A 130469-nucleotide genomic window follows, 5' to 3' on the forward strand; every position below is an offset into this window, starting at 1 on the left:
ATAACGATTAGCTTGGATTTGAAAGAACAACTAATTTAAGGATTTAATAATACACTGAGGAAAGAGTCAAGGCTCTACAGAAGTATAGAGAGGAGGTGTCCAGGTCAGAGGTCTTTCACAGTACTCCCAGAAAAAATTAAGGTCTTGTTTGTTCTCATCCTTCAGGTCTCTGTGCTGCATTTCACATTTCACACTCTACCCAGTTTTTGTCTCACTGCAAGGATCATTCTGATTTCCTTCCCAGCCATCCTCCTCCCAACTGCCCATGGCCTTCCCTAAGTTCTGCCCCACCCAGTATACTCCATCTTCAGCGCAGCCTCCTCCTACATCCAGCCCCAGCACTCCAGCTGTCCAGAAAACATTCCCACTGAGATTCTGTGACCCCCGACCCCTAGAAGTTCCTTTTTGCCAAAGAGCCTGTGTTTCCCATTTCCATCAACAGACTACTATTGGAGTCATATGCAGTGAGGAAGCAGAGCCCAGAGAACCTTCAGTCTTAGACACTTAACCAGGAAAAGATTCAGTGCAGCAAGAAGGAAGCATGGAAATGGCAAAGAGCTCAATTTCCAAAGTAAATACAGGTATTAGGGAATTGGTCAGCAGGGTTATAAGCTTCTCAGTTCATCTTCCAAAGATGGAAAGCCAGTGCCTTTTCAAAGCCCCAGTAGATTTCCAGCACTATTTTTCAGAGTATGATAGGATGGATCTGCTCAAATAATTAGCATTCCCTTCTCAGCTGACTCATTACCTGGAGCACAAAGTTTCCATGCCTATTTGAGTGGAGATAGGAGACAGGACATGGGAAGGAAGGGATGAATAATTACAATTTACCAAAATAATTGTACCAGGACCTCTTAAAAATAAAAACAACAAAAAGGAGCCAAGATGGTGGCATGAGTAGGGCAGTGGAAATCTCCTCCCAAAACCATACATATTTTTGAAAATACAACAAATACAACTATTCCTAAAATAGAGACCAGAAGATAGAGTACAACAGCCAGGCTACATCTACATCTGCGAGAACTCAGTGCCTCAGGAAGGGGGTAAGATACAAGTCGTGGCCCAGTGGGACCAAACGCCCCTCGCCCCAGTTCCCCAGTGAGAGGAGAGTCGGAGTAGGGAGGCAGTGGGAGCCCAGAACTGCTAAATACCCAGCCCTAGTCATCCACACTGGGAGCACAGACACACAGTGCATGGTGTGCTGGATACTAGGGAAACGGGACAGTAAAACCTGTGAGTGGGTCCCCCGCAACCAGCGCCCCTGGGACAAAAGAAAAGCGAATGCTTTTTGGAAGTCTTAAAGGGACAGGGCCCTCACAGCTGGATGGGAGCATCCTGGCACACTCAGCCCAGTAGCTGGGAATCCCGGGGAAACTCAGGCACTCCAGCCTCCCATCCATTCCCCTTCCGACGCAGCCCGGCCATAGCAGGGGGGCAGCCTGAGAGTGGCCACGCCCATAGCAACCACCCAGACCCTCCTCCGCAGCCGCCCAGGCCAGACTCAGAGGCCCCACGGGCACACACAGAGGAAGCTGGGACAGGACACCAAGGGTCACCATTCTCGGAGAGCACACCTGGCATGCCTACCACTCCCTGTGGGGCTCTAGGCTGCCCCGACAGCTGCCCCGCACGTGGGGGCTCAGGAAATAAAAATGGAAGCTGCTCCAAGGAGGGCAAGGTGACCAGCAAGCAGGAAGGGACTTTGTTCTCCCAGTTAACACACACGCCAACCGCCCATGACTATCTCTATAGCCATGAAAAGCAGAAGAATCTGATCCAGTTCAGAATCACCCAGACAACCCATGAAAGGAGGGCCTAGGGAGATAGATTTAACCAATTTTCCTGAAAAACAATTCAAAATAAAGGTCATGACCATGCTGACGGACGTGCAGAGAAATATGCAAGAGCTAAAGGATCAAGTTAGGAGGGAGAATACAGAAATAAAACAATCTCTGGAAGGACTTAAGAGCAGACTGGATGAGGTGCAAGAGGCTGTTAAACTGGTACACAGAGAAGCTGAGGCAGAGAGAGATAAAAGGATCTCCAGGAATGAAAGAATACTAGGAGAACTGTGTGACCAATCCAAAAGGAACCATATTCGCACTACAGAGGTACCAGAAGGAGAAAAAGGGATAGAAAGAGGTGGCCGAATGAGGGGCCCAGGATCAGGCCATGTGAGCCAGCAGTGGCGGCTGAGCGAGGGACCCGGGAGAAGCCCACGTGAGCCAGTGGTGGTTGAGCGAGGGACCCGGGAGCTGCCGGTGCGAGCCGGTGATGGCAGTGGTGGCTGAGCAAGTGTCCCATGTGAGCCAGTGGCGGCAGCAGCCAAGTGGCCCGGGAGCGACCGCACCCCCACCAGCTGCCCAAAATCTCCTGCTGGCACACAGCTGCCCAGGCCAGACCCAAAGCCTGCCACTAGCGCACAGCTGCCCAGCAGGGTTGCCACTCTAGCAGGAAAGCACACCCGGCGTGCCTGCCACTCCCCACAGGGGTCTGCCCTGCCCTGACGGAGACCCCACCCACAGCAGCTTAGGGGAATAACCTGGAGGCTGCTCCAGCAGTGCAGGTAACTGAAAAAGGCAGCAGAGAAGGGCAAGGTGACCAGCAAGCAGGAAAGGACTTTGTTCTCCCAGCTGACACACACACTACCTGCCTACAGCAACTTCTATCACCATGAAAAGGCAGAAGAATTTGGTCCAGTCCAAAATTACCCAGACAACCCCCAAGATAGGGACTGGGGAGATAGATTTAACCAATCTCCCAGAAAAAGAATTCAAAATAAAGGTCATAACCATGCTGATGGAGCTGCAAAGATAAACGCAAGAGCTAATGGATAAAGTTGGGAGGGAGAAGAAAGAAATAAAACAATCTCTGGAAAGACTTAAAAGCAGAATGGATGAGGTGCAAGAGGCCATTAATGGAATAGAAATCAGAGAAAAGGAACACAGAGAAGCTGATGCAGAGAGAGAAAAAAGGATCTCCATAAATTAAAGAATATTAAGAGAACTGTGTGACCAATCCAAATGGAACAATATTCACATCATAGGGGTATCAGAAGAAAAAGAGAGAGGAAAAGGGATAGAAAGTGTCTCTGAAGAAATAATTACTGAAAATTTCCCCAAACTGAGGGAGGAAATAGTCTCTCAGACTATGGAAGCCCATAGAACTCCCAACACAAGGGACCCAAGGAGGACAACACCAAGACACATAATAATTAAAATGGCAAAGATCAAAGACAAGAACAGAATATTAAAAGGAGCCAGAGAGAGAAAAAAGGTCACCTACAAAGGAAAACCCACCAGGCTATCATCAGATTTCTCAAAAGAAACCTTACAGGCCAGAAGAGAATGGCATGATATATTTAATGCAATGAAACAGAAGGGCCTTGAACCAAGAACACCATGTCCAGCACGATTATTATTTAAATATGATGGAGGGATTAAACAATTCCCAGACAAGCAAAAGCTGAGGGAATTTGCGTCCCACAAACCACCTCTACAGGGTATTTTAGAGGGACTGCTCTAGATGGGAGCACTCCTAAGACTAAATAGATGTCACCAGAGAAAACAAAATCACAGCAAAGAAAGCAGACCAATCAAGTACTAACTAAAGGCAGAAAATAAAATCAACTACCCATAAAAGAGCACAGAATAAAACACCCAACATATAAAGAATGGAGGAGGAGGAATAAGAAAGTAGAGAAATAAAGAATCACCAGACAGTGTCTATAATAGCTCAATAAGCGAGTTAAGTTAGACAGTAAGATACTAAAGAAGCTAACCTTGAACCTTTCATAATCACGAATCTAAAGCCTGTAATGGCAATAAGTACATATCTTTCAATAGTCACCATAAATGTAAATGGACTGAACGCACCAATCAAAAGACACAGAGTAACAGAATGGGAAAAAAAGCAAGACCCATCTATATGCTGCTTACAAGAAACTCACCTCAAACCGAAAGACATGTACAGACTAAAAGTCAAGGGATGGAAAAAGATATTTCAGGCAAACAACAGGGAGAAAAGAGCAGGTGTTGCAGTACTAGTATCAGACAAAATAGACTTCAAAACAAAGAAAGTAACAAGAGATAAAGAAGGACATTACATAATAACAAAAGGCTCAGTCCAACAAGAGAATATAACCATTATAAACATGTATGCACCCAACACAGGAGCACCAGCATATGTGAAACAAATACTAACAGAACTAAAGGAGGAAACAGACTGCAATGCATTCATTTTAGGAGACTTCAACATGCCACTTACTCCAAAGGATAGATCCACCGGACAGAAAATAAGGACACAGAGGCACTGAACAACACACTAGAACAGATGGACCTAATAGGCATCTATAGAACTCTACATACAAAGGCAACAGGATACACATTCTTCTCAAGTGCATATGGAACATTCTCCAGAATAGACCACATACTAGGCCACAAAAAGAGCCTCAGTAAATTCCAAAAGACTGAAATTCTACCAACCAACCTTTCAGACCACAAAGGTATAAAACTAAAAATAAATTGTACAAAGAAAACAAAAAGGCTCACAAACACATGGAGGCTCAACAACATGCTCCTAAATAATCAATGGGTTAATGAACAAATTAAAATAGAGATCAAAGAATATATGGAAACAAATGACAACAACACAAAGCCCCAACTTCTGTGGGATGCAGCGAAAGCAGTCTTAAGAGGAAAGTATATAGCAATCCAGGCATACTTAAAGAAGGAAGAACAATCCCAAATGAATAGTCTAACGTCACAATTATCAAAACTAGAAAAAGAAGAACAAATGAGGCCTAAAGTCAGCAGAAATAGGGACATAATAAAGATCAGAGAAGAAATAAACAAAATTGAGAAGAATAAAACAATAGCAAAAATCAATGAAACCAAGAGCTGGTTCTTTGAGAAAATAAACAAAATAGATAAGCCTCTAGCCAAACTTATTAAGAGAAAAAGAGAATCAGCACACATCAATAGAATCAGAAATGAGAATGGAAAAATCACGAGAGACTCCACAGAAATACAAAGAATTATTAAAGACTACTATGAAAACCTATATGCAAACAAGCTGGAAAACCTAGAAGAAATGGACAACTTCCTAGAAAAATACAACCTTCCAAGACTGACCAAGGAAGAAACACAAAATCTAAACAAACCAATTACCAGCAAAGAAATTGAAGCAGTAATCAAAAAACTACCCAAGAACAAAACCCCTGGGCCAGATGGATTTACCTCGGAATTTTATCAGACATAAACAGAAGACATAATACCCATTCTCCTTAAAGTTTTCCAAAAAATAGAAGAGGAGGGAATACTCCCAAACTCATTCTATAAAGCCAACATCACCCTAATACCAAAACCAGGCAAAGACCCCACCAAAAGAGAATATTAAAGACCAATATCCCTGATGAACGTAGATGCAAAAATACATTAGCAAACCGAATTTTAAAATATATCAAAAGGACCATACACCACGACCAAGTGGAATTCATTCCAGGGATGCAAAGATGATACAACATTCGAAAATCCATCAACATCATCCACCACATCAACAAAAAGAAGGACAAAAACCACATGATCATCTCCATAATGCTGAAAAAGCATTTGACAAAATTCAGCATCCATTCATGATAAAAACTCTCAACAAAATGGGCATAGAGGGCAAATACCTCAACATAATAAAGGCCATATACGATAAACCCATAGCTAACATCATACTGAACAGCGAGAAGCTGAAAGCTTTTCCTCTGAGACTGGGAACAAGACAGGGATGCCCACTCTCCCCATTGTTATTTAACATAATACTGGAGGTCCTAGCCACAGCAATTAGACAAAACAAAGAAATACAAGGAATCCAGATTGGTAAAGAAGAAGTTAAATTGTCATTATTTGCAGATGACATGATATTGTACATAAAAAACCCTAAAGACTCCACTCCCAAACTACTAGAACTGATATCGGAATACAGCAAAGTTGCAGGATACAAAATTAACACACAGAAATCTGTGGCTTTCCTATACACTAACAATGAACCAATAGAAAGAGAAATCAGGAAAAGAATTCCATTCACAACTGCATCAAAAAGAATAAAATACCTAGGAAAAACCTAACTAAGGAAGTGAAAGACCTATACCCTAAAAACTACAAGACACTCTTAAGAGAAATTAAAGAGGACACTAACAAATGGAAACTCATCCCATGCTCATGGCTAGGAAGAACTAATATTGTCAAAATGGCCATCCTGCCTAAAGCAATCTACAGATTTAATGCAATCCCTATCAAAATACCAACAGCACTCTTCAACAAACTGGAACAAATAGTTCTAAAATTCATATGGAACCACCAAGACCCCGAATAGCCAAAGCAATCCTGAGAAGGAAGAATAAAGTGGGGGGAATCTTGCTCCACAACTTCAAGCTCTACTACAAAGCCACAGTAATCAAGACAATTTGGTACTGTTACAAGAACAGACCCACAGACCAGTGGAACAGATTAGAGACTCCAGATATTAACCCAAACATATATGGTCAATTAATATACGATAAAGGAGCCATGGACATACAATGGGGAAATGACAGTCTCTTCAACAGATGGTGCTGGCAAAACTGGACAGCTACATGTAAGAGAATGAAACTGGATCATTGTCTAACCCCATACACAAAAGCAAATTTGAAATGGATCAAAGACTTGAATGTAAGTCATGAAACCATAAAACTCTTAGAAAAAAACATAGGCAAAAATCTCTTGGACATAAAATGAGTGACTTCTTCATGAACATATCTCCCCGGGCAAGGGAAACAAAAGCAAAAATGAACAAGTGGGACTATATCAAGCTGCAAAGCTTCTGTACAGCAAAGGACACCACCAATATAACAAAAAGGCATCCTACAGTATGGGAGAATATATTCATAAATGACATATCTGATAAAGGGTTGACATCCAAAATATATAAAGAGCTCATGCACCTCAACAAACAAAAAGCAAATAATCTAATTAAAGAATGGGCAGAGGAGCTGAACAGACAGTTCTCCAAAGAAATTCAGATGGCCAACAGACACATGAAAAGATGCTCCACATCGCTAATCATCAGAGAAATGCAAATTAAAACCACAATGAGATATCACCTCACACCAGTAAGGATCACCATCATCGAAAAGACAAACAACAACAAATGTTGGCAAGGTTGAGGAGAAAGGGGAACCCTCCTACACTGCTGGCGGGAATGTAAAATAGTTGAACAATTGTGGAAAGCAGTATGGAGGTTCCTCAAAAAGCTCAAAATAGAAATACCATTTGACCCAGGAATTCCACTTCTAGGAATTTACCCTAAGAATGCAGCGGCCCAGTTTGAAAAAGACAGATGCACCCCTATGTTTATCACAGCACTATTTACAATAGCCAAGAAATGGAAGCAACCTAAGTGTCCATCAGTAGATGAATAGATAAAGATGTGGTAAATATACACAATGGAATATTATATAGCCATAAGCAGAAATCAAATCCTACCATTTGCGACAACATGGATGGAGCTAGAGGGTATTATGCTCAGTGAAATAAGTCAGGAGGAGAAAGACAAGTACCAAATGATTTCACTCACATGTGGAGTATAAGAACAAAGAAAAACTGAAGGAACAAAACAGCAGCAGACACACAGAACCCAAGAATGGACTAACAGTTACCAAAGGGAAAGGGACTGGGGAGGATGGGTGGGGAGGGATTACGGGGGGGGCGGGAGAAGAAACGGGGCTTTATGATCAGCATGTATAATGTGAGGAGGGTCACAGGGAGGGCTGTGTAACAGAGAAGACAAGTAGTGATTCTACAGCATCTTACTACGCTGATGGACAGTGACTGTAATGGGGTTTGTGGGGGGGACTTGGTGATGGGGGGAGTCTAGTAAACATAATGTTCCTCATGTCATGGTAGATTAATGATACCAAAATAAAAAATAAAAAAGGCAAAAAGAATACTGAAGACTAACATTCCGTTTTTATAGCCCAAGCTTCTTTTAGGTTATGCTGTATTAAACCAAATTAATCGTCTGCTATGTGCCTTCTGCTATATGATCACTTTAGCTCCAAACATGCTTTTTAACGTGTAAGGATCTTAAAGTGGAATTTGAAGCACTTTTATGGCAACACATTGGTAGTAACAGGCACGTTGAAGAGGGCTGTGGGAGAGCAACTAGTTTCCCTCCACTCAGTTCCTCATTGTAACTGTCCTTTCCCAATTTTCTCAGTTACATGTTAAACAGTTCTGAAGATGCATTGATAACCTACTTTTTTGTACATTAAAATTTGTCTTTGGACAACAGCCATAGCTGGGGAATGGGGAGCTATGATATGGCTTCAGAAGAAAGAAAAACAATTGCCCATGGAAGGATAATGTGCTGCAGTATTTCCACTCTCAAGAGTGAAATTAAAACAAATCTCATCTGAGGCAAAGGAGATATTTTAATTCAAATATGTGGCATTTCTTTCCATGGGAGTCTTTAAGTGCATACACATCTACAACAGATGGCATAGGGAGCACGTAGTACTGTCTGCTATAGGAATGTGGATAGAGCAGTCCTCATAAGCGCCCTTTGCAACCCATAATCCATGAAGCAAATGAAGTTATGACCTTTGTTCTATCCAACCCGTTGTTAAAAAGCTGGTAATAGGGACAAAAAGTGAACATCTCAAACTGTTCCACTTCCAAATATGTTTCAAATCAGTCCTGAATATTTTTTCAAGGGAAACATCTTCAATTCTTTAGATCTCTTAGGTGTACATTTGGGTGATACAGGCAATTTAAACTTTCAGAACAGAGTGAATATCCAAGAGCCAGAAAGCTGGAAGCTGAATTTAAATAATACAACACCACCACCTAGAGGACAAACACTAAGGAATTGGACACTATGGCCAAACAAGGTGAAAACCTAGGTGGGCTACTACTGCCCAGACCAGAAAGGCACCCCGCCCTCACGTCAGAGATGCAATGAAAGATAATTTAAGTGATTGTGCTACACGGTAGTAAAATATGCCTCTCCTATCACCACCTACAAGGATAGGTGCTGAGCATGTCACTCAGAAAAGGGCAGAGAACAGACCCACCCATGACAAGATGCAGGGAAGCAGAGTAGGGGCCAGAAAAGGGAGCGGTTTGTGGAGCACATGGATTTTAGTTGAGCTTAGCAGGATGAAAATTATTTCTATAAACGAGGGAAGCAGACCCCAGGTTGAAGGAACAGCATAAACTACTATGCTCAATTGTGAATACACACAAGTTTCACTCCATTTTACAACTAGCTCACTGAAAGGTTGTATTAAGACTTGGAAAATGGAGTAAGAATCATACTCAGTCCCACTAAAAACATTTCAGTAAAGTATCCTTCAATGTACTGATTAAATACCTCTTGAATAGGCATTTCTTAAAATAGCACATAAGCTGAGGAACACGGAATAAAAACTAAGGTAAACAGACTTCTCTGTTGCAGTCTTCCCAGAGCCTTTAACATCTGACAATACATAGCAAATCTCCAGAGACTACAGAATATGCTTTCCAAAATTTAACTATAGAACTCTTTCTGCAAAACACCTCATGAGCAAATCCCTACCTCCCTATTAGAGGGACAAGGTCAAATGGTGGTTTGAGTGGTTTTAAAATCAAACTGCACAGATTCCAATTCTAACTCTTCTACTCACAGTCGTGTCTATGCCTCAGTTTCTCCACAATGTATTGAGAAGATTCCATGAGGTAACACATATAAACCACCTAAAATAATTGGTAGTAGCTGCTATCCCTTCATGTCCTTCCAGGATGCTCTTGATGTCCAGTCTGCCAATCCTGTACGAACAGTTCAGAGAAGATGCTAGGAACAGAAATACACTTGAACTATGTCCAATGGCTGCCCACATTCCCTTAAGACTGTGTTCCTTCAGGGTCTCTGGGGGAAAAGGAAGGAGTGTTCAAAGTTAACTTTACTAGCTTAAATGGAAAACAATATTAACTAATAATCACTTGGATATATGGGCTTCCAACATTTACAAAACAGAATAGAAAACCTTAATTTACAAATCAAACACACTGCTTTCCCCAACTACAAAGCTTAGTAACTAATTTTATCTTTAAAATCACTTGTTTCTTTGTACACGCACATATTCAAAATATAGAAGGCAAATTAATGCACCTCACAAATGCCTTCAGCATTCTGCACTGGGCATCATTTGTGCACATATGTGCATATGTTTAAGAATGTGTGACTGAACAGAAAAGTAGTAGAAAGTGAAAGAGCTAACACCTTGCAGCAAAAAATTGTAAAGGTTTTATATAACCATCTGTCCAGCTCTCTCCAAGACGCCTGGTAGATACACATCCATCATGACGCCAAACATTCAGGCAAACCCTTCTTAAGAGTCTAACAGTTGAACCTTGAGCAACAAAAGGGTTTCAACTACACAGGTCCACTTGTACATGGATTTTTTTTTTCAAGAAATATATTGGAAATTTTTTTGGAGATTTGTGACAATTTGAAAAAACTATCTTTTCTCTAGCTTTATTATAAGAATACAGGATATAAATACATGTAACATACAAAATAGATGTTAAACAGCTTTGTTATGGGTAAGGCTTCTGATCAACAGCAGGCTCTTGGCAGTTAAGTTTTGGAGAGTCAAAAGTTATACACGGATTTACAACTATGCAGTGCTCGGTACCCCAACCCCTGCACTGTTCAAGGGCCAACTGTGTATGATTGTTCTATTGCCTTTGGCCCAAGCTGTCTCTTTTCCTCATTCTCTTTATTTCTATTTCACCATTTTTCACCTTTTCTCTTTAATAATTCCAAGGATTTAGAATTTCCCATAGCAGTAGGAAAAAATACTCCTTGAGCACCACATGCCATGGTACAGTCATGTTAAGGTATTATCTCCATTTAACCAATGAGAACCGGAGGCTGGAGAGAACGGCAAGCAGCCCTGGATTGCCAGACCTGAAACACAAGCCCTACTCTGCCTCTAATTAGACCTATGAGCTGGTTGGCCACCCTTGGTTTACCCAGGACAGTGCCAGTTTACACCTATTGCTCTGGCGTAATTACTAATGACATCCCTTCCACTCAAAACAATATCCTGGTTTGGAGTTAAGTTATATGGTAATCCCATCTATAACCCTAGCCAAGGCTCTTTTCTCCTCTGGACTTCAGTTTCCATAATTTGAGGAAGGATGCAGAACTAGATAGTATTTTAAGTATTTTAAGAGTCTGGTTTTTTTTTTTCATGTTTCTGTGATTTCCACTCTAAGTTTAAAATTGAACTTTGATCATGAAATTAAGACGTTTCAACCTCTACCTCCTTCCCCTCTATGAACTAATGAACTTTACTCCAATCAGTTTAGACCCAACCTAAACTATACAAGTGTAAATTGATACTTAAGGGTCAATATGAGTATTTCAAGAACTAGAAAAAATGAACAAGCTGGAATTGGTACATATTCTTTATATGATGTTCTACTTATTCCCTTACCCCTTCCTGGCTTGGGTATAATACATCAATTATGCCAGGCCCTAGATATACCCAACTATGAGTAAAATTTGTTGATGTGCACCCACCACAACCAAAAAGCATTTTCACCTGGGCCTCGACTTCCTGCCCTAAGCAGAAATGGGCCAGGAGAGATGTCTGGACACAAGCTAAGAAATCCCTGCATCCACACAGCCATTGAAGCCCTGAAACACAAGGCATGTTAACGATAAGCAGCAGCAAAAGAAATGGGTCATAAAATGACAGAGGGGAACAACCCAGTGTTGCATCAGCCTACCCTCTCATATCTTAGGCAAGTAAAAAACTGATTTTGGAGTAAATACATTTATTGATACCCATTTTATATAGTTCAATGAAATAATCTATAAATATAAAAGCATTTTACTTTTGGATATCACCATGGTCCATGTAAATACTCAAGTCAGAATCATCTGCAGGAAGCACTCTGAGTCACACTGTTAGGTTTATAGACCTGAATATACATATTTCATTAAACAGTGGCACTTATGTACTCAAGTGGTCCAGTGGCTTTGGAATATATAACTACTGGGTATGTGAAATAAAAATAATGTGTCAATTTAAATCAACAAGGGTATCAACCATCAACAAAAAGAACAATTACGAATTAATATCCTAGGTGAAGAAAGTACCACAGCTGACACTTGGTGTCAGAATATTGGAGATGAAGAATGTTTAATAACACATGTTGTGGCGCCATGTGCTCCCTCCAACTCCAGTGGACAGTCCACCAGTGCCTTAGGGTCTCTCATGGTCAACAAAACAGCATTTCTTAAAGAATCTAGATAGCTTAGAATAAAAGTATGTAGCAGCTGGTACCAAGTTTAAAGAAAAGAGAGCTAAATATTTCAATGACATGAGTTTTTCCCTCCAGGAGGAGCCTGCAGAAAAAAGTTTTTTCAAATTCCCTTTTTACATTGATCATGATCATTTATCTATTGTAGGAAAAAGAACCCAGACATCTGGTACCCAAAACACAGGTGCAAAAATTTTCTTCTGTTTGGAAGTTTTTTCCTCAAACACTTCCAAAGGAACTAATGCAGCAGCCACTGTTGAGCCTTGCTCTTGACCTGATGCAGCATAAAATTTCCTCTTTTCTTCAGTAACAAATACAGGAATATCCTTTGCTGCAGTCAGACCATGCGTCTTCTGAGTTAGCAAGCAAATGCATTTAAAAGGTCTTAGGTATGCAATGTCCAAAACTGAAATCTGAGAGGCAGTGTTAGAACTTAAGCAAGGCAGGACACTTTGAGAGACTAGTCAAATGAAACCCTAAGTGAAGCACATAAAAACTCAGTTCTTGGTATTATTCTCAACTGGTAATTGATGGCAACATTCCCCATAAGGTTGGGTAAGTGGTGTTCTCTCCAGTCCAAAATATCCCAACTAAAGTAGGACCCCAAAGAGGAGAAAAACACACTTGAGTTCTGTGGTCTCTGGAATTCTTTTTTGCATTTTTTAAAAAAAGAAACAGTCGCTTCAGTTGCACACCACTGGTTGAAGGGGTTTCCATCCAAATAAGAAACTCTACCCCTTGCCTCTAGTGGGACAGACACCAGATTTCCACAAGCAGCAACTCCCATGTCCTGTAGCATGTGGCATCTGACCCTGGAGTGAAGAGTAAGGTGGCACAGAGCCCTAACCCCTGGAATTCAGGCTAGATGGCGTTCCGTGGGGTGCCGTTGTGCGCCAACGCTTTCAGGCTGGGGGCACCAGTCTGGTGACCGCAGCTCCTGTGAGAAGTCACACCCACCTCAAAAACCTCATGAATAGCTTTTCGGAAACAGTGGAAGTTGTAGTCTATTAAACCTGCAAGAGAGAAAAACATCAGGCCTCCTGAATGTCAACTGTTAAATTATCTACTAGGAAACATTTGATGAGAGAAAAAGATAATTAATGTGTATTAAAAAACATGCAGTCAATGAAACATTCTCTACACTGGAAACATGATAAAGCATATGACCAAATATTAACACTGCTTACCTCCAGGGCCTAGGAGTGGACAGGATAAATACAGCAATTAGGAGGGTAAATTTGCTAAGAAAATTTACAATGAAATCTAAAGTGAAAGTAAAATACTTTCTGAATTATCAAATTTTCCTTTTACAAGTCTTTGGGGCAGCCAATGAAGAGCTGAAAGAAATAGCTAGAACAAGTTTGGCAAGCTGTCAGTAGAGCCCTGGGATTTGGGATGTAGGCCCAGCTGGCAAAGCCTCAGGCAGCCTATACTCTCTCTTCAGGCAAGGTAGGTCCTCTTCATCTATTTCATGAACTGGCATCTAAATAAAACTTTGATCAGTGTTCTATTTTATGACAGAAATAGTTAGCTGCCTACTAAATATCCATTTTCTCCCTTCTTCCTCAAAGAAGAACCCCAATTTTGGATGAGCACAATGGTGCTCAGCTAAAACATTACATTTCCCAGCCATCGTTGCAGTTACATATGGTCATATGACCAATTCTGGCCACTGAGGTAAGTGGAAATGTGTAGGATTTCTGTGAAGTCTCCTTAAAAGGAAGAAGATGTATTCTTTCCTCACTCCCGTTCCTCCTTATTGTCCAGAATATAAATAACATGGCTGGAGGTCCAGGAGTCATTCCAGATCATGAGATCACCTTAAGAATAAAAGCCGGTGCTAACAATGGCAGAGCAGAAGAAGCACCTATACTCTCGAGTATACTGAGACATAAAGACAACACATAAGCAATAAATCAAAAAAATCTGGTGTCAAACTGATTACAAATGTTAAAGAAGTCTGAGGGAATGCCAAAGGCAGGGTAAAAACAGCCAATGAGAGACCCAGGGCCGGCGGAGCCAAGATGGCGGCGTGAGTAGAGCAGTGGAAATCTCCTCCCAAAAACACATAGAGCTATGAAAATATAACAAAGAAAAATCTTCCTAAAATAGAGACCACAGGACACAGGACAACATCCAGACTACATCCACACCTGCAAGAACCCAGCGCCTTGTGAAGGGGGTAAGATACAAGCCCCAGCCCGGCGGGACCCGAGCGCCCCTCCCCCCGGCTCCCGGCGGGTGGAGAGAAACCGGAGCGGTTTTTTTTTTTTTTTTTTTTTTGGCGAGCGCTTTTTGGAAGCCTTAGAGGGACGGGCCCCCGTTGCTGGGGAGGCAGGGTGGCGGGACCGGTGAGGAGGTGCCTGGGAACGGCGCCGGAGGACAAAGAATATCCTGCGTTTCTCCCTGCGAGACCTGGGGGCGGGTGCCTGAGACCGGTGCCTGAGGACGGAGGAGGTCGCGCGTTTTTCCCCTTTTTTTTTTTTCTCTTTTTGGCGAGCGCTTTTTGGAAGCCTTGAAGGGACGGGGACCCCAGTGCTAGGGAGGCACGGTGGCGGGACTGGTGAGCGGGTGGCTGGGACCGGCGCCTGAGGACAAAGAATATCCCCCGTTTTTCCCTGCGGGACCGGTGGGCGGGTGCCTGAGACCGGCACTTGAGAACAGAGGAAATCGCGCGTTTTTCCCTTTTTTTTTCTCTTTTCTGTGAGTGCTTTTTGGAAGCCTAAAAGGGACAGGGACCCCGGTGCTAGGGAGGCAGGGCGGCGGGACTGGTGAGCGGGTGCCTGGGACCGGCACCTGAGGACAAAGAATATCCCGCATTTTTCCCTGTGGGACCGGTGGGTGGGTGCCTGAGACCAGCACCTGAGGACGGAAGAAATCGCGCGTTTTTCCCCTTTTTTTTCTCTCTTTTTGCCGAGTGCTTTTTGGAAGCCTTGAAGGGACAGGGACCCCGGTGCTAGGGAGGCAGGGCGGCGGGACTGGTGAGCGGGTGCGTGGGACCAGTGCCTGAGGACAAAGAATATTGAGCGTTCCTTCCCTGCGGGACCGGTGGGTGGGTGCTTTTTGGAAGCCTTGAAAGGACAGGGACCCTGGTGCTAGGGAGACAGGGCAGCAGGACCAGTGAGCGGGTGCCTGGGACCGGCACCTGAGGACAAAAAAAAAAAAAAAAAAATCGCTTGTTTTTCCCCTTTTTTTCCTTTTTTTTTTCTCTTTCTTTCTGTTCCCTCTCTCATTGTTGCTGCTGTTGTTTTGGTTTGGAGAGTGCTTTTTGGAAATCTTAAAGGGGCAGGACAGGTCACTTAGACCAGAAGCAGGGAATCTGGGGATCTCTGGGCACTCTAACCCCCTGGGCAGCAGGGAGCACAGAGGCCCCTTACGGAGATAAATAGTCTCCTGGCTGCTCCCCCTCCAACGGGGCTCCACCATTTTGGAGGAACAGCCCCAGCCAGGCCAAGCCCACAGCAACAGCGGAGATAAACCCCAAAGCAACTGGGCAGGAAGCAGAAGCCCTGTCTGCGCGCAGCTGCCCAGCACAAGCCACTAGAGGTCGCTATTCTCCCAGGAAAAGGCTACAAACCAACAAGAAGGGAAGCTCTTCCAGCGGTCACTTGTACCAGCTCTGCAAACTATCTCTATCACCATGAAAAGGCAAAACTACAGGCAGACAAAGATCACAGAGACAACACCTGAGAAGGAGACAGACCTAACTAGTCTTCCTGAAAAAGAATTCAAAATAAAAATCATGAACATGCTGACAGAGATGCAGAGAAAAATGCAAGAGCAATGGGATGAGATGCAGAGAAAAATGCAAGAGCAGTGGGATGAGATGCAGAGAAAAATGCAAGAGCAGTGGGATGAAGTCCGGAAGGAGATCACAGATGTCAGGAAAGAGATCACAGAAGTGAAACAATCCCTGGAAGGATTTATAAGCAGAATGGATAAGATGCAAGAGGCCATTGAAGGAATAGAAGCCAGAGAACAGGAACGTACAGAAGCTGACATAGAGAGAGATAAAAGGATCTCCAGGAATGAAACAACACTAAGAGAAATATGTGACCAATACAAAAGGAAAAACATTCGTATTATAGGGATACCAGAAGAGGAAGAAAGAGGAAAAGGGATAGAAAGTGTCTTTGAAGAAATAATTGCTGAAAACTTCCCCAAACTGGGGGAGGAAATAATCGAACAGACCATGGAATTATACAGAACCCCCAACAGAAAGGATCCAAGGAGGACAACACCAAGACACATAATAATTAAAATGGCAAGGATCAAGGACAAGGAAAGAGTTTTAAAGGCAGCTAGAGAGAAAAAGGTCACCTATAAAGGAAAACCAATCAGGCTAACATCAGACTTCTCAACAGAAACCCTACAGGCCAGAAGAGAATGGCATGATATACTTAATGCAATGAAACAGAAGGGCCTTGAACCAAGGATACTGTATCCAGCACGACTATCATTTAAATATGATGGTGGGATCAAACAATTCCCAGACAAGCAAAAGCTGAGGGAATTTGCTTCCCACAAACCACCTCTACAGGGCATCCTACAGGGACTGCTCTAGATGGGAGCACCCCTAAAAAGAGCACAGAACAAAACACACAACATATGAAGAATGGAGGAGGAGGAATAAGAAGGGAGAGAAGAAAAGACTCTCCAGACAGTGTATATAACAGCTCAATAAGCGAGCTAAGTTAGGCAGTAAGATACTAAAGAAGCTAACCTTGAACCTTTGGTAACCACGAATCTAAAGCCTGCAATGGCAATAAGTACATATCTTTCAATAGTCACCCTAAATGTAAATGGACTTAATGCACCAATCAAAAGACATAGAGTAATAGAATGGATAAAAAAGCAAGACCCATCTATATGCTGCTTACAAGAAACTCACCTTAAACCCAAAGATAAGCATAGACTAAAAGTCAAGGGATGGAAAAACATATTTCAGGCAAACAACAGTGAGAAGAAAGCAGGGGTTGCAGTACTAATATCAGACAAAATAGACTTCAAAACAAAGAAAGTAACAAGAGATAAAGAAGGCCACTACATAATGATAAAGGGCTTAGTCCAACAAGAGGATATAACCATTCTAAATATATATGCACCCAATACAGGAGCACCAGCATATGTGAAGCAAATACTAACAGAACTAAAGAGGGAAATAGACTGCAATGCATTCATTGTAGGAGACTTCAACACACCACTCACCCCAAAGGATAGATCCACCGGGCAGAAAATAAGTAAAGACACACAGGCACTGAACAACACACTAGAACAGATGGACCTAATAGACATCTATAGAACTTTACATCCAAAAGCAACAGGATATACATTCTTCTCAAGTGCACATGGAACATTCTCCAGAATAGACCACATACTAGCTCACAAAAAGAGCCTCAGTAAATTCCACAATATTGAAATTCTACCAACCAATTTTTCAGACCACAAAGGTATGAAAGTTGAAATAAATTCTACAAAGAAAACAAAAAGGCTCACAAACACATGGAGGCTTAACAACATGCTACTAAATAATCAATGGATCAATGAACAAATCAAAATAGAGATCAAGGAATATATAGAAACAAATGACAACAACAACAACACTAAGCCCCAACTTCTGTGGGATGCAGCGAAAGCAGTCTTAAGAGGAAAGTATATAGCAATCCAGGCACACTTGAAGAAGGAAGAACAATCCCAAATGAATAGTCTAACATCACAATTATTAAAACTGGAAAAAGAAGAACAAATGAGGCCTAAAGTCAGCAGAAGGAGGGACATAATAAAGATCAGAGAAGAAATAAACAAAATTGAGAAGAATAAAACAATAGCAAAAATCAACGAAACCAAGAGCTGGTTCTTTGAGAAAATAAACAAAATAGATAAGCCTCTAGCCCAACTTATTAAGAGAAAAAGAGAGTCAACACAAATCAACATAATCAGAAATGAGAATGGAAAAATCACGACAGACTCCACAGAAATACAAAGAATTATTAAAGACTACTATGAAAACCTATATGCCAACAAGCTGGAAAACCTAGAAGAAATGGACAACTTCCTAGAAAAATACAACCTTCCAAGACTGACCAAGGAAGAAACACAAAAGTTAAACAAACCAATTACAAGCAAAGAAATTGAAACAGTAATCAAAAAACTACCCAAGAACAAAACCCCGGGGCCGGACGGATTTACCTCGGAATTTTATCAGACACACAGAGAAGACATAATACCCATTCTCCTTAAAGTGTTCCACAAAATAGAAGAAGAGGGAATACTCCCAAACTCATTCTATGAAGCCAACATCACCCTAATACCAAAACCAGGAAAAGACCCCACCAAAAAAGAAAATTACAGACCAATATCCCTGATGAATGTAGATGCAAAAATACTCAATAAAATATTAGCAAACAGAATTCAACAGTATATCAAAAGGATCATACACCATGACCAAGTGGGGTTCATCCCAGGGATGCAAGGATGGTACAACATTCGAAAATCCATCAACATCATCCACCACATCAACAAAAAGAAAGACAAAAACCACATGATCATCTCCATAGATGCTGAAAAAGCATTTGACAAAATTCAACATCCATTCATGATAAAAACTCTCAGCAAAATGGGAATAGAGGGCAAGTACCTCAACATAATAAAGGCCATATATGATAAACCCACAGCCAGCATTATACTGAACAGCGAGAAGCTGAAAGCATTTCCACTGAGATCGGGAACCAGACAGGGATGCCCACTCTCCCCACTGTTATTTAACATAGTACTGGAGGTCCTAGCCACGGCAATCAGACAAAACAAAGAAATACAAGGAATCCAGATTGGTAAAGAAGAAGTTAAACTGTCACTATTTGCAGATGATATGATACTGTACATAAAAAACCCTAAAGACTCCACTCCAAAACTACTAGAACTGATATCGGAATACAGCAAAGTTGCAGGATACAAAATCAACACACAGAAATCTGTAGCTTTCCTATACACTAACAACGAATCAATAGAAAGAGAAATCAGGAAAACAATTCCATTCACCATTGCATCAAAAAGAATAAAATACCTAGGAATAAACCTAACCAAGGAAGTGAAAGACTTATACTCTGAAAACTACAAGTCACTCTTAAGAGAAATTAAAGGGGACACTAATAAATGGAAACTCATCCCATGCTCATGGCTAGGAAGAATTAATATCGTCAAAATGGCCATCCTGCCGAAAGCAATATACAAATTTGATGCAATCCCTCTCAAATTACCAGCAACATTCTTCAATGAATTGGAACAAATAATTCAAAAATTCATATGGAAACACCAAAGACCCCGAATAGCCAAAGCAATCCTGAAAAAGAAGAATAAAGTAGGGGGGATCTCACTCCCCAACTTCAAGCTCTACTACAAAGCCATAGTAATCAAGACAATTTGGTACTGGCACAAGAACAGAGCCACAGACCAGTGGAACAGATTAGAGACCCCAGAAATTAACCCAAACATATATGGTCAATTAATATTTGATAAAGGAGCCATGGACATACAATGGCAAAATGACAGTCTCTTCAACAGATGGTGCTGGCAAAACTGGACAGCTACATGTAGGAGAATGAAACTGGACCATTGTCTAACCCCATATACAAAGGTAAACTCAAAATGGATCAAAGACCTGAATGTAAGTCACGAAACCATTAAACTCTTGGAAAAAAACATAGGCAAAAACCTCTTAGACATAAACATGAGTGATCTCTTCTTGAACATATCTCCCCGGGCAAGGAAAACAACAGCAAAAATGAACAAGTGGGACTACATTAAGCTGAAAAGCTTCTGTACAGCGAAAGACACCATCAATAGAACAAAAAGGAACCCTACAGTATGGGAGAATATATTTGAAAATGACAGATCTGATAAAGGCTTGACGTCCAGAATATATAAAGAGCTCACACGCCTCAACAAACAAAAAACAAATAACCCAATTAAAAAATGGGCAGAGGAACTGAACAGACAGTTCTCCAAAAAAGAAATACAGATGGCCAAGAGACACATGAAAAGATGCTCCACATCGCTAATTATCAGAGAAATGCAAATTAAAACTACAATGAGGTATCACCTCACACCAGTATGGATAGCTGCCATCCAAAAGACAAACAACAACAAATGTTGGCGAGGCTGTGGAGAAAGGGGAACCCTCCTACACTGCTGGTGGGAATGTAAATTAGTTCAACCATTGTGGAAAGCAGTATGGAGGTGCATCAAAATGCTCAAAACAGACCTACCATTTGACCCAGGAATTCCACTCCTAGGAATTTACCCTAAGAACGCAGCAATCAAGTTTGAGAAAGACAGATGCACTCCTATGTTTATCGCAGCACTATTTACAATAGCCAAGAATTGGAAGCAACCTAAATGTCCATCTGTAGATGAATGGATAAAGAAGATGTGGTACATATACACAATGGAATACTACTCAGCCATAAGAAGTGGAAAAATCCAACCATTTGCAGCAACATGGATGGAGCTGGAGAGTATTATGCTCAGTGAAATAAGCCAAGCGGAGAAAGAGAAATACCAAATGATTTCACTCATCTGAGGAGTATAGGAACAAAGGAAAAACTGAAGGAACAAAACAGCAGCAGAATTACAGAACCCAAAAATGGACTAACAGGTACCAAAGGGAAAGGAACTGGGGAGGATGGGTGGGCAGGGAGGGATAAGGGGGGGGAAGAAGAAGGGGGGTATTAAGATTAGCATGCCTGGGGGGGAGGGAGAAAGGGGAGGGTGGGCTGCACAACACAGAGAGGACAAGTAGTGACTCTACCACATTTTGCTAAGCTGATGGACAGTAACCGTAATGTGGTTGTTAGGGGGGACCTGATATAGGGGAGAGCATAGTAAACATAGTATTCTTCAGGTAAGTGTAGATTAAAAATTTAAAAAAAAAAAGAAAGAAAGAAAGAAAAGGGGGATTACTCCTTAACAGGATAAAACTATTGGTAAATCAAAGATCAACGCATGCTTTAAATATCCTTAATGTTGATCACTTAAAGGGTGTCAGATGATCAGCTATGGAGGTACTCTTTTCTGATAATATTCCTTTCTCTTAATTAAAAAAAAAAAAAAAAAAGCAGTTACTGTGTGCTGACCTCCAATGAGTTCTGCACAGTGGTATAGAGGGCATGTCAAAGTGTGGGCAAAGGGTCTGTTTGTTTCTACGCAGAAGATCAAGGCCTAGCTTGGATACCCAGAAATGAACTAAGATACGATATGAGGAGGAGCTTCCGGCATCAGCACTCTCTGGAGGACTCGTGCCGGGGGATGATCATCAAAAAGCCTCCACAGGGATCCGGACGATGCTGCGGTTGTGGCTGCATCCAGCCCACCGTCTCCTGGACTTGCCATAAGAAGGAGGAGGGAGATGTCTAGGCTGGCATGTGCATACAGTGAGACAACGAATTTGACTGGATCTGTACTGTTGGAACTCAACCAGGAGTTGGGAGGGGTGCAAGTTGTAGCACCCCAAAATCTCATGACTATAGACTATCTATGGTTAAAAGAACATATGGGATGTGAACAGATCCCAGAAATGGGCTGCTTTAATTTGTCTGATGGTTCAAGTACAGTTCGAAAATATCCATCATATCATAGATAAATTTTCACAAATGCCTAGGGTGCCTAAATGGTTTTCTTGGCTTCACTGGAGATGGCTGGTAATTATAGATTTGCTTTGTTTATGTCACCGTATTCCTATTATGTTAATATGTGTGTGCAAATTAGTTAGTAGTTTAAAACCTATACATACTTAAGGTACTCTACAAGAAGATATGTCAAAGAAATAATCAATCCTCCCAAGTTTCCTTCATATGCTACATCTATAGCTTTTCTTCTTCCTTCCTAATTACAAACCTTAAATAGAATTCGTGCCTCATATCGAATTTACCGAGTATCATAATTCCTCCAGGTGGTAAAGATACCTTGAGACAAGTGCTGGGCATAGAAGCCACAGGGCATAAATCTGCAAAGAAGTTAAAAGCTAACCTTTGCAAACAATATGGCTTCTCTCTCACTTACCAACTTTACATTTCCCTGTATGGCCCCGGAAGATGACTGGTTAGCCAGAGACGGGTAAGATTCCTCAAGGGAGGAACAACCTAAGACAGGCACAGTCGCAGGGGGGCCATCAGGTGAGAATTTGGGGATCAACAGAGGTGAGGCTCAGAACCTCACCCCCCCTGCTTTGAGAGAAATCTTCTGCATCCGTGGATGTCTTGCTGCCCTTGTCTAGCCTGGATTAATACTTAGTCCATAGGCACACACCTGATCATCTGATCATCTACATTTGCCTTCTTACAGCACTAAACTATGTTTTCTACCTTTATCTTGCATCTACCTACCACTTCAGCATTTTATTAAAAATAAAAATAATAATAATAATAGGAGAAATGTGGGATCAACATATAAATCAAGTACAAAAATCAAATGAATATTCATATTTGACCTGATGGTTTATAGGTCATATTGCATGATCAAAACCGAAAGTTTCTGTGATGAATGCCCTTGTACTGTTCACCATGTAAGAATTTATTCACTCTGTAAGAATTCGTTCACCATGTAAGAACTTGTTCGTTATGCTTCAGAAGATTGGAGACTGACGAGAATTAGGCTTGAGATGGATTAATGATTGTACATTGAGCATTGACCCCCCTATACTGAATTTTATTGTTGTTAACAACCATTTGATCAATAAATATGAGAGATGCCCTCTCAAAAAAAAAAAAAAAAAAAAAAAAAAACAGCCAATGAAAGATTCAAGGATGAGGCAGAACTTTGAGGATACAAGCAAATTTTAATTAGGCAAGAAAGAGGGAGCCAAATTACAAGAAAACAGCAGTTTGCTGGCAATGAAAACACAGCATGGGTGAAAGGGAAGAAGCTGGTCTGGCTGGAGATAGGGGCAGAGAATTTCTGGTTAGAAGTACTGGGAATAAAGTCTGAATAAGTAGATTAGAGAGACAAATTCAGGATGTCCTTTAGAGTCAGAAAACAAAAATAAACTACAAAAGAAAAGTTTTTTAAGTTCAACTACATTAAAATTGACTTCTGTGCAAATGTTAAATAAAACTGACAATCAGGGAAACATGGACACTGGCCAGATACTTGGTGACATTATGAAAACAGTATTAATTTTTCTACACTTACTGGTTTATAATTTTAATTTTTAATTTTCTACACTTATTGTTAATTTTTTATACCATTATGTTTTCAAAAGAGCACAAACTTATAGAGATACTTGCTGAAATCTATACACACAAAATGATTTGATGCCATAGATCTGCTTCAAAATAATCCAGTGGGGAAAGAACATAAAATAGAGATAAAATAATATTTGCTATGATTTTGATAACTATTCAATCTAGGTGATGGATAATAAGGGGTTTTCTCTACTTTTTTTTGTTTCTCTTCAACAAAAGAGTAAAAAATAATAAGCAGGGAGATGGTACACTGAGACTCACTGTGTTGGTCTACTTTGGCGTGTATTTGAAAATTTCTATAACCAAATGTTTTTAAAATTTTTGAAAATGAAAATGAAAAAACATAAAGAACTCCTAAGAAGGAGAAGATACCAAAAAAATAAAGGTATCTGAGCAGGTAAAGAAGAAATCTGACCTGGCATAAAAAGGTACTTGCCATGAAAGACACTAGCCCTAATTAGTAACTAAAGAAGTAAAAATTCAAACCAAATGAGATACCATTTCACACCTACCAGATTGACAGTAATTAAATATTTTAACAATATCAAGCATTAGCAAGGACAGGAAATATAAGAACTCCCACACAGTATTGACAGAGATGAAAAATGGCAAAAAACCACTTTGGAGAACTATCGTTAATAAAGTCAAAGATGCATGACCTCTATAAATTCTACTCCTGAATACATGCTCTACATAAATTCTCCACACGTACAAAGGCAAACTTATTCATGAATATTTGTTGCAAAACTACTTGTACTCTTAGATAATCTAAATGTTCAGCAACAAGAAATTGTAGTATATACAACCCATATAGTATCTGGCAGCAAAAATGAATGGACTAGAGCTATAAACTACCAATATGCAGAAACCTCAAAAACAATCTTGAATGAAGAGAAACAAGTGAGTTGTAGACCACTTACACTTTGATATCATTTGCAGAAAGATATAAAATACTCTATATGGTTTAAGTATAGATAGTAGAAGAACAAACCATGTTTGAGAAAAATAAAACACTACATTCAACACAGCAGGAAGGGATTTCAACTGAGAAATACACAGAAAACAAACATGTATTTGCCATGTTTTAGTTCTTAGTTCAAAGGTGAACATACACATTTTTGTCTTATCCAAAAACTTTTTTGTATAGCTGAAATACTAATAGTAACACATTAATGAAATAATACTAGTTCATTCAATACTGATTAATATTAAAAACTCAAGAAGAGCAGGGACTTATTGCAGTGAATAATAGAGGGCTACAGTAGGTCTTTGAATTCTTATAAAATAATGATAAAAGTATTTTCTGAAAACTAGTCTGCCTTTGGAATAAAAGATGATACATACTAAACCCTCAATACATATGTTGAACACAACCTCAAACAGAATGTTACAACACCTCAGGCCTGGAGGAATGAGGACCTGGACTGGAGTCACTGACAGTGGAAATGGACAGGAAACCCAAGAAAAAGATCTAAGAAACAAGTAAGACTTGGTGAAAATTCAATGTAAATATTAAAGGAAAAGAATGGAAAGAGGAGAACACAACGCCCTCTGTGAATGGCCCCTTCAGAAAGGCCACCACACAATTAGCTGACTACAAAATACCTAACCTTGGACACCAGAAAAATTACCAGTCTAACTGGTAACAAAAATAAGATAGCCAGGAGGGTCAAGAAACAACAGGAAAAATATTCCCTAATTTTTGGAACCATGGACAAGATAACAATCAAATATTTAGGTGAAAATGTCTTAGTAATAGCACCAAACATGGGACTGGAACATGGACCCACATCAGAGCTGGAGATGCAAATCTTTCAATCAACCATATAAAGATTAAATGAAGCTATGGCTTGGGGGAGCTGACCAGGAAAATGAGTGAAGAGGTAAGCAGAAAGCCTCAGCTTTGAAGAACAGTCTTATCTGAGAAAAAGAAAATATGGTCAGAAGAAGCAGGAGGGTGGTGAGAGAAACAAATATATAAAATAACCTCGGAGAGTTCAGCTTTAGGGAAGTAAAGAGAGAAGAAAACTTCAAGACAGGAGAGACTGACAGGGTAATAAGCTTCAGAAGGCTAAAAAGGCTACAGAACGAGAGGCCACTGAACATAGCAAGAGGGTAACCTGGTAAATGTTCAAACAATAATCTCAATTAACTTTGGTTTCAGTGGAAGACAACTGCAGGCAGACATGTTAAAAAGGGTCCTAAGTAAGAGAAGCTGGAATAAAAAGCTTGACTTAAAATAAAAGATCAAAAGACGGAAGGATAAAGTCTGGACTACATATGGAAGGCAAGGGACAAAAGTAGTGTGAGCTGATAATCATCTAACACCTGTAGTATTATCTTCTTGTTTTCAAGAACCTAAAAAATTATGACAAAGAACTTAACATAAAAAACAGCTTCTTAAGATACCATTACCTTTTCGTTCAAAACTTTCTTCCCTAAGAATGCAGACCAGTGCCAAAAATTTAGTCACTTCCTTTAAATAAAGGACAGTTGTATTATTCAGTTTGATTATTGCCATAGATTCTTTGTCATAAGCACTTCCACTTCCATCTTCCTTTAACCTGTTTTAAAAGAAAGTATTGTTTATTACAGGTTTCCCAACTAGATATTTTATCACATTTAATTTACAAAATGACAAGTCTTTCCACTCAGTTTTCCAAATGTCTTTTATGAATACTGGCTGAAAGACACAATGTGGGGGGCGGTCACAGGGAAGGCAGTATAGCACAGAAGAGACAAGTAGTGACTCTATAGCATCTCACTACACTGATGGACAGTGACTGCAATGGGGTGTGTGGGGGCAGGGAACTTGATAAGATGGGTGAATGTAGTAACCACAATGTTGCTCATGTGAAACCTTCACTAAACTGTATATCAATAATACCTTAATTGAAAATAAAATTAAGAGAATACTGTCTTAAACATATTGTACAGAAATTCTCACTTAGGCATAGGGCTCCTAGTCTTTGATGCAATATACTATACACATTCACACCTGCATCTTGTTTATATAGGATGCAGGCTTCTGATCTTCCCTCACACTAATCTGTACTGACACAGTCTGCAAATAAAGGACCTAAAATATGGAAACCATTAGAGAAAAAGGGGTAAGTATAAAAACTAAAATAAATAGTGTACCAAAGATAATGTGGGAATCCTGATGCTTGCAAAGTGAGCCTTACAGGGTCTGAAAGCTATTTCACTGATTAAACTAGAACTGTCAGAATTATACACAGTCCCCCTGCAAAAAATGTAAATCAAGAGTCAAACAAGCAGCAAATTAAACTATAATATAGCAAACCAAATTGCATGTATAGGTTGTGTGAAGAACAATGAGATAATGGGTATTTTTCACCTTTATGATGTACTTTTATAATGTATAATATAGTTTCCAATGCACTTATATTGAAAATAAACTTTATAACTAAATATTATTTTTAATTATAAAAACCTGATTTATGAAATTTTGATATGTTTGCTTTAAAGAAAAAGCAAATGTTCTATTCATTCATTTTTAAAATTAGGGATGGAAACATGAAACTTTACTTACAATAAAAAAAGACAACATCTCATTCTCATTACAAAACGAATAAAAACAAAGGAGAGCATGTAATTACAAAAGTGAAAAATAGAAATAGAAGACAGGAACAGACAGGTCAGAAATGAATTCTCCTAATTAGAGGCAGCTGGGAAAAGACACCGACAAATGAGGCAGAGAGACCAAAGTAAAGGGTAGGGACAGAGATGAAAGAGGGGTTATAGACAGGGTGGAAAAGAGAGGAACATCAAATAAAAGACACAGATATCAGAAAGCAAAGGTTAGCACCTTGAAGAGCTGATACTGATATATGATGGGAATCAGGGGTATTGGAGGCAACAGAGGTTACTGGCTTTGAAATACCAGTAATTCTTCAAAGTTTTCACCCATCCTCTGGACTATTCTATAAAATCACATCTTTGCTGCCTTTTATAAAATTTCTGTGTAAAGTCTGAATTCAGATAAAGGAAGAGTTTACATTTTAGAGATTTATTTTGGAAACTCAGACATATGGATCAAATTTTAAATGTGTAAGTCTTCCTGCTACCCAAAATTCCAATTTCCTTATTTCTTAACTCTCTGAAAGATAAAGGATTCTTCATTCCACAAAGTCTGAGGTTAAACTATGAACCACTACTTACTTTGTTATTCAGAATGTTTCAAATAAATAAAGTTTTTGATCTAGTTAAGTCCCTAAGTGAGAAGACCCAAGGCAAACCGTCCAAATAATGGTGGGAAAAAGTTTCAGTGATAAGTAAATCTGGCATTAGTCACTCTTTTTCAATTACTCTTATTCATCCTCTCCAAAGGAGTAAGACCCAGCAGCTCACCAACAGAGAAGTCACGCTCCCAACTGAGCACTAGTCACAACAATTCCACTTCATACAGTACTTGCTAAAGGCCTTAAAAATTAATTCTCCTGAAAGACCAAACTGGTTGTTTTCCACTTGTCTGAGATCTTGGAGAAGTATGTATGTAACTTACCCATATATACAAGATACATCAATTACAACATCAATCATGTCACAGCAAAGTTCATAAGATTGCATATCCACAGGAGAACTATCTGTTGCAATGTAGATTTTGCTGACAACATCAAAGAGGAAAGCTTTTTCAATACCTGAATTCTTGGAAAAACAAAATTGGGGAAGTGTTCAGTTTTTCTTTAAGGATCACAATCTGTAACTTATCAAACATCTTGAATTACTGATTTACATCCAAGGATATTTTTAAGTATACAACCCAATTACCAAAAAATCAAACAGTATTTGGCTGAGAGGCTTCTGTTATCCAATGACAGCAGTGTAATTATTTCTCTGTTCTGATTTAGTGACATAAATGGACCCATCAAATTTGTTTTCTCTTCCTCTTTAACTGAAATGAATTATTTTCTAAGACACCACCAAAAAAATTTTTTGAATCAAGCTGTGCTATATCCTCAATGATCCTTTCTCATTACAATGATCAGTATCTGATGTGAATGACCTTGCTACCAGAAAGGGTTTACATGGCCATTAGTAAAACATAAAATAATTAGTTTATGCCAACATGTAGCATAACTCAGAACTGGGATCACTACACATTGAGTCCTTCAATGTAACATCTGGAAAATATATTGGCTAAATGCTATAGGAGGAATAACTTTTTATTAAGCTGAATCCTTAAAATAAGAAATTGAAATATGACACTAAGGTTACAGTTAGCAAGGAAAGGAAAAGATCGATCTTTCAACATTACCTCCAATAAAGTAGAGATTAAACTGAGTCAAATTCCCAAAAATCTGTCTTTTCCAATTACTACTTCCTTAAGGAAACAGTTATCATAAAGATATTTTTAATTAAGAAAGCATGAGGAAATTTTTCATCAGTTCACTTTAAGACAAAAAGAGCAAATCCTAAGGAAAGAATTCAGAAAATAACTCAAGCCATTTTCTTGATGGTATTTGTTTTACAAGTGTATAATTATTCTTTGAGCTTAATTCAGACTAATTCAAGCCATTTTCTGGAGAATATGACAACATAATACATTCATCAAAAATGTGATCAGAAGCTAGAGTGAATTAAGTATCTCACTTACTGATATAAAGATATTTAATAGGTTTTCCAAAGTTGGCAGCTGTGGAATGAGTTTCTGCACCACCTTACTAAAGGCTTCAAATATTGAATGGTCATAGATACTAGTCAAATAAAAGCTGGAAAATACAATACAGTTTGGTTAATTTGAAAAATATCTTAAATTCAGTGATAATTATCATAATACATAAAATACATGTTTCTTAACATTTGATTTCAGTAAGTTCAAATAAAGCCTTTTATCTTGTCTATCATTCCCATCATTCAAGATGACAAATGTAGTTTCCCCACCTGGCTTGTAGCTATCCATCCCTTTACTGCATTTAAGCAGAAGGCAATTGAGTTAGTAGTCAAGAAGCATTTTTAGATGCTGAAAACTTGAATATTCACCTAAGTCTTTGCAACCTGATCCAAAAAGCTTGGTTTCTTAAGCCCATAACTGACAAGCACCAAGATAATAACCAACACAAAGCTTAGAGGAAAGAGGTAACACTTATGAAGTAAGAATGTAATTCAGGTCTCTGCTAAAATCTTACTCCCTCAGAAATTCTTTCCAGCCCCCCTACCTAAAATAGTATACCTGTGTTCCCATTGCTTTCTACCTCTTTCCCCTTATTTTTCTTCACAGCACTGTTAAGTACTAAAAATTGTTTATTTATAAGTGCTTCTGAACTTATAATGTAAGCTCCATGAGGAAAGAGACTTTTGTCAATCTTGTTTGTAGCTGCAGGCCAACTGTCCTAAACAGTACTCATAAATATGTTTGAATAAACAAATGAATACAACTGATGCTTAGAATTTATATAAACATAGTATGAAGGACAGAAGCTGGGCCCTACAGAGAACAGAATAGGAATCTGGTGGCCTAAAAGGATGTATAGTGGAGAAGCAACATCTACAGACTTAACAAAACACACATATAGAAAGCCCTTTAACAACTTCAACAACTGCTCTTTCACTCAGGAAGTACATTCTTCATTATATAGTTGTATCCTTGACACATTTATAAATACACACTTCAAGGTCAGAGACACAGAACTGTGTTATCACACAGATGATTTATAAAGGTACTATCGAGGAGCTAACCTAAGAACCTAACCCTACAGAAGACGGGGCCCTACTCTAGACGTTAGAGCAATGAACAGGTGAGGCCAAAGTGACCCCCCAAAGGTACAAGGGACAAAGGAACATTTTAGCTTTTCCTTTAGGCAAAAAGGTTAGCAACATGAGCTCCTGCAGGGACTGAGTGGCTTGGAGGTGGATGGGGAAAGGAAAGCTGCAAGCACAGAATGCAATCAAATAGAGCCTCATCCACAGGCTAGCAATTAATAAAAGCTTAATGCAATATTTTACTGAGATTAATAATGGAGTATTATGCATAACTTTATACCCATAGATCTGACGATTTAAATAAATTCCTTGAAAGATACGAACTGTTAAAACTCTGAGCATAGATAACCTGAATAGTCACTAATCTACTAAAGATACTGAATTTGCAGTTGAAAACCTTCCAACAAAGAAAACTCCAGGGGCAGAGAATTTGGGAAGGAATAACAAAGGGCCAGAGTGACAACCCCCCCCATGGAGGGTCAGGAAGAGGAGGGAGGTGTGGATTTTTAGGTTATCTTGACTGTGTGATGGTTTCAGGGATTTACGCATGTCAAAAGTCATCAATCCATCAATCGTACACTTTAAACATGTACACTTTACTGTATGTCAATTATACCTCCATAAACTGAAAAAGTATAGAGAAGGATGATCCTCTCCCTAAAAAAATTTTTTTTACTGAGGTTGGACCCTGTAAAAAACTGGGGAAAGGAATGGTGCCTACCTCTGGGGTGGGATGCCCTGGAAAGGAACACAGATATGGTGTAAAGAGGATTAGGACTATTCCCATGGGCACTGGAAACACAGGAAAATCATGGCCTAAAATTCATTATTAATAGTGGATTCCCAAAAAAACAAGATTGAGCAATTTCATGGGGAGGCTCTTTTACTCTCTCTTACAAATATTAAATTTTCTTTTAAGTATTAATTACTTATAAATACTTCAAAATTTTAATCCAGGAAAATTAGAGGTCAATGAGACTTTTCTACATGATTTCCTAAACTCAAAGACCTGGAGCCTGAGGCCCTAAGCAAAGTCAGAGTAGGGCTGGAGGTTGGCTTGAGCCTATAGGGAAGTCATTATAACAAAACAGAGATAAGGAAATAGCTACACTTATGTCTCTCCCCTGCTTCCCTTTTAAGCTGTTTATATCATCAAGAGACCATTTTTTGGGGTACTTTTTATTACTGATTTCTACCTATACCACAAAATAGTAATAGTAAAATCCAGGGATGATTCTTCATACACTTTTAAAATTCAAGTACACAAATCATCAATCCTATCTAGTAGCAATGATTTAATATTCAATTAGCAGCCCTTAGCAAATTGGATAAATTCACTTAACTCAAACTTCAGAGATTCATAACAACTTAAGTGTTTTTCAAAACATAAATATGATACATTAGCATCCAGACTTGAAAGCATACCCTCTTTAGAGGACTCTCTTCCTACTGAGAAAAATACTGTGAAGATTCAAGTTACCAAGTTTTACAACAAATGTGAGAGTCCTTCTACTGAGGCAAGAAGAAAAAAAATGATGAAACCAAGAGAGGGGAGTCCCAAAGCAGATTTATGCCATGAGGAAACAGCCTGACTCCAGTCTCTTGGGATGAATTTGCAAAGGCACCAACGGAACACTTCACATGACTTCAACCTCCCAGGAAAATGTAAAATAGGGAGAGTAACTTCTCAGTAACATCAGGCTCCCAAAATTGCTTAAATTCAACAAAGAGATGAAAACCATTATAGATCTGGGAAAGGTATACCAGACATGGAAAGCTAGGTGTCTGAAATGACAGAGATGGAGATACATTTATACATTTTCAGGGCTCTCATATCAAACACACATGTTGTTACCTAAGGTGGAGTTTTTCTAGCCCAGCATCTGCAAGGTCATCATTGGCCCTTTGATGAATGTCCCTCTGAGTTTCTATTTTGTGATCATCAGACAGACCATCAACTTTGTGAATAAAAACCTCAAAATTCATGTCTGGGTTAACTTTGTAGGCTTTAGAAACAGTAATGTGAAGTCTTGTTAAAGCCTCCATGTAGTCATCCTGTAAGTTAGAACAAAATACTTTTTTTTAAATCTTACAAAAGTAATGAGTTTAGAAAGCCTCAAACCACCTCTTTCCCCAACCACAAAAAACATACTATCCTAATTACTCATAATTACTCAAAACATTTAAATATATTAACTTATACCACTAAGCAGATCTTCAGTCTCTCAAGATAAAACATTCAATTACCAAGGTAATGCTTGTAATAGATAATATAAAGAAACGAAAAAGGAAATGGGGATTTCTTCTCAATAGAATTTTTTTTAACATAATCCCAGCTCTGCCATTTCTTAGATGTATGACTTTAAGCAGGTTGCTTCAACTCTGTGATCTCAGTTTACTCACTCGTAAAACTAGAATTACAATACTTACCTCACAATATGGTGAAGAATAAACAATGTAAGACCATATATGTGAAAGCACCCATTACAGAACCTGTCATTCAGAAAGCATTCCTAACTAATGTTTAGGCTTATAAAAAGTAAGCTGCTTAAGGATAAGGACATGTCCTATTCATTTGAATGCCTGCCACACGCTAGGCCCTCAATAAAGGCGTGTTGGGCTAAACTCAATTTGGACAACTAAGGAAACTATGCACTTTAATATGTACTGACTCAGTTCTCATATTCCTCCTTATACTATGGGCACTGATGAGCTCATTTCAGTGAGTGACTTCACTACTGTCACAGTTCAAAATGTACAGCAATATCTACTATTAACAAATATAAGTGGAAAGCTACTTACTAGGTAGCACTCAAGGCTATAAACTGTATTTCCTAATCATCCGATATACTGTACCTGCACAACGGCACGCCTACTCCCAACGCACCTCTACAGCTGCATCTCCTACCCTACTACAGAATCTACCTGCAAAGAAACAGCAGCAAGAAGCACATGACAAAAAAGGTAAACACCTTTCCTTTGTGTCTGTATCTTTTACCACCAAAGAAGAGAAGTAAACACCATTATTCCTAACTACCTGTGCATCAATGACATATATCAATGCTCCCGTTCCCCTGAAGATCATCTCGTAGTCAAAAGTTGGGTCAAAAAAGTCCATTTGCCCAGGAAAATCCCATATCTGGAAATTCACAAAGGAGCTATTGGAAATGTCATCTTTATAAATCTTGTTGGTACTTTCCAAAAAGAGAGTCTCGTTGGGTGACATTTTATGAAACACCACCTGTTAAAAGAAAGACGACAATGTTATGACTGTTCAACTCTGTATTTAAAGCTCAATATTCCACCCTGAATTAACGTAATTTAAAGAATTCTATCCTATAGCAAAAATTTTCAAAGAAGTCCAAAGTGAATGGTGCACCCATCCGTTATCCTTTTTAAAGTAAAAAGTACTCACAGTCCTTTTACTTTTGACAGAAAAGAAGACACCAATTACCTCCCATTAAGCCTATCTTGGGGCTGAAACTTTCCTATTTCCTCTGTGCCATATTCAATACTAAGAGTAGCACTGTCTTTCACCTCTGTTGATTTTTTTCTGTTAGACTGTGCTAATTCTACCAAAACCTATCTGCTTTAAGATGACAAAAGCTTATAAGGTTTCCAAAGTTTTGTTCATTGATAATTTATTGGAATGCCTACATCAGGCTCTGAGGAATAATTAGAAATAAACCTGACTAGACTCTGCCCTCAGTCTGCAATCTCATGGAAAAAATAAAGCAAACACAGTAATTATACTGAATTACAAGTAGAAAGTGATTTATGGCAGAGGGTGAAAAGTTGACTGGGAAAAAGCCAGCTCCCGTGAGAAATGGTAAAGGCAATTGTTAAAATCACGATAACCACAATCCACACAATGCTAACATAAAACTCATTTGCCTCTCACTGTTACTTTCTAGAAAGGAAAAATGGACAATTACTCCCAAGGTTTAGTCAGTGAGTAACAAATGAAAATAATTAAAATCAACTTGCTAAAAGCCAACCATAAATGTACTCAAATTGTTCTGTAAAGGTGAAAAATAAGATAAATAAAATACAATGAACCAGTAAATTCAGAAGAAGGTTACTTTTTTAAAAACGTCATGTTTACAAAATATCAGAGATTTATTTTGGATAGACCTTTGCAACAGGGTGGAAAGGGCAAAAGACTGGGTATCTGGCGTTTCACTGTAAGGGGGATGGCTCATAGTGGAGGTCAACCTTTTCTCTATTTCCCCCTTACTAAGAAGTGTGTACTCCTCCATTCGTTCCTGACAGACCAGAAGTGAAAAATGGACTGACACAGATCTGCAAATATTCTGATGGTCTCAAAAGATTTTTGCAACCATACACATACAGGGAGATTATCACCAGCAATTATACTCACCACGCCACAAGTACTAAAATAGGTGGACTAACAATTCTCAGTAATTCTCAATAACGTTTCTGCAACGTCTCCTTCTTACTACTAACAAGAGCACGTATTAAAATGGCCAGTGACTTAAGTCACAACTCTGACGCTGCTCCCTGGGGCTCACCTGGGAAGCCCTGCAATCTCAGGTCACCTCAATGAAGAGAGATGCACACAAACCCGGCAGGGAAGGAGTCCGTAAGTTCTCCAAGTTAGAGCTGAAGAGTACGTCTCAGTTTCGTAAAAGGCCCAGGAGCTGGGTCTCAGGAGGCGAAGGTCCCGGGCGGTACCATCCGCACCTGCCTCCCTCCAGCCAGTTTCGCCTTCGGGGACCCACCCGGCCTCAGCTGACTGGGGCGTGGACTCCGAGGCCAGGGTCCTCGTGCTGGCCCGCCTCTGGCACAGCTCCCCGCAGAAGAAGAGAAAACGCGGGGAACAGCCCAGCCCGCCAGCCTGGGCCGCCGCCCTCCTCGGGGGCCTCCCGCACCCGGCGGCCACCCGAGCCCCCGGGGATGGCCGGGGACGCCCGGCGCGGCCCCACTCACCTTCTGGATGGACGACTTGCCGCTGCGCCGGAGCCCCATGAGCAGAATCCTCGGCTTGGAGCTGTCAGCGCCCCCCGGGCCACAGCCTCCGCCGGCCCCCGCCCCAACCCCGCCGCCTGAGGCTGCCGCCTCCTCTTCTTCCTCCTCCACGCCGTAGCCGAAGTCTTTTGGGAACGAATCCGCCGCACCGTAACTGCCGGCGAGGGGCGTCTCCTCCGCCCCATACTGCAGGGACATGGTGTCGGAGCTGCCGCCGCCCGAGCCCTGACAGGCCAGGCCAGGCCAGGCCAAGCCAAGCCAGGCCGCCGCCTCCCCAGTCCGCCGCCGCCGCCGCCGCCGCCGCCCCCCGGCAGCCGCCAGCGCCTTACGGCCCGCCCCCTGGAGACACGCTCTCATAGGCTCCGCGCCGAGACCCAGCCTCTCATTGGTCACGCCAGCTGCCACTCGAGAGCAGCAAGGTAGGTGGTGCACATCACGTGCCCAAAATCACCTGACTCGGAGCCATGGAAGGGGGGGAGGAGTCACGAGGAGGGTAGCCGGCCGGGCCGGGCCGAGCCCTCTGCCCTCCGCCCAGTCCGCACCTCTGTCCTGCCCAGCCGCGGGCATTGCTCCTCGCCGCGCCCCTTCCTTCTCGGAGCTCCAGAGGCCATCGCAGTGGGAGATCCTCTCTGGGCATTCGGGGAAAGAGCTATCCTACAATTATACTCGCCCAACCAATACTTACTGATGCCCGCGACGTACTAAGGGACAAAGCACAAAACTGGAACCACCTTGTACCCTGCCTGCCTTCAAGTCCTCCGAAGATTAAGAGATTGGACTTCTCCGTAAGTAGCCTCCGTACGAGATACGAAGTGGGAAGGTCAAAGGTACGGATAGATAACAATGCTCGAGAGTTAGGAAGGTGAGGAAGTCTCCCAGGAGCTGGTGTTTGAGCAGGTCTAGATGGATATGGTTAGGATATGGAGGAGGAACAGACCGGAGTGAGGGCGAAGCCTCAACCAAGGCAGTCATGGGTGTAATACAGTTTGTACCAGCAGGAAGGAGGGAGGACCTTGAGAGGAAAGCAAATGCAACCAAGCTAGAACGTCTCTCTTTCTTAGGAAAAATCACTGCCACTAGTGAATACTCCTGCCACTTTAAACTCAACAGAGCTCAGTTTACCCTCCCATCTGGTCAGTCTACTGCTCCAGTAATTCCAACACCCTCATCCCCATAGAACATTTAATTTTCTGTGACCTTCAGATCAGAGACCAAAGAAATAATGAAAGCAAACCAAGGCAAATGCTTGTCACCAAATATGTTCGAGAAAGCCAAAGGCATTTTCACTCAGAACTGTTGGGTTTTAGAACTGGAAATGTGACAAAAGAGGCTCCTCCCCTTAAAGCTGCAATGGTCGTGGTGGTAGTGGTGGGTGATGGTACTGGTCTTCCTAGGAAACGAACTTCCAGATGATGAAGGGAATGCATGTTTATGCAAGTCTTGGTGCTGGTATGTCTGATCTGTAACTTTACAGTAGGACACATCTGTAGAGGTCATCTAGCCCAATCTCTCACCTAAAGAGAATCCACTCTACAGCATCTCTGATAGACAGTATATATACACTTCAATAGTTTCAAGGGAAGAGAGCTCATGCTATCAAAAGGCAGCCAATTTCACCGTGTTAAACTGTGTTTAAAGGTTTGTTGTTCAGGCCAAAAATCACACTCCCTGGAGAATATGGAACACAGAAGTAGTCTTCATCATTTTCACGATAGCCCTTCAAATACTAGATTGCAGTGTTCACTACGCACTAAGACTTCTCTGGTCCACCTTAAACATACTGTTTCTTCAATCATTCCTTCTACACCCAAGTCCAACAGAACTGTGATAGAAATGTTCTACATCTGTACTGTTCAATAGTAGCCAATGTGGACTGAGCACTTTAAGTGTTGCTATGTGTGACTGAGGAAGGGCACATATGGGACAGCACGGCTTTGTATTTTCAAATGCCCTCTCCCTATTGGTCACTCCCCTTTATATGCATTTAAGCTTGTTAATAGCCATTAAATGTCGGGCATGTACAATGAATACTACTGACCAATACAGCCTTCAGGATGACTGTTTAGCACCTGGACATGTCAGTTGATCCTTTGCCAAACGGAATTATTTTTGGAATATCCACAGGGTTTAAATGGTTCACACTGATCGTCACTGGAACTAGTACTTTGTCAGTAATTCTAATGCCTAAACTTCTGTAACTTCATTCTTTAACATAAATGTAAGACTTGATATTTCAACTTTTTGGCATAGGCCCAGAAGTTTGGGTACTCCAAGGTGTTCATCACTTTCAAGCTCGTGTCAATATAGTCTACCAACCAGCCCTTCCAACCACTTACAGATTTGGCATTACTACTAGCTGACCCATATGTAGATCTTTACAATTTACAAGGTAATTTTCATCCATAATATTTAATTTGACCCTTACAACAATCTTGTGAGGTAGACAAGATAGGACATCTATACTTTTATAGATAAGGCAGTAGAAGCACAGTAGGAACTGATTGGATGGGATCTTTTTTCAAATCCACTGGACATCTCTTGTATACTGTCTTCATCCAAATCCTTGATAGAAATGTTGAGGAAGACCTTAAGGCCAGGCTAACCCTGAATTCTTAAACTGCACTGACTGGTACAGCAGTTTAAGTAGGTCAGTTTGCCTGAAAAGTGTGATTATCCAACCCACAGGTTGCCATTCTGTCAAAAAGGATGGTTCAAGAGACAGTCACCTGACATATCTAAAATATTAATACTAGTCCCATGGGAAGAAAGCAAATGAGTTGGCTGCCAGAAAAAAATTCTACTTGTCTGCAACTGCTTAAAGCCAAGTCTCCCTCTCTTCCAAAACCCCCATGGGGTTAATGTTTTATTATTTTTATGGTTCTTAGCACATCCTATCCCACATTGTAATTGCATGTATACATGTCTTATAACTAACTTAAGGTCACTTATGTGTGAACACCAGCATTCAGCCTACTGCTGTCTATGTAGGAGGCACTCAAATTGGTAAAAGATAAACCGATTCAAGGGAATTTTCTTCCAGCAGTATCTGGTCCATCTCCAAAAACAAACTTATGACCAGAAGAGGCACACAAACCATTGCCACATTCCTGCCAACACAACTGATTAAAATGCCCTTATTATAAGCTTGGTCACAGTTTCCAGCAGGTGCTAAGGCTTTTGCTAGTTAAGCCAGCTTTCATTGCATCATTTTGTTTTCTATGTGTGTTATGACCAAATAAAGACAGGTTCTCTAACAACAGGGATAGAATTACATGAAATAGGACTAATACTTAATAATGTCAGTCAATCAAAAGGGAAAGTAAGTGATCAATAAAACAAAACATCTGACTGTAGGTCTTCCAAAAGAAAGGAAAAAGGACTAACAAACAAGAATATAATGCTTTACCATTTACAAATCTTTCACATACATTCTGTTCGACCCTCACAACAACCCTGTGAGGTAGGCAGCACAGATGTTATTCTTCTCATATAACGGATGAGGAAAGTGAATCTCAGAGCAATTAACTGTTGTGCCCAAAGTACGACAGTTAGTAATAATTTGTATTAATATCAGTCTTTGGCCTAAAAATTCAGCACCCAATCTCTCTTCATACTTGCCCTACCTACTTCACAGGGATATTGAAGATAAAATGAATTCAAGGCTAGAAAAATACTTTGAGAGAGGAAAGCACTATATAATTATACCCGCAAACTATAATTTTTCACAATACATGGCTCATTCCCCTTCTCATCCCAGCTTGTACATGAACCCAGAATTTTATATTGCTTCTGTTCTGTGCTCAATGAAGCAACTAGGTAAGGCAGGGGAACAGTGTGATTGTGTTTAAAGTTACATAAATAACAATCAGGGTAACTGCTATTTTAACAAATAGAAAAATGACACAGCAAGGCCCATGTGCAGCTAGACCCACTGAGGCACAGAGCAAAGCAAGGAAACACTAGACAGGGCATGATTGCATAGAAGGAAACGTGGTGTCAGAGTCCACACTGGCACGCACACAGTTATCTAAGGCAAAGTGGTGGCAAAGAAGAGTTATTTCTTCCACATTATATAAACAAGAGCAGAAGATTCATGGGGACCCATGCAAAAGCATCTTAAGTCACACAGATCTCTCCAACTGCCTACAGACTATAAATAGTGTCACCTTCATTTTAAAGAATGACTGTACCTGTGCTCCTATCCTGAACTAAAACCAAGGAATAGCTCCATGCTAAATTTCCTTAGCTAAAATACAACCAGTTCCGTTAATCCTATAATAGACAGAATGTCTTTTAAGGTAATGAGTTAGATGGCTGTGTTTAAATTTTTTTTTCAGGATTCACTTTGGATTCTTCTGCTTTTAAGACCCAAAGAAGTTATATTGAGTTTTTATTGGTGATTCTAAGTATATGTGTTCATAACAGTTAAAGTGATAGATGAATTTAACATATTAAAAGTTCTATAGCATGTGTTCAGAAAAGATTATATACACTATACAAACTATTCAAGTCATACAAAACCATTTTTCAGTGTCTTTTCAACTGAGAAGAATCCTATTCAGCACGCTTCTCCTCCTGAGGTGGTTCATACTGAGCAAGCTATAGGGCAAAGACAGAGGAGTTTAGGTGTATTTTATTCTAATTGGGTAAAAAACTTAATAGTAACAAAACAATTATTATATTACTGAATCAGTAAGTTTTTATTAATATACTATCCTTTTTTAATATCCAATGATTTAAGATTTAATACAATCAAATTTAATGAAAGCTGTTTTATATAAACCTTAAACTAACTGGGAGACCAAAATTTAATTTCAATTCATGAGTGCATTGCTCAAATACTTGGTATGCAATAATCTATATTTTCCCAAAGATGTTGTGGCTTATAAGATACTTTCTTCCTCTCCACCAAAAGTTTACTAAACTTTCTCCTAAAAAGAACTATATGACATAAATTAATCTAGCCAATGAAGAGCAGCTACTGTCTTTGACTCACAAGGTGCCAAAGGTTTAACTGGTGTTTGCACATTGTGAAATCTTGGGAGAATTTAAGATGCTCTGTTTTCCTTTATGCTAAGCTGTGGTTCCCTGCAAGAACACTAGGCTAAGATTTAAGTTGTTCCATTTAGCTGTCAGATTCAAGTATCTAATTAGACTTCACAGTGCTTTAGTTTCCTCACCTATGAAATTGATGTGTACTTATTTCATTTATCTCACAAAGTTGTTGAGAAGATAAAACATTATGAGAAATGCCTAGAGTAATGTAAAATGCATTAGGTGATTTAGAATGTGGTAAAACCTCAAAGACTTAGAATTGACTAATTTGAAGTTTATGAAAATTCTCACAGTTTAAACAGGAAAAACTTCAGCACAAAATTAAGTGCAAATGAATTTACAGAAGTATATTAACATATTACAGAGCCACCACATATGACTAGGCAGATCATGTACTGCACAACTCTTAAGAGGTGCCATTCACAAAGCAATGGCCCTAAATTGATGTACTTAATACAACTGCCTAAGACTCTCAGAAATCTCCATTTACTTATAAGGAGCATTAATCAATATTCTCATCTTTCTGTTGATGCAGGTTCCCAGGAACCTCTTCTTGACCACACTTTGCTTGTCCTATTTAGTTTGTGGTTTTCTACATAAGGCATCAGTTCAGCCTTGGATGAATTGAGATTGATATTCAGCCTCCTCCCTCCCCTGCTGTCCATTTTAGTGACATTTTGGTCATATAATCATTAAAGGTGAAATTATTTTTAACATGTATTCTTCTTAAAATTTTACCTTTGTTTTCAGTATTTTATTTTCTTCTACAATGGCTTCATATTTCTCTTTCATTTCTGCCAACTCTAGGCGAAGCAGCTCTATTTCTGGATTTTCTGGGATTGCAGCTCCTAAGTGATGCTTTAAAAAACTAGTATCAAAGTTAAGAATTTACTTGAACTAGATGGAACTAATAAAATAGCCCAGAGTAGAAACATTATCTCTGATCGTAGTTACCCCACCTTCTGCCAATATTTGCCCAGAGATCACCATCCAAAAACTAAAACAAAAAAGTAACTTTTTCAATAATCAGAAGTATTTTTGAAGGTTATTATCTGTGTGAAAAAAAGAGTTCCAAAAATAAAGCCTTTTTTGGTCTTGAAAGATGAAAAGGATACTCCAAAGCACTATTAGGTTTCTCTGGTTCTTCATATAAGGCTACCAATACTGCAAAGCAAAAAGCAAAAAAAGTAACAATTAAAGTTGAATGACTGAAATGTCCCATAACCCAATAAATATTAAGTGCCTTTTATATGCCAACCATGTCACTAGGACTGACCGTATGTACCATGGCGAACAAGACAGACAAGGTCCCTGCACTCAGTGAACTCCAGTCCAGTGCAAAAGATAAACAAGGCACTAGACCAGAAAAGGGGTATCAAGTAGTAATACAAGGTAATGGTTACAGGAGCACACTGAAGAACATTTAACTCAGCCTATGGCACCAGTGAAGGCTTCCTAAAGGAAGAGAAATAAGACCAAAACCTAGGCAATGAGGGCTGCAGATAATATGGGAAGGCTGGGGTGGAGGGCGGTGTGGAGAGAACATACTGAGGCACTGAAGATGCAAGTGTGGCTAGATGGAGTTGTGAGCAATGTGGCAGGAAAAGGAGCTGGAAAGGGGGTTAGGGGCAGGCCAGGGAGATCCTGCAAGTCTGGTTGGACTTGGACCCTAAGAACAGGAATATAATTAAACGGATTTACACAGGAGTGTGGCAGGATCACCCTTGACTGCTGGGTGGAAGATGGAGAGTGGGGCAAGGATAAAGGCATAAAGAACTGTTAAGAGGCTGAGGTAGTAATCCAGTTGAAAAAGACAGTGACCTGCACTAGAGTGGTAGGTGAAAGCAAAGTAAATTTGAGAAAAAAAATTGGAGAGAATCCACATGGCTGGTGGTAATTACTAGAAGAAGCTTTGAATTCAAAATGTTCTTCAAGAATGAAGTTTAATATACAGTATGCTAAATAACCACCAACCAAAAACTCTACCAGTAATCAACATGTTCAAATGAACATTAAAATATATACTTTAGTGGCTTCATATGCAAAAACTCATGTAAGCACTACCTTTACTCATCTTATATTGAACAAATTCCTCCTAGGATTTATGACTTAGACAAAAATCCCTCCATAAACTAGTTTTTGTGTGTGTGTGCATGAAAAATACCCTTTGAAAAATCTGGTAAAAGCCAAAAAATACATCAAAAATGTGCATATCTAGACTCCTGTTGTAAACCAACTTCCACTGCTCCCCTTTTATTTTTTAGAGTTTTAACAACTCAACAAAATAATATTGACTATCAAAAAAATCAAACGGGAAACTACTTTTAACAACTTACGCTGAGTTCTGAGTTACTTTTCTCTCTCAAATATTACAGAACTATTTTTAAATCAGTGTATTTATATCACCTCTACTTTCCTCCTCCACTCCCTCCTTTCAGTATGATACTCTTTAATTCCTCTATTACCCTTTTCTTTATATACTCAAACCTTTCTTCTTCCATTAATTTCCATTGATGTCTACTGAATCCTAATTTTGTAAGACATGAATACTCTTATCCTTTCTTTCTTTTCTTTCCCAACCCCACCAACCCCCATTTCTTTCAGCTTCTAAATTTGTTAGAGGTTCTTACAAGGTTGATCATTACAGAACATAATGTAAATATTAACTTTCTTGCGCTTTTCTATAGATGAAATATATATCCTTTTCATCAGACAAGATCTCTATACCCAATGTTTGCCTTTTTGCCGTAGCAGCCAGGATTTTTAGCGGTTGATGTAGTACTCAAAATAACTAAAATGCTGCTGCTTCTATCTTTAGCCATCAAGTGTTTCAATGTTAGAGGAGTTTCAAATCCTCTTGGAAATAAGCTAGATAAAAATTATAAATTAAATCTGTATAAAGTACCTGTGTTTCAAGCTGATGATAAAGCTTTAAATAGGTCATATCAGCACACACTACATTATCGGATGTTATTTAGGGAGATTGGAAGTCTAGGGAGATTGAGGGGTTAGATACCAGTAGGTGTGAGCAAACTAAAAGAAGCGTCCAGTGGCTTCCACTCTCTCATGGAGGAAAATCCTGGTACAAGGCTGTATTGTACATCTTCAGTTACCTCCCACAACGGTCACTTGTCTACCTTTTATCATTCTCTTTCACTCGCTCCATTCAGCCACTCTGGCCTCATTACACTTCCTGGAACTCTTGCCATCACATTTCATTGAGGTCTTTCCTCAAATGTTATTTCTTAAAAGAGGCTTTTCCCCTAACTCCCCCATATAAAGTGACACACCTGACCATCTGCTCTTTATCTCCTTACTTTTCTGTTTTTATTCATAACACTTACCACTAGCTGACACTGTGTATTTGTTATCTGTCTCCCCCAACTAGGATATAAACTCATTTAAAGTATCCCCAGTGCCCAAAACAGAGACCTGAATAAAACGGTTAAATAAGTGAAAGAAATGAACTTGGGGAGTTTTTTGAGGGGAGGGAGGGTCAGTGAAATTCCAAGCACCTGTGGTAATTCCAGAGAGGACAGAGCACAGCACTTTATTGAGTAATCCCTTAAGGTAGGTAGCAATTCAAAATCACCCGTTCATGCTTTGGAATTAAATTCCCAGCTTTCTGCTATGACCCCAGAGTTATTATTCTCCCAGAACATTCTCCTAACCTTTGCTTCTGGCCAAAGAGCAGTTACAATTTCCCAAACACTTCTCTTTTGGACCCAAACTGTCCGACCTGCCAGCTCTTCTATACCCTTGAAAGTCCTAGCCAATGAGTTGAGTGATACATAGCAGGCATTCCCATTATTGCTGAGCTAATGAAATAAGCTGATACCCGGCTGTCTTAGAACCCTCAAGTTTCAAGCCCCTTACTTATCTTAGATATCGAACCCCGGAGGAAAAGACAAAATCTAACAACTTCCATTTTAAAAACTGAAAACAATATAACCAGTTTGGTATGCCCTCAAGCTCTTTAAAACTGTAATTCTACTTCAATTATGAAATCTTTACCAAGTAGGAATTTTGAAACGGGGGATCGAAAAGTCACAGCCAAACTATGAATCGCCTACTTTGGTGATTAGGCTCACTTTGGTACTTCATAGCCCACTTTCAAATCGTAATTTTCCCACCTGTCCTTTGCTCGAAGGTAAATGTTTCTTTACACGATTTTGAGGGCTGTAAAGAAGGGAGGAACTGGGATCGCAAAGTCTCTGCAAACAGGCCCGTGTAACGGCTGCCCGAAGCAAAGCAGCGAAAGTTGGAGGGACTTCGCAACAGCTGCAGGAGTTTCACTCCCCGTCCGGAGAGCGGCAGCGTGAGCGAGGCTACCCGACCCGGGCGGCGTACGGCTGCCCCACAGGCGACGGTTCCCGCCGAACTCCGAGGCCCACCTCACTGGACCCTGGACGGGTCCCACCTGTTCCCCCTTTTCCCCACGCCACAGCCCGTCGGGGGGGGGCAGCACCGAAGAGCACGACGAGGGCACGAGGAACACTCTCCTAGCTAATGCTCACCCTTGGTCAACGTGTCCAGCACCCCCGACTTCTCCAAGTACCTCCGGAACTGCTCGCGCTTCGAGTCGGCAGCCTGAGGAGACACGGCGGATCAGGGGCCGAAGCCCGGGGGCCAGAGCAGGGAGGAGGAGGGAGACCGGCAACCCCGCCTCCGCCTCGATACCTCAGGCCCCCAAAACCTGCGCGAGTGCCCCCGCTCCCACCCGAAGCCGACCAGCGGCCGGCTAACACCCGCACGCACCCAGCCACGCCGCGCCCCCGCCTCACTTTGTAATGGGCCATAGCGACAGCGGCAGCGGCGTAACTGGCGCCGAAGACCGTAGCTGGCAGCTCTGAGCAGCAGTGCACATGCGCGGAAGGGCGCGTGAGCATGCGCATTTGCGAACTACGGTCTGGGATTGCCGGGGCGTGGCCTGTGTTCATGGTGACTAGGACGCTCTGAAAGCCCCTTGGTGAGCTTAGCTGAGGGAAGCTGCGTACGCACGCCTCTCTAGCTCTAGGAACGTGCCTCTCCTTCCTCTTCCGGTCCCCGCAGCAAAGCGGTTGCTAAGTGAAGGGCTAGATTTAGGCAACTCCGTACCACGCTCCAAGTGGGCTCAAAGATGGAAGTGGTGCCAGGGGGCGAGGCCTGCGGGGCCCGGGAGCAACCCGACTACTGAGTGGGGAAGATCTCCCGACACCGGTAGTGGGTGGCTCTGTCTCAACCTGACCTCGGAAGCTTCAGTGGACCTGCGGGTGCTGACGGCTTGGCGCTCATGCTGAACGGCGGGCGACCCTCGGATTTACAATGCCTTGAGAAGAGCGTTTGGAATTATATGTTTCGGCTCCAGCTTTTACTTTTGGAGTCCCCTTGTTTTGTGGCCGACTTGATGTGGGCCTCTGGAGGGCAGTAACATACTAATAGCCAACGCTTTTGAGTGCTTACTGTATGCCAGGTACTGTACTAAACACATGTGTTTCAGTAATCCTCACACTATCCCTGTAAGGTAGGCAATGTCAGTAGTAGCGAGGCTAGATAACCAGTGAGTAGTACAGCCAAGACTCCCAACTGGGCGGTGAATTACGGTGCTGTAAAGCCACCAGTCTTTATAAAGATTTTATTTACTAGATAGCAACATTATGATTATACTCAAAATACATAAGCTAAGTGCCAGGAGCAAACAATTTAACCAGAAATAAAAACTTAATAATTAAAAGATGGAATTATATAGAACAAGAACAATCTTAAAAGGCTGTGCTCACTTCAAAGAGAAAAGCCTGGTTTCAAACCATTTTGCCCCAATTCTGAACAAGTGATTTTCCCAGCGTCAGTTTAGACGACTCCTGAAGAGAGATCCTGTGAAAAAGTAATCTTGAGTTGATAATTCTGTTTGAGTTGGAAACTACTCCTTCACCATTCAGAATAGAGCCCTTTTCCCTTTTTGAAATGGGTTTGCAGTCAGTCTATAAACAGTTGTCCTTACCTGTTTTATGTGTGCTCCACTATCACTAGGCTACCTCCGTGATAACATAAATATGCAGCATGTCTAAAAGCCAACAGCTGTTCAGATCTGAAGGTCTGTGGGAGCCCGCCTACTGAGAAGGTTGTTTGTCAACAACACTAAATGATGTGAAGGACAAGCAGTAGGGCTATTGCAGGTCTTGTCCAACTCAGGTTCAAAGGACAACTCTCCCAAAGAATCAGGATTGTCAAGGGGTTGGAACACTCCCTGTGAAAGAGGAAGAGTTCTGATTGTGCCCTCTCCAAACTGGCCCTTGAAGTTACCTTTAAGAGGTGACACCTGGTTTTCATCTTCTTTAGCAGGACCCATGTAGTATGAAGCCACTTGGGCTTCCAGGTGCTGTTAGCTGGCAGAGAAAAAACTGTTTGGGGTGACTGCCCCATGTGGCTGTCCAGATCTAAATCAACACTTGGAATAGAACAGTGACTTCTAGAGTAGTAGTTCCTTTTGCTGTTTTTGCCATTAGCTTCTTTCTTTTCCCGTAACTGGTTACCATTAACCTCTTTTCCAAATACTTTATCAGTGTCTTCATTATTACCTGAGTTGATGTGTTGAAGATGACTACAGGTAGTACTAAGTGTGCACATCTGACTCAAAAGTACAGTTTCCTGTTCATCCAAAATGCATTTCTTATCATTTCCACTGTGATTGTCATGCTTTGCCTGAAAAGCAGATGAATTTAAACTAGGGCACACTGCTGTGTGTGTTTGCTTTTCCATAAATAAATTATAATCAGGTGCAGAAGAGAGTTGCTTCAGTAAATTTGCAGATGTGCTGTGATACTTGGCAAGATTTTGTTTTGACTTGTCCACATAGAATTCATCATACTCATCCTTCAGTTTATATTGTCCCCAAAGCCCTCGCTTAATCTTTTTAAAACCTAGATGGAAAATTTCTAGAACATTCAAGAGAAGTGAAACAGTTGCTATGGATTGCATAAATATGAGAAATACTGTCTTTTCTGTTGGTCTTGAGACAAAACAATCAACTATATTTGGACATGGGTGGCCATGGCATTTAAAAAGAGGCTCTAAATGAAATCCATATAAAAGATACTGTCCAATCATGAACCCAACTTCAACCACAGAGCGAGTGAAAATGTGTATCACGTAAGTGCAAAGCAAAGTTCCTCTTAGCGGAGCTTTGTTAAGTTTCCTTTGCTCCAGCTGACAAAATTCTTGCTCCAGTCTCCGATCCCCAAGCATTTCAAACCCTAGTCCCTCCAGTTCTCTTCTCAGTTGAGCTTTCTTCCTCTGTCTCTCTTTTTCCAGAACTCTCAGTTGGTACAAAGCATGGCCCATGTAGACTAGAGATGGCGAAGACACAAATATCACCTGCAAAACCCAGTATCTAATGAGGGAAATAGGAAAGGCCTGGTCATAGCATATGTTTCGGCAGCCGGGTTGTTCTGTATTACAGATGAAGCCAGACTGCTCATCATTCCACACATCTTCAGCTGCAACACCCAGAACAAGCATTCGAAATATGAACAGGATAGTGAGCCAGATCTTTCCAATTATGGTAGAGTGGATGTGAACTTCCTCCAGAACGCCTCCAAGCAAATTCCAGTCCCCCATGTTTATTTAGTCAGCCATTTTAACTCTGAGCCCCTTGAAATAAGAGGCAGATAAATTCTTCTGTTCTGAAGGCTAAAGCAAAACTATGGCCAAAATAGGAATAAAGCATCATTCTTTCAGCACACTGGTTGCTTTACTTTTTCCCTGGAGAGCTGTGACAATCTGTTACCAAGAAAATATTTAAGATATCAGAAATTTAAGATCACTCATGTTTAGACCACAATGAAGAAAAAACAAAGACAAAAACATGATACCTGGGGAAGGGTGTGTATATTCTCTTAAGAATAGAACTGTAGGATTCCCTATAAGGAAAAGAGCCTTCTTAGCTGAAGTTTAAAATGAAAACTTTTGGAGAAGTTCCTGAAACTACTGACTTGATGCTACAAACTTTATTATGATTATAGAAAACTTATAACCAAAGTCAATGATTTTTAAATCTCATTTATACACACAGGAAAAAATGACTGTTTCATTTGATAATTCAGTAGGATACAGCATTTAATGAAACCAGAGAAAATAGACTTGGCTCTTGGTATAGGAATTTAGATTTTCTTTTTAATCCACATTTATATGTATCAATTCTGGTTGCTTTCTAGCAGTTGTTAACCATTTTCAGCAATCCATTTCAGTAATATTTGTAAATATTAGTAAAATTCTTACTTTGCTATGAAAAATCTTGTAAATCTTTATTATCTTAAAATGAACTCCAAAAATTTTCAACTATTTTGTACAACCAGAAAATTATGAGATACTTCTTGAAATAAACGCATCATCGGTATGGTGGTGGTATAGAAATTTTCATTGTCACAATACTTGACCTATTTCATACATGTAACTTGCTTTTGTAGAGGGAGCAGTGGGTTGAGTTATAATTTAGATCCTTGGATTATCAGGCAGTAGGTTCATATTAAGGTTGATGTCCTAGGATATCTAAGAGGAACTATATCCCAGAGGAAACATAAAACAAGTGAATGTTTTCATTCACTTTCATTTAAAATATAAATGTATTTCCTATGTCCCTTATATAAAGGGAAATGTTACAGTCAAATAATATACTGGGATACTATAGCTATATGATATGTTCGTCACAAAAACCCTATGAAGTAGGTATGTTGTTTCCCCATTTTAAAGGTGAGAAAACTGAGGCACACCTTCAATTACCCAAGGTCACACAGCTGAAACTGGCATTCAACTCAATCAGTGTGACTCTAAAAGCAGCTCCTGTTTTACTAAACTGTTATTTTTCCTTTTTGAGCACACTTGAAACATGCATGACAGAAACATTAGGAAAGCATCTGTTTTCTCTTAAAAGTTCATTTAAATTAGTATGTCAAATAGTGATAGTTTTAGCTTTTTAAATAACTGGTTCTAGAGTCCTTTTTCAAAGCTTCATAACAGTGAATACTTGCAAAAGCATGAACCTTCTAAAATTTACAAGATAGAGAATTTATATTTGACTTTATTATATTAATAATAGTATACTCTTTGATCCGACAATCCAAAGACTTTAAAGTATAAGCAAGGATATTATTCATGTTGTCTATAATAATCATACATTGAAAATATCCAAAATAATTAGCAATACAAGAAATAGCATTATACATAATAAATAATACATCCATAGTTTGTAGTATGCACCCAGTAGAAATGATAAATATATACTAATATAAAGTCATTTGATATATTGTTTCAGTAAAATTCAGTTTATAAAATAGTATATAAAATAGTATGACCCCATTATTAAAAATGTATCTATATATATAGGTTCATACAAAAAATACCTAGAAGGGCTGCTCTCTCACTCTGTCTGTCTCTGTCTCTCTCTCTAGGGGCAGCCACTTTCTCTTGCAAATAATAAAATCTCTTGCATGGGAAAAAAAAAAACCTAGAAGGATATTCATCAAAATATTAACTATGATTATCTCTTGGTAATGTGATTAAAATTAACTTAACCTTTTATAATTATATGCACTTTAATTTTTTTTGCCATGAGCACTTTACTTTTATAATTACAAAAATAATTTTTTTCCTTAACAGACATGAGCACAGTATTTCCTGAAAGGAGCAATAAATTATTTAGCTGCAAATCTTAGGTTCTAAAGCTTTCATAGCAAATGACATGAATAGTGTACATAGATACAATGCCATAGAATTCAAAAGCCAAAATGTAAAAACATTTCAAACAACTCTAGTTAGCTAAAACAGAGAGATGAACACAAACCTTTTTTAGTGTAGGTATATCTGAGAAGCAAATCATGCTTAGGAGAATTTATAATACTGCGATCTTCAACTTGTTTCCTGAATTTGTCCCTTTGCAGGTAGAGAGCAGATTGAGTTGAATTCAATGCAGTGAGTCAGCCATCCGCTAAAATCCATTTTTGCACATTCTTGCTTCTAAAACAGTGCTGTCCAATAGAATCACTTGCAACGATATTAAAGTAGACTCTTATCTGAACTGTCCAATAAGGAAGCCACTAGCCACATACAGCTATTGAGTACTTGCAGTGTAACAGAGGAACTGAGTTCTTAATTTAATTACTTTAAATAGGTGCCTACTTTATCGGACAGCACAGATATTTCCAATGAACAGTTTAAAAGACTAAAGTTATGAACTCCAAATTAAGCTAAATAAGTGGCTTATAATTCAGAGATGCCAAATTTAAAAGAGCAGGAGATGTTTGTGTGCTTTTTTAATGGTAATTTTGCCCCCTGGGGAACCCAGTATCACCATTTTGGGTAATATAAATGATTTTTTTTTTTAGCACCAAAAAGACTTTCTAATTTAATAATAATTTCTTAGTCATCAGTTTTAATAATAAGTGGTTCATGTTCGATTTCACAGTTAGATGAATCCTGTGTCTTTGTCTAGTTTTCTGGTACTAAGAGTTACATTGCACTTTGGTCATTAGAGATCTGTCTTCAGAGCGGGTGACCTGGTGGGTTGGCTTTGGAAGATGATAATTTCTTCTCTCGCCTCTTTGCCAGCCAGTAGCTACTTCTCAGATTAAATACAAACATTTCACAGGAAAAAAAATCACATATGTATATTTGTATATTATGTATTATTTAAAGTACATATTATGCATAATAACTTACAAATTATTAAAGAATTTGGAAAATACTAACCTTATTAATAGAAATTAAAGAAATACAAATTAAAATGAAGTATTTTTTAACTATCAAATTCAAAGTGATAATGTCTGCTTTGAGGAAAAGTATGAGGACACTTACTCTCATATACCATCGGTAAGAATATAAATGGCAACAACTATTTAAAAGACAGTTTAAATCTTTCAAAATTAACATAGCATTTCTGCTTCTGGATGCTTGAAATATTCACTCAGCAAACATACTCAGACACAGTGCACATACTACAATGTTCCATTTGTACCCTGATTTTGGCACCATTGGCAATGGTACAAAATCAGCAACAATTTAAGTGTCAGTAGACAAATGATTAAATGAACTTTAGTATATATCTATCATTCAGCAACTCAGAGAATAAATATCTCTATGAACTAATAGAAAGATCTCTATGTCACATTATAAAGTAAATTAGAAGACATGTAGTATAATCTCATTTATCTTGTTAAAACCTATTTCATATGTATATTTAATCAGCTAAAACAGAGAGATTAAGCCAAACCTTTCTTAGTTTAGGTAACTCTGGGAAGCAAATCATACTTAATTTTCCACCACCACCTTCAGCTTGTTCTCTGAACTTGTCCCTTTGCAGGTATAGAGCTGATTCAGTGAAGGTCGGTGCAGGGACTGAGTTTAGCATCAGCTATAATCCATGTCCCTTTTGGCTCATCTCAGATAGAAAGAGGTCTGCAAGAATGACTGACAGCAGTCATTACCAGGGAAAAGCAGAGGATTGGGTGGGAAGGTAAAAGGGAATCTTATCTTTTAAGTTCTTGTTCAAATCTTTGTTTCACCAAAAACATACTCATATTCTTATGCTCAAATTTAAAATGTTCTTAACAAATCCCAGATCCGTTTTTCTCAAAATACTAAAATGGTACTTTTCCCACTATCTAAAAGTGTGCATGCTCCTTTCAGAATACAAAACATTTAGATGGGTGTTTATAAATAAAATATGTTGATGATAAAAGAAGAAAAATTGTATTTCCTGTGTTAAGATGACCTAATACTACTATTTTGGTAAAAGAATGGCCAGCAGTCTGGATTCTGTACAGGAAAAGGACACAAGCTTCTCAACTTTCAGACATTTCACCTTTTATAAATAAATCCTACCCACCCCTAGGAGAGCCACTAGCCATGTGAAGGATGAGAATCTTATCACAGATGAGAATCCCAGAATCCAGGTCTAGCATGCACCAGAAAGCTAGTTCCAGGTTCCTTGGGATCTTAGATACACTACTAGAATCTTAAACTAGCCGTCCAGAAAATTCTGTCCTCCATAAGGTACTTCTACTATTCGTGGTGCATCCACTGAAATATTTATTCCTACATGCCCAGCATACTCCTAACTTTCAGCATATGAGGAATAAACATTGTCAGAACGCTAGGGGAGAAGAGAATGGGGTTTCAAGTCATCACCAACCTTTAAATCCTTCCCCTTCTCAGTAAGCTACTTGATTTTTTTAAAAGTTTCTATGCCCTTCTCTCTAGATACAGAGTAATAGCCACCTTTCTGTCTGTTAAAAAGATAGCAATGATGTATATAAAGCACCTCAAACAGTGATCCTTCTACTCAGTGACTGAAAATGAGTATCAACAGTCTGATACAGGTATGAAAAGTTTTTATTATCAGCATAGTGAAGTATTCATTGATTCTGTCAAGCAATCTCTACAATTATCCTCCAAGGAGAGCAGGTCTCTCAAGGACATGTACAAACTACACCTTATGTCTGGAAAGAGCCAAGTTCTGGTTTTCACCACGGTTTCTCTGCTCCTCTTCCCTCCTTCCTATTCAGAAGCCCCTCCCTTAGACCTTAACTCATTTTATAAGCAGTCTCTATAACTAATGACTTCAGTGGTGTTTTTGACCTCTTTATAAAATGGTTAACATTCGCTGGGACTTGTCTGTTTCTTCACAGAGTTCTCCAGTTCTTTCTCAGGTGGCTCTTTTTATTCATTGGCTTATCTTAGGGGGCAGGTCAATTTGCTGGAGATAGAAAAATGTTGAAAAAAACAGCAAATAATACACAAGCTAAGTAAGCTGCAATTGCTATCCAAAACCTTGGATCTTTCAGCAGTGCCTTATCAAAGCAGCTAAACACAGTGTAACCTATGGACATTCCAGCGAATCCACCTGCAAGGTGAGCAGCAAAGGACACCTTGGGAGAAAAGGGGAGGAATGGAGACAAGAAAATGTTAATTGCATATTTCAGTCGCATCTCTCTGACTAAAAAACAAATACCATCATAGTCAAATGAGTCTTCAAAGTCTGAAGAACAAGGAGGCAAGAGACAAAGGAGGCACAAAACTCCATGCACACAGAAAGGAGACGTTGTAAAACACACATAACTAAAAAATATCATTTCAACCACTCAGAATACACAAGACAGCCATTGCTGCTCGTTCTTTGTGATCACCATCGCATTTGGGATGGTTCTAAATAAGGCCAAAAAACAGAATGACTTGAGTTGCCACGCGGGCTCTCTGTAGGAGCACAGTCCGACCCCACATAAGTGGAATGTCAGAATTAAAACCGCAGCCACACATACACACAAATCCTCAACCAAAAACTACCAACTTCAAAGACTAATTCCAACAAAACTGGAAATCACTGTCAGGTTTCTTAAGGATGCCAATTCAGCTGGACCCAATTTTTCATTGTTGTTTTCCAATCTGCTTTTATTCTCTGTGGACAATGAAATTCCCTTCTTTCCTGTTTTGGAATAGCTACCTGTATATGGCAGGTACAGAAAAGCAGAGCGCATGGCCAGGGTTATGAGAAAGTTAAGTGAAAAGGACAACCCAAAAGTCTGATTTCCTCAGGAATTTTCTTAACTTCCAAATGGAAATTTGACTGCCCTGACTTACAGAATTGTTGCCCCTCTTTGATGGCCTTTTTTTGCTATTGATATGATAGGTAAACAATTTTTCATTAAAAATAATAAGAACTCACCGGAGACCCATTTGCTGGGACAAAGAATCGTCTGTAGAGGGCAAACCCCACGTCTGACACAACTAGAAGGCAAGAAACCTGATGAAGCCCACTGCAGTGCACCAAATGCCCCCATGGTTCCTCACTCGGGATGGTAGCAGCTACCACGTACTGCAACTGACTCTGTGCCGGGTGCTATTTTAAGAGCATGCATTAACTCACTAATCCTCACAAGGATTAACTGTCATCCCATTTTACAGACTTATGCATCCAATAAATGCTTACCAATTTTCTTGTATGTGCCAGGTACTATTATAGGTGGAGAAGATCCTGCACTGAACAGATCGGACACCCTGCCTCGTGGAGCTGTGGTCTAGGTGGGGGAGGCTGAGTAAAAATACAGTCTACCAAATGGTGCTAAGTGCTATGGAGATAATACAAAGAGAGAAGGATAATTGGAAATGCTGGAGTAAGGTGTGACTTTTTAATAGAAGAGTCAGGGAGGGTCTTACGGAGGACGTAACTTTTAATGGGAATAAGGGAGCAAGCCATTATGGGCAGTGGGAAGAGCAAGTGTCGTCCCTTATGGCAGGAATGTACCTGGTGTGTTTGAGGAAACCAAAGCAGTTCTCTGGCAGACAGGGGCTTTCCAAGGGGGCCCCCATCCCCACGAGCAGCAGTAGCTCCTGGGAACTTAGAAGAAATTAACTCCCAGGCCCACCCCAGACTTACTGAACTAGGAACTCTGAAGATGAGGCTTAATAGTCTGTGTTTTAACAAGACCTCCCGGTGATTCTGGACTACAGATGAGGATAAAATGCCAAGTGCTGAGCAGGAAATAGATCATGCGGGAGGCCTAATGGGCCACTGTAAAGACTTCGACTTTTACTCTGAGGGACAGGGAGCCTATGAAGGCTTTTCAGGGAAGAGATGATCTGACTTAATGCTTTTAAAAGATCATTCTGGGTGCTATAGGAAGTAGTCTATAAGGAAGCAAGGACAGGGGCTGGAAGACCAACTAGATTATTGCTGTTGCAGCAATCCAGGAGAGGAGTGATGGCAGCATTTTATATATAAAGAATCCAAAACAGAGAGGCTAAGTATTTCCCGAAGGTCACACAGTTCAGAAGCAGGATTTGACCCTTGAGCAGTCTGTAGAGGCTCCCATTCTCCCACCACACTAGTTGCCTCTAATTGCCGCAGGAGTTCTGAAGATGGGTCAAGAAAGGAAATGAGTCCACATTCTCCACTGGAACAGTGAGATCCAGAACTGAGACATTCTTCAACCAGGTCAGATCTGTGCTGCAAAGGGAGCTTCCAGGGTTTCTGGGTCTAGAATCCCACCCTCCATGGGCCCCTGCACTAACCTTCCACACCCATCCCCCAATTCCCTGTGCTCTACTTAGTGGATGTCCTAGGAGATGGAAAGACCTAGTCCTTGCCCTGGGGAAAATAGCATCAGCAGCATGTAATTCGGACTAGTTTCCCTTTCAATACTGTATTGACATTTAAGTCACTGGACAGGAATTGAGGTCGAGGAAGTACTCAATATTAATTAAATTGTAAATGACCATTACACAAAAATACCAGATAAATGTGGCTGTACCGAATCTCCAATCATCATCTGAATTTCCTGCTCCAGAGTAAATAGCACACAGAAACAGGACCGGGAAAGTGTAAGTAAACCACCACAGGAGCACAGGGCGGATTTAGTTGAATAGTTAGTTCCTCTGGTCTGGTCTTCCACAGTAGGAGTCTTTGTAACTCTTAGCATGTCAATTTCTCCATTACATTTCACTCTTGTTTTGCCCTCTTCCTGCATCTCTCTGCTTGGTTCTTTGTTTCCTAAGGGAGTTTGCTTTTCAGTTCTTGCAGTCTCTAAACAAATACCTGTCTTCCCACCTGGAAAGAAGCTCTTTATTCCAATAAACCAAGTCATCTTCCTCAAATTTTGACACTCATTTTAAGAGAGTTGCCTCTATGAAGATTTTTTTGAAGGATGAAAATGTGAGGTTTCCCTAACTCTTTGACAAAGGGAAGCTCAGTTGCTTCATTAGAAATCACCCCCAACAAATAATGCTGAATGAAGGTCCTTAAAGCCAATTGTCCTTCACAATTAATATTATTTACCATTAAAAAAAACTATAGTCCCAAGGAAATGTGTTTAAAATTAAAATGCACTTATATTTTATTAATCTGGAGTGTGTTGTAACTTTTCTCATTTCAATAACAAGCCAAAGAACTTTTAGAAATGACGAATGATAGGAAGTGGTGAAGGTTGACATTAGGTATTCCACCTACTCTAAGATGTGTGTAGGATGTAATTGTGGGACCCCTGGAAGGTTAGCATGACCCCTGCCTCCATTTTGTGTCCCCCATCTTGAATAACTATGTGCCCCCATTTTGTGTCCTCCATCTTGAATAACTCCTGCCCCCATGTTGTGTCCTCCATCTTGAATAACTCCTGCCCCCATTTTGTGTCCTCCATCTTGAATAACTCCTGCCTCCATTTTGTGTCCTCCATCTTGAATAACTCCTGCCTCCATTTGTGTCCTCCATCTTGAGTAAGAAGTTTCCTGCTCAAGCCACGCCCATTCCCACGGAAACCATGCCCAGCAAAGTATAAAAGCAAAAAGGGAACTTTGTTCAGGGTCTCAGACCGAGTCCTGTGTTTTGACGGGCCACTGATACCCTAGTTCAAACTAGCAATAAAGACCTGTTTTGCTCTTACATCTCGCGACTGAGGCTGGTGACTGCAACTCCACATGGGGGACTCAAGGAAACGGGGCACAACATAATCAAATATGATGTAATGTTACATAAACTATTTTTGGAGACTCCCCATGGCTTAGGAAAGTGTTTTTACTCCAACATTGAAGAGTATCAAAACCATTGCCCCATAAAGGACTTGAGGCTAATGTCATAAAAGCCATTCTTAAGGCCCTAAAGAAACAGATTGACTAAAGACTCAGGTAACTTGTGTGACAACACTTTTCAGTCCAAGGACTTGTGCCATGATCCTGGTTGTGGCTCTTAACAACTCAGGCAGCAGCTCTGCTCCCACAGCGACTCCTGACTCCAAACACCTGCTCACCCTCTCCCTCACTTCTTGGATTAATAATTTATATATAGAGTATGGTATAAACTATAAACAAGTCACTTATCTTCTCTCAGGATGAAATGTTTTTAGAGCTAAACTGTTCATGAACTAAATGACCTCTTTCCTCAGATGTACTTGGCCTGTTCCCAACACTATGGGTAACTGAACTCTAGGTGCCAATTAGCAGAATCATTTTTTTCTTACCATGCGGACAGCCAGCATCTTAGCCTTTCCCAAGTGTCACCTTGGTCTTGGCCTTCAAGTCCGACCCCACAATATGACGGCAGGGTCGGCGTTCTCCCCACACCCTCTGCGCAACCAGCTTTAGCTGGAGCAGGTCCTGAAACACAAGCCTCAGCCCTTGTTTTCTTCTACCCTGTGTGGCCTGCCACCATCCAGAATCTACCCTGACATTCAGACTCAGAGAAAATTCTGCGTCCTCTCCAGATGGAACGCTCTTCCTGAACTTGAGCGTATGATTCTCCACTGTAATTCCTGGAGATTTCAAAAGCCACACTGGCCATGTTCTTAGTGCCCTGACCTCTCAGCACCTTCACCTCTGCTCCTGTCTTTAATCCTCAGCCACCACTCTATGTTTATATCCTAGATCAGGTGTTTTCTTATCTGAAAATGTAGAAATTGAGGAAGAAACTAGATTTTATCAGTGGTTTTGTGCTTTCTCTTTTCAGACAAAATCATATACAAAATTCAATGTCTGAACAAGAAAAATTCAGTAAATAAAATATAAATGAAGCCATGGTGTTTGAAGTAGACTGAGTGCCTAGAACTCTACTCTCTTGACCTCCCCCCATTCCAGAAAGAAACAAAAAGCAAAAACATGTTACTGAGGCACCTCTAAAAACCACCCACAAGAAGCTCTGAAAACTCCATTTGTACCTTCTGTTTGAGCTATGGAGCAGACAATTCTGACTCTAGGTTAGGGGTCATCCTACATGTTAGTGTTTAAGAAATGTGATAAAATTGAAGGCGTGGTGACATGTTTACAAAACAGACTTACTTATAAGGATGATGATCAGCAGTCTGACAATTCCAAAGGCAGGAATCATTTCTCGAAAATTCTTGCAAAGAAATAAATAATAATGTAAGCTCTCAACAACTGAAACCTCAACTGTACTTGCTCTTCATCTGCTTTTTCATTTAAAGTTTGAGTGAAAAATATTTGCAAAACAAAGCATTGGTGTAATAGCCCAGTTTTCATATGTACTTTGGAAGTACAGTGCTGGTACATTTTGGAGAACAAAATGAAACATTATAGTTAATTCCATGATGTAAACTAAACACAGAACAAAGCATTGGTGTAACAGCCCAATTTTCATTTGCTTTCTTTTTGTTTAATTTTTGGTCACAATCCCTTAAACTGAGTCCACAAAAATTAATAAAATCTGAAGTTTGAAAAACATTTTACTAAATAACTTCTGTTTTTGGAAGAGTTTTATAATTGTTTCCTATTTTTCCTCCTAGAGTATTTTCAAAGTACACCTACATAGTTAGAGGGTTAAAACTAGTCAGGATTTTAGCCTGTTTTAAAATGTGGTTGCCATTCTCACATACTATAACATAAAAGTATAAAATGGCATGCCAACTTTGGAGGGCAATTTGGAATTTATCTGTGAAAATTTCAAGCCTTAATCCAGTAAATCCATCTCTAGGAATTAATCCCACAAAAAAAATTACACAAATGCAAAAAGATAAATGTAAAAGCATTTCCTTATAGCATTATTTGTAAGTATGAAAAGCTAGAATCACCCCAAATATTTTTCATGAAGGATTAGTAAGTCAGGATACAGTTATGCAGTGGGTACTGTGGAACACATGAAAAGATTGGGGTGTCTTTCTGTGTGCTGACCTGGTTAGATGGTCAGGATAGGTCAGGTACTCTGTTAAGGTGCAGAACATGTAAGGGTGGCTCCATGTTTGTTGTATCGATATTGGGAGGATTTTGAAAAATACAGAAAAAGGTCTAAAAGATGTATATCAAATTGTTGACAGATGCTATATTGGGAATTTTGACTTTTTAGTTTCCAATTTAAATTTTATTTAGTGTTCATTACTATGGTGATAAGGAGGAAAAAAGATAAAATATGAAAGGAAAATTCTGGTGGCTGGCCAGAAGGAAGGTGAGTGCTCAGTAGATATTGATAAATGAAGATTATCAGTTTTGAACCAAAATACTAGTTACTGGTTATTGTTTTTAAAGTGAGGGGGAGAATGGTCAGTCCATAGCTGCCATTTCTAAAGTTCTTACCACTAGTACATTCATAAAATAGCCTCCCATGAGAGCGTAGACTCCTCCTGAAGCACCCACAAGATATTTGAGTGGGTCAAAGATAGAGCTGGCAAGGGAACCTAAAGAAATAAAACAGAGGATCAGACATGACTATAAGAATTATGAAAGATAAATCTTTCTAATCTAAGGTAAAAGTCTGGGAGTTTGGACCATTACCATATTAATACACAACAAATTCACTTTGTCCCTTCCATACTATAAACGTATAGCTATGTGGGCTACCTCAGTTTTTCTGAAACCATGTTCAGCATGAAGACAGTATAACAGTGACAAGAGCACAGACACTGGAGCCAGAATACCAGCTGTGTTACTTGAGCAAGTTTCTTAACCTCTCTGTGTCTTAGTTTCCCTACCTACAAAATGAGGCTCTTAATAGAACTTATCTCAATATGTTGTCAGGGGAAGCAAATGAGATGATATGTGCATCATGCTTAGAACACTGCCTGGCGTATATTATATTCTTTGCAGCTGTTGTTTCAAAATATCCCACATGTTTAGTCAAAACTATCAAAATACCTGAGACATTCCAACATTTTATTATCTAATGGCTTTCTCATGGATTCAAGATGTACCCTTAGAATCCTTCTCAACATACCACTCAATCAGATTCGCCAAGGAAGATGAAATCTGTTTGCTAAATTAGTCTTAGATTGCCTAAACTAAAGCAAAGTTTAAAAACCACCTCATGCAAACTCAAAAATGTTCTCTCTATACTGCTTGGTTCTATTACTCTATGTCTCTTGCTTTCATTCCTTAGGATGCAATATAATACCCTTATTATACTATACAATATACAACCTGTGCAAGGAAAACAAGCGGCATTATGATTAGCACATATGTGGGGGGGGGCATGGGGAAGGCAGTATAGCACAGAGAAGACAAGTAGTGACTCTATAGCATCTTACTACGCTGATGGACAGTGACTGTAATGGGGTATGACGTGGGGACTTGATAATGGGGGGAATCTAGTAACCACAATGTTGCTCGTGTGATTGTATATTAATGATGCCATAATAAAAAAATTTTCATTAGAAAGAGATAAAAAAATGACAGTGAGAAGACAAGCTACAGACTGAGAGGAAATGTCTGTAAACTACATATTCAGTAAAGGACTAGGATCTAGAAGATATAAAGGACTCTCAAAATACAATGAGTATAAAAACCTAATTAGAAAATGGGCAAAAGACATGGCCAGGCATTTCACTAAAGACAATATACAGATGGTAAATAAACACATGAAAAGATGTTCAATATCAGTAGTAGGGAAATGTGCACATTAAGTCCATGAGGTCTGAATATAAGCACAGCCAAAATAGAAAAACGGTACCACCACCAAATGCTGGTGAGGATATGGGACACTGAATCACTTATACAATCCTGGGAAGAATGTAAAAATGGAACAGCCATCCTGGAAAACATTTTGGCTGGTTCTTCAATAACTAATTATGCAACTCCCATACAAACCAAGAACTGTGCTCTTGGACATGTGCCCTAGAGAAATGAAAACTTACATTCACAAAACCCTGGACTTCCGTTCACAAAAACCTGTATACAGATGTTTACAGCAGCTTTATTTATAATAACAAAAAACTGGAAACAACCCATATTTCCTCCAATGAGTGAAGGGTTAAACAAATGGTGGTACATCCACACCACAGAATCCTGCTCAGGAATAAAAATGAATGAACTGTTGATAAATGCATCAATTTACATGCATCTCCAGAGAATTATGCCAAATGCAGAAAGCTAATCCCAAAAGGCAATATACTGCATTATTCCATTTGTATAACATTCTTAAGTGAGGAAATTGTAGAAACAGAGAACAGATTAGTGGTTGTCAGGAGTAAAAGCAGGCATTAAGGGTGGGGGGAGACGCGGATATGACTATAAATATGCAACATGAGGAATCCCTGTAGTGATGAAATGATTTGCACCTTGACTCTATCAATGTGTATATCCTGGTTTGTTACTGTGCTATAATTTTGCAAGCTGTTACCATTGGGGGTAACTAGTTAGACGGGACATCTAGGTATTTAATTCTTACAACTGTAATGTAAACCTATTATTATTATCGAAAAGTTTAATTAAAAAAAAATGTTTCCAGCAAATAACTAAAAGGATGGGAGTTCTAATATTTTCTACATAGACCCTAATGGATCATTGTAGGCACACCTAATTTTAGAGAGCATTGGCACATGCTGCTAGTTCCTACTGAGTTTTGGGACCCCTTTAGCTCTTCCCTACATTCTCTTGAAGGCATCTTTCTTAAATGCAAATTGGGTCGTGTTACTTCCCAAAATCATTAGTGTGACACACAGGACCTTCATGGTCTAGCTGTAGGCCTTTACCCAATATGTGCCCCTGGGCACCAAACTACATGCCATTTTTAATTGTGCAAACCTATGTCTAACTGTGAGGTACCTGAGGATTATTGGCACAATGACTTATCTCTATATGCTTATCTCTAATATTTTATCACTAATTAATATTTTATCACTAATTTTATCACTAATGTTTATCAGGTCTTCTAGCACATATTAGAAGTGCAATAAATCTTTCCTTAAGTTTATTACCTTTGCTTTGTTTATTACTGCCTGAGTTTCCAAAGCTGTTGATTCTGCGTTACCCTCAGGATACTAACCTGCAATCACTCCTGCCAGGTACACCAGTCCCACTCGGAGGCCTTTGTGGACCATTTCCAAGGGAATACCCAGAGCAAGCTGCATAACAAGATTCCCCAAGATATGCTGAACTCTGCAAAGACAAACACAGTTGTCAAATATTATGACTAACCCAGGCAATTATTTCCTTGGAAGATTAACAGACATTGGTATGTTTCTACTTAAGGACTTGCTTAACTTGAATTCTATTTTCTAGTTTTTTAGGTGACTTTTTGTTTAAATAAAACCTTACATGGAGCTTCAATACATAAAACAGATTTAAAAATTTTAGAAGTATACATTTATTTTATAAATTCTGTTTTATAATGATTACTGACAACATCAAACAGAGCAAGGGGGCTGGGTTTAAGGAATATAAAACTTGAAATTAGGTTTAGATGACAATTACCACCTATGTCAGCCTCGGAATCTGATTTTGTTTCAGTAGCACAGTATTGAGAAAATCCTACTTCACCACTGATTAGGATTGCTGTTGAGCAGCAGGCAGTTTAAATTTCAATAGGTTTTTAAACAATTTTTTTTGTAATCTCAGGATATTCTTTAACAAAACAGAGATGGCAAGAGAAGCCTCATTCCCAGTTCTACATTAAAAAGTTTTTTTTTAAGTTTACCAGAATAAAAGAAAAGCTTACTTAGTAACACTAGCTAAAGATATCCCCATGTATTACAATTATGCTTATAACAATTGAGTGCAGGTGCTTTTTATTATAATTAAAAATTTTTAATGAAATACATGTTATTTTGCTTGTCAAACCCCAAGAGCATCTCTGGAGAATCTGTGAATGTAATTTGGGAAAGCCCCACGTTTGAGTAATCCTTAATTTAGTTGCTTGTAGCACAATGTTTGTTTTGTTTTGTTTAAGAGATTTCAGGTTAAACCAAAAAGTTAAAATGCAAAATAGGTGTCAGGTCTTTGACAAAGTGCTGCAGCTTTCATATTAGTTTTTAGGGATGGTGTTTTCGCATTATAATTTACTCAACAAATATTCAGCAGATCACTGAAGTGGTTCTCTGGATATACCTACAGAACAGAGTATTTCCCTTCATGTCCATGTGTACACCCAGCCACAACTATTATTGTCCAAGCCATCTTCAAAGATGTAGGAGAAGTAACGTGTCATTCAACACAAAAAGTCTAGCAAAGACAGTTACACTACACTAATCTTATGGAGGCTCCAGACATAAAGGGGATTTGGAAATACGTGCACTGTGAATTTGAACAAGAAGGTCAAGAAAAGCCACCCCATCCTGTCCTCTGGGAACACCTTGAGGACAAGGTGACACAATAACCCCAAAGAATCACCCCATAGACGTGCATAAAGATGAGATCCTGTCATATACCCAAAATAGAAATATTGTTTTTTTCATTCAAAGTTTATCCACCCTTCAGGGTCCAACCTGAATCCATGTCATCTGTGAAGCCATCCCTATTCTGATCGTTCTCTTTCTGCTTATGTTACTGCTAATCCAGACTTCCTTACTCCTTGTCTACCTACCTCCTCAAGTGAGGCTGGCAGTGACTCTCCCACCTCTCGGGCCAGGGTAGCTGTGTCACATGGTTCTGGCCAATGAGATGGGGGCAGGGGCTCAGGGACTGATGACTCATGCTCTAAAGGGAACACTTAACATCAAACAACTTGTGGTTTGGGAATGATTTGGTCTCTCCTCATTAATATTCCTATGTAAATACCAATATTTGGACATTATGATGCTATATAAATACACTTGAGTCATCACTAATGGTCCTAGCTCTGCAACTTAGCTGTGTGACATGGGGCAGATAACTACATCCCCTGAGACTCCGACATAAAATGGAGGGAGTCATACCTGACCCTCAGGATTGCTGTGAGGATCAAACAAGGTTATGGACAGGAAAGTGCCTTATCAGTAATAAACCACCAAGCATATACTAGGCAATACAATTACTTATAGTCACTTCCAACATCAGTGACTTAACTGTCATTCCTTACCCAGCATGTACCAGCATGTATGAGATAAACCTCCAGGCTTCCTCTCTCTTCTCAGGGCTGTAGATAAAGGGACTTTCCAAAATGCCCACGTCCAGGGTGATCCACTGTTTCTGAGGCTTCCACACAGCATAGTAAATAAACACCGCCAGCTGACAAGGAGGGGCAGACATGAATATTAACCACCCCTTCTGCAGAGAGTGGCCCCATTACAGCCATGGGCACCTTGGTTTCAAATGAGCAGCTCCCAGGTGAGCCATTCCAGAGCCTGTGCTCAGAAGAGGATGGGAATTGCATTCCCTGTAGATCTGACCGTCTAACTGTGCTCATACCCCTCCTCCCCCAGGGAGCAGGAGCAGCCTAGACCAAACTGTAAAGCCTTTCAGAATCCCCTTCCTCCCTCAAATACCATTGCCCTCATCTTCCCACCACCACCATTTGGTCTTCCACTTACAACTTAGTATAAAATTAAGTCCCTACTGGCTTCCAAAGAATAGATTGGAGAAAGAAGAAAACAGTAACTTTACAGTGGAGTGACCTGGTAAACACAACCTCAACCAAGGGATGAAAGCTGCTGTCACTAGGGATGTCACGTTGATGCCCCTACTCCCTGGTAGGATGGCATGTGATGAGAGGGCACTCCACTCTGCAATATTCTTCCCCAAAACCCATAACTCCAATCTAATCGTGAGGAAAACATCAGACAAACCCAGACTGGGGGACATTCTGCAGGGTACTTGGCCAACAGTCCTCCAGACTGTCAGTCTTAGAAAACAGACAGATACTGTCACAGTTCAAAGGAGGTGGGAGACATGACAACTAAATGTGATGCCCTGGGTTTGAGGGTACAGGAGGGACAAAGAGAGGACATTAATGGAAAACTGGTAAAATCCAAGTAAGTTCTGGAGTTGTGTTAATAGTAATACACATATATCAGTTTCTTTTGTAGTTTTAAGTGTGGAAATGTGCTATGGAAATGAAATATATTAACAATGGTGGAAATTGGATAAGGAATATTCAGGAACTCCGTACTATCTTTGCAATCCTTCTATAAAACTAAATTATTCCAAAATAAAAAGTTTTGTTTTAAAATGTTTTAATGCTCCATGACCCTTCTATGAAAACCGCCTTCGCCAGAGCACACTGCCCAGGCAGCTATGTTTCGTACATGTGACCTCATCCCAGTCTTCTCCAATCCTCCTCCTATACCACACACACAGCTCACTGGCCCATGGGCAGGCAACCAATCCATAGGTTGGAAGGATAACATGCAGTAGCAAAAAAGCAGAATGGATTCATGGTTGTTTCACAATAAAACCCCTTGAGAAAATTTAGAGTTATGTCCCTGTAACCAAAACAGCCTTGATGGAATCTTCTCCCAGGAATGTTTACACATTAGCCTTCTCTTATCTGAGTTGTAGGAGGCTAGATCCCTGTGAAAGTTAATTTTTTGTGTCAGCTTGGCTAGACCACAGTACCCAGACATTTGGTCAAACATTCTAGATGTTTCTGCGAAGGTATATTTTAGATGAGGTTAACAATTAAATAAGTAAACTTTGACTAAAGCAGATTAGCCCCTGTAATGGGGGCGGGCCTCATCCTGCAGCTGAAGGCCTTAATAGCACAAAGACTGACTCCTTCTAAGAAAAGGGAATTCTGCCAACAGATGGCCTTCAGACTCCACCACAACTCTTAACCCCTAGGTCGCCAGTCTGCAGGCCTGCCCTGTAGGTTTTGAGTTTACCAAACTTCCACAATCACATGTACCAAATCCTTAAAATATACCAATATTTCTCTCTCTCTCTCTCTCTCAATAGATAAGAGTGAATAGACAGATGACTATATAGATGATGATGATAGATAATGATAGATGATAGGATAATTGTGTGTGTGTGTGTGTGTGTGTGTGTGTGTGTGTGTGTGTATGCGCGCGCGCACATGTGTGTACACATCCTATTGGTTCTGTTTCTCTAAAAAATGCTAGTACAGTCCCTGATAAGGAAGTTGAGACATTGTTTGGAGTTAAGAGGATTACCCTAGGGATTTCCTAATGCCCATGAAGTCATACCCGACAGGCAGCCATCCTCTGCCATTTCCTTTATGAGACATCATATGGTGTGGGAGAAAAAGTTAGGTGTGATGATGCTCAGAAGCCCCATCCTGGCCCGATCACTAAGTATATGACCTTGGGTAAATCTCCCACCTCTCCAGACCTTGCACTCTTTTCCGGAATACAAGAGAGCTGACTAGCTCAAGAGTTTGGAAACACCCTACATGCTACCGAAAGTAGACATCATTAGAGGAAACAGCTTTTTCTCTACTAAAATTTGGGGGCAGCCTGTAACCCTTCTAAACATAAGACTCCTGACAGACCTTACCAACCCAACCAATCTAAGTTGGATCATGAGATCAAACCAATGTGCAGCCCCAAGATTATTTGGTTTCTAAAGCCCCCAGGCAGGTAAAATGAAATGAAGCCACCAAAACTGTAGTCACTGCGGGGCAGGGAACTTGTTTGAAAAATAAAACTCAACCCTTGAAAAACCCCGAAAGTGACTGGGAACTCAGGGAAAACCTGGGAAAGAAGTTCAGGATGTGGTGAGGTTGGGTTCTGTGTGTGCTCTGCTTGCCAACACCAAGTTCTCTTCTTATACGTTTCCCAGAATCTTATCTGTATCTGACCCAAATCCCCAGTTTGTTTGCAACTCCCTAATGCCCACCACTCAAAATATTCACCTCAGCAAAGCTGATGGAGATGATGAACACGGGGGGCGGGAAGCAGTTAGCTCTCTCCACGTATGTTCTCCGGGCCTGTTCAGGAAGCATCCATTTTGAGACAACCCTGTAGACTTTTTTATTCTTGGAGGGATCTTTACCTTCGCCGTCCTCTCTCATTTCCTCCTCGTCCTCCAGGTCTTCTTTCCTGTCTCTATTCAGATTCACATCCTCCATCTCCACCTCATGAGCAGCAGCCATTGCTCTGGGTCCTCCCTCCACCTAAAAGCGACACAAATATCAGGGAAAAACAGATGACCCTAGAGTCTTTGGGCCCCGGCTCTGTCCTGAGCACTCTGGCACAAACATTAGTTTTCAAGGCCTTCGCTGTTCATTAATAGAAGGCATCTGAAGATCTACTGCCCTACTCTTAAGCTCCATAACTCCATCACCAGTGTATAATCACGACAAAATACTAGGGTCTACCCAAATGAGGGAGAAGGCTCTCAGAGGGGACTTTCAGTTTCATCTACTGCCACCACCCAAGGGGTGAACAGGAGCCTTGGAACAGCAACTCTGCCTCGTATACCCCTACCTTCCCCTCTGCCATTGACTTTCAAGTCAGTATTCACCTAAGAGGCAGCTTGCCATGAATTGATGTGTCTCAGAGCCCAAACCATGCACACTGTGTAACTGAATTCAGTTTTGTCTAGCTTAAGTGAACAGTCTCCTTTCTCCTCTTAATTTCATCTTGCTTCTACTCCCAGGCCAAACATATCAGAAGCTGATTTCCGAATCAGAACCAAAAATCATTTCTGAACATCTACTATGCATCAGGCACCATGCTGAGGGCTTTCACAGCTATTGACTCATTGGATTTCCACAACAACCCCAAGGAGGTAGGGATTTGCAGCCCCATTCATAGATAAAAAACTGAGCTTCTCACCTCCACCCTGCAAAAAAGGACTCAAACCATGTCTTCTCTTTCTTTTTTTTTTTTTTTTTTTTTTTTTTTTATGTTCCCCAGATAGGGGGGGCACCGTTCCCGGAAGTACTGCAATACCAGGCCGATGCGTGGAGTGGACGGAGCAAGCTCCTATTCCATCTCCCTACTCCAAAAATCCATTTAATATATTGTCCTCGGATAGAGGACGTATCAGATATTAAACTGATAAGAACAGATACTACACTTGATCTTAGCCAAAAGGCCGAGAAGCGATTCTTCTCTTTCTTAATTACCAGTGTCCTTTCCAAAATACAACTGCTGCCCATTCTGTAGCACACTTGAGTTAAAAAGGCCATTCCTTACTGGTTCTCCAGGCACAATGTCAACACCTTTGCTTAAACACATCTTCCCAGCAACCCTCTGGCATCCAAAATCCTTGGCTGAGGTCCTACTAATTCCCACGCCCAATATTATCTTGACTTCAATCCTTAACATTCAATTATTCAAGCATTTATTCAACAAATATTTATTGAACACCTAGTATGTATAAGGACACCATTCTTATCCATAAGTGTTTACAGTGTAATAGAGGAGACAGAGGTCAATAAAAATTATCCAAATAATTGTATAATAAAAACTGTGCTGGGTGATATACCACGCCAAGGCACTGCAGTGCCACTGGGGCCTGACCACTCTTTCCTCTCCCTGAACCTTGGTGCTGCCTGGTATTGTCCTCTTTTTGGTTTGGTTCTGTTATTTTTTACTTCTGGTTCTGTGGTCAATAGGGGGAGGGTCTTGAATGTATTAAGAGAAAAAAGTAATACTGTGAAATAGTACACAGAGTAGTCACGCTTTTGTAAAACGTAATGTACCAATACACATGCAAAAATAAATATGGAGAAGTAACTGATTATATCTGCATGGTGGATTTCACTGGATTTTTGCCCTCTATGCAGGAGTGGGTCCATATTTTGTGGAGCCTGAAGCTTAGATAATGTGGGGGGGATTTCTTTGAAAAAATAATAAAAAATTTATCATTTTAACCATTTTAAAGTGCACAGTTCAGTGGCATTAAGTCCATTTACAATGTTGTCCCACCATCACCACTATCTAGTTCCTGAACTTTGTTATCACCCCAAACCAAAATCCCATTCCCACTAAGCAGTCACCCCAGGGTCCCCCTACCCCACCCCCTGGCCACCAATAGTCTGCTGTCTCTATGGATTTAACTATTCTGGATATTTCATATAAATGGAATCACACATTTATATTATTCCTTAATTTGTGTTATTTTTGTGTATTACATATTTTTGAGTCTGGCTTCTTTTATTTCGTAAAAGTCTTCAAGGTCCATCTGTGTCATAGCATGTACAGCCCTTCATTCCTTCTTATGGATGAATAATACTGCATTGTATAAACAGACATTTAAACAAAACCGCATTTCATTTACCTATTCGTCCATTGAAGGACATCTGGATTGTTTCTACCTTCGGGCTACTGTGAATAGAGCTGCTATGATTATCGCCATGAAAGTTTTTGTTTGAACTAAATTCTCTTGGGTATATACCTAGAAGTAGAATTGCTGGGTCATATGATAATTGTCTGTTTAATTTATTGGGGAAACCCTCAGATTCCATTTGAAAGTGGTATAATGATAACACTCATCTCACAGCATTGCTGGGAAGATTATTGGAGATAATGCATAAGCACTAGAATAGTATCTGGCACACAGTAAACACTCCATGATTATTAGGTATTATTGGCTATGGATGGATGAGTCAGCGTGTGGACAGATGGATGAATAGAGGGAAGAGATAAGGTTGAGTCTGGGGTCTGTTTTCACACTGCAGAATCTGAGAATCAGGTCAAATTTGATTTATTTTCAAATGTATTTCATTAGGCAAAGTTCCACATCACAATAGATTATATTCAATAAATTTAGGGACGGAGAGAATTGCCCTTTTATTTTTCTTTCCCTTAGCAACTTTTATAAAAAGAAAGACTTCTTCCCTCCCCTAGATGATCCAGCCTCCCACTCACACAACCTCCAAGGGTGAGACATTAAGTTTATAAACAAAACTATTTTATTAATTTTCCTTGAATATTGAGTTTTCTAGTTTTTGTCCTTCTCATAATTGGCAAAAACGCAGTGTGGATTTAAGAGCAGCAGCTTTTGACTACAAACATTTAAGGCATTTTAAAAATAAGCACAATTAGGGATGACTAACACTTTATTAATAAGCTCTATTGTAAATTTAAATACCCGACCATTTTATGAGGAAAAAAAAATTCCACGTTGTTAACAATACAACTTTATAGCTGTTAAAAGAGCTAGGAAAATGAAGATTACATCTCTCTCAAATTTCCTCTTTACTCCAGATTTCAGAATTTCCAGAAATGTTACAACATCAAGCCCACCATTTCAGGTAATTTAGTGAAATTTATTTCCTATGCTGCAAAGGTATCTGACCCACTTGGTTTAGTCCAGACTCACTGTATATCTGCTTTCTGCCTTGGCACGTGCAGCACAGGGATCTGACATGCGACTCTAGCTACTTTGGGTTCCAGCACCAGATGAACGCGTTGGTTAGCGATTGCAGCATTTTGTTTTCACCATTCTTCGCAGTCCAGCTCTATCACACTCTGACTTCCCTGTGTGCCCTGTTGCTTGAAGACAAGGGCCTCTCCCTGATTCATCTTCTTGCCAACATCTGTTGATGCTCATAGGTAGGTGCTGCTCCCTGTCTCTGACATTCCCCATCCCTCCCACTCTGGCTGATCTGCTCTCTCATCTGAATTTCTAAGCACATTCACCACCTTGGAAACATTACTAATCAATTTGGCAACAATGAAAACTACTGACCCGTACTTATGAAACTGTGGAAATGAGCACAGTTTATGAGGTATAAACTGATGCAGCCTTTTGGGGAAGGAACTTGGGTAGTATCTATAAAATGCAAAAAGCATACCCAGAACCATTCTACTCCTGGAAATCTATCCTACAAATGTATTTGAGCAAGTACACAAAGCTATATTTCAAAGATGTTCCATGCAGAATTACTTATGCCAGCACAAAATTACAAAAAAACTTGAATATACTTAGTCAGGTTGCTGCATTTTCCGACAGCTTTAATTATTAGGAGTTCTTCCTTATACTATACTGAATTCTGCTCACCAGCACTTCTGCTCCTGGGTTCAGGAGTTACCTCCCTAGGGCCTCAAAAAGCAAGTCTAATCAAGGTCATGTCATTAATCTTTGCGTGGGTGTGGCCTGTATACTTCGTGGGCTCTACAGGTCAAAGCTGGGACAGAGTCTCTAGAAACACATTTTAGATTACCAGGATTTTTGGAGGCTCAAATTAATAAAAGCAGGAGTTGTCAAAACATGTCAGCAATGATCATGTTATATTCTCACAGATATAAAAGCATCCACAGCTATCGAATTATTTACGTGATCACCTCCTCACAGTGTTACTCCTTGGGGGGGAATTGTTTACTATTCACGGTGCTTTCTTAGTCACTAAGCAAAGATCATGCTCATTTCTTGAGCTTTCTTTAATGCTGGCTTGATGTTCTGCCTCACCTCCTACCTCTTATCTGCAGCAAGTAGCTCTCAACTCTTTGTTGAAATCACACAGACAGACACACACACACACACATACATCAAAACTAGATGGCACTGCTGTAAAACACCCTCATCCTACCAGAAGGGAACTGTGTGGTGCATTGTTAAAAAGAATGTTGGAAGAGTTGAAAAAACTCATAGCCCTCTGATGAAAAAATGGAGACGGTCCCCCTGCACACCAAGAACCAAAGACCTTCCCTTTATGGCTGGCAAGCATTCTTACGAGAAAAAGTAGAAAGAACTTCCCTACTTCCTGACCTTATCTGGTATGAGTCATGGAGCCAGTATGGTGGCTAAGGACTGGAAAGGGCAGGGCTGTGCTTGTTTACCCAGAACAGTCATCTGCCTTTAAAAAAAAATGTAGCTAAAGAGATTTCCATAAGGAGATTTAAGATGAGACCCTTGACATTAGCAAGGGATTTTCCCAAAGAACTTTCGGTGTCCTAATTCACTATATACCACAGTATCACAAAAAATTGCATTATAAATTTTATCCAGAAAAAAATTTAAGTGATTCCATTTCAGACCCAAAATGATTCTATAAATTCAGAAATAGTGATTTATAAAATGTATTATGTGAAGACTATTATTCACATTCAACATGTTGCACCAAAGATCCCAAAAAAGAAAAAGAAAACTTGGTTAGCTAGTTATGCCACTTTTCATCTTTAAGTGAAATTTAACTTCCTGCTTGAAAAGCAGTGTCTGCACTGGCTGAAGCACTCATTAAAATAACTTTGCAAAGCATTTTTCCTTGTATCTACAGATATACATGGTGGATCTCTTAATATCAGAGATCCTAGACACCTTGACATTCTGTGTCAGTTTATCCAAAACTTCTATTTATGGCCAAAAAAAAAAAAAGTCACTTTCTCAGGCCTCTTTACTTTCTTTTCATTTCTATCACTGGCACTGTAAAATGATCTGTTTTTATAAGTCTTTTCTACTCCTTCAAAAAGAAACAAAGATTTTAGTCATGGCATGCAGGTTACATAAGGGCTATAATAACTAGTAGAGAATAATAATAAAGTCCCATGCAATGTTAAGATGGACATAGGCCTGGCTTGCTAACTAATAGATCATGGGCACAAGCAAAGGAATTTATTCAGTTGACATTCCTTTACAACAGGCCTTTGAAGGTAACTAAGGAAATAAAAAACTCTAAGTGTTGAATCTGTGTATGTTAAAGACTTCCAGAGTATTCTTTTCATGACATTTATGAAGTGGTCATTTGTTAGTTTTTTTGGAGAATTCCTCATCTCATGAATCTTGGTAGACAGCAAGGGCCACTCCCCAATACAGAAGCTAAAGTGCCCGATACTCTCTTTTCCAGTTGCCCAGGCAGCTAGCGCTCAGGCATGACCCAGGTTTGACCAATCAGCTGCATTTACTTAGGATTTTTGAGACTGGAGCTGGAGTTGGAGAAAATTCCTTACAGCAGTGCACTGTGAAGCAACAGCAGTAACCAGCATCCAGCTTTGCCACTGGGTCAGTGTGGCATTCAACATCCAACACCAGCTGTATTTCTGACACGGGCTGCAGCAATGGGCATGCAGCCATCACAGCTGGGCTACCTTGCCTACCTAGCTCTGTGTTGTGATTTTTGGTATAGTTCTAGGTGCTTGGTCTCCATTTGTTCCTGCTTATGTCCCAAAACTTGTTTCAGCAGACTTCCAGTGATTCTGTAACCTACCTGTGACACTGTGATATACTAAGAAAGTTGTATTTGGTCTTTCTCTTTACTAAAACCCTTGGAATTTCCTGAGTAATAGGTGTGAGAGGGGCACCTTAAGTTATACATGGTAAGCCCCTTTCAACCACACCCGAGTTCATGCTAATCAAGTGTCTACGAGGATAGAAGCTGCCAGAGGAAACAATCATGTAATTAGAAGGCTGGGACTTTTTGCCCCTACCTCTGGGAAGGAAAGAAGGGACAGAGATTGAGTGTAATCACCAATGGTCATTAACTTAAGCAATCATACCTATGTAATGTAACATCCATAAAAAAAATGCTAAACAAAGCGATTCAGAGAGCTTCCAGTTGGGGAATTCATGGGTTCTGGGTTCTGGGCACTAGGAGGGTGACACATCCAGAGAGTTCGTAGAAACTCCACATTCATCCCCATATACTTTTCCCTATGCATCTCCTCCATTTGGCTGTGCTTGAGTTGTGGTCTTTAAAATAAACTGGTAACAGTAGGTAAAGTCCTTTCCTGAGTTTTGTGAGCTATTCTAACAAATTATCAAATGGGAGGAGAGGGTCATAAAAACACCCAATTTTTAGCCAGTTGGTCAAAAGTACTGGCAACCCAGGCTTGGCATCTAGTGAGGAGCCGTCTTGTAGGACTAAGCCCTTACCTTGTGGGGCAGTTAGTGTTAAAATTGGTTGATATGGAAAATGCAGGCATTTGGTGTCAGAAGTGTGAGTAGAAGTAGAAAAATCCTTTTTCTTTTACTACCCAATGTGCTTTCAATAAAATTTACTTACTGGTATAATCAGCCAGAATCAGTTTCTGTTCTTTTGCATCCAAGAATCTAACTAATACACCTGGATAGCCAAGAAATTCTTCTAAACTCTGACTGGTTTCTTTCCATGGCAAGTTAAACTCTTTTCTTATCCTGTGTTTGGGAGACATAATGTAACGAAAGTACAGAACCAGGAGACCTGTTTCCTGGTCTAGACTCTGCCACTTCCTGGCAGTATGACCTGGAGCCAGTCCCTTACCAGCTCTGAGCCAGAGCTCTATCACCTGCACAGTGAACACCCTGCTATAGATCAACAGTTCCCCAAAATGGCTATGCCTTAGAATCACCTCAGGCATTTATTTGTCAACATTTGGTTTCATACAGGCTCCTGGGCACCACTCCTGATGAAATTAATTTAATATATTTAGTAGATCTCTGACAAGCATACCAGTGAAGTGGAGGCAGTGGCACCTTTTAGAACCACAAGCTAAGTATCTCCAAGGTCCACACAATCTCACATACTCTGCAACCTTCTAATGGAAGGCAGAAATAGTTTTATTTCTGCATTCCGAGTGCTCAGTAAGTTCCTGGTGCACTGAAGAAGACAGAAAATACTTGTATTTGGGTAAAGGGTGAACAAACTCTGCAAAGTTTTTATAAGTCTAAAATTATTCCAGAATAAAAACTTTATTCAAGAGAATACTGGAAGATAGAAGTATATTGCAATACAGGCCTACCTCAGGAAAGAACAATCTCATATGAACAGTCTAAATTCACAATTAACAAAACTAGAAAAAGAAGAACAAATGAGGCCCAAAGTCAATAGAAGGAGGGACATAATAAAGATTAGAGCAGAAATAAATAAAATCGAGAAGAATAAAACAACAGAAGGAATCAATGAAACCAGGAGCTGATTCTTCAAGAAAATAAACAAAATAGATAAATCCCTAGCCAGATTTATCAAGAAAAAAAGAGTCTACACACATACACAGAATCAGAAATGACAAAGGAAAATCATTATGGACACCAGAAAAATACAAAGAATTATGAGAGAATACTATGAAAAATTATATGCTAACAAACTGGATAACCTAGAAAAAACGGACAACTTTCTAGAAAAATACAACCTTCCAAGGCTGAACCAGAAAGAAACAGAAAATCTGAATAGACCAATTGCCAGTGATGAAATTGAACTGGTAATCAAAAAACTACCTAAGAACAAAACACCTGGACCAGATGGTTTCACTGCTGAATTTTATCAAACATTTAGTGAAGACCTAATACTCATCCTCCTTAAAGTTTTCCAAAAAGTAGAACAGGAGGGAATACTCCCAAACTCATTCTTTGAGGCCAGCATCACTCTTATACCAAAACCAGGCAAAGACACCACAAAAAAAAGAAAATTACAGACCAATATCTCTGATGAACATAGATGCAAAAATACTCAACAAAATATTAGCAAACCGAATTCAAAAATATATCAAAAAGATCATCCATCATGATCAAGTAGGATTTATTCCAGGGTTGCAAGGATGGCACAACATTCGAAAATCCATCAACATCATCCACCACATCAACAAAAAGAAGGACAAAAACCACAGAATCGTCTCCATAGATGCTGCAAAAGCATTCGACAAAATTCAGCATCCATTCATGATAAAAGCCCTCAACAAAATGGGTATAGAGGGCAAATACCTAAACATAATAAATCCATATATGACAAACACACAGCCAATATCATACTTAACAGTGAAAAACTGAAAGCTTTTCCTTTAAGACTGGGAACAAGACAAGGATGCCCACTCTCCCTACTTTTATTCAACATAGTTTTGGAGGTCCTAGCCACAGCAATCAGATAACACAAAGGCATCCAGATTGGTAAGGAAGAAGTTAAACTGTCACTATTTGCAGATGACATGATATTGTACATAAAAAACCCTAAAGAAACCACTCCAAAACTACTAGAACTAATATCTGAATTCAGCAAAGTTGCAGAATACAAAATTAATACACAGAAATCTGTTGCATTCCTATACACTAACGGTGAACTAGCAGAAAGAGAAATCAGGAAAACAATTCCATTCACAATTGCATCAAAAAGAATAAAATACCTAGGCATAAACCTAACCAAGGAAGTGAAAGACCTATATTATGAAAACTACAAGACAATCATGAGAGAAATTTAAAAAGATACTAATCAATGGAAACACATCCCATGCTCATGGATAGGAATAATTAATATTGTCAAAATGGTCATCCTGCCTAGAGCAATCTACAGATTCCGTGCAATCCCTATCAAAATACCAACAGCATTCTTCAAAAACCTAGAGCAAATAGTTCTAAAATTGATATGGAACCACAAAAGACCCTGAATAGCCAAAGTAATCCTGAGAAGGAAGAATAAAGTGGGGGAATCTCGCTCCCCAACTTCAAGCTATACTACAAAGCCACAGTAATAAAGACAATTTGGCACTGGAACAAGAACAGATCCACAGACCAGTGGAACAGAGTAGAGAGTCCAGACATTAACCCAAGCATGTATGGTCAATTAATATATGATAAAGGAGCCATGGACATACAATGGGAAAATGACAGCCTCTTCAACAACTGATGTTGGCAAAACTGGACAGCTACATGCAAGAGAATAAAACTGGATTATTGTCTAACTCCATACACAAAAAGTAAACTCAAAATGGATCAAAGACCTGAATGTAAGTCATGAAACCATAAAATTCTTAGAAGAAAACAAAGGCAAAAGTCTCTTGAATATAAACATGAGCAACTCTTTCCTGAACACATCTCCCAGGCAAGGAAAACAAAAGCAAAAATGAACAAATGGGACTACATCATGCTTAAAAGCTTCTGTACAGCAAAGGACAGCATCAGTAGAACCATAAGTCATCCTACAGTATGGGACAATATATTTGTAAATGACATATCCGACAATGGGTTAACAACCAAAATATATAAAGAACTCACATGCCTCAACACTGAAAAAGCAAATAACCCAATTAAAAAATGGGCAGAGGATATGAACAGACACTTCTCCAAAGAAGAAATTCAGATGGCCAACAAGCACATGAAAAGATACTCCACATCGCTAATTATGAGGGAAATGCAAATCAAGACCACAATGAGATATCTCCTCACACCAGTTAGGATGGCCAACATCAAAAAGACTAGGAACAACAAATACTAGTGAGGACACAGAGAAAGGGGAACCCTCCTACACTGCTGGTAGGAATGTAAACTAGTTCAACCATTGTGGAAACCAGTATGGAGGTTCCTCAAAAAACTAAAAATAGAAATACCATTTGACCCAGGAATTCCAGTACTAGGAATTTATCCAAAGAAAACAATTCCTCAGATTCAAAAAGACATTGCACCCCTATGTTTATCACAGCACTATTTACAAGAGCCAAGATATGAAAGCAACCTAAGTGTCCATCAGTAGATGAATGGATAAAGAAGATGTGGTACATATACACAATGGAATACTTTTTAGCCATAAGAAACAAACAAATCCTACCATTTGCAACAACATGGATGGAGCTAGAGGGTATTATGCTCAGTGAAATAAGTAAGGCAGAAAAAGACAAATACTAAATGATTTCCCTCATTTGTGGAGTATAACAACGAAGCAAAACTAAAGGGACAAAATAGCAGCAGACTCACAGACTCCAAGCAGGGACTAGTGGTTATCAAAGGGGAGGGGTCCGGGAGGGAGAAAGGGATTGTGGGATATCATGATTGATGCACATGGTGTGGGGGTGTCACCGGGAAGACAGTGTAGCTCAGAGAAGACAAATGGTGACTCTGTGGCATCTTTCTACACTGATGGACAGTGACTGCAATAGGGTACGGGGAGGGACTCAATAATAAGGGTGAATGCAATAACCACATTGTTTTCCTTGTGAAACCTTCATAAGAGTGTAAATCAATGATACATTAATTAATAAAAAAAGGGTACTGGAAGGAAGGAAGGAAGGAAGGAAGAAAAGAAGGAAGGAAGGGAGGGAGGGAGGGAGGGAGGGAGGGAGGAAGGAGGGAAGGAAGGAAGGAAGGGAGGGAGGGAGGGAGGGAGGAAGGAGGGAAGGAAGGAAGGGAGGGAGGGAGGGAGGGAGGGAGGAAGGAAGGAAGGAAGGAGGGATTCTACCCACATCACATTAAACAAGAGTCATGTATCACTTTATTTTGAAAAGTGCCTCCCACCACTCTTTTTCTCTGCACACCCGTCCCCCCATTATCATTCCTCCATCATTGGGCGGTCAGAGGAGACCTTTGGAGCCACCACGCCAGAATGGCTACAAAAGGGCTTATCACCTGTCTTTGAGGAACTCCATTCCTTGTGGGAGGCACTGTGAAGACCTGGGTTCTACTGCCAGCATCCACACTTAACTTCACCAGGCCTCAGTTTCCTCAGCTGTAAAACAGAGCTAATCTCTCCCCTTAGTATTTTACAGAATTATTATAAGAATCAAATGGAATGAGTTGCATTATAGTGAACGCTCACTGTGTCAGGTTCTATGCCAAATACTTTGAGTATTCTCTTCATTAATTTTCACAACTATGTAAGGTTCAATAATAATATCCCATGTATGATAAGGAAATTCAGGCTACCAGAGTAACGTGATCAAGGCCATACTGCCAGTGAGGGGACAGGAGCCCAGGGCATCTATATCTAACTCCAAAGACTGTGTATTCCTCTGCCCTGTGATTTCTATGCACCAAGTGTTAAAGAAGCATACATCTTTATTTTGATTAATTTTTACCCATTCTTCTCTCTACTCTAATCTCCCTCTCCCTCCTCCAGCTCCCCAGACAGACTCAGACTGGAGCCTGGGAGCTCCCAAACAGGGACTGTAGGAGAACTGGCAGGGCACCAGCCTTGAGGATGGCGCTGGGAATCCCCACCACTCCCGTTGCTACCATGAGGAGTCAAGATGGTGACAGGTACCCAGGAAACAAAAGGTTCTGCCTCTCTGAGAAGCCAAAGGACTGAGTCAGGCTCACCTTCCCTTCTTCACCTCACCCAGGAGAACACTGGCAAGGCCATCCGCCTTAGGGCAGCTACCCTTGTGCAGAAGAGATTTTTTATCAGTAGTTTGTGCTGCTTTCCTAGCTGCATTCAAACGACTAGGTTTTAAATATCTGAATTGTTTCTTTAAACTGTTGGCCCCACCCACTCATGGTACCAGGCGGGCCCCTGCCTGAGGCTGAGTCCAGCCTTGATGTGGCCAGGGAACCCAGGAGGCCGGGGTGCAGGCTATGCTGGGTGTACCCAAAGGCTGCCCAGCTGGGCCTTGTGGGGAGGCTTTTGGTGGTGTTGCTAGGCAACCTGGGTAATTGGAGAGGCCATGGATTGGGCTTCTGGGCCACAGAGGTTAACAGCCACATTCCTCACACAGCCAACCATCATTGAGCCCAGCTCCAGAGGCCTGGAGCAATCTCTGTGGTTTTAGCCTGAAAGGGTGCTTTTTTAGCTACAGAAATTAAGAAGCAGCTTTTCAGTATTATGGGTTTGTGGCTACGGTTGTTGTTTTTTTTGCTACATCTCTGAGGATACACCTGGAATAAATAAGCAAAAGATTAAAAAACACCTTCACAAACCCACTTTTCCAAAAGTTTTCCTTCTTCTTAAAGCAAAGCACACTTGCTCTTAATTGTGAGGGCAACTCAGGTTGGGACACCTCTGCTTCCCCATGTCTCTGCACGCCCACTATGGGTAAATTCTTCTTCCTGCAAATCGGAGTGGGAGGCCCAGGGCCGTGGGCATGTGCAAGACCTCTCAGCAGAAGAACTTCTTTGTGTCTCTCCCACTCAAAGACAATCACAGTACCTCCCCTTCTCCATCTGTAGAACCACTTTCACTAATACTGTTTCAATGGATCCTCCCAGCTGCCCAGTGAAGAAGACGTCATTATTATTCCTGTTTTGCAGATGAACAACTAAGGAGAAAACAAGCATCTGTGATTATATACTTAGTCACAGCAAAGCTGGGGCAAAAAACCGTTTTCCTGAGACCAGATCCTGGGTTCTCCACTATATACCACACTGCCTCCCAACAGAATTATTTAAGATATTATAAATATTTTTGAACCCTCTTATGAGTAACAGTAATAATACTACATACTGGCATATTACTATTAATAATACACACAAGAACTTCATAATAACTTCATCCTGTATCTCATACTGTCCTCAACACATCATCCTTATTGACTGTGGTCGGGCTTGCAAAGCGGCCTCATGTACACCAAAGAATCCAGTCCAGAAGAATTCCCAAAGACAGGCACACAAACTAGGTTAGCAGACCTGGCATACCAGAGCACTGATGGGAAACCCTGACTGTGAGCCACCTCCTCCTTAATTCAGAGTTGACTCTGTGTGAGACAGCGTTATGATACATCAGTCCCTTAAGTAAGGAGGCTCAATCAGTGCTTTCATTCAATATTTGCAGGTGATCTTTCAAAAAGGTTATCTATCACTGCCTCATCTACAATGTTTCTCAAGTAGTGGTCCATTGATAGTGATTGTGCCAGTTTTCACAGAACTAGGGATTCCTTGGAATGTGGGCCCTAGGGTGCTAAAATTAGGACAGTCCTGGGCACACCAAGGACAGTTGGTCACCCTATCATAGACCACCTCCTTCAGAATCACCTGGGGAAGTCAGGAGAACACGGCTGGTTCCAATCCTAGTGCAGTGGAATTAACCCATCAGAATTGTCTGAGAAGATTGCAAAAAAGCACTGATGTCTGAGCTCATCCCAGATCAGTGGAATCAGAGTGTCTGGAGCTGGGCACTGGATACTGAGTTTTTCAATGGGCAGCTAATACTAAAAACTCTTGCTCTAGAGATTTGGATTTAGAGGGTCTGGCCTGGGGTCTTCTAAGCAGCTCCTCAGGGGACTCTGATGTACACACAATTTGATAAACAATCAATTCTTCTATGATGTGTGTGCTCATTAGATAAGAATTCCCAGAATACCTTGTACATATTAGGCTCTAGAAACACAAGGAAAAAACAAAAAACCAACCACCTCAGGTTCCCTAGGCCTTCAATTTCCAGTGGAGAATAAAGACCTCTAAATTATTCCAACACAGTGTACTGTGATTTAGATTTAAAAGTGGGTCAGCATCAACAGGGTGGGTATGGTTATTCAGTTCCCAGAAGCTGAGTGGGGTAGATTAAAGACACAGCATATTATATGCCATTCCTCCCACCAAGAGTTGGGGTTTGTTTCTCTTCTCCTTTAATCTGGAGAGCACTGTGACTGGCTTTGATCAAAAATACATGGTGGAAGGAGTGTGGGACACCTCCCAGGGCCAGGCCTTCAGAGATCCGCAGCCCCCACTTTTGTGCCTCTTGGCAGCCTCTGTCTTTGATGCCTGACATCATGTAGCAGAAGGCTGAGCACCCCAAGGCCACCCTACTATGTGGAAGCCTAGCTACATGGAGATAGAGGCCACGCAGAAGAGCACCAAGGTACCAGACCCATGAGCGAGCCTTCTTGAACCTTCCAGCCCAGCTCATCTACCAACCAAACACAGCCAAGTGAATGACCACAGTTGACCCCACATGGGGCAGAAGAACTGCTCAGCTGAACTCTGCCCAAACTCTAGATTCACAGAATTGTGACAAAGTAAAATAATTGTTTAAAGTCACTACATTTTGGGGTGGTTTGTTATACAGCAAGAGTTACCTCTTCAGAACTCGAAGACAGAATGACACCCCATATCCATTCTGCCTTCCCATTAACCTTGTTCATCCTGGTATCCTCCCATAGCTAGACTGCAGATGTCCCACCTGCAACAGCCTCCGAGTTAGTCTTCCATCTCTGTTTTCACTCCTGTCTCTCCAAAACAAAACAGAACACAACCATAAAGCAGAGGACAGGCATTCCTCATTTTATCGCCCTTTGCTTTTTTTTTGCACTTTACAGATACTACATTTATTAGAAATTGAAGGCTTGCTAAAACCCTGCATCAAGCAAGTCTACTGACACCATTTTTCCAACAGCACTTATTCACTTCATGTCTCCATGTCACATTTTGATAATTTTCTAGATATATCAAACTTTTTCATTGTTATTATATTTGCTACAGTGATCCATGATCAGTGATTACAACTCACTGAAAGCTTAGAAGATGAATAATATGTTTTTAGCAATAAAGTATTTTTGAATTAAAGGTATGTATATTGCTGTTTTTAGATATAATACTGTCACACACTTAATAGCTTACAGTATAGGGTAAACATAACTTGTATATGTACTGGGCGACCAAAAAATTCATTCAACTTGCTTTATTGCAATATTTGTTTTACTGCAGTGATCTGGAACCAAACCCACAGTATCTTGGAGGTATTCCTGTATATCAACTCTCTGTTAAAACCCTTCAACAGTTTCCCATTGTCTTCAAGATAAATACAAGATCCTTACCATGGCTGACAAGGTCCTGCATGGCCTAACCCCTGCCTTCTTTGTGGGATTATACCACCCTCACAAAATCTCTGCCCTGTAACCACAGGCCTTCTGTCTAGCCAGGGACACACCAAGCTCTCTCCTGCCTCAGGATCTTTGTACTTGCTATTCCCTTTACCTAACCAACATATGTATACAAGTCTAGCTCCTTCATAACAAAGAATACCTCCCTAGGAAATCTGCCCTGGCCTATCTGAAGTGGCAGCCACCCCTCCGAGCACCTCATATACTCTATCACATTCCCCTGATCATTTGCTCCCAGCTCAGACCACTATATAAAAATACTGGTTCATTTATTTGCTGTCTCTTTCTACTAGAATATAAGTTCAGAAAAAGTAGGAAGTGTTTCTTTTTTACCCCACCTGTATGTGCTCAGTGAGTGCATGCTGAATAAACCATCAAGTCAACAAAGAAGGAAAGGAGGGGGAAGCATGGAGCAATAAAAAGAGCACTAAACTTACAGAAACCAGGAAACCATTTCTTGTTCCAACTGGGCCGCTGCTCACCTATAAACAAGCCATTTCCCCTCACCTGCTCAGAATTCTGGTCCCCACTATGGTATACGTCGCTGGTGATGCGTATGTGCGCCATACATCAGAAGGCTTCACATTTTTTTTGCTCATGAATCCCCATAAGAACTTTGAAAAAGCTATGACCCTCTCACACATTTTAAGTTAATAACTAAAATTATTTATCACAAATTAAAATAGGTTCCAAGTTGGAATTTTCTGGCCCAGTCTTTATATTAGAGACATGCTTTAGATATATTTTTTTTATAGATCTCGGAGCTACAGATTTAGCTTGTTCAGTTTGTGGAAAGTATCTATCACATAATCCAGTTCTCAGAGCCAGTCCTCCCTGTCAAACCAATCAGCCAAACCAGAATAATTTTCTGTCTGTAAGAAAATCCATCTTCATTTTTAAAAATTTCTATAAATGAGTTCATTTGCATCCCCATGACAACCAGCTCAGGTCCCAATTCTAATTTTATAGCACATAGATCAAGAGCTAAGGCCCTTAAATTAAAAGTAGAGTAGTGTAATGATTAAGAGCACAGATTCTAGAGGAAAGGTGCTGTAGTACAAATCCTGATTTCAGGATTAATAGCTCTGTGACCTTGGGCAACTTATTAAACCTCTGGGTGCCTTTGGAACTTCATCTGTAAAAGGAGGATAATAAGTGTTTACTTTATAGACCTGATATGAGCATTAAATAAGTTATTAATCTATAAAGCCCTTAGAACAGTGTCTGGCACATAATTAACATTAATCAAGTACTTAAAAAAAATACTGAGTCTGTAGGAAGGCACCACCCCTTCAGTTTATTTTACCTAATCTCTCTGCTTGCTCTCTCTCGGGAACAAAGCATTCTCCAATTGTCCTTTTGGCTTGTACATCCTCAAGCAATGCACCATGTGAAAGATTCCGGGTGGATCTGAGAAAGCCAGAGTAGGGAAACAGTGAAAACAGAGTTGAAAAGGAGAATTTTAAAGAATCCATACAAGCAGATTGCTTTTAGGAGAGAGTACCTAATGGAATTTGAGGATGCAGAAACTGATTCCCTTAAAGTTATCCATGTCCATGTACCCTTAGTTCCAGGGCCACTGGCATATTTGACACAAACTCCCTGGGCACATTCAGAGCTCAGTATAATTCCCAGTGCCCCATCTACCACTGCATCTTTTTCTCTCTGACACAAGGAGGCACAAGGAATGGCAAGTTAGCAGGCAGGAGATCCCGGAATTTGCTGCAGATGATAGAAATGTAAATCACTCATAGATTTCAGTACGTTTATTAAGAAGTAGATTAAGTATGATTAGCTCTAACCCAGTGGACAGCTGAAGGCAAAGCATGAGTAGATCAGGACATGGGACAAGTCAGGAGGCTTCAAGAGCCATGCTGACGTCCTGAAAGGAAGTCCTTATCTAACTCCTAAGGAGGAGGCTCATCTCCTCAGACAGGTAGGGACCGCATCAGGCCTGGAGACCTTGGTGTCATCTTGACCTCACGTGTCAGCCACACTTCTGAAATACAAATCAGATGGTGTCTGCCCTTCGCTAAATTCCTTCAGGACTTAACCGTATAAAATCAAGGTTCCTTAACAAGGCATACAAGGAACTCTCCCTGAGCTCTGACTATCTATCCACCCTCATTTCTTGCCATTCCTCTACATACACTGTGGACTTTAGTCATACTGAGCCCGTAGCAATTCTAGCTCCCACCCTCCACTACACCTTTTCCTGAGCATCTGCCTCTGCTAGATTATCTTCCCTCCCTAATTTGTTCTCCTGGTGCAGTCCTAACACCCCCTCAAGACTCTCCTGAACACCTCCTCTGGAAAGCTTTACTGAGCATCTACCACATGCCTGCTGATGTGCCAAGCAAGCATTGGACATTGGAGACATGCTAGAATGAAGTACCCCCTCTAGTCCCTTAGCAACGTTTACTCCTGTCCAGCACACCATTGTCTTCTTTGTGCTATTACCAGCACCTCCACAAGGCTGTAAGTACCCTGGGGATAGGACTTGTTTTATTCATCTTTGAATCCCTATTACGGAGTCTAAGGAGTGGACCAAGAAATGTTTGTTGGATTCATGTGCTCACAAAGAACTCATCAAACATTTCTGTATCAGGGGTTCACAAGGTGCTAGCTATACACCTATAAACAGGCATGGTCCCTGCCCTCTTGGGACCAACAGAACACTTGCCTGAATGAATTATGTTTGAATAAGTGAATGAATTAATGAATCAGGAAAGGAATGTGCTCCTCCCCACTTGGGTGAAGCAGCCCAGAGCAGGACACAAAGTGAAAAGCTAGTGTCTAGGAAGTTGGGGAAATGATGATGCCCTTTTTAATCTTTCTGATTCAGAGAAACTTGAAAGATGGCAAGGAGTCGAACAAAGGGATTGAAGTTTGGGAGTCTGACCTAGGTTTGAATTTTGGTTCCTTTACTTATTAGCCATGTAACCTTTGGTAAATCCCTTAGTCTGTACCTTCATTTCCTCATCTGTAAAATGAGGATAATAATAAAACCATAACAGGGTTGTGCTTACATGAGATAATGCATTTAAAAGCCCTCAGCCTGAGTTGAGTGTACAAATTCAGAAATAGCAGAACAGCCTGCTGGAGACATCAACTCTCCAGTTCAAGGTCCCAGCCATGGCCCAGTGTTCTTATCTCGAAGCTGAGGAAGCGCCCTCCCTATTCAGCCCCGCCCCCACCCCTTCTTTGCCTCCCTCTCCCTTCACCACCTCCCCCTTCATTGCTCAGTTCTGGGTTTACAAGTGGTAAGTGCCTTCAAGGCCAGGGTCTGTCTTAGTATCTTACAAGCCTATAGAACAGTGAGAGAGCAGCTAGGGAAGGGTGTGGCAAGAAGGTGGCCAAAAAAGAAGGGAAGAGCACAGATACTTATTGAGGCCCCACTGTGTGCCTGGCAGCAGCCTGGTGCTTGACATGAAATGTCTCATGGTAATAAACAATACCATTTTACAGATGGGGAAACTGAGGCTCAGGACATGAACAGGAGTGGTGGGATACAAATACAAGTGTCTCTATGACTCCAAAATAATTTCCCACTATGCCACACTGCCCACCAGCTTATAGATGATCTTTAAATGTTTGTGAAATACGTTTCAGTTTTCTCATCCCCAAGAGGAGCAGAAATTGCATGCCCTCACCCCCAATACAGGTAACAATGATGAATAAATAAATGAATAATGATGAATGAATGAATGCAGGAGATCCCTCAGCCCAAAGCAGGAAGGAGGAAACTAATAACCCTGGGGGGTGTTGGGTAGAAGAGAAGAGTAACTGTCTCCCCTGACTATGGTCTTCAGTGCCCAGGGCAGGGGCAGAGGTCAGGCACACAGGAGGGCTTGAACTGGTTTAGTGGAGGGAGGAAAAAACGGGGGGGGGGGCAGTAATGGGGACAGGTTTCTAGGGAGAATGTGATGGAGGGAGAGAGGACCAGTGGCTGGCCAGGGCAAGGAAGAAGGCACTACCTGGCCTCCAAATCATGTCCCTGGGGGAGAAGCCTGACACAGCCGTGACTCCTGGCCCAACATGCTGCCTACTTTCAAAACAAAGTTGCAGGATCCCAAGCGGCGACTCCGGAAGGGAGACTGCAAGGAAGCACCCACAGACAGTCTGCCTCCTTCCCACACCAGCCCTGGGCCTTGGGCTTTTTTTACACTCCGCCTCCCCCAGCGCTTCCTGCCACCACCCCTTCTCCCCACGGTGGAACTCCCTCCACCCGCGCCCGTATCCCACGGCTTACCTCGGGAGGCCAAGGCAGGGCAGCGTGCCTCCCGGGTTCCAGGCGTCCTGGGCCAAGGGGCCGCCTCTGCTGCCCTCAAGTTCCCGCCCTGCCAGGCCTCCTTGGTCCCTCCCCCAAACTAAAATTGTCCGGACAGGTTCCCAGCTGCCCAGCCCAGGGGAGGGAGCCTGAGGAAATCCCCTCCCAGCCTTAGACTGGCCCAAGCCTGGCCAGCCAGCTTGCTGTCTGGTTCCTGGGTTGGCGCTGGATGAATGGGTCCTGCCCTCCCCTGCCTGGGTCTGAGCCAGGGAGCCTGTGACAGCCTATCTGCTCTTCCTCCTTGGCCCGGGCACTGATTGCCATTCCTCCTCCAGGTCCTACCCTGGCTCTGCATTTGGGTCTTCTGCCTTCCTTCTCAGCTCTCTGGGAAAAGACCCCAGCAGGACAGTCTCTGTCACTCTGTGTTTGGCTGTGCTGTGGTGGGAAGTCAAGCCTGGTCCTGGGCACTAAGGTGGAGTGATTTGATGTCCTTCAGCAAGGGTTTAGTCACAAGCCCCCTGGGCTCTGTCCATTGGCTCCACCTTGGCCCCTGGTGAAATAGGTCTACCAGTTTCTGATTATTCATTCAGTGCACATGGAGAATGACTCACCTCGGGCCAGACCCTGAGGATGAAGAGTAGATTAATGTGGCCCCTGTCCTCATGCTCTACAAGGAAGACAGAAGGTACCACAGTAGATGCTGGCCCAAGATTCAGGCAGCAGGGGCCCAGGGGGACTCACCCTGTATGGGAGAGTTCTGGAAAAGCTCCTGGAGGGGACGACTTACAAGGTGGGTTTTGAGAGGAGGAGCAGCACAGCCACCGGACAAGGCCAGACAAAGGGACAGACTGGGGGGATTTCAGAATTTTGAGCAAGGAGTGTCAGATCAACAAGAGTTTTGCATGCCTTGCTAAAGGACTTAGACTTTATCCTATAGGTACTGGGGAGTCACAGAAAGGTTTTTAACAAGGGAAACAGAAATTTCAGGTTGTCTTTTAAATAGATTACTGGGGCCTGCAATGTAAAGAATGGTTTCAGGGGACAAGATTGGAAACAAGAAGACCAGTCAAGCTGCAGTAAGAGTCAAAGCATGGATAATGCGGCCTAAACTGGGGCCCAGTGGGAGAGCAGAGAGGAAGGGACAGATTCAAGATATGTTAAGAGGGCAGCACTGATAGGACTTAGTGAGTAAGGAGAGGCTCCACTTCATGGACTAATTACCTTCCAAAGGCCCCATCTCCAAATACCATCACACTGGGAATTAGGCCTTCGATGTATGAATTAAGGGGGACACAGTACAGTCCATAGTACCAGGCATACTGTCCATAGGGACTGAGGAAGAAAAGACTCAGATGCCATAAAAGTAAATGAGAACTGCAGGGGACAGAGCAAGTAGGCTGAATGGAGGCTTGGGGGGTGCCCCAAAGCATTAGCGATGGGCAACTAAAGAGTCTTGCCAGGAGCTCATACCCACATACAAGGGAGTTGTACCCCATCCCAATTTTCTATCTAAAGCAGGTGGCAAGGTCACCTATAGGCATTAGAGGTTGGGTGGAAGATTGAACAAAATTGTCAAATGTTTGAAAAGACAGCTGGGAGGAGAGAAAAATGACCAAATGCATGCAGAAGCTCACAGAGGGGTGTCAAGAGCCCAAGAAGAAGGAGGCCAAAGTGAGGGGCCCTCAGGAAGAAAGAACCCAAGGAAAGCAATCCTGTCCTGAGCAACGTGTCAGTCTGGGCAATGCGAAATCGTTGATACCCAAGCCACCAACTCCGTTCCTCTCCTGGGACCGGAGCCTGAGCTCTCATATGAGAGAAAATGTCCACAGAAAGAAGGTACTGCTCAGAGGACTACAGGCAGCCAAGGAAATGCAAAGGGCCTATCAGGCAGACATTGGCAGTACTTGGCTGTAGAACGGCACAGAGGAGGGGGCCTGTGCCCGGTCAAATTCTGGTATCCAGTTCTCCCACCAAATTATGCTGGACCCAGGCTGTCAGAGACACCACTGGCCATCCAACCCTCCCACCAACCTCCCTTGTTCTTATTTCATCCTTGTCAAGCAGCTTTCTAAATATGATTTGGCTTCCTAAACTGTGTGATTGCAGAGGGTGAGAGTGTCCACCCACACCCAGCACACATGTAAGTCAGGGGGCTCCGAGGGGGGTGAGCCTGGGTCTTACTTACATCTGCATCCAGAGCGCCCAGCACAGAGCATGACATTGAGTCAGGGTTCAAAAAGGTATTCACACAATAGATCCAAGGAGAGCTGATATGCCCTTAAATATTTTTTGTAAATCATAAATTATCTTATTGTAATTAGTTAATTATAATAAAAAATTGATAGAGTATTTTACATTTTTCATAAATTAATAAATTAAAATTTTTGTCAATTAGTAAGTTAGAATTTGTACATCAGTTGCTTGTGAACCTCACTGTGACTCAGTACCTACAAATCACGTCAGTTCTGAGATATTGACAGGTTCATGTTTCTAAGCCTGCAAAATTCAGAGCTTGACCCTGGATTGTGATGAATTCGCCAAGATCATACCCCGGTGGGGCCAGTGAATCAGCTGTCTTTGTATTACTACCCCACCTCCCGTCAGCCCTTCCCACCCAACTATCAGTTCTTACCTGCTTAGACTGAAAACACAGGGGAGTAGGAGGATGGATTTAGGTTTGGGTGCTATAGGAAAACAGTGTCAGATACCCTTCCAGCTCAATGCAACCCCATTTCTCTGAGAACCCTCCTACCCAAACTATCCCTTAGTACTTCGGCTGCCATATATGTACTCTGTGACCACCCTTGGTCTCAGTGATTGGGCCAGTGAAGGAAGACATTTGACTCAAGTAAGGTCAGTTTATTCCCCTTTCCTAAAAGGGGGCAGGAAGACTCCACTCCGTCTCTGCTTACAGCTGAAACAAAAAGAAGTAAATCTGGGACCTACAGAGAGTGCTGTGTGCAGAGATGCAGAGTAAATTAATCTTCTCAGTGGCGCTCTGAGCTTAGCCCATTGTATAGGGGAAAGAGCCAAGTCTTTCCCTTCTGTGTGTCCTTTACTACTCACACAGAATGCTTCACGCCTGACACTTCACCCAAACTTGTGGAGGTTTTCTGCCACTAAGCAATTCTCTGTGACACCAGCTGGTAATCCTACAGTTTAAGTCAATTCTGAAACTATCTACCAGGAGATAGTATCAGATGCCATCGAGTGCAGTTCCACAAGACTTCACCCCACTTCAGATGCCAATCAGAAGTAGTACATCCCCAGGTTACCCACAACTTCAGCCTGAATGGCTACAAATTGGAAGTTCTCATGCCTCTTTCCTTGAATTGGTTAATTTGCAAGAGTGGCTTGCAGAACTCAAGGAAACACTTACATTTACCAGTTTGGTAAGGATACAGATGAACAACCAAGTGAAGAGCCACATGGTATGAGGTCATGGCAGTTTCTGTGCCCACAGAGTTGGGGTGAGTCATCCTCCTGACATGTAGATTTGTTCTCAACCTGGAAGCTCTCTGAACCACATACTACTGTTGGGATTTTATGGAGGCTTCCGCATGTAGGCACAATCAATTGTTAAGCCCATTCCCAGCACCCCTCTGCTCTCCAGAGAAACGGAGTGGCAGGGCTGAAAGTTCCAAGCTTCTAATCATGGCTTGGTCTTTCTGGTGGCCAACAGTGGGAGCAGAGTCATGCTCCTACCGCTCTCACACTTAAGACTTCGCAAGGGTTTTAAAAGCTCTATGCCTGGATCTGGAGGCAGAGACCAATATATATTTTCTATTATCTCACACACATCATAACACTTCCCACAATGTATTTAAATTATCTGCGTGTCTTTCACTTTTCCTGCTAAAGGACATGCCCTGGAATTACAAATTCTTCAAGAGCACTAACCTTTTCTGTTTCATCTTTGTATCCATGAAATTATGCCCAAACTCTGACACAAAATATGAAGCAATAAATGTTTCTTGAATTTTTGAACTGGGAAGCATAAACAAGGCTCCCACCTCTAGTAAATGAAGGCTACCTTAGCCACCAGCAGGTGTCAGGACATGTCTCTGTGGCTTCCAGCCACCAAGCTTCTCATCTGAATCCAGATCCGAAACTGCAGGTGAGTCGTTGGAAGTGTGCAGACGGACCATGCAAACAGCTCCAAGGTCCCAGGGTGTCACTCAGAAGGAAGCAATATAGGCTGCATTCAGTTATTCATTGTATTCTTCCAGATTCTCTAGAGCACATTTCACACATGCTGAATTCTCTCCTAAATGTGCTAAATGAACTGCAAATATAAGTACCCCAATAAGTTAGTTTTCCTCCTAAGTTTTAACATTATATATCTAAGAGACATATGAGTTGTTTTTTTATTAAGGTATCATTGATATACACTCCCATGAAGGCTCCACAAGAAAAACAATGTGTTTATTACATTCATCCCCACTATAGAGCCCCCCAACAACCCACCACAGTCACCGTCCATCAGCGCAAGATGCCACAGAGTCTCCACCTGATTCCCCCAGCTACTCTGCCCTCCCTGCGACCCCATATATACCATGTGCACCAATCATGATACCCCACAATCCCATTCCCCCTCCCTCCCCACCCGTCCTCCCCAACCCCTCCCCTTTGATAACCGCTAGTCCCCCCTTGGAGTCTGTGAGTCTGCTGCTATTTTGTTCCTTCAGTTTTGCTTCGTTGTTATGCTCCACAAATGAGGGAAATCATTTGGTATTTGAAAAACATGAGTATTTAAAAAGCTATTGTGTTTATGAAAAAAGACACACTAACCATTCACAGAAAACTCGGTAAAGCCGAACTAAAAAAACTAGATAAAATATAAAGAAAATCTTTTTCAATGAACAACACCTTGGCTGGCATATAGGATATCCCTAGCAGAAAACAGGAGTAAGCCAGTGTGAGAGCCACATCTGTCCCGGAGGCACAGACAGATCCCCAGGCCCTAGCATCTGTGCATTCACGGGCTATGAGGGGGCGGGAGCCTGAACCTGCAGACAGCAGAAGGCGCAACCACAGCACAAGGCGGAGCATCCCCAACCCCAAACCACTAATCCCCTCGGTGGGCAGTGACATTTTTTTTAAATAATAAAAAGCTGCTTAACTAGGGGGCATTGGAGATGTGAGCCTGGTTTAGCCTTGGATAAGAGTAAAGAAAAAAATAATAATAAAAACTGTCTCTGCTGAAAATTCTCTACCCAGCACCTCCACCCATATGTATTTACCTACTGACATGCTCACATTTCCTAATTGGCCCCAAATACTCCCAGATGAAATATACAGTGTTTCTGGATTAGTAGTCACATGAAAGACACACACCCAAAGTCTCTCCTGAAGAATATTATTAAACTCAGGCCTCAGCAATTTCCCACAAAGTTTTAAATAACATGACTCACAAGTTTTTTTGAAGTCTTTAACCATACAATTAAACAAATCCCACAAGCAGAAGCAACCAAATACAGCAAACTGTTAAACAACAAAACCCAACTGAGTAAATCGGATGATCTAATTGGCTTTATTCAGTAATTCATGGATTGGGGAGCATCCTATCTGGCAAATAGAAAGGAGCTCTAAAAGTTGTATAGAACGGAAGGTTTTTAAAGACAGAAAACAGGTGGGATAAAGAATTCATTTAAAAAAAAGGATTATTTGCGACTAGTAATCCTTCAGGAACAAAAGTATCTATCAAGCAGATTATTTCACTGGTGCTGACCAGGAAATTCCAGACCGGTAAAGATTACATTCCTGGGGAAGGTTGGAGCTACAATTAGGTCAGGTATTTAGCCTTGGTATGGTAATGTGGGCTTAGCACACGTGACTCCATCTTGGGCCCATTGTTTCTCTTTTATAGTACCCATAAAGATCAGGGATATTGTTATTATCAGCTATAAAATATAATTTAATTAGGTTGAACTGAATTAAAGGGGATTAAAAGTACAACCAAGAAAAGTTATCAAAACTAATCAAGCATCCCTCTTATTCTCCCTGGCTGCCTAAAGATCAGCTGCTACACAAACAACACAGTAACTATCTGGACCAGGAAGTTCATGACTAACCAACTACATCAGCAGAAACAAATGGTCATTGATGTCCTTCACCCTGAGAAGGCAACAGTACCTAAGATAGAAATTCAGGAAAAAGTAGCCAAAATGTCCAAGACCACACCAGATGCCATCTTTGTATTTGGATTCAAAACTTATTTTGATGGTGGCAAGATAACTAGCTTTGGAAAGATTTATGATTCCTTGGTTTACACAAGGAAAACTGAATCCAAACATAGACTTGGAAGTATGAAAAGAACAAGACCTCAGGAAAACAGCAAAATGAATGCAAGAGCAGAATGCAGAAAGGGGGACTGCAGGGGCCAATGCTGGTGCTGGCAGAGTGAGCTGGGGGTTAGGTAACAGAAGCAATAAAGATTCTTCAGTAACTTTGTCTGCGGTGATTGTGCAGATTTTCCATGAGCAGATTAATAAACTAAAATCTTTTATGTGTCCAGTGGGAAAAACTTATCAAGCAGATCTGAAAAAACTCAAAACTTACAGAAAGAAAAAAATGTGATAATTGATATTAGAAATCTGCTGCATTAGTTAAATCACAGCTTAATGAAAGAAAGAGGCCCCAGTACCTGAGCCACTGCTAAGGACTCAGCAGCCTCTCCCTTGAGCCCCCTCTATACATTCCCCACCCCCCAGCCTTCTACCAGCACGTTCCACAGGCCATTACTACAAAGGAAAAGGAATCATATCATAGTTCTGCTATCCATATTTCAGAACCTCCACTCTTTCCACCCTTTTGCTGATGTAAGTAAGGGTGATGCTCTGATTCCTCCTGGCACTAAGGATTATATCCATATAAGAATTCATCAGACAAGCATATATGGTCAATTAATGTATGATAAAGGAGCCATGGACATACAATGGGGAAATGACAGCCTCTTAGCAACTGGTGTTGGCAAACCTGGACAGCTACATGCAAGAGAATGAAACTGGATTATTGTCTAACCTCATACACAAAAGTAAACTCAAAATGGATCAAAGACCTGAATGTAAATCATGAAACCATAAAACTCTTAGGAGAAAACATAGGCAAAAATATCTTGAATATAAATAAACATGAGCAGCTTTTTCCTGAACGCATCTCCTCAGGCATGGGAAACAGAAGGAAAAAATGAACAAATGGGACTACATCATGCTTAAAAGCTTCTGTAGAGCAAAGGACACCATCAGCAGAACAAAAAGGCATCCTACAGTAATGGGAGAATATATTTGTAAATGACATATCCGACAAGGGGTTAACATCCAAAATATATAAAGAACTCAAACGCCTCAACACCCAAAAAGCAAATAACCTGATTGAAAAATGGGCAGAGGACATGAAGAGACAGTTCTCCAAAGAAGAAATTCAGATGGCCAACAGACACGTGAAAAGATGCTCCACATCACTAATCATCAGGGAAATGCAAATTAAAACCACAATGAGATATCGTCTCACACCGGTAAGGATGGCCAGCATCAAAAAGTCTAAGAACAACAAATGCTGGCAAGGATGTGGAGAAAGGGGAACCCTCCTACACTGCTGGTAAGAATGTAAGCTAGTTCAGCCATTGTGGAAAGCAGTATGGAGGTTCCTCAAAAAACTAAGAACAGAAATACCATTTGACCCAGGAATTCCACTCTTTGGAATTTACCCAAAGAATACAAGTTCTCAGATTAAAAAAGACATATGCACCCCTATGTTTATCGCAGCACTATTTACAATAGCCAAGATATGGAAGCAACCTAAGTGTCCATCGGTAGATGAATGGATAAAGAAGGATGTGGTACATATACACAATGGAATACTCTTCAGCCATAAGAAACAAACAAATCCTATCATTTGCAACAACACATGGACGGAGCTGGAGGATATTATGCTCAGTGAAATAAGCCAGGCAGAGAAAGACAAGTGCCAAATGATTTCCTTCATTTGTGGAGTATAACAACAAAGCAAAACTGAAGGAACAAAACAGCAGCCCACTCACAAACTCCAAGAAGAGACTAGCGGTTACCAAAGGGGAGGAATATGGGAGGGTGAGTTGGGAGGGAGGGAGATGGGGATTGAGGGGTATTATGTTTAGTACACATGGTGTGGGGGGTCACAGGGAAACATAGCACAGAGAAGGCACATAGTGAATCTGTGGCATCTTACTACACTGATGGACAGTGACTGCATTGGGGTATGGGTGGGGACTTGATAATATGCGTAAATGTAGTAACCACATTGTTTTCTCATGTGAAACCTTCATAAGAGTGTATATCAATAATACCTTAATAAAAAATTTAAAAATAAAAGGATTACATGGGACTAGTAATCCTTTGGGGAACAAAAGTGTCTATCAGGCAGATTATCTCACTGGTGCTGACCAGGAAAATCCAGACTGGTTAAGATTAAGTTCCTGGGGAAGGTTGGAGCTACAATTAAGTCAGGTATTTAGCCTTGGTATGGTAATGTGGGCTTAGCACACATGACTCCATCTTGGGCCCATTGTTTCTTTTCTATAGTACCCATAAAGATCAGGGATATTGTTATTATCAGCTATAAAATATAATTTAATTAGGTTGAAATAAATTAAAGGGATAATTAAAAGTACAACCTCACACAAGTTAGGTTGGCCAACATAGAAAAGACTAGGAACAACAAATGCTGGCAAGGATGCAGAGAAAGGGGAACCCTCCTTCACTGCTGGTGGGAATGTAAACTACTTCAACCATTGTGGAAAGCAATATGGAGGTTCCTCAAAAAAACTAAAAATAGAAATACCATTTGACCCCAGAATCCCACTCCTTGGAATATACTCAAAGAATACAACTTCTCAGATTCAAAAAGACATATGAACCCCTATGTTCATCGCTGCACTTTTTACAATAGCCAAGATATGGAAGCAACCTAAGTGTCCATCTGTTGATGAACAGATAAAGATGTGGTACATATACACAATGGAATACTTTTTAGCCATAAGAAACAAACAAATCCTACCATTTGCAACAACATGGATGGAGCTGGAGGACATTATGCTCAGTGAAATAAGCCAGGCAGAGAAAGACAAATGCCAAATGATTTCCCTCATTTGTGGAGTATAACAATGAGGTAAAACTGAAGGAACAAAATGGCAGCAGATTCAGAGATTCCAAGAATGAACTAGTGGTTACCAAAGGGGAGGGGTGTGGGAGGGTGGGGCAGAGGGGGGAGGGAGGGGGAGAAGAAGGGGACTGAGGGGTATTATGTTTAGTACACGTGGTGTGGGGGATCATGGGGAGTACAGTGTATCACAGAGAAGGGACATAGTGGATCTCTGGCAACTTGCTGCACTGATGGACAGTGACTGCATTGGGGTGTGGGTGGGAACTTGATAATATGGGTAAATGTAGTAACCACATTGTTTTCTTGTGTGAAACCTTCATAAGAGTGTATATCAATCATATCTTAATAAAAAATTAAAAAATATATATATATGCTAGATGAAAAATGTATATATGGGTGAGGAAAAAGATTACTGTTAAAACATTCAAGGTTCCTTTACTATTTTTGAGGATAACATAAAGATATTGATTAAATTTAGTGTTTGTTAAATATGCACATTAAAATTGATTTTGTGCCATGCATTGTTCAAAGTGTTTTACGTATATATTTACTAATAAATCCTAAAGCATAGAGAGATTAATTCTAGCTGGTGGGTGGCAGAACCCAGATAATCTGGCACCAGAGTCTACCTCTCTTAAGCAAAGTGTTGGCCTAGGATTTCCACATCAGTTTTTACCTAAGAAGCCTCAATTGCCAATGGAATATTATTCAGCCATAAGAAGAAAACAAATCCTAGCATTTGCAACAACATGGATGGAGCTAGAGGGTATTATGCTCAGTGAAATAAGCCAGGCAGAGAAAGACAAATACCAAATGATTTCACTCATATGTGGAGTATAACAAAAAAGCAAAAACTGAAGGAACAAAACAGCAGCAGAATCACAGAACCCAAGAATGGACTAACAGTTACCAAAGGGAAGGGACTGGAGAGGACGGGTGGGAAGGGAGGGATAAGGGCCGGGGAGGTGGGGTGGGGGTGAGGTGGGGGATGGGGGTGGGGGGGAAAAAGGGGGCATTAAGATTAGCATGTATAGTGTTGTGGGGGGGTACCTGGAGGGCTGTACAACACAGAGAAGACAGGTGGTGATTATACAGCATCTTGCTACACTGATGGACAGTGACTGTAGTGGGGTGTGGTGGGGGGAGTTGGTGAGGGGGGGAGCCTGTAAACATAGTGTTCTTCATGTAATTGTAGATTAATGATAGCAAAAATAAAAAAATAAAAAAAGAAGCCTCAATTGCTATGGTGGATTAAAGATGGCTACAAATTCTTTGCCACTATTTCCATTGAAAGCTTAGTCTATTTCCTCTCTCCTTGAATCATGGCTGGCCCTGTAATTTGCTTTGACAAAAACAATGTGGGGGGATTGATACTATGTAACTTTTGATGCTGAGTTGTAAGAGATCTACAGCAGGGTAGCAGCTTCCTGGTCTGGGAGCATATCACTCAAGACTGCCTGCTTTGCTCCCAAGGTAGGATGAGTTATTGCCTGTTTGTTAAAGAGTGTGTTAAGAAAGTTACTTTTTAACAAATTGGGTTTTAAAATGCAATTTGGTTTTCAAGATGGAATCCTTCCTGTTTTTATAAGTTGTTTTGGGCTTGCTTGTTAAATTGCTCAGGTGGCAAATCACTTGACTAGGGCTGGAGGAAGAAAAGCAGCACCTGGGTAAAGTCAGAAAAATAAGATGGGCCCCCCAGCAGGCCAAAGTAAATCTCACAATGGATTATCTTGCTTTGTTTTTCCCTGAGGCCCTTACCCTACTTACCTAAACCCATGGTCCCTGTCTCAAGTGCACAACTGCTGGAGGTACCACTCCTATAAGCTGTTATGTGAATGGAACCTTCTAGAAGTATAAATGTGGTAACCTGGTTGGGAAAACGGATTAATGAATGAACATCTATGAAATTTGCAAGCCTTTCCATATTCTCTCTGTCAGGGTATAGAGTATATCTGTACATTATATCTTATTTTCCTTCCTTTTCAAATAAGAGTTTTAATTGAGGTCTGTACTCATTTGCTAGCACTGCCATAACAAAGTAACATAGACTGCATGGCTTAAACATCAGAAATGTATTTTCTCACAGTCTTGGAGGTTAGAAGTCCAAGATCAGGATGTTAGCAGGGTTGATTTTGTTCTGAGGCCTCTCTCCTTGGCTTATAGAGGGGGGTCTTCTCCCTGTATTTTCTCTCTGTACGTGTCTGTGTCTAAATTTCCTCTTCTTAAAGCACAACAGTCATATTGGATTAGGGCCCACTAATGATGTGTTTAATTTCATTACCTCTTTAAAGGCTCCATCTCAAATACAACCTCATGCTATACAAGGTCATCCAGTTTTCCTTTACTGTTTTAACTATGGTTTACTGCCAAAATGTATCATTTTGGCCTACGTGGTGAGATCTGAATTTGAGAAGATTAGATACCACATAGAGATTCTATACTCAGAGATGGATGCTATAGCTGGAGGTAATTTTGGGTGTGAATGTGCTTGGAGTTGTATATGGTCTAATCCCATTATATTACGTAGGGAATTTTTGGAGTTGTATGTTGTCTTGCCAGTGGGTTTCAGCCCCGGGCAAGTTCACTATGGATCCAATGTGACCAAAGAAATGACAGTAGAATGTTCTTGGGGTGAAAGAGTTATACCCAACTTTATTATTTCCACGGTGGCAGGTCAATCACTAGAATTCCATCCACCCAGAGCGAGTCTGCATGCAGCAAGCAGGTCTCTGCCTCTTGGCCTCTCTACCCGTGCAGCCATATCAGTCTCTGTCCTTGGCGCTGCCACCACTCCAGCCTCTGCTCTGCTCTCCTGCAGCCTTGCAGCCGTGCCACCGTGTCACCCAGAGCACTGCACATAGCTCTTTATTTAGAGTCAATAACGACGTATTGCCCACAAATGTGTAGTGAGCTAGCCAACCAGGGCCAGTTGAGAATCCTGGCCACAGGAACCTTCACTTTATCCACACACAGTGAATCCATTCTATCACTTATTGTCATATTTCTGTTACTGCAAGCTTAAACTTGCAATCTTGTTCCTTAAACTGCAAATCTTGCTGGCAAAAGCTCTACCCAAGTGGGAGGATTTGTCTTCTTCATTTGTATCCTCAGGATTCTTAATTGCAAGCAAAAAAAAAAAACTCTTGGTGTTTTGAACAGAAAAGGAATTTATTAAAAGGAAATTAAGTTCATTGTAGAATCAATACGAAGGTTGAAAGAAGAACCATATTCTAGGCTACACAATGAGAAACAGCCAAAATCAAGTTGCAGAACTGGGCTGGTGGTAAGGACACCACTGCTGTGGCTGCAGGTACCACTTATAATGGCACCACTGGAGTGATCACTCCCCCCCTGCACCCAATGCTTTTCCAGGAAGCAATTTTCCTGAAACCAATCTTTCTAGCTAGCTTTGAGGCAGGTGTGCCTGACTGGCAGAGCCCAGTCTGCATGTGGGTGCTCTAGTTGCAAGGTATGTGAGAAAAACAAGCACTTTCAGCATTTGAAAGGATGATGGCAGGTTTATATCTCAGATTTATAAGCTGAGAAAATTCCCTAAATTGGATGAGGGGTCCAATGCTGAGGGCTCAAAAGAAGTGTCAGGTATCCACTAGATCATTAACCTTCAAGACTGCCCCTGAGCAGTTCTTGGGACATCATTTTTCCACACACTTCAAAAAGCCTGCTGCACACAAGGCTCACAAATTGTAATAATCTATAATTAGAGCTGGTTATTGCATAAGGGTTAATTGAAGTCAGGTACAAGCTATCACCAAGAAAACTGTTATCTCCTCCACAACAGAAAACTAAGAAATTAGGAAGCCACTGTCCCAACTCTTGGCTCCAAGAACACACCGAATTCGCCAAGATCTGGGGAACAGGAAGCCGCTGCCAGAGCTGTTGGTTCGAGAGCCATGAACTCCTAAATCCTCACATGCTGCTTCGTTTCTCCCCTATTAACTCAATTCCAGGTGCAAGCCTGTTAGGCAGGTACCAAATTGGGAAACCTAAAAAACATCCAGGGACGGAGCTGCAAGGAAGTCTGAGAAATTTAATTTTAGCTCTCCAGCCTCTGCAGTACAAGGAGGCATGATAGGAGGGGGTTGGCACAGATGTTGAACAAGATATCTACCCTGTCTACCTCAGATACTACCCATTCCATCTTTATTCAATCTCTGAATGCTATTTTAAAAAATAAATTTAATAGGCAATATATTCACAATGAAAAAAAAATCAAACACTATCACCAGGAAACAATGAAAAGTAAATCTCCTGCCTGCGTCTATCCTCCAACTCCCAAGTTTTCCTCCCAAGAATCATAGACTTTTATCAGCTTCCCGTTTATCATTCCATAGATAACCTATGCCTCTGTGTATATATATCCCTCCATTTTTGTTTTATATATATGAAGCATAAAATACAGTTTTTTCCCAATCTACTTTTAACAGCTGATGAGAGAGAAGACTCCTGGAGGATCTAATGCTGGTCTAAGGACAGTCTCACAACAATGAGAACTCCAGTTCTTCTTTACAAAGTCTTTAAAAAAAAAAAAATCTTTACCCTTTGGCAAAATATTTAAGTGGTACAAAAATGAAAACAGTAAAAAATGAGTCTTCCTAAAAAATAACTACTGTTAAATAGTTTACATATCTATCTATATTTATCTATCATCTATCTATCTACCTATCTACCTACCTATCCATCTCTATGTGTATATATGTGGATAGTTTTTGTAGCTTTGAATTTCATCATCTGCATTGTTCCATGTTCTTCATTGGCCAGAGTGTTGTCCAAATTTGCCTCACAGCCCTGTTAGCTATTAAGGCTAACAGCTTTAATCAATCCCTAAAATCTTGGGTCTCTACTACGGGAACTCCTCAAAGTAAACAAACAAACCTGATCTTACTTTACACTTGCCGCTTCTCGGTGATAAGACTCTTGGAATTCAAGTTCCTAGATTCTGTCTTGGATTTTGCCAAAATTGCTCTAGGCAATTTCTGCAGGTTACTCTGCCCGTATTCCCCAGGGCAGTGGAATCCTGTTTTTGTCTCCCAGACTCCTCACTCTCTTCTGATCAGAGACCTGAGATCTCCCAGGGACACACGGGGGTGGAAACGAAGCGCGAGGATACAGCATTTACCCTGAGATTTTTCAAAGTAGAATTGAAAGGAAGATGTTCCTTTCCTTCCTGGTAAAAAAAAAAATGCAACTACATGAGTCTGGGTTGGTTGGTGGCCACAGATCCACCTTCATGGTGAAGTCAGGTTTATTTTCCATAGCAATTCTATCATGTATTATTAAATTTTTCTAACAGCTTGTGGAGATATCATTTACATAACAGAGACAAGGCCAGTCAAATTCTTTATTACGCAACAGATATTGTTCACACTTTGGCCATATTCCAAAGTTCTGAGGATTGGGAAGTGGATATATTTGGGAGTCATTATTTAGCCTACACATAAGATAATAATGGAACATACCTCACAGGACTGTATAACTGAATTAACTAAATTAACACATGTGAAACTTTACATAAATAAGTGCTCAACAAGTGTTGGCTATCCTTATTATTCATTTCTGTAATGTACATTGGTATTTTTTACTCTTCTTATTTTGAGAAATGATCAAAATAGAAGCCCAATTGTATTACAGAAGTTTGAAGGGAAACAGGTAATTGGCACCCGATCTCTTATTATTCAGGCCATGGGTCAATAACCAAAGCTTGGCTAATCGGATGCTCACGCCTGGGACTCTGGAGTCTTGTACGATCTCAACTGAAGATTAAGTTCTGTGGCAATGGTGTCAAGAGTTTAGCAGCAACAAACGTCCAGTGGGAGTGTTGTGGTTATACTCCACTTGTGGCGAGAGGTGATCAATGCTATTTAGCTTTTTGGCTAGACAAATAGCTTTCTTGTTCATTTTCCAAGCAGGCTTCTCCTGTTTTCCTTTCCTTTCTATAAGCTACATAATTTCCTGATAAATTCTTTTTCTGCCTATGTTAGTCATTTTTGGCTTCTGTTTTTACAACCAACAACCCTGATTAACATTCTAGTGGAATTCCAGTGGTCTTTTTGTGACAATTAATTAACTGTGATTGCAAGACTTCTGAAAAATGTGCCCCCTAATTGTGGTTGTTAGGGGGGACCTGATATAGGGGAGAGCATAGTAAACATAGTACTCTTCATGTAAGTGTAGATTAAAGATTAAAAAAAAAAAAAGAAAGAAAGAAAGAAAGAAAAGGGGGATTACTCCTTGATAGGATAAAACTATTGGTAAATCAAAGATCAACGCATGCTTTAAATACCCTTAATGTTGATCACTTAAAGGGTGTCAGATGATCAGCTATGGAGGTACTCTTTTCTGATAATATTCCTTTCTCTTAAAAAAAAAAAAAAAAGCAGTCCTTGTGTGCTGACCTCCAATGAGTTCTGCACAGTGGTATAGAGGGCATGTCAAAGTGTGGGCAAAGGGTCTGTTTGTTTCTATGCAGAAATCAAAGCCTAGCTTGGATACCCAGAAAATGAACTAAGATACGATATGAGGAGGAGCTTCCGGCATCAGCACTCTCTGGAGGACTCGTGCCGGGGGATGATCATCAAAAAGCCTCCACAGGGATCCGGGCAATGCTGCGGTTGTGGCTGCATCCACCCCACCATTTCCTGGACTTGCCATTGGAATGAGGAGGGAGATGTCTAGGCTGACATGTGCATACAATGAGACAACAAATTTGACAGGATCTGTACTGTTGGAACTCAACCAGGAGTTGGGAGGGGTGCAAGGTGTAGCACTCCAAAATCTTATGACTATAGACTATCTACGGTTAAAAGAACATATGGGAGGTGAACAGATCCCAGAAATGGGCTGCTTTAATTTGTCTTATTTTTCTCAGACTGTTCAAGTACAGTTGGACAATATCCATCATATCATAGACAAATTTTCACAAATGCCTAGGGTGCCTAAATGGTTTTCTTGGCTTCACTGGAGATGGATGGTAATTATAGATTTGCTTTGTTTATGTCACCGTATTCCTATTATGTTAATATGTGTGTGCAAATTAGTTAGTAGTTTAAAACCTATACATACTTAAGGTACTCTACAAGAAGATATGTCAAAGAAATAATCAATCCTCCCATGTTTTCTTCCATATGCTACCTCTATAGCTTTTCTTCTTCCTTCCTAATTACAACCCTTAAATAGAATTCGTGCCTCATATCGAAGTTACCGAGTATCATAATTCCTCCAAGTGGTAAAGATACCTCGAGACAAGTGCTGGGCATAGAAGCCACAGGGCATAAATCTGCAAAGAAGTAAAAAGCTAACCTTTGCAAACAATATGGCTTCTCTCTCACTTACCAACTTTACATTTCCCTGTATGGCCCCGGAAGATGACTGGTTAGCCAGAGACGGGTAAGATTCCTCAAGGGAGGAACAACCTAAGACAGGCACAGTCACAGGGGGGCCATCAGGTGAGAAACTGGGGATCAACAGAGGTGAAGCTCAGAACCTCATCCCCCCTGCTTTGAGAGAAATCTTCTGCATCCGTGGATGTTTTATTGCCCTTGTCTAGCTTGGATTAACACATAGTCTACAGGCACACACCTGATCATCTACAATTGCTCTCTTACAACACTAAACTATGTTTTCTACCTTTATTTTGCATCTACCTACCACTTCAGCATTTTGTTAAAAATAAAAATAATAATAATAATAAAGGGAGAAATGTGGGATCAACATATAAATCAAGTATAAAAATCAAACGAATATTCATATTTGACCTGATTGTTTATAGTTCATAATGTGTGATCAAAACCGAAAGTTTCTGTGATGAATGCCCTTGTACTGTTCACCATGTAAGAACTTATTCACTGTGTAAGAATTCGTTCACCATGTAAGAACTTGTTCGTTATGCTTCAGAAGATTGGAGACTGATGAGAATTAGGCTTGAGATGGATTAATGATTGTACATTGAGCATTGACCCCCCTATACAGAATTTTATTGTTGTTAACAACCATTTGATCAATAAATATGAGAGATGCCCTCTCAAAAAAAAAATGTGCCCCCTAAAAGTGATACATTGAGGACTCGATTAGAACAATTCCATGAAGTTGAAAAAATGTTAGTGTTAGTTGATTAACTTATGTTACCTATAGCAAGAAAGGGAAATTTCTGGTTTTGATTTCCAAGTTCAAAGCAAATCTTAAAACTTAGAACCATCATGAAATGTGGCAGTAAGGCTTCCTGCCTGTATCCAGAATTCTGGGACTGTTGAAGATAATATAATTTTCAAGAAATGGTGTAGGGACAGCTAGATATCCACAAGCAAAAAAATCAAATTGGACCCTTACTTCACACTATACATAGAAATTAACTCCAAATGGATCATAGACTTAAATATAAGAATTAAAACTATAAAATTCCTAGAAGAAAAGTAGGAGTGAAATCTTTGTGGTCTTGGGTTAAGCAATGGTTTTTTTCTGGATGCAACATCAAAAGCACAATTGACAAAAGAAAAAAACAGATAAGTTGGGCTGCCTCAAAATTTAAATTTTTTGTGCTGCAAACAATACCACCAAAATAGCAACATGGGAGAAGATATTTGCAAAATCATATATCTGATAAGGAGCTTTTAATACACAAAGAACTCTAATAATGTAGTAATAAAAAAAGACATAAATCTCAACCAAAAATTGAGCAAAGTGTTTGCATAATGTGCAATAAGTGCATGAAAAGATGCTCAATATGATTCACTGTTGGTCAGTAGAGAAATGCAAATCAGAAGTATAATGAGATATTATTTTATACCCATATGATATCAGCCTGATTTATGGGGAGGCAAGCAGAGAAAAGACTTTGAGTTCAACCAATGATTGATGGCCAACCAATTGATTGGCCATTGCAATGACTCAGTCAATCATGCTTATACAATGAAACCCCAATAAAGACTGTGGACACTGAAGTTTAGTAGAGCTTCCTAGTTGCAAACACATTGATGTGCCAGGAAATGATGTACCCTGATTCCACAGGGAAAGGGCATGAAAGCTCTGCATTTGGGACTCTTTCAGACCTGTTCCTCTATGTCCCTTCATTTGGCTGGTCCTGACTTATAATCTTTACAATTAAAGTATAATAGTAAGTATAGCTGAAGGGCCCCCACCAGTAAGATGGCGAACTTCCAGCTTCTCTTCGGGGGTCCTTGGTTCCCACCAGCACCACCTGAAGCCCAATCACCTCTCGCCCCCCTCCCAATCCCAGCACCTAGCCAATAGCCACCAGCCCCATAGAAGTAACACCACAATCACCCTATGCCCCTTCCTATATAACCCAGCACCTTTCCCTAATAAAGCAGATTTCTCCAGTGAATTGCTGCTGTGTGTTGCTCCTTTCCATTCATTGGTGCCAAAACCCGGGAGACGGGACACCCCAACTGGGCCCCGTCTTCCCCACGACACCAGGAGCAGCTTGCCCTTGTCCTCTTTTTCCGGTGCTGGCTCATCACACTCACCACTCCTCTCTGGCCTTTAGGTAAGTTTTCCCCCCCGGAGTGGGCCACTCTTCCCCGAACTATCGCAGTGCCATTGACTGTGATCTTCCGGCAAGGCCCTGACGCTCAGGGACGAGGAGGGAACTCTCCCCGCCTCAGGCCTTCATGGCTGTGGCGGACCCTCAGGCCCCTCCTCCAACAGCCATAAATCCCTGCCTCAGGCGTTCATGGCTGCAGCGGACCCTCAGGCCCCTCCTCCGACAGTCATAAATGAGGTGACTCCTTTGTGGATTAGAACGCTCCTTTTTTTCCCCCCTCCTCCTTCTGTTCCGTCCACCAAAATCTGTTCTGTCTGCCGAAAATTCCTAGTACTAGGTACCTCGTGACTCCGGCACTCTGCCTTCTTAGAGAAGTCTGGGTGACGACCCACACTTCCTAAGAAATTCCGACTCGTATACAAGTTTCCACAGACCACCAAGGATCATCGGGGACGCCCTTTGTCTCCTTGCGGTCTGCTTCCAGTCCGAGGATATCCGTTCGTCTTCCCGTTTGTCTCCTTATTGGTCCTTTAGCCATGGGAGCCTCCTCACCCCTCACTGAAAGTTCAACTCTTGAATGCCTGCTTAAGCATCTGGCTACCCTTTCCCTGACACCTGATATAAAACCAAAACTTCTCCGTAAATATTGCTCCCAAGATTGGCCAACATATCCCCTAGACAATAACAACCAATGGCCCGCAGGGGGAACTCTTGATCCTAACATTACTCGTGATCTTTTTAACTACTGCCAGCGCCTGAAAAAATGGAAGGAGATTCCCTATATTGAAGATTTTCGCCTCCTAGCTCAAAATCCCAGCCTCTGCACCACCTGCTCCCCTCCCCAAGTTCTCCTAGCCTGCAAGCCGTCTCCCTCCCCTCCCCACACTCCCAGTCCCTCTTCAATTACCTTTGACCCAGCTGAAGATCCTCCGCCATACAGGCTTCCCCCTTCGGCCCCTCCCCCTCCTACAACCCCTCCACCCTCCACCGCCGCTGCTGCCTCCACCCCCGCAGAAGCCTCCCGTCCTCTCCCTTCCCCCTCTTCTCCTACAACAGCCCCTCCCTCTTCGTTTACCACTGGCGGGGCTGCTGCCTCCACTCCGGCAGAAGCCTCCCGTCCTCTCCCTTCCCTCTCCTCTCCTCCCTCCACCATCATCTCCTCCCCCACCTCACCCCCTCCTCCGTCCCCCTCATCTCCCCCCCTCCCACAGATTGAGCCTGAGCCTTTCAGCCCCCCTCTAACTAAGTTCCAGGAGCCTCCTCTGTCTTTGCCCCCTCAGACTCGGTCCTGAGGGCCTCCCAAAATTATCGCCCCCCTCCAGGAGGTAGCAGGATCCGAAGGCATCATGCACGTTCACGTCCCTTTCTCCCTAGGAGATTTAGCCCAACTAGAGAAACGCCTAGGTTCCTTTTCCACTCATCCCACGACATACATCAGGGAGTTTCAATGGACCCTCCAGTCTTACAGCCTCACACATCATGACATTTTCATGCTCCTGGCCAATACTCTCCTCCCTGAAGAGCGTAGACGAGTTTGGGACTTAGCCCAAACGCACGCTACCGAAACCCACAGGACTGACCCCACCTATCCCCCTGGCCCCACTGCTGTCCCCGAACAAGACCCACACTGGGATTATAACACTGCCGTGGGTCTCCGCTCTCGAGATATTTTTGCCTCCTGCTTAATAGCAGGTCTGAAAAAGTCAGCTCCTAAAGTAGTCAACTTTCAAAAGCTCCAAGACATAATTCAAAAGAGAGACGAAACCCCCTCCGAGTTCTTAGACAGACTCACTCCAGCCCTATTACAGTATACCAGCCTGGACCCAGAAACACCTGAAGGAAGACATGTCCTTATGACATACTTCCTAGCTCAAAGCTACCCCGACATTAAAGCTAAACTCAAAAAGTTAGAACAGGGCCCCACTACCCCACAGACTGACATCTTAACAGTGGCCTTTAAAGTTTTCCATAACCGGGAGGAGGAGAAGGAACGCCGTAAACAAAAGGCTGATCAGGCCAATTTCCAAATGTTGGTCCAGCTGATAAAATCACAAACTGGGCGCCCCTCTACAAACAAGCCCCCCCCAGGAGCCTGTTTCAAGTGCAGAAAAGAGGGACATTGGTCAAGGGCGTGCCCCTCCCCCAGATCTCCTACCACCCCATGCCCCAGATGCCACAAAATGGGCCACTGGGGGTCTGATCGCCCAACCACCCGTAGGGGAGGCTGGACGAACAACCCCCATCCTAAGCCCACCGTAGTGGGGCTGGCAGAAGAAGATTGACGGGGCCCAGGGGCTTCTCGCCTGACCATTTCCATCACCAAACAGGAGCCCAGGGTTACTTTAATAGTAGACGGTCGCCCCATCTCCTTCCTCCTAGATACAGGAGCCACCTTCTCAGTCTTGCGAGAATATCGGGACCCTACCACGCCTGCCATTACTCCTATAGTCGGGGTAGAAGGTAAACAGATTTTCCCATTAAAACCCCCCCCTTTTATGTACAATCCAAGACAATCCCATACCTTTCTCCCAATCCTTCCTGGTTATGCCCCAGTGTCCCATCCCTTTACTAGGACGGGACATACTTTCTCTCCTCCATGTTTCCATAACTATATCCACTCCCACAGCCCCCAGTACTCCCTTTCTGATGGCCCTCATAGCTGAAGACCCCCCTCTACCCAATGAAAGCTCCGATTCCACCCTCATACATCCTGTAAATCCCAAAGTTTGGGACATTACAAGCCCCTCCATGGCCCTATGTCCTCCTGCCTCTATCAAATTATATGACCCCTCTCAGTATATCTGTCAGGCCCAATACCCCCTAACCACTTCAGCCCTCATAGGCCTCCAACCCATCATTCAAGATCTCTTAAACAAAAATTACCTCAGACCCACTCACTCCCCATTTAATACCCCCATATTAGCTGTTAAAAAAAACCAACGGATCTTTCTGCCTTGTCCAAGACCTTCGCCTCATCAGCATGGCCATTGTCCCTATCCATCCCTTAGTTCCAAATCCATACACCCTTTTATCGCAAATCCCTGCCTCAGCATCCCACTTCTCAGTCCTAGATCTCAAGGATGCATTTTTTTCTATCCCTCTGGACCCCTCTCCCAAGATTTTTTCACCTTCACCTGGATGGACCCATGCACGAGACATTCTGAACAACTCACTTGGACAGTTTTGCCACAAGGCTTCCGAGATAGTCCACATATTTTTGGACAAGTCCTAGCTCAGGACCTCAAACAGTTTCATCATGATCACTCTGAGTCCACTTTATTACAATATGTAGACGATCTTCTACTCTGCAGTCCCTTGTGGGAACAGTCTCAACTTGACATTGCCTCTCTACTTAACCTTCTAGCTTCCAGAGGTTACCGGGTATCCCCCATCAAAGCTCAAATCTCTTCCCCTTCTGTCACTTACCTTGGATTCCTTCTGTCTCAACAAAGAAAGTCCATTACCTTAGACAGAAAATGACTCCTCTCTGACCTGCCCGTTCCCGAAACCAAGACAGAAATCCTTTCCTTTCTAGGCCTGGCTGGGTATTTTAGAGTGTGGATCCCTAACTTCTCCCTGTTGGCAAGACCCCTATACGACCCTGAAGAACCATTATCCTCCTCACCCCAACACTCCTTCATTAAGCTCCATCAAGCCCTTGTGGAAGCTCCAGCTCTCCATCTTCCTGATTTGTCGAAGCCCTTCTCATTATACATTCATGAGAGGTCCAGTCAAGCTCTAGGAGTCCTAGGCCAATATTATGGCCCATCCTTTGCCCCACTAGCTTATCTCTCTAAGCAATTAGACCCCACAGTTCAGGGATGGGCCCCCTGCCTATGGGCATTAGCCGCTGGACAGCTCTTGCAGAAAGAAGCTCATAAACTAACATTCGGGGCGCCCCTTACCATTCTGTCCCCACATCACCTAAAAGATCTCTTAACCTACAAAAGTTTACAGACTCTCCCTCCCTCCAGACTCCTGACCTTACTATCCTCTTTCCTCCAAAATCCAGACATTTTTTTCTTCCCCTGCCAGCCCCTGAATCCGGCCACTCTTCTTCCTCTACTCGACTTTCCTCATAGTCCCTCGCATGATTGCCTAGAAGCCCTTCACAACTTCCTACCGTGCCACTCCATGATCTCCGAAGGAGCCCTCTCACACTCCAACCTCATCTGGTTTACTGATGGGTCCTCCTTTAAACATGAGAGCACCCACTACACAGGATACGCAGTAGTCTCCCTCGAAGATGTCATTGAGGCACGAGCCCTACACCCCGGTACAACCAATCAACAGGCCGAACTCAATGCAGCCACCAGAGCTTGCACTCTGGCCCGGGACACATCTCTCACATTGTACACTGACTGCAAGTACGTATTCCACATTCTCTTGTCTCATGTGGCAGTATGGAAAGGAGTCCTCCTCATCAGAAAAGGAAATTCCATAACTAATTCAGCCTTAATTACTAAACTTCTAGAGGCTTCACAACTCCCACACCGACTAGGCATAGTCCACTGCAAATCACATCAAAAGGATGACTCCCCCATTGCAAGAGGTAACAACAAAGCCGACAGAGTAGCCCGGTCAGTTGCCCTATCAGAAGACACACCAGACAACAATCCATCTGCCCTTGAGGTTTTAGCCTTATCACAAGACACCCTCTGTTCCCAGGACAAAGAGTCTCTCTTCTGCCTCTTAGATGATCTGTTCCATCCCAGCCCCCAATCCTTAATCCATTTTTTACAATCTTTTTTTTCTCTCTCTCCTGAAGACAAAACCCTACTTAACCAAATCACCTGCAGGCGCACCATCTGCCAACGCACTAACCCTAATACCCCTCTCAAGGCCCGACCCTTCCCAGCTCATCAAGCAAGGGGTAATGTCCCCACCACAGATTGGGAAATAGACTTCACTAACATGCCCCCTGTACGGCGTACCAGATACCTACTCGTGTTAGTAGATACATTTTCAGGATGGGTCAAAGCTTTCCCCACCACTAACAAACGAGCGCCCACGGTTGCCTCTATCCTCCTCATCCAGATCTTTCCTAGGTTTGGGATCCCTCCAATCAGATAACGGTCCTGAGTTCACTGCCCAAATTATCCAGAACCTTTCCAAGTCGCTCTCACTCCCCCGGCATTTACATTGTCCTTATCGACCACAAGCTTCGGGAAAAGTAGAAAGAGCCAATAGGACTCTAAAGGACATCCTGACCAAACTATCTCTAGAACTACACCTTGACTGGGTTTGCTTACTTCCCTTAACTCTACTCCGCATTTGGGCCCTCCCAAAGAAACCTTCCTTCTTGTTGCCCTTTGAGATCATGTACGGCCGCCCGATTCTACCCCCGGGGCTCCCTTCCCACAAAGGACCAATTCCTCCCAATATGGCTCTTCCGCTACTCTCTCTCCTCCGCACTGAATTGTGGAAATATCAGGATTGGCTCCTTCCTGATCCATCCACCTCCCAAAATCCTCCTGTCTTACAGCCCAACCAACTAGTGTTTTATAAGCCGCCAGAGGATCGGCCCTCTCTCACCCCGAAATGGGAAGGTCCACACCCAGTTATTCTCTGCACCCCCTCGGCTGCCAAGCTCTCACTGCCTGATAACTCTGTCACCCCTTGGATTCACATCTCCAGGTTGAAACCAAATACCCAGGACCCACATTCTCTGGACACCCAAGACCCATCAGTCACAATCCAGAGTCCTTCGGATACAGCCCAAGACGCTGTCTACTCTACCACGCCTCATCCCTCTGATCCCTTGAAACTCCGCATCTCCCGTTCATCCCCTTTGCCATCCATACCCGAATCATGACCTTTTCCTCCTTTACCACTCTCTCGCTTTTTTTCCTTATTCCAGCCTCCTTTGTATGGCGATTCAAAGTCAGACAGACTTACACACAGCATCAAACAAAAGTTACTGCCCTCATTGCCACATCAGACTGCCCTCTGAAAGGCTGCTCTGAGCCTTTATACCCCCACTTTCCTCCCTCCACCGAAGTGTTCACTAGCAGCTACCCTTATTCTCCCTACCTCTGCTTCCTCTATGACCAAAGACAAGCCTATTGCATGTGATGGCAAGACACCTACGGGGGATGTCCCTACTGGTCTTGTGCCATTCACTACATGGGTAACTTCCAGTATCCACAGTATTACTCCTCCAACCGTTTCATGAAATATCCCAACGGCTCATTCTCCTTATCAATCCCAGATCCCTGGGACTCTCGATGGGCCACCAGAGTCACAGCCTCAGTTTACTACAGGGGGTCCTCGACCCCCCACAGTACCCTTCATATCTCTCGAGAGTATGTTCCCTCTCACTCCCAGATCTCTCAAGTTGCATCAGGTATCAGACATTCTGAAAAAGTCATTATCCAAACTCTTGATGGTGCCTCTTCATCTTCTTATTCCTCCTACTCTTGGTTACAGCTCATTCAGGACACCACCATCTTTCTCAACCACACCCTCAACACCGCCAATTGTTTCTTGTGCGCATCACTACAGCGCCCACTGCTGGCCGCCGTGCCCCTTAATATTTCCAACTACTCCTTCCATGCAGAAGTACAACCCCTCCGCCTCCTGGCAGACATACCCCTATGGGAACCAGAATACGCAGATAATCTCACCTTCCACCACTGTGTAGGCCCAACTCCACCCCCCTCCAGCGCACTTCACTGCCTCTCTATCTACACCCCTACCTCTGGCTCTAAGACTTTTACACAACCGGGACACTTCTTTTGGTGTAATGGCAGTTTTTTCAACTCACTGCCTCCCAACTCCGATACACCCTGCATTCTTGTCACCCTAATCCCACAGCTTACACTTTACAGCATGGCAGAATTTCCTGAGCTCCAACCTCCCTTGCCCTTGCGCACAAGAAGGGCTGCTGTCCTTCCCATCATGGTTGGTATCTCTTTGACCACCTCAGCCATTGGGGCAGGGTTTTTGGGAGGAGCCTTGGGTCACTCTCTATGGGCAGTTTGAGATCTCAACGCCAAACTAGAGGGAGCCCTGACATCCACTGCCGATTCCCTAGCCTCTCTCCAAAGACAGGTCACTTCGCTAGCTAAGGTCACCCTTCAAAACCGGCGGGCCTTAGATCTGCTTACAGCCGAGAAGGGCGACACCTGCGTCTTCCTCCGGGAAGAGTGCTGCTGTTACATCAACGAATCCGGCATTGTAGAAACTGACACTACCAAACTCACCGACCTTGCCTCCAGCCTCCACTCTGCTTCCAATTCCAACCCATTCTCTTCAATACTAACAAACCCCCTCCTTACCTGTGTCTGGCCCACTGCAGGCCCCATAATAATCATTCTTCTCGCCTGTCTCTTCTTACCCTGTATAATAAAGTTCATCAAATCCCAAGTCGGAAAAATCTCTAATCAAGCTTTCAACCAGCTTTTACTCAGGAACTACCAGCTTCTGGCCACAGAAGATCCCTCACCCTCAAGTAACCTCCTCACCACACACTGAGATGGACCCCTCTCTCCACTGGAAACTGTTCCTGGAAACAATGGCCGCAGACACCTGGCTCCTGACACCCATATCCTCTTGGCACCATTGGAATCAAAAGGTCCTCGACCTATGGTTACAGGGAACCTTCATTGATTTCCAACCTGAAGAAGTCCACATCTACTCATCCTTACTGTGGGGAGTCCTATCAACCCTTTTCTCCCAATCCTCAAGCCCTCACTCCCTTCTCTGCTCCCGTTCAGCAGGAAGCAGAGAGAAAGCAACGTCCACAACCCCATAGAGGAGAAAGGGGGGAATGAAGGGCCCCCACCAGTAAGATGGCGAACTTCCGGCTTCTCTTCGGGGTCCTCGGTTCCCGCCGGCGCCACCTGAAGCCCAATCACCTCTTACCCCCTCCCAATCCCAGCACCTAGCCAACAGCCACCAGCCCCATAGAAGTAACACCACAATCACCCCATGCCCCTTCCTATATAACCCAGCACCTTACCCTAATAAAGCGGATTTCTCCGGTGAATTGCTGCTGTGTGTTGCTCCTTTCCTTTCAATAGCACTTTCCTGAGTGATGCAAATTGTTCTACCAAAGTATCAAATTGGACAGGGTTGTGGGAACCCTAAAATCTGAAGCCAGTTGGTCATATGTGGAGGTAGCCTGGGGATGACTGAAGTTCATCTGACATCTGAGTGAATGCAGTTTTGTTGGGGACTGTGCCTTTTAATTTGTGGGTTCTATGCTAACTCCAGCTGGTTAGTGACAGAATTATAGTGCAGTACACTAGTTGGTGTCAGAATATTGCCTTACATTGCACAGGATGTAATTAAATTAGGGATATTCTGGGATGAGTAGTTTATCCTGGATTATCCAGAAGGACACTAAATCCAATCACTAAATGAATCCTTATAAGAGGGAAGGAGAGGGAGATTTGACAGACAGAAGAAAAGATTGGAGTAATGTAGACTCAAGCCACCAGAAGCTGGAAGAGGCAATGAATAGTTCTACCCCGGAATATTTAGATGGAGAAGAGCCTTGCCAACATTTTATTTCAGTCCAGTGTCTTATTCAGACCTCCGACTTCTAGAATTATGTGAGAATAAATTCCTGTTGTGTCAAGCCTCCAAGTTTGTGATAATTTGTTATAGCAGCCATAGCAAATGAATACATCTCATTTACAGGTGAAACTGAGGCCCAGGGAGGTGAAGAAACTTTTCCATAGTGTGTCAAAGCCAAATTCACTTGGGGCTATGTGGCTTTCCAGAGTCTATGTTCCTAATGGAAACACGATGCTGCAGCTAAGTTTTATCTGAACCACCATCTTGCTGTGGTGGCCACGTTCACTTCTTCACATCTTTTGAAGGTCTGCTCTCTGAAACCATACTTCTGGTGCTGATTCTGCACTGTAAACTCTTTCAGGCTAAAGGAAACAAAGGCATCCCAGTTTGCCTCAGGAAATGGTAAGTCACAAAGATTCATAGATAAGAAGCATAAAAACCATCACAGGCTGTACATCCAGGCTTTGTGGAACTGAATCCTTGTTCTTTGCCATTTAGGCTGCAGTAACAGCTCTAGTGCATGAAAAACAACTCCAATCATCACTCCCCTCCCCCATCCACAGGTAGTCATCCACTGCTTCCTAGTCAAGTCACTCCGCCATCCTCGGGACACAGTTCATCTCTCTCTTTGCCCCTGCTCCTTGCTACTGAATCTACTGATGGCTTCTGTCCCTTTTCTTCTCTCTCCTGCTTGATTTCTTCCTTCTCCTAGAGGCTACTACCTCATGATTTCTGCTTAGTGCTTTTTCTTTCTATGTCCCAAATACTGTTCCATTCATAGTCAAATAGCCCACAAAGGAATACGCTTAGGTTGGTCAAGCACTATCTGATATGTCACCCTTATTGGTCAGAGTTCTCATTCTAGACCTCTTTATGGTGTTTAGATTCTACTCAATAAATTCCAAACAGGTTATATGCTTTTTTAATTTCAAAATGTTGATATTTGCAATATGCTGGAAATCCTATCCTTTCCAATATTTAATCTTAGAATGAAAAAAGTTAAGTGTCAACTTAAACATATGCACAGGAGTGTGCAATTTTTCAAAATTGTTTCAGAGCATATGCAGACAAAACAGTTGGCTTGTTGCCCAACTTCTTTCTTTGTTGGAGGACCTTACCAAATAATGGGAAGAAAGGTTATTCGTTGAAAAGTAGAATAAAACTAGCTGAATACAAATGCCAGCATTCAGAAAAAGTTTTTTACTTTATTAATAATAATAACTGTGCTAAGTATTTGGGATACATTATCTCGGGTAATTCTCATAATTAACTAGATGTAGGTTCATTTTACAGGTAGGCAAACTGAGGCTTGGAGCAGTTGTGACTGGCCTAGGCTTACACAAGGTGGTCAGTAACAGAGCTGTGATTTGAACCTGCATCTGCCTGACCCCCAGGTCTGTGATTCAGCCACATCACTCTGCTATTTGCCAGCGAGAAGAGAGGTTTCTGCTGTATCCCATCTCTGGCAATGGTCATAGCAGCAGCCAGCAGCAATGGCAGTCAGAGCCAAACCAGCAGAGAGGAGACAGGATCAGCTCAGGGAGGGAGGGCAAGAAGACCCAAAACACTCGGACCTGTTGCCAAAACAGGTTTTGTTCTGTAACCCAACAAAGGAAGCCAGAGTGACCTCTGGTGGCCTAAGTCACCATCCCTATACCATGTTGAGAGCTGGGAAGGAAGGCTTCCGTTGTTCTGTTCTGTCTTGGGGGTTGGGGGCAAATAATTGGTACCGGATACTATTCCTCTTCTGTTCCATGTCCTTTGACATTCATTGTATTAACTTTCTCTCTTTCTTACTTTATCGTCTACTGACTTTCTATTCACTCCCCACTCAGAAATAAGAGTACAGTGCCTAAGTTCAGGACTCTGGACCCCAGTTTTTTGAATCTGGCCCTCCTTCTTACTAGTTGTGCAATCTTGGATGACTCACATAAATTCTCCATACATAAGTTTCCTTTTTAAAGCCCTACCATGTAAATTTTCATACTTCTGATCCATCTTTGTAATAGCTGCATTAAATGTACCATACTTTATTCAATCACTGGTAGCTATTCAAAGCACCAGCAACTGTACCACTGAACAATGAACATTCTCTTTAATCTTAGTGGCCACTGTAAACAATGTTGCAGTGAACAACCTTGTGGATATATTCCAGTGTTTTTTTTCATAGGCTGTCTACCCCAAAGTCGGATTTGTAGATGAAAGGGTATGTTTTTATCTTTAATAGATGTTGCCGGAATGCTTTCCCAAAGGCTGAACCAATTTACAGCGATAATATAATAATGTCTCTTTCTCAGCAATAAATATTATCTGACTTTTTAAACTTTCAGTCTGGTAAGAATAAAGTGACATCTTAGTGTTACTTTAACTTGCATTTCCCTGACTGTTAGTGGGTCTGAGCACTTCTCACATGCTTCTCGTCTACTCGGATATGTTCTTCTGTGAATTACTTTGATGCACAAAATTTTATAGTTTTCATGAAGTCCAATTTGTCTATTTTTTTTTCTTACCAGTGCCTTTGGTCTCATATCCAAAAAATTATTAACAGATCCAAGGTTGTGACGCTTTCGCCTATGTTTTCTTCCAAGAGTGTTACTGTTTTAGGTCTTACATTAGGTCATGGATCAATTTTGAATTAACTTTTATATGTGTATTAGGTGAAGATTCATGTTCATTCTTTTGTATGTGGATATCCAGTTTCCCCAGTACCATTTGCTGAAAAGACTGTCCTTTCCCCATTGAATGGTTGGGCACCCTTATCAAAAACATTTGACATGGTATGAGGATTTATTTGGGCTCTCTCTATTCTAGTGCATTGGTTTTTATGTCTGTCTTTATGCCAACACCACACTATTCTGATTACTATAGCTTTAGAGTAAGTTTTAAAATCAGGAAGTGTAAGTCCTCAAGTTTTGTCATTTTTCAAGATTGTTTTGACTATTCTGGGTCGCTTGAGATTCCATATGAATTTTAGGATAAGTTTTTCTATTTTGGTGAAAAATTTCATTGGGATATTGATAGGGGTTATATGTAATCTGTAGATCACTTTGAGTAGTATTGACATTTCAACAACATTAAGTCTTCTAATCTATGAACAGGGGACATGTTTCCATTTATTTGTCTTCTTTAATTTCTTTCAGCAATGTTTTATAATTTTGATTGTATAGATCTTTCACTTCCTTGGTTAAGTTAATTCTTAGGTGTTTTTTTAATGCTATTGTAAATGAAATTGTTTAATTTCCCTTTCAGATTATTTACTTTCTATGCATAGAAATTTCACATTCTATGCATGGTATTTGCATATTGACTTTGTATCCTGCTACTTTGCTGAATTCATTTATTCTAACAGCTTTTTTGTAGAGTCTTTAGGGTTTTCTACACATAAGATGATATCATCAGCAAACAGAAATCATTTTACTTCTTCCTTTCTAATTTGAATGCCTTATATTTCATTTTCTTGCCCAACTGCTTTGGCTAGATCTTCTATGACAATGTTCAACAGAAGTAGTGAAAGCAGGCATTTTTGCCTTACTCCTGATCTTAGAGGAAAAGCTTTTCATCTTTCATTGAGTATGTTTGCTGTGGGTTTTTCATATATGGCTTTTATTATATTGAGGTTATTATATTTCCTTCTATTCTTATTTTGTTGTTTTTATCCTGAAAGGGTATGAAATTTTGTCAAATGCTTTTTTCTGCATCATTTGAGATGATCATGTGAAGTTTTCCCTTAATTTTGTTGATATGACATATTACATCACTTGAGTTCATGTGTTGAACCATCCTTGCATTCCAGGAATAAATCCCACTTGGTCCTGGGTACTTTTAATATGCTGCTGAATTCTGTTTGTTAGCATTTTGTTGAGAATTTTTGTATCAATGTTAATAAGGGATATTGGGCTGTTCCTAGGCATTTTATATGTTATCAGGAATAAAATTTTTCCCATGTCTATTTCTAGGTATTTGCTGAAAATAGCTATTGATTTTTTAAAATATCTTATATCCACCTGATTTACCAAATTCTCTAATTCTAGTAGCTTTTTTTGGTCATTTTTGATACCAGTAAAATAAATATCTCTTCTTTTTCCATGTTTTATCAATGTCTTACCTTGTTTTAACCCATATGATAGTAACTCCAAGGCAATATTTAGTAACAATGGTGGTTGTGGTCATTCTTCTCTAATTTTTTTCTTTTTTTTATTAAAGTATCATTCTTATATACTCTTATGAAGGTTTCACAAGAAAAACAATGTGGTTATTACATTCACCCTTATTATTGAGTCCCCCCTTACCCCATTGCCGTCACTCTCCATCAGTGTACTAAGATGCCACAGAGTCCCTATTTGTCTTCTCTGAGCTACACTGTCTTCCCCATGACTCCACACACAACATGTGCACCAATCATGATTTCCCATAATCCCCTTCTCCCTCCCTCCCCACCTGCCCTCCCCCACCCCTCCCCTTTGGTAACCACTAGTCCCTTCTTGGAGTCTGAGTCTGCTGCTATTTTGTTCCTTCAGTTTTGCTTTGTTGCATTCTCCACAAGTGAGGGAAATCATTTGGTGTTTGTCTTTCTCTGCCTGACTTATTTCACTGAGCACAATACCCTCTAGCTCCATCCATGTTGCTGCAAATGATAGGATTTGTTTCTTATGGCTGAATAGTATTCCATTGTGTATATGTACCACCTCCTTCTTTATCCATTCATCTACTGATGGACACTTAGGTTGCTTCCATATCTTGGCTATTGTAAATAGTGCTGCAATAAACATAGGGGTGCATATGTCTTTTTGAACCTGAGAACTTGTATTCTTTGGGTAAATTCCAAGGAGTGGAATTCCCAGGTCAAATGCATCCCTGTCTAATTTTAATTGAAATGATTTAAGAGGTTTGCCATTTGAAATGTTACTCTCTGTTGGTTAGAGATAGTTTTTTCATGTTTAAGTAATTTTCCTCCATTTCTTAATGTTAAAATGTTTTTCTTATTATTTAGTCTCATAAATGTGGTTCTCATGTATATTTGAGAGCTTGAATTTAAGCCCTTAAATGATACAGCAAGCTTGTTTTTGGCATGTGATTTGAGCAAAGCTGCAGATTCTTATTAAGAATGACTTTTAAATATTATTAAAGCCTATTCAGCATCTACTAATATGATCTCAATGCTTTTTTTCTTTGATTCATGGAGTTTATGAATTATATTTCTTGATATTCTAATCACGCTCATATGTTTGAAATAACCCAATTTGGTTATAGTGTGTTACCTGTGTGTTGAATTTCACTTGCTCATATTTTATTTGGAATTTTTGCGGCTGATTATTAGTAAAGGTAGGCCATAGTTCTTTTTTTTGGAGCTACCTTTATCGGAGTTTGGTTTTAAAATTATGTCAGCTTTATAAAATGCATTGAGGAGCTTTCCAAATTTTGATTAGACTAACATTAAATAACAGTGAAATTGTACATTCTTTACAGGTTACATGGATCTGAATTGGAAAAGGTTCTGATTCTTTCATTAAATGGTAGACCCTTAACACCTTTCAAATGTCATTTATGATGATTACTGTATTATAGTTCTCCTTTTCTTTAGTTAATTTGTATAATTTATAGTCTAAGTGAAAATTACCCATTTCTGCTATCTTTTCAAGTTTTTTACTATCAAATTATAATATTCTCTTACAATTCTTTTTATCTCTTCTGTATGTATGGTTGTCTCTTTTCCTATTTCTGATATTAAATATTTTATCTCTCTTTTCCTTAGTAAGGCTTTTAAGGAGTTTACCTATTTTATTACCCTTTAAAAATGCTTTCAGATTTATTCACCTTTTTTATGATTTTTTGTGTTCGAGTTTGTAATTTCAGCTTTACCTTCTTAATAATACCTACTTTGTTAATTTATTCTTTTTCTATTTCTTCAGATGAGTTTTAAGTTCATGTACTCTTTTAGTATTTCATTTGCAATAATAAAGGCACTAGGTTTATAAAATTTCCTCTGACTACAAAAGGATGTGTTTGCTGTGTTCTACAAGTTTTAATCTGAAGTGTTCTTTTTTATTGCTTTCTAGATAGTTTATAATTTCAGTCGTTATTTTTTCTTTGATTTCAATGTTATCTAGAAATACACTTATTAATTTCCAGAAATTCAAAGGTTTTCCTATCACCTTTTATTGTGTATTTCAAAATTTACTGGAGCATGATTAAAGTGTGCCTTGTAAACTTGCTTTTTAAAAAAATGTGTTAATGTGCTCTTTGTGACCCAAATGTATGTCCAGTTTTATAAATGACTCATGTACATGTGGAAAAAAAGATATTCTCTATTCAACAGACGTTAGGTTCCACAAATGACTATTAAATCAAATTTGTTTATTCAATTACTCAGTTCCTCTATGTTCTTACCACTTAATCAGTACTAAATGTGTTTAGTCACAGTATGATTATATTTCTATCAAGTTCTTTGCCTTTCTAATAGTTTTTGTTTTATATATTTAGCCCCATGTTGTTTAGTTTAGGGTTATTAAAACTTCTTAAATTATACTTTTTATTGTTATATATTACCCCACTGAGTGTTTTTTCTTTAGATTCTTCCTGATACTAACAGTGCCCCTTTTACTTTCCCTTCACTTAACATTTACCAAATATTCCTTGCCCACTCATTTATTCTCAACTTCTCTCTCTCTCTCTCTCTCTTTAATTTAATGCAAATTAAAACCACAATGAGATATCGTCTCACACCAGTAAGGATGGCCAGCATCGAAAACACTAACAACAACAAATGCTGGTGAGGATGCAGAGAAAGGGGAACCCTCCTACACTGCTGGTGGGAATGGAAGCTAGTTCAACCATTGTGGAAAGCAGTATGGAGGTTCCTCAAAAAACTAAAAATAGAAATACCATTTGACCCAGGAATTCCACTCCTTGGAATTTACCCAAAGAATACAACTTCTTAGATTCAAAAAGACATATGCACCCCTATGCTTATTGCAGCACTATTTTCAAAAGCCAAGATATGGAAGCAACCTAAGAGTCCATCAGTAGATGAATGGATAAAGGAGGATGTGGTACATATACAAAAATGGAATACTATTCAGCCATAAGAAACAAACAAATCCTACCATTTGCAACAACAACATGGATGGAGCTGGAAGATATGCTCACTGAAATAAGCCAGGCAGAGAAAGACAAATGCCAAATGATTTCCCTCATTTGTGATGTATAACAACAAAACAAAACTGAAGGAACAGAGGGCAGAACCAAGATGGCAGCGTGAGTAGAGCAGCAGAAATCTCCTCCCAAAACCACATATATTTTTGAAAATTCAACAAATACAACTATCCCTAAAAGAGAGACCAGAAAATACAGGACAACAGCCAGGCTACATCTACACCTGCAAGAACCCAGTGCCTCATGAAGGGGGTAAGATACAAGCCACAGCCTGGCGTGACCCAAGCGCCCCTCACCCCAACTCCCAGCATGAGGAGAGGAGTCGGAGGGGGGAGGGAGAGGGAGACCAGGACTGCTAAACACCCAGCCCTAGCCATCCGCACCGGAGAGCAGATACACAGTGCGTGGTGTGCTGGATACTAGGGAAATGAGGCAGTAAAACCTGCAAGTGGGTCCCCACAACTGGCACCTCTGGGACAAAGAAAAGTGAGTTCTTATTGAAAAACTTAAAGGGACAGGGATCCCACAGCTGGACAAAAACGTCCCGGGACACTTAGCCCAGCAGCTGGGAATCCCAGGGAACTCTGGGTGCCCTAACCCCCTGGGCGGCAGCACAGCTTGGAGGCCCCTCACGGACATAAACAGCATCGCACCCTTTCCCCTCTGACGCTGCTCTGCCATAGTGGAGCAACAGCCTGAAGCTGGCCACGCCCACAGCAGCAGGGAAGAGATTCCTCCATAGAGGTCAGGCAAGAATTAGAAACCCCTTCTGTGTGCAGCTGTCCAGCACAAGCCGCTAGGGGTCGCTGTTCTCCCAGGAGAGGAAGGCCACAACTAGCGAGAAGGGACGTTCTCCCAGCCAACACACTCACCAGCTCCCCACAACTGCCTCTATCACCATGAAAAGGCAGAAGAATTTGATACAGACCAGACTAACCCAGATATCCTCCCCTGAGAAGGAATCTGGGGAGATAGACCTAACCAATCTCCCTGAAAAAGAATTCAAAATAAAGGTCATAACCATGCTGATGGAGCTTCAGAGAAATATGCAAGAGCTAAGGGATGATGTCTGAAAGGAGATTACAGAAATGAAACAATCTCTGGAAGGATTTATAAGCAGAAAGGATAAGATACAAGAGGCCATTGATGGAATAGAAACCAGAGAACAAGAAAGCATAGAAGCTGATGCAGAGAGAGATAAAAGGATCTCCAGGAATGAATCAATTTTACAAGAACTGTGTGACCAATCCAAAAGGAACAATATTCGCATTATAGGGGTACCAGAAGAAGAAGAGAGAGCAAAAAGGGATAGAAAGTGTATTTGAAGAAATAATTGCTGAGAACTTCCCCAAACTGGGGGAGGAAATAATTATTCAGACCACGGAAGTACACAGAACTGCCAACAGAAGGACAACACCAAGACACATAATAATTAAAATTGCAAAGATCAAGGACAAGGACAGAGTTTTAAAGGCAGCTAGAGAGAGGAAAAAGGTCACCTACAAAGGAAAACCCATCAGGTTATCATCAGATTTCTCAAATGAAACCTTACAGGCCAGAAGAGAATAGCATGATATATTTAATGCAATGAAACAGAAGGGTCTTGAACCAAGAATACTGTATCCAGCACAATTATCATTTAAATATGATGGAGGGATTAAACAATTCCCAGACAAGCAGAAGTTGAGGGAATTTGCCTCCCACAAACCTCTACAGGGTATTTTAGAGGGACTGCTCTAGATGGGAGCACTCATAAGGCTAAACAGATGTCACCAGAGAAAATAAAAACACAGCAAAGAAAGCAGATGAACCAAATACTAATTAAAGGCAAAAAATAAAATCAACTACCCACAAAAGCAGTTAAAGGAAACACAAAAGAGCACAGAATAAAACACCCAACATGTAAAGAATGGAGGAGGAGGAATAAGAAGGGAGAGAAATAAAGAATCACCAGACAGTGTCTATAATAGCTCAATAAGCGAGTTAAGATAGGCAGTAAGATATTAAAGAAGCTAACCTTGAACCTTTGGTAACCACGAATCTAAAGCCTGCAATGGCAATAAGTACATATCTTTCAATAATCACTCTAAATGTAAATGGACTGAACACACCAATCAAAAGACACAGAGTAACAGAATGGATAAAAAAGCAAGACCCATCTCTATGCTGCTAATGAGAGACCCACCTCAAACCCAAAGACATGCACAGACTAAAAGTCAAGGGATGGAAAAAGATATTCCATGCAAACAACAGAGAGAAAAATCAGGTGTTGCAGTACTAGTATCAGACCAAATAGACTTCAAAACAAAGAAAGTAACAAGAGATAAAGAAGGACATTACATAATGATAAAAGGCTTAGTCCAAAAAGAGGATATAACCATTATAAATATATATGCACCCAACACAGGGGCACCAGCATACGTGAAACAAATACTAATAGAACTAAAGGAGAAAATAGAATACAATCATTCTTTTAGGAGACTTCAACACACCACTCACTCCAAAGGACAGATCCACCAAACAGAAAATAAGTAAGGACACAGAGGCACTGAACAACACACTAGAACAGATGGACCTAATAGACATCTATAGAACTCTACATCCAAAAGCAACAGGATACATGTTCTTCTCGAGTGCACATGAAACATTCTCCAGAAGAGACCATATACTAGGCCACAAAAAGAGCCTCAGTAAACTCAAAAAGATTGAAATCCTACCAACCAACTTTTCAGACCACAAAGGTATAAAACTAGAAATAAATTGTACAAAGTAAGAAAAAGGCTCACAAACATATGGAGGCTTAACAACATGCTCCTAAATAATCAATGGATCAACGACCAAATTAAAATGGAGATCCAGCAATATATGGAAACAAATGACAACAACAACACAAAGCCACAAAGCCCCAACTTCTGTGGGACACAGCAAAAGCAGTCTTAAGAGGAAAGTATATAGCAATCCAGGCATATTTAAAGAAGGAAGAACAATCCCAAATGAATAGTCTAATGTCACAATTATCGAAATTGGAAAAAGAAGAACAAATGAGGCCTAGAGTCAGCAGAAGGAGGGACATAATAAAGATCAGAGAAGAAATTTTAAAAATTGAGAAGAATAAAACAATAGAAAACATCAATGAAACCAAGAGCTGGTTCTTTGAGAATATAAACAAAATAGATAAACCTCTAGCCAGACTTATTAAGAGAAAAAAAGAATCAACACACATCAACAGAATCAGAAACAAGAAAGGAAAAATCATGACGGATCCCATAGAAATATAAAGAATTATTAGAGAATACTATGAAAACCTATATGCAAACAAGCTGGAAAACCTAGAAGAAATGGACAACTTCCTAGAAAAATACAACTTTCCAAGACTGACCAAGGAAGAAACACAAAATCTAAACAAACCAATTACTAGCAAAGAAATTGAAGCAGTAATCAAAAAACTACCCAGGAACAAAACCCCCAGGCCAGATGGATTTACCTCGGAATTTTATCAGACATAAACAGAAGACATAATACCCATTCTCCTTAAAGTTTTCCAAAAAATAGAAGAGGAGGGAATACTCCAAAACTCATTTTATGAAGCCAACATCACCCTAATACCAAAACCAGGCAAAGTCCTCACCAAAAAAGAAAATTAAAGACCAATATCCCTGATGAATGTAGATGCAAAAATACTCATCAAAATATTAGCAAACCAAATTCAAAAATACATCAAAAGGATCATACACCATGACCAAGTGGGATTCATCCCAGGGATGCAAGGATGGTACAATATTTGAAAATCCATCAACATCATCCACCACATAAACAAAAAGAAAGACAAAAACCACATGATCATCTCCATAGATGCTGAAAAAGCAATCGACAAAATTCAACATCCATTCATGATAAAAACTCTCAGCAAAATGGGTATAGAGGGCAAATACCTCAAAATAATAAAGGCCATATATGATAAACCCACAGCCAACATCATACTGAACAGCGAGAAGCTGAAAGCTTTTCCTCTGAGATCGGGAACAAGACAGGGATGTCCACTCTCCCCACTGTTATTCAACATAGTACTGGAGGTTCTAGCCACGGCAATTAGACAAAACAAAGAAATACAAGGAATCCAGATTGGTAAAGAAGAGCTTAAACTGTCACTATTTTCAGATGACATGATATTGTACATAAAAAACCCTAAAGACTCCACTCCAAAACTACTAGAACTGATATCGGAATACAGCAAAGTTGCAGGATACAAAATTAACACACAGAAATCTGTGGCTTTCCTATACACTAACAATGAGCCAATAGAAAGAGAAATCAGGAAAACAATTCCATTCACAACTGCATCAAAAAGAATAAAATACCTAGGAATAAACCTAACCAAAGAAGTGAAAGACCTATACCCTGAAAACTACAAGACACTCTTAAGAGAAATTAAAGAGGACACTAACAAATGGAAACTCATCCCATGCTCTTGGCTAGGAAGAATTAATATTGTCAAAATGGCCATCCTACCCAAAGCAATATACAGATTTGATGCAATCCCTATCAAATTACCAACAACATTCTTCAACAAACTGGAACAAATAGTTCAAAAATTCATATGGAAACACCAAAGACCCCGAATAGCCAAAGCAATCCTGAGAAAGAAGAATAAAGTGGCAGGGATCTCACTCCCCAACTTCAAGCTCTACTACAAAGCTATAGTAATCAATACAATTTGGTACTGGCCCAAGAACAGAGCCACAGACCAGTGGAACAGATTAGAGACTCCAGACATTAACCCAAACATATATGGTCAATTAATATTCAATAAAGGAGCCATGGACATACAATGGGGAAATGACAGCCTCTTCAACAGATGGTGCTGGCAAAACTGGACAGCTACATGTAAGAGAATGAAACAGGATCACTGTCTAACCCCATACACAGAAGTAAATTCAAAATGGATCAAAGACCTGAATGTAAGTCATGAAACCATAAAACTCTTAGAAAAAAACATAGGCAAAAATCTCTTGGACATAAACATTAGCGACTTCTTCATGAACATATCTCCCTGGGCAAGGAAAACAAAAGCAAAAATGAACAAGTGGGACTATATCAAGCTGAAAAGCTTCTGTACAGCAAAGGACACCATCAATAGAACAAAAACGTTACCCTACAGTATGGGAGAATATATTCATAAATGACAGATCCGATAAAGGGTTGACATCCAAAATATATAAAGAGCTCATGCACCTCAACAAACAAAAAGATATCCAATTAAAAAATGGGCAGAGGAGCTGAACAGACAGTTCTCCAAAGAAGAAATTCAGATGGCCAACAGGCACATGAAAAGATGCTCCACATAGTTAGTCATCAGAGAAATGCAAATTAAAACCTCAGTGAGATATCACCTCATACCAGTAAGGGTCGCCACCATCCAAAAGACAGACAACACATGTTGGTGAGGTTGTGGAGAAAGGGGAACCCTCCTACACTGCTGGTGGGAATGTAAATTAGTTCAACCATTGTGGAAAGCAGTATGGAGGTTCCTCAAAAAGCTCAAAATAGAAATACCATTTGACCCAGGAATTCCACTTCTAGGAATTTACCCTAAGAATGCAGCAGCCCAGTTTGAAAAAGACAGATGCACCCCTATGTTTATCACAGCACTATTTACAATAGCCAAGAAATGGAAGCAACCTAAATGTCCATCAAGTGAATGGATAAAGAAGATGTGGTACATATACACAATGAATATTATTCAGCCATAGGAAGGAAACAAATCCTACCATTTTCAACAACATAGATGGAGATAGAGGGTATTATGCTCAGTGAAATAAGCCAGGAGGAGAAAGACAAGTATCAAATGATTTCACTCATATGTGGAGTATAAGAATAAAGAAAAACTGAAGGAACAAAACAGCAGCAGAATCACAGAACCCAAGAATGGACTAACAGTTACCAAAGGGAAAGGGACTGGGGAGGATGGGAGGGAAGGGAGGGATAAGTGCGGAGAAAAAGAAAGGGGGTATTATGATTAGCATGTATAATTAGCTTGTAGGGGAGGCCATGGGGAGGGCTGTGCAATACAGTGAAGACAAGTAGTGATTTTACAGCATCCTACTACGCTGATGGACAGCGACTGTAATGGGGTGTGTGGTGGGGACTTGGTGAAGGGGGAGCCTAGTAAACATAACGTTCTTCATGTAATTGTAGATTAATGATAACAACAACAACAAAAAAGATAAAGTGAGAAAAAAAAAACTGAAGGAACAAAACAGCAGCAGACTCACAGACTCCAAGATTTGACTAGCAGTTACTAAAGGAGAGGTGTGTGGAAGGGCGGGTGAGGAGGGAGGGAGAAGGGGATTGAGGGGTATTATGTTTAGTACACATGGTGTGAGGGGTCATGGGGAAAACAGTGTAGCACAGAGAAGGCACATAGTGAATCTGTGGCATCTTACTACAGCGATGGACAGTGACTGCATTGGGGTATGGGTGGAGACTTGATAATATACATAAATGTAGTAACCACATTGTTTTTTCATGTGAAACCTTCATAAGAGTGTATATCAATAATACCTTAATAAAAAGTAAAGAAATATATCCAATGGATATATAGATATATTTCCAGATAGTCTATCAATATCCAATAGATAGCCAATGGATATTGATGGACTATCTGGAAATAAATATATAGCATGTATATATCAATATAACTGATTTCTTTTGTAATCATGCATATTTTATTTATATTTTGAAATATTCAAAGAAGGGGTTTATAGCACACAAAAATGTTCTAAGGATTCCTACCCTATAATCCCAGCTGCCCCTATAACTTCAATTACCATTTCAGCACCAATGACTAATTTTTTTTTCTCCAGCCCACACATCTCCTGAATTCCAGACTGACCAATTTACACATACACACTCCCCACTTGAGAATCCCTTATGATGCTTTAAAGGAACGTGTAACTCAACTTGTCCAAAACCATGCTCAAATCTTTCTCTTCAGTCTGGTCCTTGCTTGAAAAGTCTCAGAAAATGGTGCTTAGAAAGCCAGAAACCTAGGAGTCATAGTCCGTCATTTCTCAACTCCATACCTAATCTGTACCAAGGTCTATTCATTTCATTTTCTAAATTTTGCTCATGTCAGTTCACTTCCTTCTACAGCTCAGATATCATTGGTGACTTGATGTCCAGTGGGAAGGGCAGAAATCAGATTGGTGTGGGTTGAGGGTAGTGGTTAAGAGGTACAAGAAAAGAGACAGCAAATATATACAACTCCTTTGGAAGCTTTGGGCAAAGAATCCCGGAAGATTGGTGAAGATGGTATCTTTCTTTCATTTCCAACCCCAGCTTCAGCGTTGCCATACTCCTGGGCTGTCAACTGCTGGCACCAGGAAAGATAGAGAGCCTGAGACCTATTGCTGAGCTTTCCCAGAGGGAACTGTCATAGAGACACCCCAAAGTGGGGATAAGAAAGAATGTGCATGTGCCGGGAGATGGGTAGTTCCTTATAATATTATAAAACTAATACTACAAGGCATGCTTCTCAATAGATACAATAACCTCTTGACTGATCTCCATCCACCCATGCTCTCCTCCACTCTGTTTTCCTTGCAGCAGCCAGGAATCTTTTCAAATGTAAATGTAATCATATTTAAGTTCCTTTGTTCCCACCTTAACCCCTGAAGTGGCTTCCCACTGCTCTGAAGATAAAGGTAAAAAAATCTCTTGGCAGCCAACAGGGCATTAAATGATTCAGGCTCCTGCCTCCCTCGTCAGTTTTTTCTTCCCTGACTCTGCATTCATGCTCTGCCCCACGGCCACTTGAGACTTCTTATGATTTTGCAAACACATTATGGACTCTTCTATCACGGGACTTTGGCTATGCTGTCCCCTTGGCTTAGGATGTTCCCACCATCTCGTTTAGTCAACTCCTAACTCAAATGTCATTTCTTCAGGGATGTCCTCATTGCTCTCCAAGATCGGTTAAGACCTCCATTCTCATAATATACCCGCCCTTTTCCTTCATACTAGTTGTCACAGTTTGTGATTATTTATTTGCTGTTGTGATGATTTAATTAATGTCTGCCATCTCTAACATACTGGAAGTCCTAGCAGGGCAAGAAATATATCTTTTTTCATACCCTAGTATCCTCAAGTGCTTTAGCAATAGTGCCTGGCATATGGAAGATAATTAGTAATGTGTGTGTACGTGGGTGCATGTGAATGAACTGGACTGTGGTGCCCTCATAATGAGACACACCACTGAGTTAAGCTGCCCATCTGCTTCCCTCAAGAACATCCCTCTGGTTGGGCCACTGTCAACTGCAGCTTATAATAGGATATACCACCTACTTGTTTGGTTTCTGAATCATCTGAATCCACCCTCATTCAGCAATGCAGACTATCTGCTTTCAGGGACAGAGAGAACAACCTCGAAATAATTAGCATTTATTCACTTGACCAATATTTATTCTGTGCTTACCCCCTACTATATTCAAACACTGTGCTGTGGATGGGGAAACACAGATGAATGAGGCTTAGGTATTATTCTCAAAGAATTTATAGTTTTCAAGCACAGATATGTAAACAAATTATAACTTCCTGTTTTAAAACTAGTATTACAAGGCATGCTCAAAGTCTTAAAGGATCATAGAGAAGAGAGTGACTATCAAAGCATTTAGCAAAACCCCAGCTAAAAGAAGTGCTATTTAGAATGACAACCCAAGGGGTACAATTTGAAAATCTTCTAAGCTCTAACTTTGGACCAGTTTAGACCACAAGAAAGCAATTTGCTTGGACCACATTAGACAAGTAATTTAAAGATAACCATTGCTAGGTTGCTTTTACATCCTTGTCTTTTATTGGACATAACAAGAAATACCCATATGAATTTTGCTTTTGCATTTGTTATTCAAATCTTGATTACTTTATCATTCATTGGTTCCTAATAAAGTCACAAGAGAATTACCTTTAGAATTTAGTGCTATGGAAAATAATCTCATTTGTCGACTCTGATGGTCTGATTCCTTTCAGATGACAAGATTTATTCAACATGTACTGTTTGTATTTTTCCCTGGGCAGCAAGGAACTCAGAACCAAATTTCAGATTCAGTCACAGTCATGGTTAGCCCCAGGACAATTGTCATTTCCTTTTTCTTTGGCCCTAATGTTCTATTTCTCGTTTTCTAGCCTATTACAAATCTCCTTTACGTCCTATGGAAAAGGGATGGGATAAAATTAATTTAACATCTGGTATGCTTAGTCATTTCAGAATTATTTCTATTTCTCAAAGATAATGCAAAAAAACTTGACCTATGTTTGGATCTTTATAAGATTTGGAGAAATTGAGGAGGACCCAGAAAAAAAGCAACTGAAAAGGGACAAAGAATGGGACTGAGATAGTATGCCTATATTCTATTATTGGGGCAAATTGATCTGGCTAATGGCCTATTAGAAGAGAGTATCTGAAATTTGCGACTGTTCTGTAAAATAATAGAGGTATGTTGAAGCAGACAGATTCCAGGAGGCATGATCATTATTTAA

The 130469-nt window shown here is 41.0% G+C and overlaps 4 protein-coding genes, 1 long non-coding RNA gene, 1 other non-coding gene and 1 pseudogene across 7 annotated transcripts; 2 read left to right on the forward strand and 5 right to left on the reverse strand.

Moving 5' to 3' along the window:
- Positions 1-10523: 10523 nt before the first annotated feature.
- On the reverse strand, positions 10524-35657 carry RRAGC (Ras related GTP binding C). Its single transcript, XM_017665381.3, has 7 exons — positions 35252-35657; positions 33339-33542; positions 32157-32356; positions 29196-29310; positions 28104-28246; positions 25994-26142; positions 10524-13354 (listed from the first exon to the last, which is right to left on the reverse strand). Exons 1-7 carry the CDS (start codon positions 35645-35647, stop codon positions 13203-13205), a joined length of 1359 nt encoding a protein of 452 aa, XP_017520870.3. The 5' UTR covers positions 35648-35657; the 3' UTR covers positions 10524-13202.
- A 262-nt stretch (positions 35658-35919) lies between these two features.
- On the forward strand, positions 35920-41082 carry LOC108400157 (uncharacterized). The gene is made up of 2 exons (XR_001853818.3): positions 35920-36075; positions 40881-41082. It is a non-coding gene; the product is annotated as an uncharacterized lncRNA (long non-coding RNA).
- MYCBP (MYC binding protein) lies at positions 38678-45257 on the reverse strand. Its single transcript, XM_017665385.3, has 5 exons — positions 45130-45257; positions 44863-44935; positions 41461-41509; positions 41084-41213; positions 38678-39889 (listed from the first exon to the last, which is right to left on the reverse strand). The coding sequence occupies exons 1-5, from the start codon at positions 45238-45240 to the stop codon at positions 39845-39847; spliced, it is 408 nt and encodes a 135-aa protein (XP_017520874.3). The 5' UTR covers positions 45241-45257; the 3' UTR covers positions 38678-39844.
- A 1073-nt stretch (positions 45258-46330) lies between these two features.
- On the reverse strand, positions 46331-47941 carry GJA9 (gap junction protein alpha 9). Its single transcript, XM_037021228.2, is given in 2 exon segments — positions 46331-46669; positions 46672-47941. Coding segments are annotated over 2 exon segments (1533 nt in total). The 3' UTR covers positions 46331-46406.
- Positions 47942-52690: 4749 nt separating this feature from the next.
- Positions 52691-86757, reverse strand: RHBDL2 (rhomboid like 2). 2 transcript variants are annotated; one of them, XM_017665383.3, is made up of 9 exons: positions 86585-86757; positions 83639-83742; positions 66810-67070; positions 64077-64225; positions 62067-62179; positions 59384-59484; positions 58136-58196; positions 54039-54100; positions 52691-53244 (listed from the first exon to the last, which is right to left on the reverse strand). In XM_017665383.3, the coding sequence occupies exons 3-9, from the start codon at positions 67047-67049 to the stop codon at positions 53065-53067; spliced, it is 906 nt and encodes a 301-aa protein (XP_017520872.1). In that variant the 5' UTR covers positions 67050-67070; positions 83639-83742; positions 86585-86757; the 3' UTR covers positions 52691-53064. The 2 variants fall into 2 exon arrangements, with proteins under 2 accessions (XP_017520872.1, XP_017520873.1); XM_017665384.3 differs by lacking the exon at positions 83639-83742 and having other exon boundaries at positions 86585-86755.
- On the reverse strand, positions 67818-68008 carry LOC118972963 (U2 spliceosomal RNA). Its single transcript, XR_005062140.1, has one exon. It is a non-coding gene; the product is annotated as a U2 spliceosomal RNA (small nuclear RNA).
- Positions 86758-92640: 5883 nt separating the features above from the next.
- On the forward strand, positions 92641-102900 carry LOC108400152 (small ribosomal subunit protein eS24-like; annotated as a pseudogene).
- The last annotated feature ends 27569 nt before the right edge of the window (positions 102901-130469 follow it).

Source organism: Manis javanica, chromosome 4 (assembly GCF_040802235.1).
Source record: "Manis javanica isolate MJ-LG chromosome 4, MJ_LKY, whole genome shotgun sequence".
Lineage (NCBI taxonomy): Eukaryota > Metazoa > Chordata > Mammalia > Pholidota > Manidae > Manis > Manis javanica.

Excerpts from the sequence above, each read along its gene's own strand:
- RRAGC (XM_017665381.3), bottom strand. The coding sequence starts at position 35,647 with ATGAGAGCGTGTCTCCAGGGGGCGGGCCGTAAGGCGCTGGCGGCTGCC. Across the intron at positions 32,357-33,338 it reads TATATGTCATTGATGCACAG|GATGACTACATGGAGGCTTT; the intron begins GTAGTTAGGAAT and ends TCTAACTTACAG. Across the intron at positions 28,247-29,195 it reads TATTAAATATCTTTATATCA|AATTCAGGTATTGAAAAAGC; the intron begins GTAAGTGAGATA and ends TGTTTTTCCAAG.
- MYCBP (XM_017665385.3), bottom strand. The coding sequence starts at position 45,240 with ATGCGCATGCTCACGCGCCCTTCCGCGCATGTGCACTGCTGCTCAGAG. Across the intron at positions 41,510-44,862 it reads GCTGGACACGTTGACCAAGG|TATTGGTAGCCTTATATGAA; the intron begins GTGAGCATTAGC and ends TTTGCTTTGCAG. Across the intron at positions 39,890-41,083 it reads ATAAAATACTGAAAACAAAG|CTTGCTCAGTATGAACCACC; the intron begins GTAAAATTTTAA and ends TTTGCCCTATAG.
- RHBDL2 (XM_017665383.3), bottom strand. The coding sequence starts at position 67,049 with ATGGCTGCTGCTCATGAGGTGGAGATGGAGGATGTGAATCTGAATAGA. Across the intron at positions 59,485-62,066 it reads CCTGGCAGGAGTGATTGCAG|GTTCCCTTGCCAGCTCTATC; the intron begins GTTAGTATCCTG and ends TTATTTCTTTAG. Across the intron at positions 53,245-54,038 it reads TCCCAGCAAATGGGTCTCCG|GTGTCCTTTGCTGCTCACCT; the intron begins GTGAGTTCTTAT and ends TTTTCTCCCAAG.